This window comes from Corvus moneduloides, chromosome 5 (assembly GCF_009650955.1).
Source record: "Corvus moneduloides isolate bCorMon1 chromosome 5, bCorMon1.pri, whole genome shotgun sequence".
Taxonomy (NCBI): domain Eukaryota; kingdom Metazoa; phylum Chordata; class Aves; order Passeriformes; family Corvidae; genus Corvus; species Corvus moneduloides.
The window spans coordinates 58,629,202-58,743,775 of NC_045480.1; the positions used below are offsets into that span (position 1 = coordinate 58,629,202).

General features: G+C 43.9%; 2 protein-coding genes across 5 annotated transcripts in view; both read left to right on the forward strand.

The window, feature by feature from the left end:
* The first annotated feature begins 2,285 nt into the window (after positions 1 to 2,285).
* On the forward strand, positions 2,286 to 66,604 carry SMAD1 (SMAD family member 1). Of its 3 annotated transcripts, none has more exons than XM_032109336.1 (7): positions 2,286 to 2,308; positions 41,969 to 42,592; positions 54,125 to 54,382; positions 56,992 to 57,108; positions 60,900 to 61,121; positions 63,141 to 63,397; positions 65,203 to 66,604. In XM_032109336.1, the coding sequence occupies exons 2-7, from the start codon at positions 42,193 to 42,195 to the stop codon at positions 65,344 to 65,346; spliced, it is 1,398 nt and encodes a 465-aa protein (XP_031965227.1). In that variant the 5' UTR covers positions 2,286 to 2,308; positions 41,969 to 42,192; the 3' UTR covers positions 65,347 to 66,604. The 3 variants fall into 3 exon arrangements, with proteins under 3 accessions (XP_031965227.1, XP_031965225.1, XP_031965226.1); XM_032109334.1 differs by lacking the exon at positions 2,286 to 2,308 and adding an exon at positions 21,596 to 21,702; XM_032109335.1 differs by lacking the exon at positions 2,286 to 2,308 and adding an exon at positions 21,867 to 21,950.
* Positions 66,605 to 107,785: 41,181 nt separating this feature from the next.
* The window catches only part of MMAA (metabolism of cobalamin associated A), a 9,359-nt gene continuing 2,570 nt past the window's right edge, over positions 107,786 to 114,574 (forward strand). The window contains exons 1-7 of one of the 2 annotated variants that reach the window (XM_032109776.1): positions 107,786 to 107,853; positions 108,477 to 108,953; positions 109,996 to 110,118; positions 111,202 to 111,372; positions 111,678 to 111,763; positions 112,125 to 112,274; positions 113,568 to 114,574. The exon at positions 113,568 to 114,574 is cut by the window's right edge and continues 2,570 nt beyond it. In XM_032109776.1, the coding sequence (XP_031965667.1) occupies positions 108,533 to 108,953; positions 109,996 to 110,118; positions 111,202 to 111,372; positions 111,678 to 111,763; positions 112,125 to 112,274; positions 113,568 to 113,855 (1,239 nt within the window). In that variant the 5' untranslated portion in view covers positions 107,786 to 107,853; positions 108,477 to 108,532 and the 3' untranslated portion in view covers positions 113,856 to 114,574. The other variant, XM_032109775.1, reaches the window with a different exon arrangement.

A 114,574-nucleotide genomic window follows, 5' to 3' on the forward strand; every position in this document is an offset into this window, starting at 1 on the left:
CCAGCGGTCCACAGTTACCTTAACTGAAAAGTGGAATATATCTCTGGCTAGCTAGGGATGGAAGAATTTCCTGTGTCTTTGCTTCTCCAGAAATTATGTCTGGTCATTTTAAGTACTTTGACATAAAACCTTTCATGTAAGCAATGTGTCCTGCTGCCCAATATTAGCAATGGCTTTGTCTTGATTGCAAGGTTGTCTTTTGTGATATGAAGTGGTTAGGAAATACACCCTCCTTCTTGTGAGGCAGCTCAGTGAACAAATGCAGCTTTTTGGAATACCTGACAAGACCTGCATTTGTGTTACTTAAAACAGATCAAATATCCCTCCCACCTGCCTCAGTGGCCTACTGTGGTGTGGGAGCAACAGTCAGTGGCAGGAGCAGAGGAAAACTTAATGCCCGTGTTTCTGCAAAATCCACATAGTTCTGTGAATCAGTATCATTTAGGGTCCTAAATTACTATTCTGCAGTGGCTATGTTAGAATATTTGCAAGTTCCTCAAAATTCTTCCCTTTTACTGGCATGAGTTTCTTTTGAATTTGCAAATTGCTTTTCTCACCTTCAGTAATCACTTTCTAATACCATCTTTCTCGACTGTGCCTGTGTGAGGATGCAAAGAATCCCTCACTCTTTAGATGTGCTTGTCTAGGCTTGGATAAAATATTAATTTTTGAGAACATGTTAGCTAGCTTCAGCCTAATTATCTAATCCCATGACCATGCTAATGAAATTTGCCTTGTCAGTATCTGAAATTTAGGCTGTGTTAGAGTTCACTCATCAATTGGCAACAAAATAACCACTCTATCATTTCACTGAAGACAAAACTTTACTAGTTTGGGGCAGGTGATAAAAAGAGAAGGGGGAATCTTAATGGGCTCTGCACAGTAGAAAGATAATTATTGGAAACTAACTCTGCCTTCCATGGCCCTCAAATGTGTGTTGTGTCCCCACTTTTGAATCACTTCTGATGTATGTTGCACGCTGTTACACTCTTTGTTCAGACTACTTGCCCAGAAAAAGTCTAGGCACCTCCTTTTTTTACTTGGATCCCTTTTCTCCTTGATTGGTTTTCTCCTTGATTTGAACTGGCCTGGGAAACGGGTCTGACAAGCTCGGAGGAGCACAGCAGGTAAAGAGGCTGATCATGCTGCTGCGAGAAGAGTGGGGAGACCAGGTGACCAGCAGTGGTGAGCTGTGGACTTCATTTCCATTGAACATTTTTGGAAGGTTTAATAAAGCAAAGTTGTTCTGGCAGCAATGGAGTCCACAGATGAGTTGATCACTCTATTTTAAGACCTGCTTCTAAACTGAACCCTATTCACATGGGTCATGAAAAGGCAGTAAACTGAGTTGCTGCTTTGCTTGCTTGGGCATCTTGATTTGGCTTGAATAGGTTTTGAGTTCCATTGAACTTTTTCCTTCAGAGGCACAGAAATCAAGGTAACTCCAAATATTATTGAACTGTGGCACCAAAATGAGACATTGCTCACAGTTAATTGGGCAGGTCTGTGACTGTATCTCCTCCCTACTGCTGAAATAGTTAACGGTGTTGACACGTAAATTATCTTTACTGTTGTTTTAATAAAGAGCAGAAATTGTTTCTCCCAAACAGGTACAGTCCACCCAAGGAACCATTACACAGATACCCCGAGACTTGCTCCCAGCTACTTGGTTGCTTAATTATGTGCCCCACCTCTTCCTTATCAGACCAGGAGCCCTATTTCATCAGCAGCAAAACTATCACAGACACAACATAGCCAGCAGCGTTCCTTGGATAACTGCAATCCCTTCACTTCACATGCACTGCCAAAACACTGCTGGCCACATCATCGTCAGGGTACTCAGCTCTCACAGTGGACAGAGCAGTGCTAGGCAGAACCTGCCCCTAGCACAGCGCAGATTGCATCAGGGCTGGGATATTTGGACATGGCAGAATTGCCATCTCCATGGCTCACACACTTTCCAGTCGTATTTGTCAGCCCAGCGACCCCAGTAATCAAAACTGACAACAGCAATGGGAAAGAACCTCTGACACTATTTTACTTCTGTATCCATCCCAGTCAGGTGAACAACTACCTGCCTTTGGGCTCCTTCGGTGCTTCTGGAGCCAGTTTGACTGGTTTGGATCTGGCATGGTCTGCTCTGCCAAAGCCAATAATGCCTGGGGCACCCAGGACAGCCTGTTGTGCCTGTTGGTAGTGCAGAGGGTGCTTTGCTCTTGCTCAGTAGCTTTTCTATTCGGTGCTGGATGATCTTCTTAAGAAGGTTGCTACAGATTTGGATGCCATTGATTGTTTTGTGACTGTTTGGGTGAGTTCTGGAACTGTTTTAAACCTTGGCTTGTTTAAAAATACAAAATGCTTGCATAAATAATGAAGTGGATGGAGAATTTCTGTTTCTTAGAGCTATCTGCTATTATAGACTTAAACACAGAAATCAAATTGCCTGTGTTCTGGCACAATGCAAGAAGATGCTCAAGGATGGGAATATGCTGGGGGGAAGTGAAAAGAACAGTGGGGATTTCTGTAAGGAAAATGTCTGCAAATATCTGTTTAACTGTGGCCTCGGTCAGATGAGCATATCACACTATCTGTGTACCTTTGCTGTGAACCAGAGAAGAGAATAAAGTGCCTTTAGTTGGTTTTCTTTCTTACAGCTTGATTAGGTCCCTTATTCCCATTCCCAGGCACAGCTGTGCACGCTGGCACAAGGGAAAGGGTGCTGTAAGTGAAATGTGGACAGGTATAAACTGTGCATATGTGTGTGAGGGGGAAATTACGGTGTTCAGCTACACAATAAGCCAGTATTACTGCTGAAACTACAGCCTGAGGCACTACCTCCCCCCAAAACGAAAAGGGGGCAGCTGGAACATTTTTATTGTGCCTGAGTTTGGATATCCACTTTGCAGCATAGCCCCACAAAGTGGCAAAGCTGAAGGAACAGGATGCAGCAGCTTGAGGTTGGGACAAACAGAAGGGGAAAGCTTGGAGTTCCTGCAGCCACAGTGTCTGCACAGGGTACCACAGCCTTAGGACTTCTGGCAAGCTGATGGAGTAATTTATGTGAAGGCTTGGACAGTAACTCAGCACAAATGAAGTTGTAGGTGTAATGATGTTTTGAATCAAAACAAACTAGTTCAAAATTTAAATCAATAACAAGTGCTTAAAGCTATCATTCAGGAGAGAACTACTACTGGCATAATGGTCCACAGTTTTGAAATGCAGATCAGCATCTCTGAAGGCCATTTGTTGGGCTTCCTGTGAAAGTATATGTGGCTTCTGAGATAGGGCTTTGATGCAAAATGTGTATCAGCATATTCTTAACTGTAGGTATGTGAAGTCTTGTTTACCTGCATAGCTGAAATGAGACATAGGATGTTGTTTCACAACACTTTTAGCAGACATAAGCCAGCACTGCTGCCCAAAACAGTGCAACAGTGAAGTTAGAAGATCCAGTTGAGCCAAACTAACAGGTCATTGCTGCTGATAGGAGGAGGTGCTTCTGTCCTTCTCCTCAGCCTGTCTCCCTGCTGCTGGCCATGCACTCCTTCCACTTCTCCTGCCCCGGCTCTGTATTCCTCTGATCCTTCAGTGAGCCATTCCAGCTCCAATGCAGTTAAAACACAACAACAGTTGCCCCATGGTTTAATGAGCTGAGTTGGTCACTGCAAGGTCACTTGGACTTTAGGGATGCACAAGCAAGAAGGACCTGGCTCCACAGCTGCAGACAGGTGTAGACGAGAGCGGGAAGGAGGGTGTGGGGCTGATATTTTTGGCAGCAGCAAGCTAGTAAATCAGCTTGGCTGCCTGATGTAGCTGCAAGCAGAGCTAACCCTGCTGCAGTCCCACACAGCTCTCGGTTTTTTATTCCCCCCTACCTCCCTCCTTGTGCCAGCACCAGCACTTGCACAGCCAGCTGATGAACTGTGCCAGGCTCCAAAGCCAAACCAGCCAAACCATTGCTCAGCTCTAAACAAGATCAGCTTCACAGATGAGTGGCAAGGGGGCAGGAAGAGTGGGGCATGGGACTGGAAGGGAAAAGATTCTGGAGTTTTATTTCAGCAGCAGAGGCTGCTTAAGGAATTGGTGAAAGTACATCCCTGCAGGCCTGCTACTGTGGTTAAGTCCTAGAAAATGAGACATAACCGAGTTTCCAGAGCAGATTTGCATGAAGCTCTGAGGGCAAAGGCAGTGGATTCCTCTGTTTCACATTTTGTTCGCTGACTTCTTCCAGAGGGTAACTTGACCCAGTTATCCATCTCAGGCAACCCCAAATTCCTCCTCCTGTTAAAATCACCCTGTGATTTAGTAAGGAGTATGTAAATGAATCACCTTGTCAAACAAGTGGAAAAAAATACACAGCCTTTCACTTTTTGAACAACATCTGACCTGTTTGTTTGCTAGATATTTGTTTTAAAACATTAATAAGTGTTGTTACTGCTGAGACAAACACAATACAATGCCAAAACCTAAACTGGATTCACTGTTGATTTTGCATTTTTAAGTTCCAGTTATCCAGGCTGTCTGTTTTCAGTTCCAAATCATCAAACAACAACCAGATTTAACTTCTCAAAAAATGTTGGATTTACTTGAAAGAACTTAATAGATATTAAGAAGTTGTTGGATGTGTTTTAGCATTGGCTGTAATGGCTGAAGCTTAAAAGCTTGAATTTTAGATTACACAAGTCAAAGGAGTGTAGAGCCAAAAATGGAAAAGCTGGACTGATGCTGTGAGTGTAGCCCGCACACCGACTGCAGGGCTGAATCCACAATCACACTTTTCCTCAAGAATAGCCCTGATAAGCTGCCCCACAGAATGCTCATAATGTGACTGAGGTGGGAGGAGGAATGGTGCAGCAGCTGGGCCCCTGAAAGAAACATCTGTATGGCTATAACCTGCAGGGATGTCCTGGTGGGCTGCAGCGAGAGAGAATAATGGTGATATGGAGGGTGAGAGGCTACACTGAGGCTGCCACCAAACACCTCCTTCAGGGAAACCTCACTCCAGCTGTGGCCTTGTTTACATGTGTTTAGGGCAACTACTTTTCTATTTGACTGGGAAAAACCCCCTCACTTTTCCACAGTACAGAATCTTTACTGCATTGCTTGCACATTTAAAAAGCTCTTTATTATTTGTTTTATGGCAGTGTTTAGCTGGCTGTTATTAGCTAGGTAAAATATGCTATTTTAATGTGCAGGAAATTTCTTTTATCTATTTTCTTTCTATCTACCTATGAAAGTGAATTGAGCTTCTGCTGCCATTCCTGCATGACACTGAAATTTGCTTTCTTGTATACATGTATGCACAAGCAGCTTCAGTGTTCATGGGGAAAAAAGAAGCGTCAAGAAAAATGATGAATAAAACTAATTTTAAAATCTGAATTCACTTTAGACTTGTAATTTTTTTTTTTTGAGCTGAAATTATGCTTCTGAGTTCCCTTGCTCTAAGTAATCTGCTCCATTAATTGAATGTGTGTGTTTTCAAATTAATCCTTGGAATGACACACTAGATGAGATCAGAGTATTTTAAAGATGTATTTTATGAGAGTTGGAGCTATACATATCACCAAATGCAAGAAATTATTATAAATCAGTCAAAACTTGGGGCAAGTAAGCCCAAATCCAAAGTTTTCATTCCATGAGCATTCCATTTAGTGTCAGCTTGAGCCAGGTTGGCCATGTATGCAGATTTTTAGCATTCTATAAAATGCTTTTAGGAACAGGCCATCTTTGGGCAAAGTCCATTATCTGGTAAGAAGCAAGAAGAAAATAACTTTTTCACTCCAGAAAGAAATATCAAAAGACAGGACCATATTGCCACATTACTCATGATAGTGATGAACATCATACTTCATGGTATTAGAGCTATTTAAAAAGCATCTCCTTTGAAGCAGCAGCTCTTTTTTCAGTCATCTAAACCAATTTTGCTGCTGCAACCCTTCTTCTGCGCTAGTGCTGACATCTGTCTGAGCTGCCCCATTATGCTAGTCCAGCAGAAAGTAAATTCAATAGTTTTCTGCCACATAAGGAGTATCTCTATTACTACTAACATCTGCCACCACTACACTTGCTTACCTTGTGTCTACAATCCCCTTCTCTATTCTTCTTGCTATATGAAAATGTTATTTGGACAAGGGAGAACAGTTTTAAACTAAACGAAGAGAGATTTAAATTAGATGTTAGGAAGAAATTCTTTACTGTGAGGATGGTGAGGCACTGGCACAGGTTTCTGAGAGCTGTGGATGCCCCATCCCTGGAAGTGCTCAAGGACAGGTTGGATGGGGCCCTGAGCAGCTTCATCCAGTGGGAGGTGTCCTTGCCCATGGCAGGGGGTTTGGAATGAGGTGATCTTTAAAGTCTCTTCCAACCCAAGCCTTTCAATGATTCTGTGATTTCTATGATTCTATTATTTCATTTCTGTAAGGTTCAAGTTATATTGATGGCTCTCCAGAGGAAATCACACAGCATTTCTTCATCTTGCCTAATGACTATAAATTAAAATTGACTTTTTTTGCTTATGTTTGTTCACGCATATATTTGTTTGATATTGGTTACCTATTTATGGCTTTATGTCCTTAAATTTCTTAGTAAATTCAAATTGCATCAATTTGCACTGCCCATTTGAAATTTCACCTTTTTTTTTTTTAAACCTGAAAGTAGTTTTATACTATAATAAAGATAAAAAAGAATACAGATTCTTTTATTAATTAAAAGTTCCACTATTCAAAATGAGGGCAAGTGTTAATGCACTTTTATTTGGTTGAGCTTTTTTATACTCACTCAGAACATAATTTAAGAACAACTCCCATATTTTACAAGCATGGGGCAATAACATACAAATACCCCACTGACACCTGAAAATTTAGAACCATATTATTCAAGACTGTTATACTTCAGGGATTTTAGTACTTTGTGTCATGCATGCTGCTGAAATAAAGGCATGTTACACCTATGCAATTTCACCACCTTGTCATTTAGACTGGACCATAACATAACCTGAGATGATGCAGGCAGGGAAAATACAACATACCACTCATTTCACTAACTCACATGCAACATGCTGAAAAATGTTGTTACTCCTTGTGAATAACCCTGTCATATCCATTTCCACTAAGGCTTCACAGCTTAGTCCTTGGAAGTTGCTAGTGGGGTTGAAAATGATGAAGAATGATGAAAATACCATATGAACTAAACTGTGAATCTCTCTGTCCTCTCTCAGTCTGTTCCCACTGTCTTTTTCCCTCACACATGGTGTTGTAAGGCAATTAATATAAATTGAGATTATTCATTTTGCTCATCCCAGAAGTATGAAGTTTCATGTATGTACGCCAAAGTTATTGTCTCATATATACTGTAGTTCATGTTTATCCATGTTTGGAAGTTTCAGAGAGCTCATCAGAGGAAAATAGACACAGTTTTTCCATTTCACAATGGAGCAGACACAACATTAGTCCAATATTCTACCTGCGTCCCATTGTAATATCTTTCTTAGTTTAAAGACTCTAAGTCCCTCTGGGAGTGTCACAAATCCATATAATGTCCCTTTGTGCTAGATTTTTGTGTTTCTATCTCTGATTTAGTAGACAGATGTGAAAAAGCGTATGATGCCAGATAACTCCCTAGTAACCACACAGCTGCAGATGTTGAAGAGAGCAAGTTGTTCTGGCTAAGGTCAATATTAATTTGTGCTCAAAACTTTCCATCCAGACACACCATTTTATGATGGCATAATATATCTTACTGTTATTTTGGACTGATCCCTCCCACATTGATCAAACTGTTTCCCCATCTGTGGCCTCTTCTAGCATAAAATTGCTTTTCCTGGGCAAGGAGAGTAATCTTAATTCACAGACAAAAGCAAGACTGGGTTAAAAAAGTCTTGAGAGAGCAGAATTTCAAGACTTTATGACTTTTTATATCTGTGAGAGTTTGCAAAACCAGTTTCCTCTCCACCTTCATCTTGTTATTTCTGCTTGGAAGGGCAAAACAATCAACAGAAAATAAGTTTTAGTTTTCTTTTGTCACTGGCCAAATTCTGAATGCTCACATCTCTTTTTCCTTTCCCTTTGATCCATTTTAAAATTCTTACCAAATTCCCATTCTGCTATGACCCCAGGTTTGGCAGAACTACATGTTGAACTCTGTTTAATATAAACAGATAGTACAAAATAAAAGATCTGCTTTGCAGTCAATTGGCATTAGCTAGTGGTCATTCACAGTAGGGTAATGTGGTTGCATAATGCGTTAAAATTTGGGGTGGGCTGGGTAACCATGCACTTTTAAAAGCTATTTTTAGCTATAAACTTATCTCGTTTAGCTTGGACAACTGCCTTTCCCATAAAAGAAAAAGCTAGTTTTAAATTTTTAAAGTATATTTTAAAAGATTCTATGTTAGTGAAGGTCATTCAAAAGTCCCTTCTGGCATCCTTCTGAGTTTAGTAGGCGTCTTCCCACCTTTGTCAAATATCACTGGATGTTGAAAAAGCACAAGCATCCCACTCTCAGTGGGAAGGCTTCAAATACAACACAGAATGTTGCAGGCATTTGCCTTTTTGCTGTCCACCAGCCAGCAAACTTACAGAGCTGCCCTAACTTGGCACTTTTAGCAGTTCTTACTAGTTCCAGCTCAGGATCATGGTCATGAAGCTGAAGGGCTTCAGCTCAGCTTGGAGCATGGAGTAGGAGCAATTTTCATCTGCACAAAACAGGTTGTTTAGCTGCACCTACAAAAGATCACCCTACATACACATTGTCCAATGCTGAATGGATCTATCAGATTAGGCCAGTATCCCAGCAAATGATCTACTGGCTGTGGGAGCAGAGCAAGAGGAATTAATCTGGAAAGGAATTGATTCAGGTTTGAAAAAGAGTAACAAAAGAAATGTCATAACCTACTGAAGCAGGCTGAAAATGGCACCGGAAGTACAGTTCTCCTTGCCATTATCATGCCTTGAGACAAATACCTGTCTTGTAACATTTGCCCTAAATCTTTCCTCACATGGCACATAAACACCACGCTCCTCACAGAGAATCTCAGTATTGGCCCATGATCACGACTTGGGGAGAGACTTTTAATAGGACCTCTAGCAACAGGACAAGGGGTAAAGGTCTTAAACTAAAAAAGGGTAGGTTCAGACTAGATACAAGGAAGACATATTTGTGAGGGTAGTACAACACTGGAAAGGATTGCCCAGAGAGCTGGTGGAGGCCCCATCCCTGGAAACATTCAAGGTCAGGTTGGATGAGGCTCTCTACAGCCTGGTTGAAGATGTCCCTGCTCACTGCTGGGGGGTTGGAGTAGGCGGCCTTTAAAGACTCCTTCCAACCCAATCCGTTCTGTGACTCTATGACTTGTGTCACAACACACACTATTGTGGTGTTCATGCCTGGTTTTGGAAACAGCTATTTTGTTTCTGCTACTTACGAATTTTGCCTGCAGGTTTTCCTCCACGTGCAACAAAGGTTCAGTGTTTGCATTTAAGGCAGTGCCAGAGGATTATTTTTCTTCCTTGTAGCCACTTGCACTGGAAACAAAAAGACAAAGTCAGAGGAACAAATGTGTAGAGAAAAACAAAACAAAACAGTCTTGTTTTTGCAAAATTCAGATCTGGGGGCAAAATATGAGTAGACTGCTATTGTTTGTAATTCAATGACCAGGGATCTGGCCAAAGCATGGTTCCCCCTCAGCTAGTGTGCCTGTGTTTCTCCCCCTGTGGTGAAAGGCAAAGTGGGAACCTGATGAATGCATCTGTCTCACTCTGAGATAAGGCTGTAATGTAGCTGGGTTGCACATCCAGGAGTTTGGGAGCATTCTGGATGCTTAAGTTAAGGTATATTTACTGTGATCTTTAGTAACAATAAACTACCATGTTAACTGAGTGGGTTTAGTGTGGTTGTAACCTTTTGCATTCTTTGGACTTTGCTGTTTATCTGGTATTTGTGCTATCAGATACACATTTAAGACACTCCCTAGATCCTGGTTTTGTTAGTGTGTCTTTGCTGCTTATGCCAGCGGTGTGTTCTATTCTGAGAGGTGTTATTTTGTCAATATACACTGCCCCTTAAAATCACTCTTATTTATTGCCTACAGCACACATCTCGAGCAATTTGCAGATGATCTCTTGGAAATGCTGCCAAAATTCCAGGAAGGCTTCATGATGGTTCCCTTTACTTGCTGGATAGAGTGTTTAATGGCGAGCTCATTTCATACATGCTTGCCATGTTTGTTCAGCTGTGCACCTGCTTTGGAAAGAAATTTTCAGTGGAGCCTGGTGCTGCTTTCACAAGGCAGAGCAGGCTAACCCCAGGCGCAGGATTGCACCAGGCAGCAGAAATTCCAGTTACCAGGTTTTGCAGATGCCAGATCCTAAGCTGCAGCTCTCCAGCACTAAGCTGCAGCGTGCCATGGATCTCATGCCAGAATCAAGGTTGCCTGTCCGTAGTATAGACATGTCTTTCATGTTTGAAATTATGTCTAAGGAAGAACCGGAGATAAGACAGATATTGGCAAAGGGAGAGAGGAGAAAGGAATTTCTACATTTATTAGTCATGTTATTGAAGAAAGAGGGAAGATTTTATCATGGCTGTCTTGCTGAAAGCAAGGCTCTGGGTTCACAAGATCTGCTGGTTAGAGTGTGTAACCGAGTCTACTTTCCTACAGGTTGATGCTAGAAGGTTACCGCTGCTTTCCTCACAAAAGGGGAAAAAAGTTCTGTCAGCAGGGTGTGTACTGCATGTGTGCCTCTGTAGGCATGGCCAGTAGGTGAGAATTAAGCTGGCCTTTTTTCTAACCTTACTAAAATGTGTGTGGTGGGGGGGAACATGGGACTAATCCCCACAGGGATGGAAGGAGAGCTATGGAATGCCCACTGCTGGCCCAGCCAGATGAAGGGGCTGAAGTCCTCCCAGCTACCCACTGCTTGGTAAACAGGTGCCTGCTGATCAAAGCACTTATCACAAATAGAATAAAGACTAATGGTGTGAAGAGAACTACAGCATTCCTACCTACGGAAATCCCTTTAATGGACAAAAAAAAAAAGACTAACTAACTAATGGGTTTTGCTGTTTCACTGGTGAGAGGAGCATGGTCCCTTTAAAAGCCTTGGCCTCCTTTTCTAAACGCTGTTGCTGAGCTGTGCCCCACCCCTGCATAAGCAACACCTGCATACCTGCAGGGTACTGTCTTCTTGATAGGTTGTACACCTTAATAATATGTGGTGGTGGAGTGGTCTAGGTTTGGGATGTTTCTCTATCCAGTCTATTAATGGAAGGACGCTGAGGTAGCATCTCCCAGATCCCCAGTGATGTAATAACATACAGTGCTCCTAATATCCTTTTTAGAGCATTTATGTTATTGGTAGCCACCGAGCTGAGGAGTTTTAAAAGGAAAAAAAAGGCACACAAAGGCACCTCCCTCCAAGATAAACTCAAATGGCAAATCCTAGCAAGCAGAACACAAAACAATTCCAGATGATGTGGGAGCTGTGCACCACAGTTTTCTCAGCAAACCAATAGTGTTGCAGTTTCTCAGTGTTGACTGACTGCTTATGACATATGTTAAGCTGAACTGGGGTATGTGCAATTGCTCTGGATACAGAAATGCATAACATGTCCAGGAATGCTCAAAGCACAGATCCTATGTGGTCTGAGGAAGCCTGATGGATTTTAAGGAGAGATGAGGCATTTGGGAGTGATAGAATATTCAAGGCTTCCAGAAATCCTTCTTCAGCACACTGTGTATACATGGATTGCTCTGAGAAGAAAAGCTAACTTGCAGAACAAATGTAAATGGAGTAAATAAGATACTTTTTTGACGGAATTAATGAGGTCTTCATTGTGTGGGAAGGAGGGAGAGAAAGAACAAAATTTTAGGGATGAGATCAGGGAGGTAAATACACAGAGAAAAATAGCTCCAGAGCATAAACACAATGTAAGCTGCAGAAAGAGACACAGAAGAAACAAATATTTGGCTTACTGGGTTAGGACAACAGGAGCCAGGGAGATGGTTGGCAGGGTAAAAATTAAGCCATGTGCATGCCCACTAGAAAGAGCTGCACAAATATCAGCCATGCTGCCCAGGACCAAAGAGCAAGTGCAGTGTTTCAGTGCATGTTTGTACAGTGTATAACACATGCAATTTCACTCCTGATTACTAGTAAAAGACAGTGTATACACAATCAAGAATTATCACATAAAAGCCTCAGTAGGAAACACAAGACAAGGGGTTGGCAAACCACTGGCTGACCTAGTCTGTCACTCCTTGTTTTGTTCCTAGTTACTCATTGTAGAACTAATTAGTGGCAAATTGCAGAACTGAGGTCATTAAGACTTAGAACTCCTTGCATCTTCTCCACCTAATTTTAAAACCAACTAGAGTGCTTTGGTATGTTTCCTTTTTGTAGGTAATGCCACTGCATTCAACCCCCTGTCACCCTTTATTTTGGCATTTGCACATGGTCACTGCCATTCATAGGGCTTCTCTAAACACAGAACACTGGCCGGAGATCTCCCAGTGTAGAGACAGGGATGTTCTGTCCTCCGGACCATAGTCATTCCCTGGAGTAGGTGGGAGCAGTACCCAGATTCTGCCCCACATGGTTCACATCTAAAGGACCTTACTTGGCTGTTGGAAAACTGAGCTGTGCTAGGAAAAGCTTCCAGGATGACAGACAGCTCTGGAAAATCCAAGCAGCTTTAAAGAGAAACACACTGCATTCAGCTGTCTCCGTACTGATAATGAGCATTTACAATCCCGAGATCCTGACAACTGCACCATGCAGGGGTAATTGTCTGTTATAAATGGCACTGGAGTAAGGAAGAGACCAGTGATCTGTCCTTAACATGATTATACACCACAAACCAACAATAAGGCAGGCATTGCTCCTGATTCACTTTCAGCAAAGATGAATGACCATAAGGCAAAGAAAAACAAAAATCAAAACAATGCACATAATATATGGATGCTTCTCAGCCTAAAGAAATCTAGAAATTAATTCCTTTGTAGACTGATAAACTGATACATCTGAGCAATGCAATCATAGAGAGAATGGCAAGCTTTATAAATTCATTTTGGCCTTAGCATTCACTCTGCAGCATCCTGCACCACACAGCATGCAGGAGGTGTTCTGCTGAGAGGGCAACTGGACAGCAGAGCGAGTCCTGACCACTTGAAATTACCAAAATCCATGAGGATCATATTTCTGTTTAGGCCATCATTTAATTTCAATGTCCTGGCTAAATTTCAGTTTGATTAATTACATTCTGACTACTTAATTTCTCAAGCAACATACTTGTCATCATCTTTCATTATTTGGAGATAAAAATGTGCATGGTTTTTTGAGTATAATAGTTACCCATAAAGTTCTACTATTATACTGTATTTTTCAGACAAAGAAAAATATACAGAATTGTAACCAAGGAGCTTAAAATCATCATAAAAATGAAACCACATTAGACCAGCGTCTGGGCAAATGAGTTGAGGTAAAGATTTTTAGGTGGGAGTGTGAATGGATGGGATATGTGAATGTAAAGGAAAAGGAATGTATCTCTAAAGGGACAGATTACATAATTTGCTTTATTTTGCATGTGTCTTGCTCAAAAGTTCTCATGGTGTTTGCAGTCTTAGAGGAATTTAAATTTCTTGGGTTTGGTGCCCTAGTATTGAAAAGCTTTAAAATGGGATCTTGCAGAGAAAAGGCTAGCAGGTTGTACTAGGCTCATAGAAACCAAACAAGCTCCTTTTCTCCATTTATGTTGCCTCTGAAAATGTCATGTCCACAAGCAAAGACAAGAATGATTTATTTAATTAATCATAAGGCATGACTGTAATTTTATTTCCTGTCTGAAAAATGAGAAATGTGGTTCCAGCAGTACAGTGCCCCTTCTGCATAACAGACCAGGGACCTGTTTGGGTACCTCAGACGTCTGGGAATCTAGCCTAAAATCGGGACCATGCCTTAGGAGCTCTGTCAGATGAATCCTCAGTCCAAATCCTAAACTGTTTCTTGCAGTATCCGTGTTTTCCCTAGAGTGTATCTCATCTGAACACTGACCAACCTTGACCTATTTTGTGCAAGATTTGATTAGATCACAGTGCAAGCCTGCCTAACTGCAGGCCATAAATTGCAATCCTCCATCTGGTTGCTCTTTGACAAGTGAATGTGGTCCATCAGCGCTGTCTCCCAGGTGCTGCCAGCTTGGGCACAGGAGCAGGGTGGATTAGCTGTAGGGTCCCCCAAGATGCAGGGTTCATGTTCTGTGCAACTAGACACTGTAGCAGCTGGACCAGCTGTGCACTGACTGTGAGGCCTCTTCGACTGCAGGTTTTCAGAGAGAATAAGGCAGCATTGCTACGTGCAGTTTTCTTCTGGGGCCTTCTGTAGAGATGTCCATACTGAACGTTTGATCCTTGTCTGTAAATATGATACCTTTAGACATCCAGATAAAATGCGTTACACTGAAAGCTACTCGTTGACTGAAGAGGCAAATGTGTTTGTATTTATCTTTTTTTTCATTTTCACTCCCTTTCTAAAGAGCCACTGACTGTGGTATTTAAAGCCATGTAGTCCTTTCCCTTCTCTCTGACACCTCCAACAATAGCAGGATCTCTGTCTGTGCACAGGGTGCTTGGGTCCTTTAAACTATATTATTAGTGGACTGAGATCATCACTTGTAATTCAGGTTGCCCAGTACTTTCCCCATTGAGACTATATTGATTTTATGTGTTTAGAACACCATCAGATGTTAATTGTCCTTGGTGTGTGCTTTGGGCAGAGTATATGTAGAAAATGTCAGTGAAACAGCTTAAGTATATCTGAAAACAGGATAAAAATTAATGCATTTATTTGTCAGGGCTGAAAATACTAGAGATTTTTTTTGAGATGCTCTAGTGGTCCTGTTCACTCAAGAAGAGAGTTTAAATTTGGCAGGGAAAGGAAAGATGAATTTTGTGTGGAGAAATGAGCTGTGAGTTGCAAGCCAGTCTTAGTTTTACAACTAAATATTGCAAAACCAGTGTTCATAATGGCTAGCTCCAGCATGAACCTAGGGAGAAAACAAAATAACTCCCCATTATTTGAGCACTATTTGTTCTGTTCACTGAATAAGGCAGGGTCTTTAGAGAGGAACATGTATGAGCACTCAATTAAAGACAGGTAGAAGGATGCACTCAAACTGAGTGCGTAACTAAGATTATACTAGCAACACTAATTTTGATTGGTTGCAACTTTCAAATGTTTAATTTAATTTTAAAAAAAAATTTTTACTTATAGAGAGGATTTACCGATGTGATTTGCGCAACATTGTATGAAATGTGGAGGGTTTTTATTTAAATGCTGCTCGAGCCTCTTTGTTAAAAATTTGACTATTCTGGGTCAAGCAAGAAAAGAGTGGCATTTAAAATTGGTCTAAAAGCTTTTGTCATGTGGGCAACCTTTTCCAACACTTTGTGGGACTGCCCGGTTCCCTGAAACCTACAAGGTAATTTCCTCCTCAACGTGCAAACGGAAACTAATGTAACACACATACATTCATTGTCCGGGCTGTCTGCTATTGAGGACTCACTAAGAGCCCATTGCCTTGTGATGACTAATTAAACACTGATTTACTTACTCTCCAAAGTTCAGTTTCTTCCACGCCTTAAGCAAAGAGCAAAGGAAAACTCTGGAGAATACGGGAAAGAAAAAAACCCGTGGGAATGCAGGCATACCCAGTGCTGAGCTATCAGCTTCTTTTAAGTCAGATGAGAATCACTCTGTCTTTTGAAGAGTCAATTAAGAATTTTTGGTGGGATCCTTGCAATTCTTTGGTCTCTGGTTGGTTCATGAACAGCAGAAGAGCAACAGGCTTTTTTCTTTTTACCATGCAGTGCAATGTCCAACAGCTGCCTTTTCTAATATGCAGTGATCACATCAGCTCACTGAATTTCTCAGTCCAGTCACACATTCTCCATGTGTTCTGTTACTCACCAGTGAGTCCTGTTTGTATGGTTAGTGCAGTTCTAAAACCACCTTTGCGGTTATGCTCAAAATTAAAGCATTTTTCCTTGGTTAAAACAAAGCTTGCTTAGTCTATCACCATTTCATAACCACCTTAAACTGGCTAAAGTCAACAACACAATAAAAAAGATAAGTTTCACCCTTCCTCCTACCTCAGTCCTGCCCCTGAGCAAGAGCAGCACAAGGATTTGGACAACCACACAGTGAGCCAGATCAGGAAACTGATCCAAATTAAAAACGAGCTTGGCCCCTGAAACATTTGCTCTCCCCAGCCATCTGAGTTCTCTAGGCCTGTTCAGCTCGCAGCTGCACAACAACTGTGCCAGCACAGAGCGGCTGGGTGACACGGGGTTAGGGCTGAGCAGCCCTTGCGTAGGAGGGAGGGTGGGACTGTTTCACACCGACTTATTCAGCCAAGAGTGACACTGAGCTCAGGCAACCTGACTTAGAATTCAGAACCTTTTCCTTTTATGTTTTTTATCATTATATAAAATGGGCCGAGTATACAAAATATCAACCAAATGTAGTAGTAAAGGGATGCATTTAGATGCAGTATATGTCATTTTGTTAGTCTTCCAATGGTGTAATATAGCCATCTCCTCTTTGGGTATAAATGAGATAGACCCCTCTGTTGAGACAATTACCATGGTGTTTCCAGCCTTTGCACATTGCCACAAGCAGTCCTGCTCCAAGGCTCCTTATCCTATGGGTGCTAGTGCAGCTGTGTGACCATGGCAGTCCCTAGTCCTGCCAGCAAGCTGTGGCACACAGCCACTCGCACAGCCCAGGCATTTGGGCACTGCTTGTGCAGCCACGGCAACCAAGGGACCAAGAAGTAACACCTCAGGATTGCCAAACCACCTTTGATTTCTTTTCTCATAGAGTTATTAGCTTTAATTTTGCCTCTGCCACCTGTCTGAATAAATTTTAATATATCATTCTCCGGTGGTTTTCGCAACAAGATGTAACTGGGACAAGGACTGTAAGAACTTGAAAACAGTCATTAAAGTGGGAGATAAGATTAATCTTAGCGGTGTCTTCCAAGAAACCAGCAATAGAGCTAGGTTATTCCAGTTATGTAAATCTTTTTAAGCTGAATGACTGAAGAGAAATTTAATTTTCAAAGAACCGATAATGTTTGATTACACCGAGTCCATTATCTCTTGCTGAGGTGACAGGCAGGAGAAAGTGAAACTACCTTCAAAAGCTTCTACATGGATGCAGACAAGATCCAAAGGGAGAATTTAATTCTCTAGAAAGTACAATATTGGTGCAGTACAGTGGGCAGGAATACTGTGCTTCCTGGAAGCATGTGATGAGCTGTCAGAACAGAGGGCAATCTCCCTTCTTTACCAGAAATGTAACATTGCTGGAGCAAAGTCCTTACATCAGAGTCTATTGAGAAAACAACCAGTAAAGGAGATAAGGGAGTGCCCTGCTTAATACTTTCTTTCAGCCCAAACCTTTTGGAATAGTAACTTTTAATAAAGATCTTGGCAGCTTTAGCTGGGTACATTAATTTTAAGAAAGTAATGAATTTTGGTCTGATTCCCATAATCTCAGCAGTGGAAAAGACGAATGACTACTCAATCTGATCAAAGACCTTTCTGGTATCTGCAGATAGATTTATGGCAGAAGCCTTATTTAATATAACAGAGGGAAACACATGTAATAACCTTGTAAAATTATCAAGTTCTACATTTATTCTATATGAATCCCACTTAATCATGGTGGGCCAGTTTAGGAAGAACTTCTAAGAGTGAAATGGATTCTTTGTTCTTTTGCCTATGACAGTGAGTCAGAACACTGAGGCAGGTCCCAAGTAGATATCTGACTCTACAAACTCATGCAGGAGTACACTTCATTCCAGAAAATGGCCAGACACCTCAAAGCAGGACTATAGAGAGCCCTCATGTCACAATTGTAGTCTTCAAGGCCTTTCCCAATTTAGTTCCTTTTTTCCTGTGCTTGTACTGTGGCTAGACAGGACCTTGTATCCAGATGGGCTTTGAAAACCATATGTAGCACTGCACAGTTATGATGACCTCCTATAAACGCTCCCTACCTTCTTCCCTATGCTGTCTTCTGCCTGAGGCACCTTTCCCAAACAGATTTGTGTAGTTGCTAAGCAGTCTGGATATCCTATGTTAATAATGCTGAGGTGGGAGGCTTGTTCAATACCTCACCTACTCAAAGATGAAGCAGACAAGCCATGAAGGACAGAGGGTGATAAATTTTACCAGCCAGACCAAGAAAGAAGGAAATAATGAAATCCAGTATCCTTAAAAAGCTATTATTCTTGTTGAGAGAACTGCCTCTTCTCTCTGAAAATATTGTTGGTATTTTCCCATGCTAGGGCAACAGTGTAATGGCTGAAAAGAAAATTATTCCAGTGATTTTAATGTAAATAATAACCTGGGTGTTTGATATAATTTAATTATTTAATTATCCATGAAACTCTTAATTTCTGGCGGAACCCTGGTGTACATGAAGGTGAAGCAAAGTTACTGACTTTGGAGCTAAACTGTCTCCAGAAGACACTCTGCATCGCTGGAACCTCTTGATTAAGCCAGATGAAGCCTGGCTGAAGTTAACAAGAAATACCAAATCATAATCTACATACACACTTGGATTTTAGAGGAAGATCGAAAGCTAATAGTTGTTGTAGCCACAGTATTGGTAATAGTAGTATTTCTTAAATACTCATTACATAATAGTATAAAATATGCAGCATAATGAATGTCTTTTAGCACTCAGCCTTCTGATAATCTGTTTCCGAGACACAGATTTTAAAGGTGCTTGGTGAGATGTTAGAAAGTGTCTCTGAGATAAAAGTTTCCTTTGAGAATCATATTAGAAGTTGATCTGCATAAGTGCCCCAACTCCATTAAAATTCAGGTTCACATGCCTTATGACTGATGGTGTCATCAGATTGTGCACCTACTCTGATGAAAAGCGAGGCTGTTTACAGAAGGAAAGATTCTTCTCTTTCTTCATTGCCCCAGCCTCATGGCCTGTTTTCCTTACGCCAGTTTCAATGATCATATAGTTGTAGAGCAAAAAGAGAAAAAACCCATTCTCTGTCGCCTCTTGAGATAGCACAGTTATTCAGCCCAGTGCAGAGGAACATCAAGATTGATACCCAGATGTACATACCCCTCTGATTGCCTTTTTTCAGTTTTGTAATGTTATTCAGAAAAGCCAGGAAGAAGTTAATGATTCAGGGTATTAAAGTAGCCAATGGAGTTAGAAGTGGTGAGTGTGCAATAGGACACTGCTGATACTGCTCACCCACAGAGTAATGGGTTTGGACAGTCAACTCCGACTGGACATCCTAAAGCAGGGAGCAGACTTGAAGTTTGACTCAGCTGTGTGCCAGAACAGCACAGCCAGGGAAGCCTCGAGGCAGATCTGACCAGGGCACACTGTTTCTGCTTGTCCCCATGCCTTCTCACACCACTGGTCTGTCTGAAGCCAGGTCTAACCGGCCCTCTCCAGGATCACCACTCTGGTTATTAAACATCAGCAAAAGACTCTCCTAGGCTGTTTTATAGCCCTTTTTAGGAAAAGGAGCATATTAATGTGATCCTCCCCAAGCCTCAATGTAAGTAGAAAGTAATTTAATTCTCTCATGCCAAAGCCAACCAACCAGTCAACTCTAACAACAACAAAAGCAGTAAAACCGTGGTTTTAACAAGACACCTGACAAACTGCAGTGCTTCCCTAATTATCTCCTTGTCATATCTGTTTAGCGTGAATCATGAATTGATACTAGAGCAACCAGGATCCAGTGGATGGAGCTTGTGCCCGCCAAGTAAGCATGCAGAGCAGAGCAGAGCTCAGGCACACATAAGGCCTTTTCCGTGTATTTCTCTGTGTGAGACTGGATCACGGAGACTGCCAAGTTTTTGGGGCAGATACTTCTGCTGCATCCACCACTCTTGATCCAGGACACTTGGCTCCGGATTAAGCACTACCTCAGTACAAAAACCACTATCAGTTTCATGTTTCTCCTGTACCTTGCTTGCAAATGTCTTCATTACATTGACAAAATTTAAAGACCTTTCAGTTTTTCTTGAGATAAACTTTACCGGTTGTATCTGCAGCCCAGTGCTGCACTGTATCCGTGATTGGACACAAAAAATTTACTTGCTAACTGTAGTTGTGTACAGTACAAGCACAAAATACACATTAAAGATGATTATTGAAGTTCACTCATCTTAAATCATTTAAGGTTCAAAACTTAAGCAGTAAAATAGCAATTTTATTCCAGGCTTCCCCCTTCAATATTATGGCCTCATCCTGTGTGGGAGTTCCTCTACTATTATTGTAGCATAATACCTAACAACATAGTACAGTTCACCTGTTTGCCATTTATGCGGTATTTATGTGGCAAAGAAATGGATGAATTTTGGATTATGAAGTTAAAAAGAAATGCTGATACCCTTACAGGCATAAACCTGGGTATTTTTTACTGCTGCCATCATGCTCCTTCTGCGACCTTGGGCAAGCCATTCCAGTTCTGTGTCTTCAGACTCACAATGCACCCGGGTGGGCAGGACCACTGTTCACCCGGTAAAACTCTCAGGGCCTTAAGTCCTCTGGGCCTCAGTGTTGCTGGATTTTAAAATTAGGTTAAAGCCATACCCAGAACTGCCTATACATGTGAAACTTTACTGGCCTAAGTATAGGGATGTAATTGTGCCAGTATAGGCGTATCAGAGTATTTTGCCACGTAGAAACATCTTGCACTTGTTGCTTCATAGCTCCTTCCAGGAATGATGACTGGATAAAAGCCAAAGTATTAGTTAAAGAATCAGTTTCAGTTCAATCTTGTTTGTGCAACACTTAACTGACTACTGTAAAGATCCCCGTAAACACAGCAGGCAGGAGAAGCTCACTGTTCCACTGTTCCACATGTGGACTCCAAACTTCCAGCCAGTTCTACTTCGGAGCTGACACTTGCAGCTCCAAATGGAGTTCAAGTTCGCTTCAGACGGACAGCGGCGTGAGGGTTCATTACTGTGGGTCTGACTTGCACAAGAAGCCTCACGCACTGTAATGGGTTTACTCGCATGAATGAGGAGTAAGTGCAGCAATACCTACGGGCAGGAGGACGTCCACGTGTAAAACACCTGCGGATAGAGAGTGCTCTATCATTGGCAGGTATTACAGCAATTACTTCAGTATTAAGACTAGACCAAGTCAAGGCTGAATCACCCGTGCCAAGCGGCAGGACATAATCCTGTTCGATCAGGAATTAACTCCGACAGCATCTGCCGCTGTCCCCGCAGCCTCGCTGCCGGAGCTCCCCGGCCGTTCCGGCGGTGCAGTAACGCCTTTTAAGCCCCAGTGAGGGTGTCGGAGGGGGCTCACAGCCGGGGCGGGGGTCGGGCTGCCGGCCAGGGCACACAGCGGCCGTGCCGGGCCGGGCCGGGCCGGGGCCGCTCTCCGGCGGCGGGCGCAGCGCTCCCAGCGGGACCCGGCGGCGCGGCGGCGGGGGCGGGAATTTGGGGAGGATCCCTGGCCGGGCCGGTGCGTGTGTGTGTGTGTGAGTGTGTGTGTGTGCCGGTGAGCGGCGCGGGGCGGCTCCGGCCGCCTGACGCCAGCCGAGCCACATCCATCCCGATCCCGATCCCGATCCCGATCCCGATCCCGATCCCGGCGCGGAGAAGCTGCCCGCCGGCCGCCCGTCACTGCCCGCCAGCCGGTAACAACTTCGCGTCTCCCCGCGCCTCTCCCCGCTCGCTGCCCCCGGGGCCGGGCGGCTGTACCCGCGCATCCTCCTCCTCCTCCTGCTCGCTCCTTGCCCGGAGCTGCCGCGGCGGTTCCCGGCCGCGGGGCCGGGCGGCGCGGCGGGAGCGGCTCTGGGCAGCGCTGCGCTCCCGCTCTCCTTCCCGGCATGATGGCGTCCCTGCGGCGGCCCGGCGGGGACCGCTCCCGGCTCCAAGTTGGTGGGTAGGTGCCGCGCCGGGCCCGGCGGGTGGCAAAGCCCTTCCCTGCCGGGAAGCCGCCGTCCTGCGCCTCCTCCCCAGCCCCAGCCCCATCGTGGCCCGCGGGGACGCGGCGGAGCCCCGGCCGGCCGGGGCAGGGGCTGCCTTTGTGTGTGCGGGAACAGCCTTTCGCCTCCCGCCTCGGCCCAGCCGCGTCCCTCTCTGTCTAATTTATCTTCTTTCTTCTTTTTCCCCCCTTTCCTTTCTTTTCTTTCTTTCAACAGCCCCTTCCCTTCCTGGTTCCCCCCCCTGCCCCCCCCTCCCCTTTCTTCTTTAATGACAAATCTGTGCTTAGAGGTCAAGGAAAGTTCACTTTTTTTTTCCTTTTCCCTGTTAGAGGGTTTGGATGCTTGAGATTTTCCCCCTCCTCAGTATAATTGCTTCATATACTCGTACAGCCAAATAATCTTATCCTGAATATAGATCTTTAAAGCTTATTAAAATTTACTGGCGTGGAGATATTCAGTCATGCGTTCAAAAGGATCTGGGCCAAATACTGACCTTTTTTTTTTTTTTTTAAATATAAACTGAAGTCAGAGGGAGTTCTGACCGAGGCAGGGCTGCTGTGATTGCTCTTTTGTTAGTAGATCAATCTGAAGAAGGTACGTGGTCCGACCTTACAGTTTGCTTTTACAAGATCTGGATAAGAACAGCTTATTCTGAGAATTAATCGTTATTTTGATGTATTTTAGGATAAAATGATGCTTACTGCCTGTCTAAAAGGTAACAGTTTTATTTGGGGAAGTATTATAAACAGAAGTTAATAAAAACAGTACTGTTAGAGCCAGATGGGGAGGAATAAAAGTAGATGTGTATTTCAGATACAGGCAAATGGAAAAGATCATTGCCTGAAACATGTCAGTGTTTAATGGATGTCAGTGTTCAAAGATACTACACCTTAAAAATAACATATGTCTTAGGAAAGAGCTGTCATAGCTGATAGTTTGTATTTCTTTTGCACACAGAGAGGAAGTCCAAAAAAGAAAACTTGTTTAATACTTTTTCTTCCAATAGTTATATGTGTTTTTAAGCAGCACTCAGGAGTAAGAATAAAAACTGTAGCTTGCCCAGCCCACAGAGAACACGTTTCTTTGCAGGTGTGTGTCTGTAATTCTTCATGTGGTTGACTGCATGCACCTTGTCCTGTCAAACAATAGGAGCAAATCATGTGAGGGAACCTAAGTTTGGCTTATTTTTTTCTTTTACTTGTGAGTAATGACTTGGTTGAATTATGGGACATGAGTTTTTTAGTCGCAGCTGATTAATACTTAATTTCCACCTTGAACCAGAGAGCCGTGCTATGAAGCTTTTTCAAGATTCTCATTGGATTTTAGTGCAGGTTTTGAGTGCTCACTTCTCTACTGTGACTGGAAGAACATCAGTAAGAAAATGAGAGAGATCTGGCCCTTTCTGAAGTTCTTGCTGTGGTCTTAGGGATGAAGTCTTGCAATTTACTTCAGACTGTACATAGGCGCTTGATTTGGGCGATCCAGAAGCCTTCCACAGCTACCAGAAAGGATCAGTTCAACGCATGATCAAGTTACCCTAAGGGTAGGGATTTGTCCTTGCATCTGTTTTGACCCCATTAGCATTGGGTATGTAATCAAATACATTTTTTTCCTACTCTGTTCTGTTCAACTTGCTTTTTTGTGTACCCTTAAAGATGTGATGATCCAATACATTTGAGAGAAGTGACTGAGTAAACAGATGGAGATCTTTCTGTTTTGGTATAAATATTAACTATCAAATCAAATATTTGAAAGCTGATGAGTCTGGTGTTTGCTTTTCCTCTGTAGTTTGAACACAAAAGTAATGAGCTGAATGTAAAGAAAAGTAATACAAAGGTTAATAAAAGTGCAACTTGTGTTTCTGAGTACTGGGAAATTATTCAGATTGAACTATGAGTTTCTTTGCTTGCTATAAAGATTTAAATTTTAAAAACGAATGGGTTATGACTGTTTGGGTTTTTTTTAAAATTAGAGCATGAATGCACTGGATATTACATATTGCCAGTGTTCTGCTCTGTGGAGCCCAAGCCATGTGTGTAAAATAAAAGCTCATTTGAGTAGTCTTACAGGCCTAATGGAGGCATCATCTCAGCTTTATAAATAATGTAAGTTGTGTATAATGTGGAGTCCCCAGAGACTGCAGAGAAAGCATCATTACCAGCCTTTTCAACCTGCTGGAGATCTTAAATTGATTTACAGCACTGAACTGGTGCAAAATGATACATCAGGATGACACAGGGTCAACCTGTAAAAGTCTATGATGTGAGCCTGTTAGTTCAGTCATCATAATTAAACCATATTATGAGGGCAGCAAAGCAAGTGTCTGTGACATGTCCCATTGTGCTTCAGATACGGCTGGTTTAAGAATCAAATAAAGAGAGCACCGTGTTTATTATTTAAGTTACGCAAAGATAAGTTGAAATTAACACTTGTGGCCCTGTGAAGAGTAAAAGCTGAACCAATTTAGGTTGACTCTCAATCTCTTCCTTGCAGTCATTAGGAGCTGAAATAGAAGGAATGTGCAGCTTTGGGATGTGTGTGTGGGGAAGTGGCTGTGAGTGAATCTCTGAAATTTATACATCCTTTCTCAAGGATCAACTAGACTTTACCTGCAGACTGTGCTATCAGATATCAAAGGAACAAACAGGAAAACAATCCAATTGTTTGGCTTTTTTCCCCCTAGTATTTCTAGCCTACTGAAGTTTGTAACTGCCTGTTGAAATGTTCCTGCAGATCTGAGTTCTTGTATAGGACAGAGCATTTTAGTCATTGCTTGAACTATATGGCCAAACTTATTCTAGAACAGAGACTCTAATTGTGAATATGAGTTGGCATAGGTCACTGTGCTTTTCTTAGTGAAGACAACTGTGGCTTCGGATTCGTGTTTTCCTCTAACAGCCCTAGAAAATAGCGTGCCACAGGTAGTAAAATGTTTGCTAAATACTCAGCATCTTAGGTCTTGCTGTTTCTGCTGGTAAAATTACTATGATGTGTTTTGGGAAAAATCCTGCAAAAATGACTTTTTTTTCTTCTTTCTGCTAGGCAGTGTGCTGCTTGGGGATTTGAGAGTTTTGCATTTGTTAGTGTTTAAACCAACTCCTCATACCTGAATTGGTGTGAATTTTTAATCTCCTGAGGTTCTCCCAGCCAAGAAAGGAACATACATTATTTTTAGTCATAAATGTAAGTAAAAAAAAATTTTGAGGCATGCAAGTGAAGCAGAGAAAATAAATGGTCACTACTGGTAAGAGATTTATTAGTCTCCAGGTTAATTTGCACCCCAACAGCATGTGCTTTAGCTAAGGTGCTTTTTGAGAGGCAGATAAAAGAATTAAAACTCACTTTGGAGTGCAGTGGCTTTTAAAATGTGGATGTGGATCTGTCTTTTGCTGTGTCAGTGCAGATGAAGAAACCACTGTATTGGAGAGAGAACCTTAAAATCTGTGAAAATGAAAGTCAGATTGCACAAATTGCTTTATGGTTAACGAAGCGATCCTACCGATGTGTGGGAGGTTTGTTGGTTTTGTTTCTGGTTATTTTTTTAATTTCTGGTTTAGGTTTTCATGACAAACTCACCCAGTTTTGCTTTCAGAGTAGGGAAAAGTCTATTCTGCCCATAAAAACTTCACTGTTTTTCCCTGTAGTAACAGCAGACTGATGTTTTTCCACTGGCCTTTCTTCTGTGTATAGCAAAAAACTGCATGCATACCAGTCTTAATAGTTAAAAGATGATATGCAGTTCCTAGAAGCTTTCCTTTGAAATGTACTGAGTGGAAAATTCGAGTTTAAAATACAGACCCCAAGTTGGCAAGCGAGGTTTGAAATGCTGGTGACTTACAGGCTCATCTACACAGGCATCTTGCAATTCTCAAGCTCTTTTGCTCAAGCTGTAGAACAGCATAGAGATTTTTTTTATCGAATGGAGGGTTTTGCTTGGGATGGGAAGGAAGTAATTTTGAATTGATATTTTAAAAGTTTTAGTGTTGTCTCCCTGCAGTCTGAGGTATAACTGTTTCCATTAGAATGTTGCTATTCTTCAAGATTTGAAATAACCAGAGAGAATGTTTGATTGGGCCTTTTGTAGAGGGCTTTACAGAAAGTGGATTCAGGAGTGAGAACACCCTTGGCTGGCTAATGGCTGCCACAAAGATCCCTATCCTCATCCTCAGACAAATGGTAATTTGCATTACAGAAGCTTTTCGGGTTGCTGTGTATTTGAGGGGGGGGACGCCTTTGTTTTTTAACGGGATAGAGAAGGCAAGCATTTAGTAAAATGGGCTGATTTCAAGGAATGAAAACATTTTCTAGAATGATCCCAGATCATACGGGATCTCTCCCTGCATCCATTTGATGCCTGCATGTGTTGGCACTGGAAGTTCGTCCTAGTTTAATAGGAACAAAGGGCGAGCACACTACTCCTAATTAGCCTGTGTGAGGTCAAGTATTCCACGCACAGAACGCTGAACTCTGCCGAGCTGTGGAGATGGGTCCATTTTTATTACTTTTTTATTTTGGGAAAGGAGGAAGGATGTGTCAGGAGCTGCGGTCGTGGGATTGCTCCGGTGGAAGGGTTGTAGGGCTGTGACCATAGTGCCACACAGCAGCTGAGTGGAGCCATCATTAGATTCCAAAGGGTTTTCTGCAAGCACGGATTGCTTTGCTCAGTTGTACTCTTCTGGTGGACTGCTGTCTTGGGAGACTGTGTAGAAGCTGAGTTTACATCAGGAGATGAAGCTTTTTTCTTCCCCTCTCTAGACTTGCCAGTGTAGAGGAACCTGACCAGTAGAGCTATTCTGGACACTTGCACAATTTGGTCGTTCTAATATAGATCTGTGATTGTTCTGGACTATGTCACTTTTATTCCAATATGTGTTATCCACTCAGGAGAAGGATATTAGAACAGATGTCACCAGTCTCTCCCGTTTGGTTCTTCCCCCACCCTTTCTCCAGCATGCACAGGCGAAGTCTAGAGTACAAGGAGGAAAACAAATTATTTTTAAACATGCCTTTATATAAGTCATTATATTTAGGCACTGTTCAAAGCAGTATCATCCAAACCCAACTATTATGTTGACTTGGCATGTAAGCAAATCATTAATGTGGTTCACCAGTGATTTCTGAAGCATTATTTCATATTTCTGTACTCGTAAAGGGAACACTCTTCCCAACATGGCAGCAGATGAGACTGTCTAAGTCAGTGTAGACAGTCTGAATTATAGCACTTAATGGTATTCAGAAGTATATCACTTGCATGTTTTTGTCATTAAAACTACTAAAATGCCAATCCACATCAAAGTGATCTATGGACTATCAATCCAATATTGGGTAACTTGAAAATAAGATACCCATTAAAAGTTTTTACAGTGCTGAAGTGGTTATAGACAGAATCATGAGAGTTTTCTCTGTGTCCTTGTGTCTTTCCCCAGCATGGGTGTAAGAATCACATCTGCCCTCCAGTTTTGACTGATGGACCTTCTTTCAGTACTTGGAACTATTGTTTGAGGGGCAGCTGAAAATATGTCCTCTCATTACAGATTTCATCCGTGAATAGAACCTGGATTTCAGGGTTTACAGCATTACAGAGGTTCTTCTGCAGAGGTGGCAAGACTGATGTACATGTTTAAGGATGTGTCTGAGTAGATGAAAGCAAAAAAAGCATATGTGCACACACTTGACACTCCTGTAGCAGGTTGAAAAGTTTTCTGTGAGTTCAGAGAACCTCGTATGTTCATATTGATTGGTGCATGCAGTGACCGTAGTTGATTACTTGCTTTTATTTCTCACTTTGCTCAGCTGCCAACTGGTATCTCATACTTCTGTGTTTACATGAAAGATTGAATTACTGAGATATTTTTCTTGTAAATAATTTCAGACTTCTGATTTCAAGCACTTTCAGGAATTGGAAATATAATCAGCATTCTGTCTGGTGTAGCATGTTTAAACCAGGACATGAGACTCTTAAAGATATTTTATTCTTACAGTGGTGTGTATATAGGACCCTTCAGAGTGGATAGGTATGCTATATGTGTGTGTGTACATATTAATACCTAAAATAATAGTCACTGCTGTTGAAAGTTAAATTATTTGAATCAGAGGAAGGTAGGCTGCACCTATATATAGTTGAGAAGAGTCTGTACATTTATCAAGGTCTGTGTATGTAATAACTATTTATATATAAATACTTAAATGCTGTTTAAATGCTTAAAAGCTTAAAATCAGTTTTGGTTAAAGATGAAGTAAATAACTGGAGAATCATGTTGCAACAAATTGTGGTTTCCACTTAAATGTGTTTCTAAGAGTGATAGAAGGAGGAAACATCTGCTGTTTGGTCAGATGCTGTTAATGAGCTGCATATTTGACTTCATTCTGCCAGTGTATTTCACCTTTGTATCTGCTGGGTTTCATTTGAATATTGACGTGGGAGGAATTAATCAAACGCCCTGGTTGTCTTACCTGCATCTTACTAGTAAGGACTTTGATTGAACTGATCTGTTGAGGGAAAATATATGTAGCTTGTAACTGGACATATTTTCTGTGACAGGGGAAAGAAGGGTCCCAAAATTCTGTCAAGATAAACATGGTAGTGTGTGTAAGAGAGAGGGTGGAACGTGGTGTGAAACTGACATCTCCTGCTCTTTCAGTTGATGGTTTAATTCTCTGGAGTGTCCCTGTAATTTAGACAGCTGAAGAATAGCAAAAAATATATGGGTTGGGTTTTTTTGTTCTCTGTTGTTTTTTAACTCCTCGTCCTTTCCTTTCTAGCCCTCCCAAAATGTTGTAAAACAAACTCTGCTAGTGTTTTGGTAGGACAGAATAGTTGGCAGAACACCGTTGCTCACTGTTGGCCAGTTGTCTTTTTTTCAAGGGTTTCCAAGCTGTCTTACATGAAGCAAGAAATTTACTTTCAAGTTAGGCCACACACTAGCACCTGCTTAGGAGTATAGATTCTGCTCCCAGGTCCTGAAAAGTTACTGAAACTGGCTTGTCAATAAAACACAGTCCTGTTTGATGAAGGGTCTTTCTCTTGATATCTAAATGCTCTGGTGTGAAATTTGACATATTTTTATCACTGTTATGGTTTCCAGGCTGAAATATACTTTGGGGAAGGTGAGTTTGGATTTATTTTAACCTAGGAGGGGCTTTATTCAGGTTAGTAAAACTGCAAACTACAAGATGATTTTTTTTTCTGTTGACTTAATTCCATGTATAATAAAATAGTCCATCGTGCTTTTGCAGATAGGCTGGGAGACAAATGGGATGTGAACATGACAGGGCTTAGTCATGATTGCTTAAGGTATCTGGAGCTATAGTGATGAGCATGGGATGGGAACCTCTGTAGATCAGAATCTTCCAGTAGCTCACAAGCAGTGAAAAATGGGGTGGAAAAGTGGTTTCTTAACCAGGGTTGTATGCAAAGCAAGGTGACAGTGATGAGGACTTGTGTTTTAATGGAACAGAGCCATACATGAAGCCACACTTCAGGGGTAGAAGCATGAAGGGAGGAAGAGTGAGGCAACTCAGAAGGCTTCTGGATTCTCTGAAGTGGTCAAAATCAGGGAGAAAGCAGCTTTCTTGTGCCTCTGCCTGTGCTCAGCAAATAGAGCTCAGTCCCTGCCTCAGTGTAGTAGCACTTGAAATGATTTTGTTCTTGTGCCGAGGCAAGCGGAGTTCTACCCAGTTTTCTTGAACCAGTTGCTTTTCTGATGTGATCAAATTAATTGGCAGGTGGTTGTTTTGAGAACTTCACAGAATCACAGTACGGTTGATATTGGAAGGGACCCCTGGAGGTCATCTGGTCCAGCCTCCTCCTCAGTCACGGCCACACAGGTTGCCCAGGACCATGTTCAGATGACTTCTGTTTTTCCAGTTGTGTGACAACTGCTCTTGTTTTTCCCAACAGTGAATAAAGTAGATTTGAAATTTATTTGAATCTCAAGGACCTGTCAACATGTACATGATGGCTTCTGAGATTGTTACACGCATAATGCCATGATGCTGGTTTAATTTCAAGTGTGTAGTTCAGGAATCCCAAACACATGTAAAGCGTGTGCTTCCCTGTACAGGGAGGGAAGAGGGAGATGAGAGGGACGGAGACCCAACTTGAGTGACTTTACTGAGGTCTTACCATGAGTCTAACATTCAGGACCAGAATTGCAACTCCCTTCACACTCTCTCTTGGTCTTTGCTCTTGTCAGATATGTCTTTTCATCGCTAAGGAGAGAGAGAGAGAGAGAGAGAGAGAGATAGATAGATAGATAGGTAGATGGATAGAAAGAGCAGACCTTAGTTATGTCATCATCTTAGTTCTGCTAATTACCTGGTGAATGCAGTGATGAACTATACTGATTTGAAAAATGTGGATTTTGACCTTGCTGAATGTCTTGGAAAACTTGGCTTACATATAGGTTGCCATCCTGACTATTGCAGTTTCTTGTTTTGCATTTTTGCCTGCTGCTGGCTTTACAGTCTGGCATATTTAATAACAGGCCCTTTATTATCCATGCTGGCTAGTGTCAGTGTTAAGTGCTTTCTCTTGGATATAGTAGCCAAAGGAAAAGTCTTTGTCTTTACTAGTTTAAAAACTTAGGATAAAGTAATTACAGTTTCTGTAATGTGTCGTATTATATTTCATGTGGAAAATACTTTATAGATGCTCTTGGCTTTAAACTCTGCATTGTGTGGTATTTTTGGATAGATGGATATGAAATCACTCTTTTTTCCCCCAAGTTTTCAGTCTAGTTACTAGAGCAGAAGGCAGTGGCATTAGAGGGGGGTTGAATTTCTTGCTGGAGTGTTTGGTTATTCAGAACCAGCCAAGGCAGGGCGCCTTGCCCTAGGGATGAGAGCAGGTTTTGCAAATAAGCTGAAGTACTCATGCCTGAGTGTGAGCTAATCTTTGACCTGGATATCACTTAAAATTTGGGGGTGGCAGCTCCCCAAGATGCAAAGAACTCTTAAGAGTTGGGCTTCTCTCAGCCCCAGCCAGGGATTTCTTCGCATAGGCTGGCTGGGTGACTTTGGTGCTCTGAGCTGACCCCGCAGAACGTGTTTTTTGGTTTATGTTGGTTTTGCCAGGTTAGGAAGGTGAACTGACTGACAGGTAGAGGAAAGTTATGTTGCAGTACCGAGGCTGGGATAAGGGAGTAAAGAGAAACCTTTTCTCTCTGGGTGGGAGTGAGCCCTTGGGGCTGCTCACTGGCTTGTGGACCTGTGACCTTGCTGGCCCAAGGCAGCTGCTGGAGGTAGCCAGTCACAGGACAGTGCTGTAGCACTCCCAGATGAAGACTTCCTTAATACGCTTGCCAAGGAAAGGTCTAATTTACAGGGTTTTTTTCCCAGATACTTATGTTGGTGATTAGCAGGGACTCGACTGCCAACAGTTACGTCAGCCACAAAGCCCCAGTGTAGCTCTATTGGCAGCAAAACGACAGTGATTAATGGTGCAGTGTCTTTTATTGGGGGTGAGGGAGGACGGATGGAGAGCAACACTTAAACAAGCTTTTCTGGTCAAGTGTTGTTTTGCTGGTATAAACTGCAAGCTGTCTTAGAGATGTTTTCTAGTTTAGTGCAAGCAGATGAGCAGAACACATCTAGTGCTCGTCCTGTGTGAGACAGGACAAGTGGTTTTCCTCAGGAGGAAAAGAGTGTCCGAGTTTAACTTCTTGGTAGTAGAAACTTTATTTTCCTCTTCAGAGGATGAAAGAACTTGAAACAATTGGCAGACTGGGTACAGTTAGCAGCATTATCAAGAATTCAGAGAAAAGGTAAATACATAATCCCCTAAAACCCCTTCTGTAAAAGTAGATTGGTGTTACCAGAAATTGCTGCCAGTGGAGATAGTTAGGACACCTGAAGCTGATCTGTGGTGTGAGCCAATGCACTGTTTGTAGCTTTCCTGGGTACTGCACCACTGCATAAATCACTTTCACATTTTGGCTTTCAATCCACTTTCCTCAAAGGAAATGTAGAAAGCATTTGTTTTGGTATTATATAGTAATGTGTTTGAAAGCCCTTACTCTTTCTTGTTACTTGCATCGCTGTAGTATGTTTCTTAACTTTTAGGAATTAGACTATCTACAGATTTAAAATGCAAACTGTAGGTATTTCCCTAGTAGTGGGAGCTACTGCTTTTCCTAGTGCTGGAGCAAGGTACTCACTGAATTTCCTTGTAGCCTTCTGCTGTGCTGAGGAACTCTCCAGATCATGGGAATCTGTCTGTAACATCTTTTTAATTTTTATCTCTGGCTTGGCTAGAGGCTTCTTTGCAGAAATCGTCACCGTAACTGGCATAAATGCTCCAGGGCTATTTACTGCAGCTGACTGGATAACTGTTCCCTTTGCCCTTCTCCCCACCAGTTTATCAGGAATGATTCTTGCTCATGGTCAGACCCGACACATCTGCTGTGGTTTGTGAACTGGGAGTGCTGATGGCAGGCTGCTTTGGCTCAAGTCTCATATTCCTGATTTTTTCCATCACACCTTTGCCTACCTTCTTGCTTTCACTGACTTGGTACATGAGGGCTCTCAATCTTCCAGCCAGCCAGCAGGCCAGGGTTGTTTGAGGCTAAAGGCTTCTTATCTTTGGAGCTGGGGAGTGCTGGTGTCAACCCCAGAATTAAAAGCATCTTGTGTTAACAGCTAAAGACAAAGAATCCGAAATCTTTGTGTGTTCTTTCTGTGCACTAGCTTGTGGCCTAGAAGTAAGTAGTCTTGGAAAGCTACAAGTGCTGGAAGTTCACCCTTGCAGCCTCACTTTGTGACTTTGGAGCTTGGAGTTCTTCTGTTTATCCTCAGTACCAGGCCAGCTATGACTGTTTGTTCAGTAGCAGGCAGCAGCAGCAGTGGAAAATTTGGAAGCCTTATGGCTGTTTTAAGCTACCCTGCTGCTGACCTTGCAGAGTATGGGCTGTTTGGAAAATGCCGTGTTTTGGTGTCTTGGCTGTAAGAGACTTGCAACTTTGCCAAATTTGAATTTTGAAACTTCAAACTGGTCTCGAAAAATTATGGTGGAGTGATTAATAGGCTGCCTTATTGCCATATGCAGAGTCATACAGGCTCTGTTAATAAGAAAAGCTTGCAGATAAGGAAAGGGTACTGAGTAATTCTTTTTGTGACTTGGTTCCTCTTCCAAAAATCATGAAAAGCTTACAGATAACGAGGGGATCAGACAGACAGATTACAGCCCTTTTCTCCTGTTGTAAAACCTCTGTATTCCCAGTAAGCAGTGTAGGAGGATATCTCCCACTTCCTTTCAAGCTATGCTGTTCCCAACTGCTGTATTAACTATCAGTTCCTATCTGTGGGTTGAAGCCTTTGTACAGAATGCTCCAAAGCCTTGATCTCAGGAATATGAGAAAACAGTTTGATGTGAGATTCTGCAGATGTTCTGGCACAGGGCTGTGACAGCTGCTTTTGCCTCATCCCACAGTTTTTTGTATCTCTCTGACTCCTCGTGTATGGCTGCACCCTTGTTTTGCCCTTTTGGAAGGGGAAAGGTGTGTCTGTGACTTCTGGGTCTGTTTTTAGTGTAGGCACACTCAGAATTGCACCTCACCTGCTGGTAAAGGCCACGATCAACCTTACATATGTGTTTGCAGGTGTATTTTAAATGGTAACCCAGAGTGCCCTTGATTTGGTCTCAGGAGGATCCCTAAAAATTTGTACTTGCCTGTAGGTTGTAATCTTTGAAGAGTTTAATTGTCCTGTATGGAAGCTGAAGGGCCATCTGTAAACACTGTGGTCTTCCATTTATAAAGGGTCTGTGACTTAGGGTGGTTTGATAAATACCAAGGAACTGCCAGGGAGTATATGCTTTGATGGGGTCGTGCAGCTGCTGCTCCCTGTCCTGAGGACCTGGAGCACATTGGGCTTCATGTCATCTGAAGTCCAGTCCCGGTTTTCAGAAGGCCACTCATGGCACACTGTAATTAAATAATGTTTCATTGGACTGTAGAAGTCTGGCAAATATTGGTGTTTGTGTCTGAGTTGTATAAACTTGGCTTGGAAAGCTGTGTCATCTTCAAACACTTTCTCTGTCCTGAATGGTAGTTGTGAATTGCAGGACACTTGACGAAATTCAACATAGACATTTTAAAGCCGTGGAGAAGGTACAGTGTTTTAAAATTTGTTCGAAGGCGAAAAAATAGCTCTTTAGTTTTTACAGATAAGGCAGAAACCAGGAAAGCTGGAGGAATCCTTTAAAAAGAGTAAAGCGTGCATCTCATGAAATGCACTGAAATGTCTTCAGTGCTGGCAAACTGATTATTCTTATTTCAGGTGTATAAATGGTGGGTGGGGGACTAATTTGTGGAAAGATTCATTTCATTTAACAGCATTACTTTTTTGGTTTAATTTTCATCAGTTTGTTCTGCTTTGCTGAGGCTTGACCCAATAACTCTTTTATTAGTAAGTAATTTTTCTTCTCAGTTTTTGTCATCTCTTGCTTTGGTGAAGGATTCTGTTTAAAGCTGAGGCTCTTGAGCTGTAATTTAACATCTTTACTTAATCTCTGATAAATGAAGTCTGGGTCACAGTCTTTAGAAGTGGTTTAATGCAGCTGATGTAACTGTATTGGTGCATGCTCTTGGTGAAATGAATCATTTGGAGGAGCAGTGACTTGCCTCAGCTGAGCATAACTGGAGTGTGTTTGGTGGGGTTCCCCTCCTTAAAAAATACCCCATTGGAGCGCTGCTCTGGCTGGGGCTGACAAACCCCTTTTTAAATTCATGCAGTCTGTGCTAGACTGTGCTGTTCTCTGAAGACAAAACACATCTTGCATTTTATGAGCTTCACTCAAAAATTTTGATGCCTGAGTGGTGATGGACATTTTTTCTTTCTTTTCTGTTTTAAAGATTTTCCTTTATGCTGCAGATGTATGTTTTAACTGCCTAAAAAAATCCCTGAAAGTGACATGTCAGTAAATTTTCCCCATCTCACCTGTGAAGGAAGTTCCTCCCACCCTCTGCTGATGAATTGGAGGGAAATGCTTTTTTCGGCTGATAAAAAGAAATAAAATTCCATGCCCTTCCCAAAGGAGGAATTCAACAATTGGACAAGTGATGTGGGACCATGTGTTGGTTTGTAAAAGGATATAGTTTGTAAAGATGTTTCCTTTGATGCCTGTGATGAATATGGATGTGTTTCCGTTGGAGAGGGTTTTGATTAAATTATGCAATTAGAGCTGACCAGACAGATCTAAATATAGGAAGAGGTTTCAGTTATCCTGCCTTTGTGTGTATTAACACACCCACACAGATGTGTGTTTGTTATTGTTGTAAACAACACCTGTTTTCTAAAGACAGTTCAAAAAGTCAGGAAAGGGAATGGTCTCTGTGGAAAAAGGGAGTTATACGGGAGTTTTATGATGAAAGGGAAAAAAAAAAAAAATCTGTTTTCCCCAGCTTTTTCACCTTTTAGAAGAGGACTTCTGACTTACTTTAATAGCTAGGCTAGTCCTGGCATCTTTGTGGATGTTCACAAAGCCATAGCCAGTGCTCCAGACTGGTCTTAGAGGTTCTTCTGCATTTTTCAGGACTTGGTCTGTGTCATCTTACAATGTTGACTGAGAGATCCTTGGCTGCTTCTGTACTCCTGAGTGCTCTTAGTTCCTAGTAGGACAATGCATGGAGTTTAAGTACTCCACAGCACAAGTGAAATGGATAAACCTGCCCCAAAGATGCACAATACCCACTGTGATGGCTGGTAATTAATTCTGTTCCTTGACAATTGTTTCTTTGGATATGTTTTTCTTTTGAATGTCTTGTCATAGTTTGAGGATTTCTCTGAGAGGCCTTTAGCTTGGAGAGAGGGAAGAATGAAGAGTGTCTTCCTTCATAGCATTTAGGGAAAAAAACACCTTATGAACACTATTCTGGCAAGTTTTGTGATTCCTTGTATTCATCTTATAGGTTATTTTAGTGAAGTTCATATTTTGCAGTCCCATCTGTGGCAGAGTTTTGACTGAATCATCAAGTTGCAGTTCCTTCCTGACCTTGGTTAAAGCACTAGGCTGTGGTTTTAGAGATAGTCTTTGAAAGCACATCCGATTCAGTCCGACTGCTCGCCAGCACCAGAAGGGATTTGTCCACACCTGGGTGGACGTTTTGATCATCCTACTTGTACTAGCTCTGCTGTGCACCAGGCTTACCCAGCTTCCTGACCAAGTATCTTGGCAAACTTGGTTTTAACTTTTTCCTGTAGTCTTGGCAATATAAAATTTATATAAAATAAGCACGGCAAGGAGACCTGCAGGCGGTAGAGGAAGAGCTGGTGTGTTGTGACTTTGTGGAATCTCACATGCATCTGAAGGCAGGAGAGAGTAAAATTCAGCAGGGTGTTTTTCATCTCTGGTGACAAAGGCAGGATTTGAGGATCTGGTGATCACTTAAGAGGCTGTAGAGTGTTAGTGTTGTAACCATGGTGGAGCTGTGCTTTAATGAAGGTGAAGATAAAACTCATGAAGGATGTGGTGTTTAAATTTGTTTTCAGGAGTATGGTTTTCAGTAGGTCAAAAACAGCAAAGGTATTGGGAAGAAATGTTCTTAACCAGGACAAGGACAAATCTAATTGTTGATGCATGTCTGTTAAAACTGGGAAAGAACCTTTGCCATGTTCTTCTCACAATGATATACTAGCTTAGAAAGACTTTTGTGCCATTTTAGTTGTATTGTAACACAGGATTCGGTTTCTAATGTGTATGGAAAGCAGGTATTTTTTCTGGAGAAGCAACAGTGAAGTTACCATAAATCTTTCAAATCTGGTACCTTCAAATCCAGAAAACCTGTAAGAATTTGCTATTGTTTTACTCTTGCAGTCGTGATAGTTGAGACTTCAAGGGCAAGGAGCAATGCCTTGTGTGCCAGAAGCTGAGTGGGGAGGCGGGCAGGAGAAAAGCTGTGGTTCGCTGTAGAAACTGGCCGAACACCGTGTTCTTGGTTTGAACTGTGGGGAGCACTGGGAAGGAGCTGGCAGATACTGAAAGTGTAAGGTTATCCCTTCATGCTCTGGACTAACAGAGCAGTGGGGTTTGTGGGTTTTGGGTCACTGTTGCCCTCCTTCTCTCCACTGGTAAATCCTGCATTGCCCTGCGGTTTCATTTTGCTCTCCCCCCGCCTGCTGAACTAAAGGGTGCTTGTAGGTATCTGACAGGATTTTCCCTGTGGGCTGTACAGTGGTACATGGGAGGTTTTCTTGGAAGGGCAATCCCTCAGCCAAATAGCACGAGGGATGGATGGCCCAAGAGGAGTTTTGATGCAGACTGGGTGTTTTGGGCTGTTACAGAGGTTACTTCACAGGACAGGCTGGAGATACCCATCCTCCTGGCCCTTGCTGGATCTAAGTAAGGAAAGGAGTCTAATGCAGTGTCAGGAAAAACCCTGCCTACTCTGTTAGGTATGATGAGGTATTTTCAACACCAGTGTGTTCCTCTTTCCTTGAATGATATGTTGTATATCAGAACACAGGATTGCTTATTTCAATGGTTTTTTGAGTTCTTTCTACCATGCCAAGAGAACATAAAATAGTTAATTTTTTTCTTTTTTCTCTTTGTCATTTTCCAAACCTACAAGGAAAGCCAAGTCAGGTTCTGTACAGGCTCTCTAATGAGTTCTACAGCGCTGTGATGTGAAATGTGCTTTCTTTTTACATGTGTATTGTAATTCAGTGAGGTTTCTGCCAGGTTTAGTGCATTTTTCCAAGCTGAGCAAGATCTGATCTTCTGCCATAAGAAGGTGCAAAGAAAGAATTTGTTGACTGAAAGGAGGGTAATTCAGCAGAAGACTCTGGACTTTCTGTTTCACAAAGCACATTACTTGAAGAAAGAAATCAAAACTTTTTGCTGCTTGCTCCAAGGATAGGGAGCTAGATGAAGTTAGTGCACAATATGTTGTTACACATTCTACCATTGCAGCTGCTTAGACTTTGTGCCTTTTAGTAATACATAAAAACTGTACATGGAGATAGTTCCTGCCAGAATAAAGAGACAGCTCCCTGGCTTCTATGCCAAAATCTGTTTTTTGATTGGTTTTTTTTTTAAGAAAAAAAGTCTAAATATTGTACTGAATACATGAATTGCTAAAAATATATGTCTCTCAGAGCAGGTAAACGACTAAATATTTTTAAAGAAGTAAATTAAAATCTCTCTGCTTGTTATTTCTTTATAGTGTTACTAAGTAATGGATGCTGGGAAGAGGTATGTTGACTAAGATAAATTGAATTTTTAAAATGTAGTCATAGACTAGACAGTTTTCTCTGTGGTTCACTGTGGTTCCTGCCCATTTTTATGTCTAACTGTGCTAAGCATATATTAAAAATATTTAATAGGATCCTTTTTGCCTGCATCACTGAGCCTGTAATACAAATAACGAAATTAGTAGGAGAGTTAGAGTCACTTCTTGTTTGCCTGAAACTTGGGCTAGAAGTTGTTTTGCTCCCCCATCCACCCCTCTGGGAGAGGATCATCTAATTGTCTAAACCCTTTCTCCACCCATCAAAAACAGTCATTTATGCAAAGTGGGACAGTTTCCTATGGGATCTCCTGTGGGAATTTGAAAGCAGTCTCGTTGAATATTTTACTGTCTGCTTCATGTTGCTGACGGAGTAGCTATCTCTTCTTTGAGGGCTAGAAAAATAGAACTTCAGTCTTAGGCATTTTGCCTGAATATGTTTGTTTAAATACAAGGCTGGCCAAACAGATATATAAAAATATAATGCTCACTTATTTTTTCATAGGCTGCGTACAGGTTTGTGTGTTAATCCAAAGATGACAAAAAAAGACAACAGCAGTGAAGGAAGACAAATAAAACAACACTGGGATTTGAAAGAAGTTTGTTGATTCCAACTCATCCATCAGCAGACAGAATGCATAATAAAAAGTGCATGGGTTTGGATGTGTAGAGAGTGTCTGATAAGTGGGTAATACTCAACTTCCTTTAAACTGTTGCCAGACTGCTTTTTGGAGAGTGCCCTGTTGTTTTGCCTAGGTTTCTGTTCTGTCCCTACCTCATGAATAAAGAGACCCTTCAAGGGCTGGTGGTCACTCAGCTGTTGGAAATACTAATTCCCACTTTCCCAGAAGGGCACGTGGATTTGGGGAAGAAAGACGCAGACTGTGTCATCTGCTGACTCGTGGTTTAATCTTTATTTTGCACTTCCAGCTGATAAGACCACTTTGTGCAGAAGCAATACAGGAAATGATGCAGTGCAGAAACCCAGAGTGGCAGAAAGGGAAATGGAATGTACTGGCAAGGGCTCAGCCCTGCGGACGAGCTCTCTGCTTCTTGGAAACGAAAATCTCCACATACATTGTGGTTTGGGTTTTATTTGTTTGGTTTTGTTGTTGTTTTTTTCTTTGTCTGTTTGTTTGTTTTTTGGGTTTTTTTAGCTTAATATTGGTTTTGGAGCTTAGAGAAACTAGTGTACAGCAGCCTGTGAGTTTTGTCCCTCTTCCCTTATCTTGCTGCTTGTTCAGGGCTTGGGGTGTGCTTAGGCTTTGTTTTGGAGGCAGGACTTCAGCAGGAATCCCTGGCTGGAGGCTGGTGGCCAGCTGGGTCCTGCTGAGCTGCATTACTCCCAAGCTCACCTCCAAGCGCTGTGCCTAATGCTGTTCCTCCTGCTCCCAGCAGCTGTTGTCACAGAGATGCCACCGTAGCTTTGATGGTGAGGGTGAAACTTGTTTTGGAGTGCATGACTGTGGGAATGGGATGTGTGTGTGCTGCAGGATTTGATCCAAAAACTTCAGAGAATCTGTTCCTTTGGTCTGACTGCTTGGGGCTGCATCTGTCATCTTAGTCTGTGCAGAACTCATGTACTAGCCCATGGTAGGGTTGTATTTTCAGGCACTGATATAAACATACAGTCTTAATAGAGAGGACTTCTCCTTTTTCACAGCAAGTAGCTTGGTGAAAAATGGGTCAGGCCTAGGTAGAACCACATTTGCAAACATTACTGATGTTGAATGAAGCTTGGGTCAAAACGTAGGCTTTGTGCTTTCTCCTTTATTAGAGCTTCAACTCAAGCCCTTTAAATCTTTTTTGTTTAATTCAGATGGATGTGAAGGAGAAAGCTTTACTTGGTATACTACTGGAACTTGTAACTTTTGTATGTGGAACTTGTATCTTTTGCTTGAAAAGTGCAGAAAAAAGATATTTAGAATATTGATTAAGATACAGACTATATATGAATTGAGAATAACTCAGTTACAAACATATTTAAAGCACATTCCTGTGTGCTGGTTCTGGTAATTCAGTTATTAAATTAGCACAGCATTTTAATAGAGCACTTCATAGTGCATGTAAGGATAAAGTATACCTGGACTACAGTAAGTGACAGTAATGGCGTTTCAGTTCATTTAACAGTATAACACATGCCCACGTAACAAAACAGATTCTTAAATTTGCCGCAGGCTCATGCAAGTCTTTCCTTGCATTAACATTATTATTTCAAATACAGCATAAAAGAAATGGGATGTACCAGTTTGAAGTGTAGGTAGACATGGCCTGTGTCTTAGTCCGTAACCATTGTTCACATAAATGTAGTTTATGCATTCAGCCTAATAAAACTGAACCTCTGCAATTAGATAACTGTTTTAATGACAGGCTAATTTGAATAAAGTGGATGGTTTTCAGCTTAAATTTCTTCAAGTATAATGGTATACTATAAAACCATTGCAGTGCATGACAGTCAAGAGGGTAAGTGTGCCATAGCATTTGCAATTTTAAGGTCTGCAATCCTCTCTTAGTATAGCTGTGAAATCCTGTCTGATGTGGATGTGCTGACACCTTCTATTCTCTGTGTGTATAGATTGCTGGTTGGTTGGGTGTTTTTTGTGTTGTTCTGATGGCAACAACAACATTAATATCCTTTTCCCCTTCCCCCTTCCTCTGCAACCTGTTGGTATCCAGTCCAGGATATGTTTCCTGTCTTGTCTGTCTATTTGAAAATCAGTGGTGTGGTACTCTTTGTCTCATTTTCCCCTCCCTGCCAGTCCCGGGTCTCTTCTGTTTCCCTTGCCAGAGCCTTTTGCTTGCTTCCAGCCTGGACAAGGACAAAACCTGCTACTCACAGCTGGGACTCCTTCAAGTGTGGTGTTCCTTCCCCTCTTGACCCATCGCTTCAGTCCCATTCCTTGTCTCCCAGCTTGGGGACCACTGTGCTGTTTAAAATCCTCTTATCTGGACTTCCTCATCCTTCCCACTCCTTCATGTGTCCTTGAGTATATCAGGCAGACATGGCAGCAGAAGGGTCAGTGTGTGTAATCGGTGAAGTTCATGATAGTCTTCCCTCACAGTCTGCTTAGTAGCTCTGAGGGCTCTTGGGTGGGGTAGGCACACGTGGTTTTCTTTCTCTTGTGAGTGAGTGAGAGCTAAGATCTTTCTAGTTTCACTTTCTTCTTTTTTTTTTTTTTGCTTTGTTCCTCAAAGTAAGTCAGAGGTGAAACTGAACTGGTTTTTTTTTTCAGTTTGAGTTACACTCAGGTCTAGTGCAGTGATTTTTGAACTTCATGCGTGGCAATTTGGAGAGGGTTGGGCAGCACATTGCTGTTGAGGAATATTGCTTCTAGCTGCTCTCTAAACTAAATAATAAAAAAAAGCATTAGTGATCCTGCACTGCTTCCTTGGGATGTTTTGCTGGTTAAGGTTGCAACAGCTGACAGGCAGAGTGTAGCACCCCTCACACTTAATAGTGAAAAATTTAAATTGGGGGACTGTTTTAGGCTAGATTAATGTGAATTACATTTCTAATATAGGGATATACTGGGTTCAGTAGCAGGTCCTTCTGCTAAAGTTTTCATCAGATGTGCCTTGAGTCCTGTCAGCACTTTGTTCTTGTTTTGTTGTTGGTTGTTTTTTGATCACATCGCTCTTCTGGGTTGAGGTGGGGGATATTTTAACTGCTGTATGTTAACTTGAAAGGTAAAATCCTTTTTTTTTTTCTCTCTTTCTCTTTCTGTTTCTCTTTCTCTGATACTCTGCTTTAGGTTGTCAACCAGAAGGATTTAGAATAATGAAAAGGTTGTGACCATCAAGGGGGAATGTCAGCGCTGCCTTCCTGGGACAGGAGGATTGAAAAGGAGAAGGGACCAGAACTGTTTGATCCAGGTTGCTTTTGACTGCTGACACAATCTGCTGTACCCTGGTGGTGGTGGAAGAACAGGGCAGTCGTTCCTGCTTGGTTCTGTGGTATCACAACAGCGGGGTCACCATGAATGTAACAAGTTTATTCTCCTTCACCAGCCCAGCAGTGAAGAGGCTGTTGGGGTGGAAGCAAGGGGATGAAGAAGAGAAATGGGCAGAGAAAGCTGTTGACGCATTAGTGAAAAAACTGAAGAAGAAAAAGGGTGCTATGGAGGAGCTGGAAAAAGCACTAAGCTGTCCTGGTCAGCCCAGCAACTGCGTCACAATTCCTCGTTCTTTGGACGGCCGGCTCCAGGTGTCTCACCGGAAAGGGCTCCCACACGTCATTTACTGCAGAGTGTGGCGCTGGCCGGACCTGCAGAGCCATCACGAACTGAAACCTCTGGAATGCTGCGAGTTCCCCTTTGGTTCAAAACAGAAGGAGGTTTGCATCAATCCCTACCACTACAAGCGGGTGGAAAGTCCTGGTAGGTTCTTTCTTGTTTGTACCTTTACACCTTATCTGAACAATGCAAAGTGTGGCAATTAATCACGTGACTCATCGGCTTAAATAAGCAAAAGTGGCTGTTTGCACACCTCAGATTCTTCCTGTGCAGTTTATCTGGATGTAGGCATTGATTAGCAGTTCTCCCTTTCACGTGGCGAATGCTTCACTTGTGTAAATGTTTTGTCACTACACAGAGGTAGTCTTAGCATGTGCCTCAGGCTGCTGGGCCTGGTGTCATCTGGGAATGTTGGTACCCACTATCCCTCAGTTAATTTGTTGTTTACTCAACTGTGCAGATCTGTGATTTTGTACGAAACACTGCAGGCTAACGTAAAGGATTATGTGCATTATCTGTGTGTGAAAACCATTCTGACACACAGCAGTAGTAATACTAGTAGTAGTATTTCCAAATTATTATTTCACTTTATCACTTTATTTTCTTCATCCTACAGAAAATAGTACTGTTTTTAGGATGTTTCACAATTGTTGCCTTTTAAAAAGACTTTGAGTTTAGACAGCAGATTATAATCCCCTCAGTTGGAACTTTGATAGCACTGTTTGATTGTACATGAAATTTTACTGTCTGCTGTTCTGCGAACACAGTTTGCTTACCTGTTACCCACTGCCTCACTTCTTTTTTTAAGGTGCCAACCATCCTCTCTTCAGCCTCCTTTTCAAAGGCCAAACCTCTTTTTGATAACTCCATGCTTAATTTCATTCCTGCAAGTTTATTATCAGGGAATACTTCCAGGGACTAAATTGAACTGTGCTTGGATGTGTCATCACCAGTCTCCAGCTGTTTGTGAGGGTGTACAGGGACAGCTGCAGAAATGCATCGCAGGCATGGGTGGACTTCCCTGGTTTCAATGTGGGAAGTCCAGCAGTGTTAGCCATAAACTGCATAAACGGCAGCTGTCTGTAGAGTGGCAAGGATACACAGATCCATGATGGAAATGAGGTGGTTGCAGGATTGTTTCACAGTGGATGGAAATTGCATTTGTCTTGGATCTGCAATGCACAGTGCATATCTTGATGTTAAAGATATGCTGTGTTAGTATTAACTTGGAAATCATGTGAATGGCAGATGCAATTCCCATAATGTATGTATTGATGCAGCAGCAGCTTGAACAAAGGAACTCAGCACTGAAAAACAGTTCTGAAAAAAATTTTAAAAAAATTCTCAACAATTTCATGTTAAGTACAAGAGGGATAATAAAATAGTCATGTACTTGTACTGCTGGATGTCTGCATATGTCTGGGTTGGTTGCTTGCATTTAGTATTCCAAAATTCTGAAAATTAAGATTCCTGAAACACCTCTATTTCTGTCAGACTGAGCAACAGTTGGGCTCTTACTGTAATGCCAGATTACATATTCTAACTAATTTTGCTTTAGTATTGAAAACAGTTACTGAGTCTGAGAACATTCTCATATGGACCATTTATGCCATATATAAAGCCAGGTATTTGTAAATATCCTGTCACTTCACAGAATCGCAGAATCACTGAGGTTGGAAAAGACCTCTGAGATTGTTGAGTCCAACCTTTGACCAGACACTTCCATGTCAACCAGACCGTGGCACTGAATGCCACATCCAGTCTTTCCTTAAACACCTTCAGGGATGGTGACTCCACCACCTCCCTTAGCAGCCCATTCCAATGCCTAATCACCCTTTCTGTGAAGGAATTCTTCCTAATGTCCAACCTAAACCTCCCCTGGCGCTGCTTGGGACTCTGTCCATATTCTGTGTTCACTTCTGTGAGTTATGCAAGATAGAATAAATTTCAAAAGATGCCTAACTAAAATGTACATTTTAGGCTGGGTTTGTAATGTAGGAGGGGTTTGTGTTTAGTCAGCCACAGATTGTTTTGAGGGATATTGCACAGAGCTGAGTGGGAAAACAGCTTTTGGAAACAGGTGGTAGCTGAACTCCCATTTGGTTTGGAGAGCTGTACTCTGTAACTTCTGACTTCTTTTTTCCTGTCCCTTCCTTGTTCTTGCTGTCCTCCAAGCATGGCCTTTATCTTCATTTCCTTGACAGTCACTCCCAAATTCTGCTAACCATTTTTTCCCATTTTTGCCAGGACATTAAAACACCATTATTGCTGCATAAGTGCTTACACTTTGAGATTAATGGGTAGTGGGAATTCATGCATGAGTCACCATTTCCAACAGTCTATGGACTCGAGCAGATATCAAGGTTTGTGCTTCCCAGAAGGCTTAGAAATGTGCTTTCTCTTGACAAAGCAAAATTGGAAACTCAGATTGTGTATGAGACGTGTTTTGTATGCAAGGTACATCATGAATTTCTGGCTCTGCTTGACAGTGTGGTCTCTGTTTAACTGTTTTGTGCAGAACCAGTTACTGGAGAGCTGAAGGGTATGATCCGTGCATGGGATGGCATCTGTCCTTTCATTCTTCTGCTGATTGTTGTGTGATTTGTTTCAGTGTTGTGTAAGGTTTGAGGAACGGATTAGTGGTAAATCCTCAAATATGTAAAGTCAGGTAATGCTCTTTGTTGGGAAATCAATGCTGTGGATGCATCTCAGTTTCCACAGTGCCAGAGGCATGAATGGATTTTCTACCTTGATACCTTAGTCCATCTTCACTGTTTAGCTTGTGAAGATAAGCTTGGAAGGCATGAGAACTGGCGCTCTGTGTTGTGTCTGTCAGCTACAAAGCTACACCTGAATCCAAGTAAGATTTTTGTGTTAGTCAGGCTAGATAGGAGCAGGTTGTAAACAGTGAGAGGAGGCAGAAAACTATCAGCAGTCTCAAACAGGGAATCTCCCAGTGTCCCTGCACATGGAAGGGAATGTGGCATCTGGCAGGCACGCGGGTGTGACATGATAGGACCATGCTCGTGCCTAACCTGACTGGGAGGTTCTGCACAGGCACGGGGGCCTGTCTGATCCTGTGGCATGTCAATCAAGAAAACTAAACTCACAGAAAACTACTTTTTGGCACAGTTAACTTGGCAAGCTCAGTGCCCTCAGCTCATTCACGTGGAACCAGATGGAAGCACAGCAGCGTGGGGGCACAGGGTGGAGGTGAGGAAGGGTGGCCTTCCTGTCACAGTGACACTTGTCCAGCCTGGAACCAGCGAGCTGATGGAGCGATGGAGCCCCGCTCCATGGTGGGGTGCATGGGCTGCTCCTGCTCGCTGTGTTGTGCCAGCACAGCTGTTCCCATGGCCTTGTGCTGAACCGGTTACTTTTCCTCTCCTCTGCTGTGTTATCTTTCAGGCTGATCAGGGCAGCACAGGGGCTTTCATCCTGGCTGCGGGAACATCTGTACCAACACAGCCCTGCGGAGGACGTCTGGGAAGGAGTGTGGAGGTGGAGGGACGTGAGAGGAGAAAGTAGAGACTTGTTGCTGGGAGTCGGAATGCAACCTTGCACTTGAGTGCCAGGAGGAAATATCTCCTCGAGATGGGTTACAGTAGCTCACTGCTGCTGTTCCCTACGTCTGTTGTGTGCAGAATTATTTCTGGAGCAGGGCAGTTAATGGCTGTCGGATTTCTCCCTTGGCAAGGCAAAGCAAAGCTTTTAATTAAGGAGGGCAAGGTCTGAATTTGATGGCTCTTAAAAATTGGCATGCTTAGCTGAACTGGTGTGCTTGCTTGGCTGAATCTGCTTTTTCTCCTCAGTTTTATTTTTTGGTTTAGAGATATCTGTCAAGATTATCCTTAAGTATGATCAAGACTTGAGAAATAATTAGTTGTACAGCATACACAGAGGCTATGAGGAAAAACCCAACACAATGTTTCTCAGCCCTCTAAAAATGCCACAAATGACCTCTCAAGTTTTGCTGGAGAATATGTAAAGTCCCTCCTGAGACACTTCCTTCCCATCTTTTATTCCTTAGGTTTCTGTGGAGATACAGCCTCTGCTGCTTGCTTGTCCTCAGTTATGTCAATAAGACCAGATGAAAGATATCATCCAGAATTTAGGGGAAAAAAAAGGCCTGTATCCTGTTTGCTCTAACAACAAAACAAAAGAAATAGAATATGGAACAGGGAGGATGAAGAGGTGCTTAAATTGACACAGCTATTAAAAATAATAATAATAAGTCACACCTCTAATGTGGCTTTAGGGGAGGAGGTTCAGTTCTTTCGCCTTAGCTAAAGGGGAAGGAAGGAAGATGAAGAAACTGAATATTTAATTTTCTTAAAGTGCTGGTGAACACTAGCTCTCCTCCATTCTGATGCAGAATTGTGTTTGCCTCTACTAAGTGTCTTTGCCCATCATCCTGGTAGGTTCTGACTTTATACTATGTTACAAAGGAGGCAAAAGAGAAATTAACCTTCTTTTTCATGTTTAACTTGTGGAGGTGGTTGAAGGTATAGTGTTTCTGTAAATGGCTATCCCTCGTTTTTTTGCAAGTAGCAATAAAGAGTAGATAAAAAAGGCTGAATGGTTGTCTTCTGTTAAGGTTCTCTTCTTCAGGGAGCTGGCTGCTCTACATCGAGGGGCTTTATGAAGCTGATGGTGCCAATGTTCCAGCCAAACTGGGGGCAAGCAGTGGTCGCTTTTTGGTGATGCAGACAAGTATCCTGTCCTAACAGTTGAATTTTCAATTCTGCCTAAAAATGGTGATGTTCCTTTCAATTATAACCATGAATTCAAAGTGTGTGTCTGCTTCAGCAAGCTTGTTGCTGGCCAGAAACATTTTACCTGCTTTACAGCTGCTTTTTGCCACAAGAGCAGGCCAGGTCCCCAGGCTCTGAGGAGAGCGGTAGGTGTGTCATGCTGGTTTTGCTCTTGGTGTGGACTCTCTGCCTATGACTTTAACCTGATTATTTTCGTATTTGTCTTTGATCTCCTCTGCTTTTTGCTCTCAGTGAGGCTCTGTAAGGCAACACACCTACTGCAGGCTCCCACAGAACCAGGCCTGGTGGAGGATAATGCCAGCAGTGCTAGGCATCTGGAGGAAGGGGAGAAGAGAAGAGGGAGAGAAGAAAAGGCAAAAGGGAAGCTGCTCCTGGGGTGTAAGGGAGGGCAAAATTGCTGCATCCCTTCAGAGTTAATATGTAGAACCAAGTTAGAAAAATCCTTGTTCCTGCATGATTTCCATAGCAGGATTTCTTCACCTCTGCAGGCTGGGGGTGAGGGAGCAGAGTGTCGTCCCTGAAAGGTTTTGCTGTACAGCCATGTGTGCGCTTGGGTGTGACTTTAAAAATAGCGTTGCTACAACAGGTGGGCACAACTATAGGATAGTTCCCCAAAATAGCAAAAGCAACCATCAGTTTGCTTGGCAAGCAGAATAAAACTTCCCTCATTTTGGCTTTGCAGAATTCAGTTCTGAAATTCCCCACCAGAGCTGACCTGGGCGAGAGGAATTGAAACACGGAGGTGGAAGGAGGGAATAGTCTTATAGCAGGGCTTTCCTTGTCTAGCCTTACTACATATCAGAAAAAGAAAGTGCAATAAAGGGATAAAAGTTGCTAAGAAAGATATGTTTCTGTCCTATTTGGTGTGTGTTTACTTTCTTTAAAATTAACTAGATACAGATGTTTCTTCTGATTTGAAACACCAGACTTCCAAGTTTTAGCCTACTCAGTAGGATGGTGACTGTGGCTTTTGTACAGTTAATTTGAACTCTGGTCTGTGTAAATGTCTGAGTTAATACACACTATCACTGTGACTTCCTCCTGCATCAGGACTGCTCCTCCACCAAATCTGCTTACAAGGACTCCCTCACTAATGTGCATACAATTAGTACTAAATTCTGAAATTGACCTTGACAAATGTCAGTTTAATCAGAATGTCAGCTTATCGGAGCATCCACAAATAAAATCTAATGTTAGCTGAATATTGTAATGCAGGAAATGTCCTAATATTACTTGTCAAATGCATTTAGACCAGATGTCTGATGTAAAAGCAAAGTCAGTAAAGTAACAACTGTTCTGCCGTTTGTTTTGGGTTTTTTTAATACATCTTCATTTGTGACTATGCAAAATGACAAGCCAAGCTGTGGGGTCTCCCAAAACTGCAAATAAAATTAAGAGTTGAGAAAACAAGACAGCTCTCAGCTTTCTCCTGGAATAGAAAGCTTGTCTTTCTGTCACCCAAAACAGGTTGCTGAATAGCTACAATTACTAGAACAGAGGTTTGGAGTGAAAGTCTCAAAGACTGGAATTTCTCCTTTTGAGAAACCAGCAAAGCAAAGCTGTGATACCACAGCCAAGGGTTACTGGAAGAGCTTTAAGTAGTTCAATCCTCAGAGATTGCTTTTGACACAATGCTTATTAATTTTATATTTTTAACCAAGAATATCTCAGGCAACATGAGAAAACCTAATGACATAACCAGTTTTCTCTCTACACAGTGTTTTAGTGTTTACAAGCAAGATCTTGGCAAGGCCTTGCAGTCTGAATGCTTCAGTGACTCTAGTGCTGCAGAGAGCAGACCAAACAGCACATTCAGCTGAGCATGTGTTGGTACCTGCTCTGTTCCCACCGTGGGACTGGAGTGCTCATCAGGATGCCACAGCCAGCTTCAGCTGCTGTGACCTCAAAGGCAGGAAATGAAGCTGGGAGTCTTCAGAAGGGTTCAAATTTGTTAGTTTAACACAGCTGCTGTCTTTTGTTGGTTTTGGAGTTTTTTTCCCCCCTTCTCCTAACTCTTCCTTTTTGTTATAGCTTAGTCTTTGCAGGATTTTCCTATTTCCAGATAGCGTGAACTTTTGTTTTAGGATTTCCCTTCTTCCCAACCTGCAGTTCTGTTTTTCTGGCAAAACATACATGGCTTTGCATCAATTCATATGAAAATGCAGCTATATAATGCTTGGAAATGAAAGTGCTTTGTCTGATGGTAGTGTTGTCAGATCTTCATTAGCACTGAGGGCCCTGTTGTGGTACAAACCCTTTTACAATACATATGTTAGCCAAGTCATGGTTTTGAAGAGCAAAAAGTGCAGCACCAATTGCTTATATTTTTCTTTTTCCATTTATTCTATAAATAAATTTTTTACAGAAGAAGTAGAATCTACTTTGGCAAGGAAAGTGGATCAAAGTCTGTCTTTTTATATGTGGCCCCTTGTATTTCATTACATGGTCTTTCAATTTCCATACGTGGAAAGAGAGATACCTACCCAAATTTTGACATAACATGCAAAGAGTGTGGAAAAAATGAGCCCTTGAGGGAAGCTAGCTGTCATCTGGGCTTGTGTAAGATAATCAAAACCCATCTGGATAGAAAATATGCTTCTTTGAAAGTACAGCAGGTCCTTTGGATTGGATTAGTTTGGGGTTTTTCATGGAGAAACTTAAAAAAAACGTAGTTATGTTCATAAATTGGAGACTTTCTGTGTTTGCTGAAATCATTATCTCTGGAATGTGAAAATAGAACAAAAAAGAAATGCAAGAAGATCTTTATTTAGGATAGCACAGCTGTTAGTTTTCTGAAGAACAGGGTGACATGCTGGAGATAAAAAGAGTAGAGATCAGTAAGTTTCTTCAAAGGCCACTATTACATTTTCATAAAAGCATTTCTTCCTTGGTGTGGTTAGTCAGAACATTTATCTGAACAGCCAGGTTGCCTTTGGTCTATCTTCTGTATTTTTGGCATTCTTGGCTCCTAGATGAAATAGCCCTGTGGGTGAAATTGCCCTATAGCTCTAATTTCTTTAATACAGCTCCTCTTGTTTGGTGCAGGCATACTTGGTCTTATTTGCATTGTAAAAACAAGCTCCCCAATTCCCAGGCTGTCTTGACAGACACGGGGCCTCAGCTACAGTTCCACAAACATACCCAGCCTGCTTCCTGGGGGTTTATCTCCCTCTTTCTTACTAGTAACCTTACTGGTAGTAGTCAGGTATTAACTCTCAACTCCAGGTTCACATTGACAGAAAAACTTGGGAGTAAAATTTAGCCACAAGTATAGCACATAAAAACCTTTTAATCCGGTGTTTGAAGAATTACAGAAATCAAGCTGTTGGATGACTTGTGGTTCTACTCCATTAACTTTAATGAGGCTGAGTTTGCAAATCTGTTGCAGTAGCTTTTTAAGATGACAGTGTATTCAATAGTATGTTTCCTTTAAATATATGCTGATGATACTGATGATAATTTTTTTTTTAAAAATGATTTTTTATTGTATCTGTGTTCCCTTCCGCTGAAGAGGAAGGGAGGAATTGTGTTTGCAAATGGTTAGAGCCACATCCTGCAGAGATCTGCCCAGCAAAGATGTGCACTGCTTCATTATTTCATAGCAACAGGTGTGCTGGCTTTGCACCGAATAACTCTCTCATGCTCTCCCCTTCAATTATACCTCTTCCTGGAGCTGGCAGCTGCAGCAGAGATCAGCCTCCTCCCCTGCTGGACTGAGCCTCAGTAATTTGTTATTCCATGTGGCTGAGGTCTGCAACCTGACCAGAAGCTCAGCGCCTTACGCAGGGGTGAGGGGAGCAAGGAGGGTGTGCATCCCCCTTTATGGTTTGAACTCCTGGCAGCCTTCCATGCTCCAAAGGGCCCAGTCCCTGCTCATGTCTTTATTCCTGAGTGAACAGCACTCAAATGAACTCCTCTGTGGCTCCACTAGGAGCAGCTTCCCTGCAAAAAAGCTGGGAGCTGCAGAGAGATCAGGTTATGGCAGTGAGTGACTTGGAGTTAGACTAACTGGAGCACTGCAGCCTCTGTCCCACCTGATGTGGCCTTTCAGGGCTTTTCCTCCTCATTGAAGGTTGCGTGTGTGCAGAGAGGATGTGAATTAGGGGCAGCCCTCAAAGTAAATTCTGCAATGATACTTTTGAGACTATTTGTGTTGTATCAATACCAGCTGTATTGTTTTTCCCCCTTTTCCGTGTATATTTTGAAAAGAAGTTGGCATTTAATCACTTGAGGTTGATGGAGTTGGACAAAAAGCGTGGGTTTGCATGAAGGACACATGGGAAAAGGAGACTTGTTTTTATCTCAAGTGCTTCTAAACTTTGCCAGTGGTTGTGCCCAACAGGAGAAAACATGTATATATACCTTGGGAAAATCTGGCACTGCATTAATTTAATTACAGAAAACATACAGAAAATATCCTGTTCTCCTGCTATTTTAAAATGCTGTAAATCATGTGGCTTCCTCTGATGTCATGTGTGTCATTGTTTAATGTGAGGTAGGGGATGGGAAAGGTAGGTGATGTACTTTTTGCACAAATTAACTCCAGGAAAGTTAATGGTTTGACCTTCATCCGTAGGAAAGGAAGAGATACGAGAGCTGTGTTTTTAATGCTTGGAAAAGTAAGAAAGAATCATAAAGACAGGAAGGGGAAAATACATTTTCACACATGATCTCATTGTTAATTTTTTCACTGCTAATTTATTAGCCCAGCAAATGTTGACTATGACAATTAAATAGTACTTGACCTAGCTGCAAAAGGACTTCTTGGTTTAACAGAACAAGCTTAATTCTGAGAGATCCTGATATTCAGAGAACTTGGCTCTGACATGTTGAAGATGAGGGGATTTGTGATGTCCACCTGAATGCTGAGCAACTTTTTTTTTAACAGGCTTTTCCAGTGGCATGTGAGAATGGTTGTGTTGGAGCAAGAAACAGTCTGCACAGCTGGGGGAGAAGCAGCTTCTCCTGGGGTGTTTTGCAACTGAGAACTTCCGTAGAATGACGGTTGTGTTTTGTTTCAGAAAACACCATAATTAGGAACTTTGCCTTGTAAAGTGGAGTTTGTTTTTGTCATCTAAACAAATTTACTCAGGGGTGACATCTGCCTCAAATATTTGAGATCTGTTGGAATCTCAGTGAAGTTGCTCTAAGAAATTGAGAGATCAGATTAAATCCTTAAAACCTGCTTCTGACCTGGGCAGCCTTAGTTTCAGGAGTGAGGGTTTAGGGTTTTTTCAGTGTATGTTCAATGAAGATTTCTGGGATCAGACTGCTCATGCATTAATGCCACTAGCAGGCAAAAATGGGGGCTTAATTTCTCTTTTAGGCATATGCAAAAAAAAAAAAAAAGAGCAAGGGAAACCTACTTCTTTTTAGTTAATCTGTGACTTTAGGAATAGAGAGTGAGTTTTTAGTGTGGCATTCATTTATATCCCCTTTAAACATGAACCTAGACCTCAGACCTGGTCTATGTGTTGAGTGGTATCCTGGTACTCTTGGACTTTCAGGGCACCAGAGTAAGTACCTGAGTGCTGCTTCTGTAATAGCAAAGTGCTGAAAGAGTAAAGATGCCCCAGTGTCCTGGAAGAACCTGTTTGTCATGTCAAGAAAATGCTGGGTTTTATTTTCTTTTGTTTTGTTGTTCTTTTTTTTTTTTGCAATTAGTTTGTAATTCAGCCTTTTAATAAAGCAGCTGTCTCCAAAACACCTTTCTTAATCTGAATGATAGTTACGTCTGTATAGGCTTGTTGTGCACACATGCTCCTGTTCCTCTTTTGTGTGCCCAGGTGTTGAGGCCAGAGCAGGAGTCTCAAGGGGAGGGGGTGGTAGCCTTGGCTTGTTTTTCCTGGTTTTTGCTGGGTTTTTGGCATCCTATCTTGAAGGCAGACTGTGTGGGGGGGTTTCTTCCAGTCCTGCTCAGCCATGGAGTTGAGAAATGGAGGTTCCAAAGGGGGAAGACATGAAGAGGACTAGCCTTTTTATTTCTCTTCCACTACTTTGTGCATGGACCTTCCTCTCCCAGACCTTGCCTCTCCTCCTCTATCCATCACCCAAAAATTTCTGTGAATAGAAGAGCTTTTAATCCTTCAGTGAGCTTGGACTTTGCTGTGAGGCAAAGATAGAAGCCGAGGAACTGGAAAAAGACTTGATTCTTTTATCTTAGTGTATCTGGTATCATGTTCATATTCCCAGTTTGAAAGAGACCTTTGTTTCTCTGCTGAGAAGGCTTCAGAAGTGTGGTGAGACTCATAGTTTCTGATGTTTCTCTGATCCCACAGTAGCACATAGTTGCAGCTCAATTGCTGCTCAGTTGGTTTTTTTGAACTACATAATTTTGTTTAAATTGCACATTTTGTAAACTGACTTGAAGAGTTAATAAGTGTTTTAATAGTAACTTGTAAGAACATAGTCCAGGTTAAAAATAAAATTACAGCTGTTGGGACCAGACTGAGTTCAAGGCTTATTAGTATTGTCTTCAGGAAAAAAAAAAAATCTGTTCTTACTAACAAGGGTTTGGGTTACAGGCCATTAGGTGATTAGTAGGATGACAAGTGCAGCAGGAGGAACTGCATGTCAGCATTGTCAAGCTCTTCCCAGCATCTCTTTGTGCGAGTAAGACTGAAAAGCAGAACTGTGGTTTGTTCTTGGCTCTTCTTCACTGGCCCTCTGTGGAAACAAGCTCCCATCTGGCAAACCAGGGAGCTGCGGATTCAAGCTGTGCAGTAACCGGATGTAAGGGAAAGAGTTCTTGCTTGGACATGTGCTCCTAGGCTTGACTACCTTGTTTTTGAGGCAGATGCGGATATGCCAGGGGGGAGGAAGAATGTGGGGTTTTTTCCCCTGTATACCTTCAGAACTGAGTCTCTAACGCTGTGGCTTTTCTCTCTTTCTCCCTTTCCAGTCCTTCCTCCAGTGCTGGTTCCAAGGCACAGCGAGTACAACCCCCAGCACAGCCTTTTGGCGCAGTTCCGCAACCTGGGACAAAACGAGCCCCACATGCCGCACAACGCGACTTTCCCGGACTCTTTCCAGCAGCCCAACAGTCACCCGTTCCCCCACTCGCCCAGCAGCAGCTATCCAAACTCACCTGGAAGCAGCAGTAGCACCTATCCGCATTCTCCAGCCAGCTCGGACCCGGGAAGTCCTTTCCAGATGCCAGGTACAGTCAGCTTCCCTTCAGAAGGGAGAAGGTGGTTGGACATCACTGCTGTCATGGGTTTTTTGCTTATTAACACCAAATGATCGGCCAACACTTGTGTTCAATAGCAAGTTGAGAGATGTAAGGTAATACAGAGTATAGAATCTCTTTGTCTGGTAATATTGAAGGCTTTAATATTGTGCCTGTTTCAAACACAGTTAAAACATTACAGTAGAACTCCTGTGGGGTGTGGGGAGGGATCCAAAATACTCTGGGGACCAGTTCAGCAGTTTAGCCCACAAAGCATAGTGTTCAATGCAGTAGAAGTGTGGTGCTAGAGATCATCCTTGCTTAAGAAAGAGATCATCATAAGTTCATCACAAGGCTTTAGCTCTGCAGAAAAAGGATATTTCTCAAGGTGACCATGGTACTGCTACTTGATAAACAATTTCTTCGCATAGTGGTGTAATTTCAAGCAGCAATTATACTTCAACTGAAACACAGGTCCTAAAAACAACTCTTCAGGCAGTTTTACTACCTAAAGTCAGAGAAGTAAGATCCTTCCTTTGTTGACTCGTGTCTGTAGAAAATTCTGTGAAGCTGCCTTATTTACATGTGACTGGATAAAAAATACTGCAGAAGCAGTCTGTAGTGGATTTCTTGATCTATATGCTGGGAGAAGGATGCAGTACAAATGCTTACTGATGTTTTTTGCCTGTTTTCTTCAGGGGCTGAGGGAGAGTGTGTGTAAACAAAGCAGCAGATTTGTGAAAATCTGTTTCCTATTACATGAAATTAATATCCATAGATTTTTGCTCTTGATAATTGTTTCAAATTTTTCTCTTGTGAGTGAAGACTACTGAATTTGCTGGAAGGAAGGAGAGTTTGTATTGGCTTTTCTAAAAAATGTGAGGAGTTCCTGTGAAACCAGCTGGGTTTTTTTTTTCCTTTTTTTTAACGTGATTGCTGTGGTTGGGGGCTCTTCCAACAGCGATAAAGACCCAAGAAGGTCTTCCTGAATGCTGGCTTGCGGAAGTTCACTTGATCTTTGAAGGTCTGTTCTGTCCACACGCCCTTAATGTCAGCAGCTGCAGTGAAGAAATTGAATTAGAGGGCAGGTCAGGATACTGATGTCCTTGATGCTTAGCCCTGGACTGTTGTCCATCTTGCACTAATGGGGAAAGGCTGACTTTTGAAAAATACAAAAATAAAGGGGCAAAGCAGTTATCCTTGAAAACTTTCTGGATACTGGTTAATTTGTTGCCTGTGGCCTTGGAATCTTGTGCATGACCAACGTCGTGTTTGCACAAACACTTAAGGCATAGTAAAACAGGAGACTCAAAATCCAGTGCAGTTTGTTAAGCTTTTAATGCAACCCTGTTGCCATCTCTGTCTTTCTCTGCTGCTTTCTCATCCAACTGAGGGTGTTCAAGTAAGGGAATTAGACAGGCACGTGCCAGCATTAGATGTAAAGCTCTCAACAAAATACCAGCTAAACAATCAGTAGTTAATAAATGTCATGAACACGTTTTCTTTAAAAATACATTAAAATCTAAACAAAACCACCACTCCACAAAAACCCCCAAAACTTACAAAGCATTCTCCTGCCTTTTGTTGATGCTAATTTGGTTTTCAGAGTTTTGGAATCCCCTGTGATTATTTGCTGTGGCAGTTTGCAATCCATACTCTCAGTAATGGAAATAAATGTGGGATGAGCAGCAGCAGAGACAGCACAGTGGTAATCTAATCCCAGTTTTTGCAGCGAAAGCTTGCAGGGATCAGGCAAGGGTTTCTCTCGCTCTTGGATGTACCTCTGTGCAATTGATCTGGAGGAGAGTGTCCTCTGGTGTATTGGGAAATGGTGACATTGGCAACTTCCAGCAGCTTCTAAGAAATCTTTTGGGAAGCTTTCCCAGAAGTGGAATAGGCAGCTGAAGGGCAGTGCTGGCTGGGACACGTCAAACAGGGCTGAAAGCTGTATGTTAATGAGCGTGGTCACTGTGCACGGGTTTGTTCTGTGCTGGTGATGCAGCCCTGAATGGGACAGGACAGAGACACTGACAGAGAAATTCCAAACCCAGATGGCCACTTCTGTAGAATTAGGGTTCCTGAATACTCTACTGTTCCCAGTCTACAGAAACAGAGCTAATACTTCACACTGACAGTGATAAGGCCCTGGATATAACTGGGATGTTTAAATACTTTGCTGGTAGAATTGTGTTGGAAACGGAAAAGCTCGAACTGAAAGTTTTCTGCTCCAATTTCTGTTCACTCTTAACATACTCAATATCTACTCCTGGCTGGGCCCTGAGATCTCTTTTGTGCCCTAATGTTTGTATGGCACTTTTCAGCCTGCAGAACCGTGGGCTGGAAACACAGCTGAGCTCTCTTTTGTGGCTTTATGTGGGGGTGAAGTGACTTGTTTTTATTGCAGTTGTGCTTAATATGCACAGTAATTCTTTGCTTTCCTTATTTGAGGTCCATGATTGCTTTTTCAGATTTCTGGTGGGTGGAAGTTTATAGCTGAGTCAGGCTGGAAGCATTTCCAGGCTCAAACTGTTTATGTGGATATGTAGATGTGCTTTAAAGAGAGGAAAGGAGTTGTGTATCTCTGCCTTTTCTATATTTAGCTGATACTCCCCCGCCTGCTTACCTGCCTCCGGAAGATCCGATGACACACGATACCTCCCAGCCCATGGATACCAACATGATGGCACCTGCAATTCCCCCTGACGTACACAGGGGAGGTAAGAACACTTCCTTCATGTTTTCTGCTTCACTTCTTAAGAGTAAAGAACCTCCAGTTCTATTACTATTACTAGTAATAACTGAGTTTTAATTTTGGATGGATGTTATTCATGAAAATTGTTGTCTGCAGAAAAGGGAAAAAAACGGCCATTTAATTTTTCTTCTGTTGTTGTGAGGGATGAAATAGTAAAGCTGGAGATTATTTATAAATGTAAATATTTATTTAAGACAGGAATCTATCCCATGACTCTTTAAAAATGTAAAATATATGGGGTTTATTACTTTCTTACTCCCAACGAACTCAAAGACCAAAGTAATTTTATGTTTTCTATTGGGAACTTCCACTAATCTCTGAACGGAAAGAACTTCTATAAGGCTGCACATTTCTGCATGTGATACTGAAATTACATGTGTGCAAGCAAAGGAATCTCTTTCTCTCTTATGATTACATTGATTTATTGGAGCAATGCAGTTAATGCTATAGAATACCTGCTGAATTGTGGGTTACAGTAGATGTGGTCAAATATAGCTTTCCAAGCAAAGACTTGACCAGAGGAGGGATGCTAAACTGTCAGTTATGTAAATGCCCAGAGACGTTTTATATGGGCAGCTGGAATATCTGCTTTTTTTCCTCTGAGACAGTACATCTTCTAAAATTGTGCTTTTTTGTTATGTTTTTGTCCTGAGTTTTAAACTTTAGTCTTTAAAGAGTATGTTCTGCTTTTAATAAAGTTCCCCTTCTGGTTATAAGGGTATTTATGGTTTCTTGTATTTTGTGTAGTTCCACCCTCTCATCCCATTTTTGTTTCATCTTTGAATCAGGCAGTGATAACACTTGGTTCAGAATACAGAGTTACCTTCCTGAGGCGTGGCATTGCTACAGACTTTAAAAATCTGTATTTAAATAAAGACCTGTTGCTTTATGTACTGTGACACAGACATGTTTTTACACATTGCTTGCTAAAGCCACAGCAGCAGCCGCCACTGCTGAGCAAAGGATTCGGTGCATTCATCATCACATTGTGAGAAATGGCCCCTTCAGAGAACACTTCAGCTTACACAGTTGTGGCCCATGCCAAGAAAGAGCAGCAAGCTGGATGCTGTGCCAGAACAATTATCAAGATCACAAGCACATGAACAATTTAACTGTTGTGTTTTGGATTTTTTGGTGTTGGTGGGTTTTTTTGGGTTTTGGGGGGTTTTTTTGGTACTTGTTTTGCTGCTAAGCTCAATGTCTGGTTTCAGGAAGTATATCTGCCCTTTTAGAACAATTTGGATGGCTTTTGTGTTAGCCTGTTTTACTCTGCTTGGAATGAGTTTTGAATGTGATAAACCCCATCTGTAGCACTCCCCATTTTTTGCTAATTACGCAGACTACACTTTGCGTGTGTGAATAGTTTGCAGGAATTTTGGGCCAGAAATTTACTGCCCCAAAATACATTTATCAAACTTTATGCCTAACTGCAGACCTCTGCATGTGTGTCCCTCTCCCAAAACACGTGAGTACTGTAGAATTCCTCTAACACATGAGAGTTGATAAAGAGAAAAGGCTTTACATTTTTCTTCTTGGTCTCTTTATCATTCAGCCATTTCAAAATAAAAATTGTGTCTATTGATATTTTTCCATTCTAGTAGTTTAGTACAATGGATTTTCATCTCTGTCTCTTCATTAAAAAGAAAGACTTTTGGGTGCCTTCACATGTTTATTATTCACATATGTATGCTGTGATTGCAGTACTTTAAAAAAAAATCTGCCACAGGTTGTAGAAGAAGAGTTTTTACTGTGAACTTACTGCACCATTTTTGTTGCAAACTTTTTAGAAGCATGTTCTTCATGGTGATTTGTTAGCCTTAAGAGATTTGATTTAACAAGCTGCATCCTGTCAATGAAGTTGGGTAATTTCCATTGTTGGCCCATGCTGGGAATAGAGAGACTAAACGCACCTGCTCTGCATGACTTAAAGCAAATGCAAGGAAGTCAGTATGAAATCTGTGTGAGAGAGATATGATTAATTCTGTAAGAATGGCCAGCTGGCAAGATTTCTTCCTGACTTTGAGAACTGGGGCAAAGCTGCAGCTTTGATAATTGCTGGCATCTTTATGGGAATTAAAAATGTAGTAACCTCTTACTAATAATTAAAGACTGGTTTTTCTTCGTCTTCGTCTTTTTCTTTTTTTTTTTTTTTTAAACAGTGATGTGAAGGGATAGAAATTGCCAGAGTATCAGGAAAGATGAGCTTTTTACCAGTGTTTTTAAGCAAGTAATTAGCAATAAGCACTATGCTCAGAAGTTTTGCATAGTGATGTAGGATGTGTTATCCTGCTCTTGATTATTTGCCACCTTTTGTATCTACTGTGTACTGCTGGCTCGAGGGGGATTTTTGCTTTTTGTAACAAAAACTCATAGCAGTGTAATCTGTGAACAGAGGAGAATATGAGCACAAATCTTAGTTGGCTGATACCAGTAAAAACTTGGAGCTGGGAGAAGGAAACTTATGGCCAGAAAAACAAGTTTTCCCATAATACCAGTCTGATTTTCATTGTAGCACTTGGCTTTGGTATCTGTGAATTTGGTGTGTTAGCAGCAAGTCCCACTTTCCTAGTCTTAGTAGTGAAATAGTGTCCCTCATTTGAAAGAAACCACATAAAGCAACCACAACCCCTGGTAGCCTCCTTTTATTTGGAGGCAGTTTAGCAATTTTTAGCTGTATTTGGCACCTTAAAGAATGTGCTCTGGGTGGAGATAGGTATACGAAGAAGCCTGGAGTTGTTGGATACCCACTGGGAAACTTCTTGGCTAAGGCCTTTGGTATCATCTGGAGAAATTGTTTCCCATGCACAGTCACAAGTGTGACTTCAAGACTTCCACATGTTTCTAGTGCTTGAATGATTAGAAGTGAACCAGGAATTGCCTGTCAGCTTTCTGTACAATTCCCAGCTTCAGTTAGGAGCTGCCAAGGAGGAACTTCTTGTTATGAGCATCTGGATAACTGCATTCTGAGAAATCCTTGCTATTGCTGAGCAAGTTGTTCTTTTGGTGGTGAAGAGTTGGAGATCTTGCATTTGGTAGCAGTTGATGAATAAAAGGTCCTCATTAAATACTCTCTTCCTCCAGTTCCTCTGCTCTCCAGCCCAGTGTAACTGTTGGGATCCTGTGTGTGAATGCCCTATTCATCCTCCAATCCCAAGCAGTATCTCTTCATATTGTGGATGTGCTTCATGCATGTTCTGCAGACAAATATCAGTCTCTCTTAGGTTTTTTGAAGTCTCCTACCATTCTCCCAAAAAACCCAGGAGAAGGATTTGGTCATGCTCTGGATGCTGAAAGATTGATCTGCTGACTGTATATTTAAGCTTCCTTGCTGTACTTCTTTGTAAAGTGAGGAATGGTTTTTGATGCAGTTGTGTGATGCTGTTTCTTCCTGTTGCTATACAGCTTTGCAGTAAGCAAACAGGTGACTCGTAGTTTGTTAGTAAAATGAAGTAGAAATCCCATCTACTGAATAGGAAAGAAAGCTGAGTTGTGCAGTTGCACTATTTCTCTGCTGTCTGGGCCTGCACTGTGGCATGTAAGAAAACAGGGCAAGGATATTGGGGCACTGCTTGGGATGTGCCCAGGAGCTTCCTGCACTTTTCTGCTCATACCTAGTGCCAGCCTTTGTCTCTTCTGAGTCTTGGGTAGAAATTATTCTACTCCATGTAGCCTAAATCTTCAGGGTTATGACTCTTTACACGTCGAGCCTGTGTTCCAGCACTGTTAGGCTGTAAGGTTTCCGTTGTTACTTTCCAGATGTCCAGGCAGTTGCTTATGAAGAGCCAAAGCACTGGTGCTCCATCGTCTACTATGAGCTGAACAACCGTGTTGGGGAGGCGTTCCACGCGTCCTCCACCAGCATTCTGGTGGATGGCTTCACTGACCCCTCAAACAACAAGAACAGGTTCTGCCTGGGGCTGCTCTCCAACGTCAACCGCAACTCCACCATTGAGAACACGAGGCGGCACATCGGCAAAGGTGGGTTTGGGATCTGGCCATCCATTTTGGAGGTGGGTGGCATTTCCTGAGACGTACAACCTGGGCCACTTCCCTCAAGAGTAAGCTGCTCTTCCCTAGGATGTGGGAGAAGTGCCTGTGTTGGTAAACATATAATTTTCTGGCCTAGTCTTATAAACAAAGTATTGTTCCTACCTGGTGTGTAATTACAGGAAGCTTTTACCCTTAATCAATTTTTAATTGCCTGAAGGCTATCGAAATGTAAACTAGAATGAGAGGTTAAGGCAGTTTGTGTAATGAAATGGTTTTGATTTATCTTGATTATTGCTGTATATGGAAATCCTCACTGTGGTTCTTGGCACCAAATTTTTTAGGTAGCCTTAGTTCTAACATAAATTAGCTATTCTAAGATGTATTTTGGGAGATAACCTGCTAAATCAGTTTATTCCAAATGCATGTTTCACAGGCTGGTGATTCTTTCCATGGGAATTTTTTGCTTCCCTTCCATGTCTGTGACAGTCTTGCAAAAGAGAAAATCTTCATCTTTATGCCTGACTAATACAGTCCTCTTTTCTGAACTCACCTGTAATGCAAATGGCAGGCAAAACTGACATTGCCCCCTGCTATGGGGCCATTCCTGCAAGGCAAATATTTTAGGTATTTACATTATTTGTAAACTGTAAATTTTCTGAGACAGTTGAGGGTTCAGCATGCCCAAGCAGTGGGGTGGATGTTTTACGTGCCAGTTCATGAGAGGAGGAAAGAATTGAAGCTGAAGAGAACTGTCAGGTCCTCGAGTCTGAGTCCCCAGTCTGGAGAGCTTTTCTCTTCATAAGAACTTGTGCAGCTCTCAGCAGTGCACCACACCTGTGTTGTGCCACTCAAGTGCTAATACTTCTTCCTTCTTTTCCTCCCCATCCATCTTCCCAAGTATCAGGATATTTATTTAACACCTCATTCATTTTTCCTGTTAAGAGTAACCCAGCTGCAGGCAGAATTCTGCTGAAGCACTTAACTGTGTGTATACCAAAGCAGAGCGTGGGAGAGACAAGGATGCAGTTGAATAGTAAATGCGTACAAGTGATGGTGATGTAGAACTGTTAGTCTTTGAGAAAGGAGAAGTAAATCCCAAACCTGAAGACATAGCCATAAATGTTTTTGCAGATCAGGTGGGAGTATGTATGTACCCACACAGTCAGTGGCAAAATCTTACATGACAGAGCACAGTCAAGGCTTTCTTACTGGACTGCAGTCGAGTTTTTTAATTCTGTGTGTTCACCTCTGGGATTTGTGACATTGTGGGAGGTGAAAGGTTTAAGTAGCAAATAAACCATTTTTAAACACAGAACGTAAATTTTCGGGCTTTCTCAAAACCTTTGGAATTGACTCCTACTGATACAAAGGTTCTCTATATGCTACTCTTCTGGGGCTTTGCTGCTGTGGAAGACAGGTGAGGGAGCAGGCACTAGAAGGGGAAAGCACTGTAAAATTTGTGTGTACTCTCATTTGGCAGATATGGCTGAAGAATTTGAAGGCTTTTTTTTTCCCCACCTAGCTTTCTGAAATCAAAGCTAGCTGACAAAACTCATGCTACCCAAACTAGAATTCAAGACTTCTCCAGAGCATCAAAGCTTGGGGCTGGTTTAGTATCTACAAATGATGCAGCAGGTTTCTGCTCTCTCTGCTTGGATTCCCAATAACTGCTTCACTTAAATATAACAAGAAAAAGTTCAAGTGGTCAGGTTGTCCAATGGGAAGGCATCAAAACTACTGTGCTTGCGGGTTTAGTGTTGCTGAATATGTAACATGTTGATTCCCCTTACATACATACATACATACATACATACATGCATAGCCTTCTTTCAGATCGCCTGCTGATGAAAGAGAAAAGTAAAAATGAAGGCTGAAGACAGATGATGTTCTGATATGCAGTTAAGGTTTATCTCTTTAAGCAGAAGCCTATCTCTGTGGAGAAAGAGCATGAAAACAGACACAGATGTGAATTTGTCAACCCTCCTTATGCCAACCTTCTCCTCGCAGGGGTCCATCTCTACTACGTTGGTGGGGAGGTGTACGCTGAATGTCTGAGCGACAGCAGCATCTTTGTGCAAAGTCGGAACTGCAACTACCACCACGGCTTCCATCCCACCACAGTCTGCAAAATCCCCAGTGGCTGCAGTCTGAAGATTTTCAATAATCAAGAGTTTGCTCAGCTTCTGGCTCAGTCCGTGAACCATGGCTTTGAGACAGTGTATGAGCTTACGAAGATGTGCACTCTCCGGATGAGTTTTGTAAAGGTATGTGATTATTTTATAAGCAAAGTAAATTATTTTTTCTTAATGTCATGATTTTGAATGGTCCAGTAACTCTCTTCATCAGCTTATTAATGGCTGCTGAATTTTAAGGATGGAATGCTCATTGGGTCTAAAACAGATCTCAGTGAAATGAAGTATTTGGGGACAGAAGCCCATCTGACCCACATACTTAGAAAGCTTGAGGTGACTTGCAGAAGATGTTTCTTCACGTAAGTCCTCTAAATCTTGACCAGCAACTCACAAATTAGGAACTGCAGTCATTATTTAGAATAATATGCATACTTTTCTATTCTACGAGGGCATGCAAGGTCAGGATTTGTGATGTGGCTGTTGTGTGAGTGTCAACATAGGTACTGATATAAAAGGGCTGGTCCTTACATGAAAGTAATCAAATGAAGATGGTGATATGCTGCAGTGCTCTTCATGATGGGAAGATGGGAACTTTCAGATGTGTTAAGACAGGGATTCCTAAAATTGAATAGGCTGTATCTCTGCAGCCTACAGAGTTGTATGGCAGTGTTGCCTAAACAAACAGGACCTCCTGTGTATTGGAAGTTGTTAGAATTGAGGGGTCTGTGGACTCCGGCGGGGGGAGAAATTGCAGTCCAAACCAATATGGTTGATAAAAGCAAACTCCGTTTATTAGGAATCCAGAGGCACTTATATAGTATACCAGCTTGTTAACTCTTAAGTGGCTTAAAACTTACCAAAGCGCATTTCTACTTCTACATAATTGGACTTACATTGGCAAGCTTCTACAGTTATGTTATGATTAAAAGAATTCAGAGTTCACCTCCCCTTCTCCGGGTCTTATCTGTACAGCTGTACCTTCTCGAACTCCCTTCTTGTTCCCAGGCCTGTTTTTTCACACAGGGATTTTCTCATGGAGAGTTTTTCTCACACAGGCCTTTGGCTTGCAGGCTCTTGCTTGTACAGTTCTTTTATTGATCCCATAATTCTATCAATGATCCATGCCTTGCAACAGGAAGTTGCACTGCACAGTGTTCAGAGCTGCTGCCACCTGTGCTGGGAGCTGGGAAATCCCTTCATTAGGGGTTAATACAGAGCAGAGCAAACTGTACCTCCAGATGTCATGATCTTCTCTTCAGACCTGCCCCAGAAATGGTTCACTTACAAAACAATTTTGAATGCTTTTAAATATCTCTTTGTATCTTTGGTAATTACTGTAACAGAATCAGGTGTGAGCTGAAACAAAACCTGCCTTAACTTGAGAAGTAGCCTGATGGGGAATGGCCATTCCCTCTTTCTCCAAGGATGAATGCTTCTGACTTACTGCTCAGTTTATCATCTCCATCCTGAGAATGATACTTTGGTTCTTGTCAGACAGATGCCTCACCCCCATTTCCACATCAGTCTATCACCTCATCTTTTAATTTTTTTATCTGTTTGGCAGCATCTCCCCCCAGTTTGTTCTGTTTTCAGTCTTGGCAGAGAAGATTTGAATATCCCCCTCTTCAGAGGCTTTATAGGGACCTCAGGCAGCTGGCAGTGATGTATGGGGAAATTTTGCACTGCCACAGGTTATGCCTTTAAAGACTTCCATTCCAAGAGTTCGGACACAATACTTTTTCCACATTTATGATTTTTTAGCTTTTGATTTGTTTGTTGAAATGTGATAATAGTTGGTGGGTGCTATGGGTGCTATGCCACCCTGCTGATAATGACTGTTGAAAGCTATTTTGGTAAGAAGTATACTTTTCATGTATTTAATACTATAATATAAGGTGATTTGTTTTTTCTTTCCCCACTTATGATTCTGTTTCCAGGGCTGGGGAGCTGAGTATCATCGCCAGGATGTAACGAGCACTCCTTGCTGGATAGAGATACATCTCCATGGTCCCCTTCAGTGGCTGGATAAAGTACTTACTCAGATGGGCTCTCCTCATAATCCCATTTCTTCAGTGTCTTAAAAAGTCCCAAGCTCCTGCATTTTGGAAACAGTTGAGCCTTGCATGTACTTGAAAGATGTATGAGTCAGACACACATTTTTATTTTTTTTTCCCCCTCAACTGGCAACAGCTGAAAAAGAGCCATGAAAACACTTGACTTCTGTGACCAACTGTTGGATTCAGAAAACAAAGATAAATAAACCCCTTTGACATACTGTCGGTATAAAGAATTCTAGTTTACATTGTAATGTACTATTGTGGAGTTGATTTGTGGGGCTTAGTACAAGAGGGACGACAGAGCCAAAGCCAAACTCAGTGTGCTGGACCCAGTTCCCAAAGGATTTTTCTGTAGCCGGCACTCTTAAGGTTCTCCTTCCTCATTCAGCACTCGCTGGTTTCCCCCTTGTCCTCTGGAGCTAAGAGTGGAAGTTGGCCAAGTCTGCTTTTTGCAGCCTCTCTTCAGTACTTCTTAAAAACATGACATTGATGGTTGCTGTTCTCTTTGAAAGTAAAAGAAATCATAAGGTTTAATCTCAGTAACTGTGTGCTATCTCTGAAATTGTGTCCTGACCATACTACTGTAAGAATGTTAGGTATGTTCTTTTGCTAAATGTATGTATGGTGTATTTGAAAGTTTAGAAATAAATTAGATTTAGACCATAAAGGAATTAGGAATATTTGAATGGGGGGAGGTGGGAGTGGGAGGGGAAAATGACAACTGAAATGTAGAATATATTGTAAACATAGTGTGTTAGTTTAAACTGAGGTCTGAATTTTGTTGTGCATTTTGTTTTCATAGTGGCTTCATCTTGTTAGTTCGGACTATTTTTGCCTCTTCCTTTTCCCCCAAAGCAGTTGTGCAGCTTCTTTTACCCATGAAGAGGACAAAATGATTAATTACTGCAGTTTGAAGGCTGCAGCTCTATGTATTTCAAGACAAATTTGTACAGAGTGCTCTTTAACTATTGAGCAGTTTTATACAGTTTATGTAACAAAAGTAGGCTTTTAATTTTGTGAGAGAATTTTGTTTTGCCAAACCTAGTAACTGTTAATTGTTTGGAGGACTTCAGTATCCCTGTGGGGGTCTATTTCAAACTTCAAAAAAATATATATATTTTTATTTTTTTTTTTTTTACTGCTTTGTTTATTTTCTTCTCTTTGCTCTTTTATATTCATGTAAGCTGTAGTACTTTTAAGTACTTTTATTCCAAAACGAGTGAGTCCTCTTTACTGGAAATTTTGAATAAAACCTGTTGTTACTGCATACATTTGATTAAAACCTTGTCTTGTCCACTTCTTAGCAGACTCTTAACAAACCAGATAAAGGTGTGGTCTTGGAGGAGGAACAACTAGAAATGAAGATGTGCTGAGCTTAGACATAATGATTAGTACAGGTTAGTAGCTGAATTAAACTCAGGAGTGAGTGGACGCTGAGCAGCAGAGCTCCGTGTATGTTCAGCCAGACACAGAATGCATCTGTCTGTCACCATAAAGAGTAATAGCCCTTTTTGGAGTATGAGTGTCTTGGTTTGAAATCAATCCCACCTTTTTCTCTTTTTTTTTTTTTTTCTTTGTTAAAGTTAATTCCACTGCTTGGCTCAGTATATATTTTTAAAATTAACAATTCTCCCCCTGCACAGGGAAAAAAAACCCCATAATGTTCAAGTTCCCTGTAGAGAAGAGAGAAGAACCTGGTACTTCTAAATTCCAAGAACGGGTTTTTTGGTTTTGTTCAGATTCAGTTTGACATATCTTTTTCATAAAGAAGCAGTAGCACAAATAGTAAGTCTAGCACAAATAGCACAAATGTAAGTCTTTAAAATAAATAAAATTTAAAGATGACCAAAAAGAAAAACAATGCTTGCTGCTCAGGCACTGTCTTTGGTTTTGATATCTTCAGCCCCTGCTACATAAACTCCCAGCTGTTCCCAACAGTTTCATTCCTTTTATGGAATGCAGCTGTGAGGTAGTGACTTCTTTTTTAATTAGTGCTGTAACCATCCATCATGCAAGTCTTAAGGAGTGTTTCTGCTTGGATGTTTTAATATTTGGATGATCCTGTGCAAGTTTTGATAAACTTTGAAAAAGCGTTGGAGTAAGAAAAGACAGTTTTATGTTGTAACTGCTTTGAATGTTGCTGTCTTGTATGTTTTGGGCTGTAAAGCCTCTCTGTTTTTCCTAAACAGGGATTAAAATTATAAAATAGTAGCTCTGCAGTGCCTCAGAAGCTTTCAGTGGTAATCTGAATTAAGTGGGACCTGCAGGATCCCAGTTTTTCTAAATTCCTTCTGTTATTCTGGAATACTGTTGAAGTGCTGGGTACACAGTATTTTCTTTATCTGTTATCCAGATACCTGTTTGCTTGTGGTGTGGAAAGGAAAATGGTCAGATGCAAGGAAAAAGTGGAGCATCATATGATGGCACAGAGTATCTCAGCTGTACTTCATTAAACAAGATGAGTGAATTGGAGTAGCACCTGTGACTCTCCGGTGGTTTTTGTCTGGGTTAATTTTCTTTTACAGTTACTGGTATGGGGCTGTTTTGGATTTGTGCTGGAAACAGTGTTGATAACACAGGGATATTTTTGTTACTGCTGAGCAGGGCTTGCACAGAGCCAAGGCCTTTTCTGCCTCTCACTCTGATGCCTGAAGAGGCCACCTAAAAACAGAGACTAGACAAGAATAAGGGAACAAAGGTAGGTATTTATTTGAAGGGCCTTCAAAGGTACACCCTGGGGAGCCAGATGGACCCTAAGATGGACAACAGGTCACAAGTTCTTCACACTTTTATAAGTTTGGTTCATTTGCATATTTAATTCTCCAATTAAAGCTTCAGTTAATGATGTAGTTTCCCCAAGCTTGCCCTTCCTTTTAGAGGCTTTGGTTTACTTTTTGGGCCTAGGACAGTCTGAGTGTCCTTGGAGAGCAGGCCCGGAGAGGCTTTGTTATGTCTGCCTAGCATGAGAGAGCAGAAGTTAACAGGCTACCAGGAACTTCAGTTACACACTAAGCAGTACAGAATTTGAAAAATATAAAAGTTAAAACCTAAGGCATCAACCCCACCCCACCAGTGAAGAGACTAGAGGTGCACAAGGAGTTGGGAGGGGACACGGCTGGGACAGCCAACCCCAGCTGACCCAACACATATCCTATAACAGACGGAGTCATGCTCAGCATGTGAGACTGGGGAAGAAGGGAGGGGTGTTTGGAGTGATGGAGTTTGTCTTCCCAAGTTACAGTTAGGTATGATAGAGCCTGGATTTCGTGGAGATGGCTGAACACCTGTCTGCCCATGGGAAGTGGTGAACGAGTTTTGCTTTGCTTGTCTGTGCAACTTTTGCTTTACTTATTAAATTGTCTTTATCTCAACCCACAAGTGTTCTTACTTCTACCCTTCCAATTCTCTCCTCCATCCCACCTGGGGTGAGCAGCCTCTGAGTGGTGCTTAGTTACCAGCTGGGGTTAAACCACAACAGACTAACAGCCAGAATCACAGGAGGTAGGACAGAAGTTACCTGGGAGGAAGCAACTGCTGGCTTGAGGTTGTTGTGAAAATTTTTGGAGCATTTTGAAGAAGTTTGCTTACTGATTTGCCATTTTGGATAGTTGGAGTCAGAAAGCTGGACAAGGCAAAGGACAAGAAAGAGAGGAAAAGTGTTTCTTGCTGACCTCTCACAAAACAGAGAATGATGAGAACTAGAAACATGGACAGAGCCCACAGTGTCAGCTCTGGAACCAGGTAAGTTCCTGCTGCTTATTTGGTTTTATTTCCCCATAGTTTCCTCCATTTAGTCTGCTGAACAAAAGAGTTAAAAACAGAAGACACTAGTTAACAGCCAAGGCAAGTAAGTCCTTGTTAGGAGAAACTGAAGAGACATGGATACCTGTATTGAGGAAAAGCAGTGAACAATGTATGTGGAGACATATAATTCCATGCAGCTGAATGTATTTTGAAATGTCTGCTTTGGTTTTTAAATGCTGGAAATCAAGTAACTTTCCCTGAGTGGAGATGACTTTAACCATTTAAAAGTCTCTGGTGAATGATTAAAAGATTTGTTGAAAGCTAAGAGAGGTAGTCCTGCTTACCTATATGGGTTTAGGAAGGAATGGATAAAAATAATGCATGTTTCATCACACCCTGTATCAGAACCATGGGCTTGATCTTCTAATGCTTTTTAACCTGGTATTGCTATCTACTTTGTTAAAGCCATTTGCTTGCTAAATCGCTCCTCTTGCCACTGTAGCTATTGTCTTTTATTGTCTTAAGACAGCTATAGTTGTTGCTTTGTTGAGACGGACATAAACGACACGCACACTTGTTGTAATCTAAAGCCATAAGAAGTAGAAGTTATTTTATTATTCTCTGCTGCTGCTCACAATTACTGTGGCTTAGGATTGGCTGCTTGCAAACAACGACAAGGCTGTCTAACAAACCATGACCATTCAAGCAGTAATACAATTAGTATACAAGCAAAAGTATAGTTGGTTACGTATTATATGCAAGTTTCTTCTTGTACACACTTAATGTTCCATAATAACAAGAACATCTTCTCCTTGTGTCCAGAACATCTTCTTTCATTGATTGTCTTCTTGGCTTTCACTGTGGGTTTCACTGTGGCTCCAAAACCTCACAGGTAAATTCTGACTGTCTTTAGGTCTGACTCTGTGAGGCTTTCAGACCAGCTGTCAACCTCCTCATATAGTTGTCTTTTCTAGCCTCTAAACAATACAGATGTGTGAGTATTGTTTGAAGACAACAAATCAGTGTAGAGATGTCTGAAATTGATAGGCACATCAAGAAGGGTCTGTATCTCCTTGGTTTTTCCTTTCTCTTGTCCTAGTCTAAACCTTTGATCAGCACCTTGGAAGTTAGCTGTGTTCTGGTGCTCTCTGTAGTTATTGTTGCTGGTTTGTTCTGTGAAGCACACTGTAGCCTCTTACTGTGCTCTTGAGATTCATAGCCATGAACTGGCAGTCACCTTTTTCTGGATGCCTGCCTAAATATACAACATAACTCTACCATCACCAGCCATGGTGGAGCAGAATATTTTTTACATGCATCATCTCACAGTTCATTTTCTTAAATATGTTTGTGATTCTGTGCAGGAGGGAAGGGAAAATGGCTCTTATTTTCCTCTGGCCCTTTCTGTTCTTGACTTACCTTAGTGAAGAGAGACGCCCTTGCCCTGTTGTCCATTAGGATATGTTCTCTGTTCCTGAAGCTCCCCTCACTGACTTCTATATTCTTGATGACTTCCCTTGGTTTTTTTGAACTCTGCAAATCACTTTTTGTCATCCTCAGGGGTGCTGTCCCTGTGCCGCTGTGGGTCACATGTCTGTGTGCCTTCATGTGCTGGGAGCTGCTGAGGCAGAGGGCTCTGGTTCCCCACTTTTGTTCAGTTTAACTGAGGTGGCTGACAGGTGGCTCCTGTTTCATTCACCCCACCTGTAGGAGCTGCTGGTCCCTTCAGCTGGGAGGGCTGTGTCCCATGGGGGGGTGTATGGTGAACTGTTTTTCATGAGGCAGGTGTGATGGAGAGGCAGCCTCCTGATCAAAGCCTGCTGCAAACGCAAAAGTGACTCGAGTAAGATTTACAATGTAAGTGTCCTCTGGGCTTGATGTGGTTAGAGGTGAGCAGGTCTATAGGAGTGAGTGGACAAGACAGGTATAGTTTTCATGCAGGTCTGATAAATGCCTTGCAGTTAAAAATGATCCTCAGTGTATGTTGTTAATTGATCTTATGCAGCCGAAGTAATCAAAAGTAATGTCAAACAAACTCACATATTTTACAATCAGTCCAAAAGTCTGGAATTTGATTTAATAATCTTTAAGGAATGTTAAGATTTTTACAATTCTATTGGGTGCAGATTGATCATTTTTTCTTAGGAATTGGTTTGTGATTTCCCCTTTTCATCCTGCTGCTAAGGCATGAATTGAAAAATCTGTATCTTCTCTTCATGATCCTGCCAGCTTATCTGAGATCTAAATCTGTGAAGTTCAGAGGAGGCTGCTGTAGTCTAATTTTGAAGAAGTAAGCACTGTCACTTGCTCCAGACTGTAGACAGGAGCTAAGATATCTCATAGCAGTGATAAAAACCTGCCACTTAGAGTTGTGTACCATAGTAAATAGAAAATGAGCTCTATATATTACAGGCATTCTTTGCTCAAAGAGTTTGGTTTATGTGGAGCAGTCGCTTGCTTAGACATGCTGGGAAGAGCACAGTTTGCCTTTGTAAAGCACATTCTGATTTTCCTGTTGCAGCTTTCCCCAGTGTCCCTGTAATGTGTAAAAACATTCTTTTCCATAAAGAAAAATGGTATGCCTAACTTTCCCTTCCCCTTTCTCCTGTCATAACTTTGAACTTCTTGATCTGCTGTTCCTTTAGATTACTGAGCCAAGCTTAGAACAAGCAGGAGAATGAGGCTTGATGTGTGTAGTGCTGCAGTAACACTCTACTATTTTTCTGGAGTGCTTGGTTCTTGGCAGGAGAGCAGGGTCTGTCTCATCTCTGAGCCCTTCACGTCTGCCTTCTGTTGATACTTTAGGGATTGGTAATCCTGAGTGTTGTCAGATATACATGTTGAGACTGAAAGATGGCTGGTGTCCCATCAGATATTTCTCCAAGTTTGTGGACCAGTCTCCTCAAGTCAAAATCACCATGTGCCATAGTGCTGGCAACAGCACTATTTAGAAACTGGATCCAAGCATGGCTTCATTTTAAACGTGATTCGGCCAATGGTTTGACTACAAACACTTTTCAAACCTCTCAAACAGAGCTTGATCCCTCTGTCTGCTGGATTTGGGCCATGCTGTTTTCTCAAGCAGCACAGAAAGAAGCTACCTTGATCTGCATGCTCTGGAGACTAAGTTAGAGTCCAGGAGTTGGGTTTTTATCTTGTGCCAAGAGAGCAGTTCTGTAAATACTCTTTCATGGGGTAGCTTTTAATTGGAGTGTGGGCTTTTTCTGTAGCCATACTGCTAATGATTGATATGGCTCTAATTCAGAATACATTCAGGGCACTGTGGCCAGTCAGTTTTCTGACCCAGTGTGTTGCTTTTGGTCTTTCAAGAATCACGTCATTGCCTCAAGTGTCCCTGTTATTTCCCCAAGTCACAGGAGCAAGTTTCAACAGATAAAGCAGTAGATCCTCAGTTGAATTTGATGAGCTTACATTGATAGAAAGCAGTTTACAATCAAAATATTAAACCACTAAACTCTCTAGAAACTGACCATCTTCAAAAAGATTCCTCGAAAAGCACTGGGATGTCTTAATGTTGGCAAGGGCACATACAGCAGTTTGAGCTGTCACCTTGAGGTGGGAACCTTGAGTTTTAGGACCTTGATTCAGCAGCACTTACTTTGAGTAAGGGGGCATCCACTCCCTCATGGGATCTGTTGGCACCATGCAAGCCCCAGATTAATCCATATTGTGAGTAATCAACAGAAGCAAAGCAAAAAGATCCATGTGTGTTCAGTGGCAAGGGAAGGTTCACAGCCAGGTTTTCTTACCATCACCTGAGAAAGTACAGGGAATGCCCCTTTTTGTGCCGGCAGGGTGGGGCGGCAGGGTATAATGGCTGTGCCATTACATGGAACAATCCCACGCATGCTCAGACCTGGAACTTCACAGCTGAATGTGCATGGAGGCTGTGTTGCGTGTGAGCATTGTGTTGGATAAAATGGAGGGAAAGGATCACCTGGCCACGCTATGAGTGATCTTGTATTTGGTGTTTATTTTCACTGTTGTTTCAGAGTTGTGTGGGTGCTCTTGCACTGTTGTTCCTTTGATAGCTAGATGAAAGGATATGCAGAATACGTGGCCTTTCCTCTGTTTTTCTCCATGTTCTGGTCACCCTCTGTGTTTTGTGAAACATTACTGTGTCTCCTTGTGCTGGGAATTACCATGGCCTTACACAGGTGGGGTATACAAGAAGCCCAGTCAAAATTCATTCTCTCTACAATTGTATCTGGAATGCCTGAAAAATGTGACATGGCCTGTCACATAAACAGGAAACAGCCCTTGTAAGTGTAGCTGACAGCCTAACCCAAATAACACTGTTAGTCATCTCCATATGGGAACCTTTCAGTGCCACATAAGTTTGGAAAACGTGCTTGTGACTGGCTTCCACATGCAGGATGAGTGGCAGATACCAGATGTTGCCTTACACACTGAACTCTTTTTCTTTAAATTCCATCCGAGACACAAATGTTCTATGTACAGCAGTTGTGGGTGAAAGCCTGCACATGTGAAGGTTTTGGTGTTTGCACAGGAACAGGGCTGGACCTGCACCACTGCAAGCAGGGTTGAGGTTTCTCTGGTCATCTGAAGTTTCTGATGACAACAAGCAGTAAAAACCAGAGAGGTAGCAAATCGAGTATGTAGTTGTCAGAGGTAGAATGCAGTGTACTTCTAAGTGCTGGCTAGTACGTCTGTAAAAGCTGGCCTCATTTCCTCAAAAAGAGCCCCATGGAATGTAACAATAAACTGATGATATCCTCTTTAGGCATATGTAATAATTAGGCACTCTTAATATCCATATTTTCAAATGTATGGGCTATGGATTATATCCTCTGTCTGGTTTTCGTTTTTCAAATGCAGAACCAGAAGGCTCCTTGTGAAGTTCCTACCTCTCAGTACTTGTAGCCTGCTCCCTCTTTCCACAACCTTTCCACAACCTTTCTTCTTCCTCAGTGCTTACAGAAGTTTGGAGAGCACAGTAAAAGGGCTGGTTACTGAAAAAAGCAGAGTATGAGTTAATGTGATACCATTAGACGATACCTGGAAAAACAAACAGTTGTGTGGGGGATATTTTTGATTTCTGGTTTTTGTTGTTGGGCATTTTTGAAGTATCCTGTTTATTTTTTGTGGGTTGCTGGAAGTGTAGCTTCCAGACTGTAAGTCTAACATCGTTAACCTGGTATTGCTGGTTTGATTACTAAGGATAGTAACAATTACTATCTCTACAGTAGGATTGGAAATAATTCTAAATTCCAGTTCTTTAGAGAAGTCAAATTCTATCAGATAATATCCCTACTTTTAAGGGATACTTTCAGTTGGGTTTTTGTGTTTTGTTTTTCCTGGAAAGGTAGATGAAGACAAGTGAGAAATTTAATTCCTCATACCTGGGGAGGGGGAGTACAGAGATCTGCTTCGCTTTCTTCCTTGCCACCTCCCCCAAATGAATTATTCTTCTGTGGTTTTATGGGAGGAAAGGGAAAAATCTGGAGGGACTTGTTCCATGTGGTTTCCCTCTGGCTAAAGCTGACCCAGCCACTGGGGGAGATCTCACAATGGAACAGATGCTGTGTTCTTCAGATGAATTATGAATTTCAGCCTCTGAAAAGATCAGTCTAAAAGCTGGAGGGCTATGAATGGAGGGAAATAACTTTGAAAAACTAAAACAACATTTTGGATGCATAAAGATTTGAGAGAAATTCTTTTAGGAATGCTGCACTGGAAGCATATTTGAGCCTTGTACATGTTATGCATATGCAGAAGTGCCGTAAATGCCAGTCAGGTGATGGGCTGGCTGCATCATACACCCTTTCAGTGGTGTATGGGATGGTCAGAAGAGCTTTGTGTAGCGATTAAAGTAAAATTTAGAAGGTATTTTGCAGTTTCCCTATGAACCCTGTTCCACTTATTAGTCACTTTTGTAGTTAGAATGTTTCTTCTACTATTTGGTTAAAATTTGCCTTACTACCAAATGGGTTTGCTTTATAGCTCTGTAGGTCTATATATTTTATATTGCCTTTTGCACTTGCCTTTAGTGATTGTCACTCCACTAGAAATACAGCGGGTTTCCATCATGCTTTCCTGGGAATCCTGAGGCATTCATCATTTCATGATGCTTTCATAAGGCTCTGGTGAGAATGAGAAAGTTGGCTTAATCTCAGGAGTCTTACATAATTGAGCTAAAATTTTTAAATTTTATATCTCCTGGAAACTGATCACGTGGAATGTCCAGATTAGTCCTCAGAAAAGTTTCAATAATTGACAAAGATTATACCCTTGCATTAAACTAATTTTTTGTTCTTGCCTTTTCTTTTTTTGACTGTTTCTCTGAGAACTTTTAACACTTAAACTCCTAAAAGTGCTGTTTGCTTGTTTAAATATTTACTATTCTTTTTAAAATAAGAGTTAAAATATTTATCCAAGAAGCATCTGAGAGTTACTGTTTAAAACAACTGCATTAAAGTTAGGAGGCAAAAGTTGGGTGGTTTTTTTTTTTCATTTTGTCTTATTTCAAAGGAAAAAAATGCACATGCTGTCATCTTTTTCTTAAATCACAAGGAACAAAAGGAGTTTTCTTTTAGAGGTCAGATTTTAAAATGCGGTCTTTGTTATTTAGATGCATTAACTACGAAAGTATGTGGTTAGATAACAGCATTAGGTCTGTGTTTGTAGTGTTCTTCCAGAAAAGCTGACCAAAGGGTTTTCAGGAGTAACCTTTGCTGAATTTCATGCTGCCCTGTTGTCTGAGCCTCTGAGACACTGCAGTCGTCAGTAACTAATGCAGGGGTGTTTGTGTGCACGGTGGCAGAATCAAGTGAGGAAACTACCTGCTCACTAAGTTTTGCTCTAAAACATAATGGTAAATAAATGTGATTTAAAGTTAACTGAAAAGGTCAGACCTGGAGGTTTTGAAACATGCATAGATAGCTACTCTGAGGAAGAAGAGTTCAATCCCTTTACTCTGCTTTGTGGGGAATAGGACAAGAAATAGCAGGCTGTCTTGGTTTGAAAGACAGGTGTCTGCTAAGGAAGGCAGGAGCCTCCCTTGGAATCGCAGATGCAATCCCCTTCCCTCCGAGTTAATATAATTTTGAAATCAAGAGGCTTTTAGACAAAGATGTGGAAAATAGGAATAACAGTTCTTTACTATTATATATCTATATGTGTACCACAAGGCAAACAAATAGCAGTAACTATGGCAGTAACAGCAAACAATCACAAACCCAGTGCCAGCCTTCTCGGCTGTCGGGCCCTTTCCCCTCGGGTGCAGTTCCGCTCGCAGCCGGCAGGGGCGCTGGCGGCTCCCGGTGAGCAGGGCAGGTGCGATGGTTCCCCCGCGGCTGCAGGGGGCGCTCCGGAGCGAGCTTGGGGAGCACGTGGCACTGGCGGCCTGGGATCCCGGGGAGGGATGGGACAAAGGCTTCACAAACCCCCAGGCAGCCGATCCCCGTGTCCAGCCAGACCCTCGGGAACGGCAGGCTGGAATGGCAGGGATGAGCACAAATCCCAGCCATGTATCCAAACGGGGAACCCCCTGGAGGTCTGGGCAGGCAGGGCAAGCACGGCTACAATGTAGCGAAGGCTCGAAGCAACGGTGGGGGCAGGGTGGCCATGGCCCAGCTCCCAGCAGGGCAGGGAAAGGCAGGCTTGGGATCCCGGGGCTTGTCCGGCAGAAGGAAAAGCAGCCGAAGAAGGCAGCCTCTCTCTCTTGTCCAAACTCCGGGGACTGACTGTCCCCACACCCAGGTGCAACAAAATAGTAGCCAGATGCACCCCACCCTCAGTGGGTAGGTCTTTTGTTTTTCTTAAATACCCAGCAAATTGTCCCCCTAGCAACACATATGGGGAAAATTCCTTTAACAGAAAAAAAAAACAAACCAGGAGAACTCCTGAAACCCCAGCATTATCCACCAGGAATTTTTCCCATACTAACATGTTACATGAAACTTAACCCTTTGAACCATATAAATACATGCATCACCCGAATTACATACATATATACATGCTGATAATGATACAAGTACAGAGCAATGGGTAGTTCACCCTAAAACAAGGTCCCCTTGAGGTAAGCATCGGGTCTCTCCATCCTTTTGCATCACCCACCAGGTGCAACCTGGTCCCTGAGCAAAAACAACCCCACGGATGGGTTTGTCTTTGCTCAAGGCAGACTTAACCCAGACAGTTTTTCCAAGCATACCTCTCATGTGCACCACTGGAACCTTATCCCTGTCTGTTGTTTGTAGGGGTTCGGATTGGGCAGGGCCTGCTCGGCTGGTGGAGCCTCGGGTGTTAACTAACCAGGTGGCTCTTGCTAAATGCACCTCCCAGTTTTTGAAAGTCCCCCCACCCAGTGCCTTCAAGGTGGTTTTAAGCAGTCCATTACTCCACTCAACCTTCCCAGCTGCTGGTGCATGGTAAGGGATGTGGTACACCCACTCAATGCCATGTTCTCTAGCCCAGGTGTTGATAAGGCCGTTCTTGAAATGAGTCCCATTATCAGACTCAATTCTCTCAGAGGTACCATGCCTCCAAAGGGCTTGCTTTTCAAGGCCAAGGATGGTGCTCCGGGCAGTAGCGTGAGGCACAGGATAGGTCTCCAGCCATCCTGTGGTGGCTTCTACCATTGTGAGCACATAGTGCTTGCCTTGGTGGGTTTGAGGCAGTGTGATGTAATCAATCTGCCAGGCCTCCCCATACTTGTATTTGGACCATCGCCCACCATACCACAGGGGCTTCACCCGCTTGGCCTGCTTGATCGCAGCACATGTCTCGCAATCATGGATCACCTGGGAGATACTGTCCATGGTTAGATCCACCCCTCGATCTCGTGCCCACTTATAGGTGGCATCTCTGCCCTGATGGCCTGAGGCATCATGGGCCTATTAAGCTAGGAACAACTCTCCTTTATGTTGCCAATCCAAGTCTATCTGGGACACCTCTATTTTTGCAGCCTGATCTACCTGTTTGTTGTTACGATGTTCTTCATTAGCCCGGCTCTTGGGGACGTGAGCATCTACATGACGGACCTTCACGGATAGCTTCTCTACCCAAGTGGCAATGCCTTTCCACTCCTCAGCAGCCCAGATTGGTTTTCCTCTGCGCTGCCAGTTTGCCTTCTTCCACCTTTCCAGCCAACCCTACAGAGCATTGGCTACCATCCATGAATCAGTGCAGAGGTAGAGCTTTGGCCACTTCTCTCTTTCAGATACATCCAGAGCTAATTGAACGGCTTTGAGTTCAGCAAATTGGCTCGATCCACCTTCTCCTTCAGTAGCCTGTGCAGCTTGTCGTGTGGGGCTCCATACAGCAGCTTTCCATCTCCCGCTAGCACCTACAATTCGGCAGGAACCATCAGTGAAGAGGGAGTATTGTCTTTCACTCTCTAGTAGCTCATTATATGGTAGGGATTCTTCGGCACGTGTCACCTGCTCCTCTTTTTCTTCAGAAGATAATCCAAAAGTCTCACCTTCCAGCCAGTTCGTAATTATTTCCAAGATCCCAGGGCGATTTGGGTTTCCAATACGGGCGCGCTGCGTGATGAGGGCGATCCATTTGCTCCAAGTAGCGTCAGTGGTGTGATGCATGGAAGGAACCTTTCCTTTGAACATCCACCCCAGCACCGGTAGTTGGGGTGCCAGAAGGAGTTGTGCCTCTGTGCCGATTACTTCTGAGGCAGCTTGGACTCCTTCATAAGCTGCCAAGATTTCTTTCTCTGTGGGAGTGTAGTTGGCTTCAGATCCTCTGTAGCTTCTGCTCCAGAATCCCAGTGGTCGGCCCCGAGTCTGACCAGGGACCTTCTGCCAGAAGCTCCAGGACAGACCATTGTTCCCAGCTGCAGAGTAGAGCACATTCTTCACCTCTGGTCCTGTCCTGACTGGGCCAAGGGCTACAGCATGAGCAATTTCCTGTTTGATCTGGGCGAAGGCTTGCTGCTGTTCAGGGCCCCAGTGGAAATCATTCTTCTTGCGGGTAACCAGGTAGAGAGGGCTCACGATCTGGCTGTACTCGGGAATGTGCATTCTCCAGAAACCTATGGCGCCTAGGAAAGCTTGTGTTTCCTTCTTGTTGGTCGGTGGAGACATTGCTGTGATCTTATTGATGACCTCGGTGGGAATCTGACATCATCCATTTTGCCCCTTTACTCCCAGGAACTGGATCTCTCGGGCAGGTCCCTTGACTTTGCTCTTCTTGATGGCGAAACCAGCTTCCAGGAGAATCTGGATGATTTTCTCTCCTTTCTCAGATACCTCTAATGTCGTGTTCCCCCACACAATGATGTCATCAATGTACTGCAGATGTTCTGGGGCCTCACCCTCTTCCAGTGCAGCCTGGATCAGTCCATGGCAGATGGTGGGACTGTGCTTCCACCCCTGGGGCAGTCGGTTCCAGGTGTACTGCACGCCCCCTCCAGGTGAAGGCAAACTGAGGCCTGCACTCTGCTGTCAGAGGAATGGAGAAGAATGCATTGGCAATGTCAATAGTGGCATACCACTTCGCTGCTTTGGACTCCAGCTCATACTGGAGCTCCAACATGTCCGGCACGGCAGCGCTCAACGGTGGAGTCACTTCATTCAGGGCATGGTAGTCCACAGTCAATCTCCATTCCCCGTCAGACTTGCGCACAGGCCAGATGGGGCTGTTGAAGGGTGAGTGGGTCTTGCTGACCACCCCCTGGCTCTCCAGCTCACGGATCATCTTGTGGATGGGGATCACAGCATCTCGATTTGTCTAATACTGCCAGCGGTGCACTGTCAAGGTGGCAATTGGCACTTGTTGCTCTTCCACTTCGAAGAGTCCAACTGCAGAAGGATTTTCTGATAGTCCAGGCAGGGTGTTCAATTGCCTAATGCCCTCTGCCTCCACAGCAGCAATCCCAAATGCCCACTTGAGTCCTTTTGGGTCTTTGTAATAGCCATTCTGGAGGAAGTTTATGCCCAGAATACACGGGGCCTCTGGGCCAGTCACAATCGGATGCTTTTGCCACTCCTTTCCAGTCAGGCTCACGTCAACTTCCAACAGGGTCAACTGCTGTGATCCCTCAATCACCCCAGCGATGGATACAGGTTCTGCCCCCACATGTCCCGATGGCATTAAAGTACGCTGTGCCCCAGTATCAACCAGCACATCATATTTTTGTGGCTCTGATGTGCCAGGCCATCGAATCCACACCGTCCAGAAAACCCGGTTCTCCCGTGCCTCTTCCTGGCTAGAGGCAGGGCCCCTCTAGCCCTGGTTATCATTCTTTCCCTGGGTGTACATGCTCGAGGTACCTTCTAGGGGATCTGACATATCATCCTCCCTTCTGTAATACCTGGCAGCTCGGTCACGGGAGGCTGAGGCTACCTTCACCTTAGCGGAACCCCCTCGGTTAGTGCCTCCCTCCTTGAGTTCACGCACCCGCGCTGCCAGGGCAGAGGTGGGTTTCCCATCCCACCTTCTCATGTCTTCCCCATGCTCACACAGGAAAAACCACGGTTCAGCTCGTGGGGTGTACACTCTCTCTCTAGCTGGGGGATGACGGGCTCTGACTTGGGGGCCTGTGACTCGCACTGGTGCCACACTGATCTTCCTCATCTCCTCCCTCATCTCCTCCATCTCCTCTTTGAGGTCCTTAACCACAGCAGAGACATGAGCTTTCAGTGGACCATTGTGTGGGAGTGGGTTTGTTTGGTTCGGTCCAGGTCTCCCCTTTGGGTTTTGAGTTGTTGTGACTGTCCAGTTTTGTACCCTCCCAGTTCTATGTTAATTGTCTTACCTTCCCTCTTTGTCTCCTCCCTGGCCCCTGCCAATCACTCTGGCACCCCTCCCAGGCTTCTAGAAAGGAGCGTCGGGTGATTGGCCAGGGGAAAAGGGTCCCTCCCTTCTTCTCCCATGATTGGTTCCCTTATGTGCCCTTTATCCTGTCCAGCACACCCTCCCCTCTTCCGATTGGTTGTTCCTATGATCCCTCCCTTGTTACCGCCCTCCCATAAAACCTCCTGTAAGAGCTTTCCAAGCTCGCTCTGAGCTGGGCACCCGTGGGAGGTGGGATCTCGTGCTCGAGGGCACAATAAACTTCCCAGATTTCACCCAGATCTGAGCCTGCCTCCTCCTTCCACCACCTGCCTCCATCGCCGCGGTCCTGTGGAAGGACCCACGAGCCAGACCTCTGGTCGTCTGGAGGCTGGCCCCCGCAGCCGACTGCGTCCTGAGCTGACCGGGCTGAGTGGGATCTGCTCCAAGAGGACGCAGAGGCAGCTTGGCGCCCAATGTGGGGCCCCCCACTTCCACTGGACCCCACGGAAGGGACTGATTGGATTTCCAAGCGTGTTCTTGGGACGTCAAGCTACTCCAGTAGTAGCACGCTCCGTTCTAGTGAGCTGCGCTCCTGGGGGTGAGGACAGTAGCCCCGCCTGCGCCAGCAGGGTCGTCCTCGGTGGGAGGCTGGTCGCCTGGAGCTCGCCTGGATGCTGCTGGGTAAGTATCTTCCCTGTGGGAGGGGAACTTACCTTACCTTAAAAAAGCCGGTAAAGGCTTTTCGGGACCTGTAGAGTCCCTGGCTCTTGAGGAGCTGAGGATAGGCTGCGCAGCCCCGGGGCGAGTGTGGGTCACTTGCCTCCGGTTCGCTTTGGGGGATCGGTGTCCAAGGGTTTACTTTGAAGCTCCAGACGGGGTGCTGTGGGTGTAGAAATGGGCGCAAAATTGTCCACAGCACAAAAGGGGGTATATCTCCAAGTTGTGGGACTCCTTGAGGGTGGGGGGAAACGTTTTTCTAAGGGTTGTTTGAAAAGGTTTGTTCGTTGGCTGTTTCTGCACTTCCCTCAGTGCTCCCAAAATTTGGTTTTCAGCGTTCCCTTTTGGAACGCCGTGGGAGCAAAATTGGCGCAATCTCAATTGGCTAAGGAAAAGAATTTAGATAAATTTTCTTTGTTATATTTACAAATTCGGTCTGCATTAAATCAAAAAAGGGAGAGGGAAGGACAGCCAACCCCGGGCTCCCCAGTTACCCCTAAGCCTTCTCCTAAACCCGTGTCCCCTAAACCGAGCATCCTGAAGAGAGCAAACCGCGACGCTGCGCAGGGTTGCCACTGACTCCCTGGCTCTCCTCAGGATTCTCGGCACCCCCGCCCGGACAGTCCTGGCCAGACTGCCCGGGGCTCCTCCCGTTCCCCAAATTCCCCAGTTGTTAAACCCCGAGTTCGTTTCAGTTCTTCGGAAAGTTTAGAAAATGGCTTCCCCATCCAAGGAGGACAAGATGGCGGGCACCGTATGGCAGAGACCCCCTCTTGCCCTCCCTCTCCTTCTCCATCCCGAAACCCTTTCCTCCCAAGTTCTAACCCCTTCCGTCCCAACCCTTCCCTGTACCCTGACTCCTCCTACTCCCAAGTTGGGTCCGCCCCTGTTACCCCTCCCACCTCACATCAGTGTACACCCCCATGCTCCGCCCCTGGAAGTAGTCGTACGTCCTTGTCCGGTTGCCACCCACTTCCCGCTTCCGGTTCTCACGCCCCTACCTCCAGTTCCCACGGCTGGCCTTCCGGTTCCCACGGTGAGTGGCCGGAAGGGGGGGGACCTGAGGACCGGAACCCGTAACTGGACCCCATTCCTTCAGCCGCTCCCGTTTTTTATCAGAGGTCCCGGAGAGGGGGAATGACCCACACCAACTGGGAACCCCTCTCCCATCAAACAATTAAGGAACTCTGCAAGGCGCAGAAGGAGTTTGGGAGGGAGAGCGAATATTTTCGCGGCCTTTTAAAGGCAAACCTCTCCGGAGCAGTAATGACGCCTTTTGATCTGCGTCAACTTTCCTCATGCTTGCTTTCCTCGGCAGAGTTTCTGCTCTGGAAATCGGCATGGGAAAGGGAGCTCCGCCGACTCCCTCCAGTGCTTTTGCAGGGATCCGATACAGCCGTTGATGCCGATAATCAGGCATTAACAATGGACCATCTGAGCGGCGAGGGGGAATGGGCTCCGGCCCCGAAGCAGGCCCAGGGTCTGCCCCTAGAGGTGCTGTAGCAGGTCAAGGAACTGGCTTGTAAGGCATTCCTTGGCCTGAGGCTGGACGCGCCCGTGGAAAGCTACTCGCGGGTCCGACAGCAGCCCATGGAATCGTTCCTCAAGTTTGTTGAGAGACTAACCCGAGCTGTAGAGTTGCAGGTCAGGCAGCCAGCGGCTAGAGAGGAGGTCACAGTGGAGATGGCAATGGCAAATGCCAACCCTCAGTGTAAGGCAGCCATTCTGAACCTCCCTCTGGACCCCCTGCCAACGGTACAAGCTATGCTAGAAGTCTGCACTGCGAAAGCGCCGCACCTGCAACCGACCAGCTTGGACAAGCAAAGATTCCGGGGAACGGTCTCTGTGGGAACAGCTACACCACGCCCTGCTGCGAACCAGAAGAGAACCGCGGGCCAAGGCGTCCGACTTCCACTAAAGAACGCCCGGAGGCAGCCCCAACAGCAGGCCCGGAGTACCTGCTTCCTCTGTAATCAACCTGGACACTGGACAAAAGACTGCCCGCTCAAGCGGCAATTCCATCAATTTAAGAAAGAGCAGGGGCTGGGGGGACTTGTAAGCGAGTCACAAAAAAACTGAATGGGGAGCGTGCGCCTGCCCCATGTGATGACAAAAAAGGGTCGGGACACGAGGGGGAGGGAAAAATGAAAGGGGCCAACTTAAACTTTACAGAACTACCGGACGGGACTTTACCAACCTGACTTGACTCATCCTTCTTCCGACGGTTCTTTCAGGTTGCAGCTGTTGACACCGCTCTTCCTGAGGACCAACAAGTGGCACGCCGCACCGGTGAGTGTCGGTGGTGAGCTGGGGACGTGGGACCAGAGCCCCAGCAGGTATGTCATTGTCGGAGATGTTAACTGCACACCGCCTGAGATCGAAGTCGCTCCGGGACTTATGACACCTACTCCCGAGGGACCCGCTCTCTGGCTGCGCTGTGTCCGACCACCTCTGTTTCTGCCCAGAGGGCAGGAGGTCGCCCAGGCTATCCCGGTAGAAGGGCCACACCCGACAGTGTGCGCCACACACGTGATAGGAACCGGGAAGCCGAGGGTGGACTGTAAAATCAACAGAGGGGAAGAAGTCCTTCACCTCAAGGGACTTCTGGACACAGGGGCAGATGTGATGATCATTCCCACACAGGAATGGCCAGCACATTGGGAACTGCAAAACGTGGCAGGGCACGTGCAGGGTGTTGGGGGTATCCAATTGGCAAAACAGTCAAAAAGCATCGTGCAAATTAAGGGACCGACAGGACAATTGGCCAATATACGTCCATTCATATTAGATTACAAGGAACCCCTCTGGGGGAGAGACCTCATGCAGCAGTGGGGAGTCACCATTGACATTCCTGACCCCCCGCAGAATTTTTGCACGGCGGTCACTGAGGAGCGCCCTACCCAGAAACTGAATTGGAAAACGGACTCTCCGGTGTGGGTAGAACAGTGGCCGCTCTACGGTGAAAAATTAGAGGTGCTCGTGGAGGAGTAGGTCAGGAAGGGGAATATCGTGGAGACCAACAGCCCCTGGAATTCCCCTGTCTTTGTTATTAAAAAACCCAACAAAGACAAATGGCGGCTCCTCCAAGACCTTCGCTGAATTAACGACGTTATAGAAGACATGGGCTCTCTCCAACCAGGGATGCCGTCCCCAACGATGCTTCCCCAAAATTGGAATTTGGCCGTGATTGATATCAAAGATTGTTTCTTCCAAATTCCCCTGCATCCTGACGATGCCCCACATTTCGCCTTCTCGGTTCCAGTCATCAACCGAGAAGCCCCGAGGAAGAGATATCATTGGAAGGTGTTGCCACAAGGCATGAAGAACAGCCCGACCATCTGCCAGTGGTATGTCTCTTCCTTGCTTGCCCCACTACGCGCAGCCGCAAAAGAGGCCGTCATCCTTCACTATATGGATGATGTCCTCGTGTGTGCCCCCGACGATGACATGCTTGCAACTGTGCTTGACCTGACAATCAATGCATTGGTTGCGGCAGGGTTTGAGATCCGGGACGAAAAAATTCAAAGGATGCCACCTTGGAAATACCTTGGCCTAGAGATTACCAAGCGGACCGTTGTGCTGCAAAAATTGGCGATCCAAACGAACATCAAGACATTGGCAGATGTCCACCAACTGTGTGGGTCGCTAAATTGGGTAAGGCCGTGGCTGGGTTTATCCAACGAAGACCTAGCCCCCCTTTTTGATTTATTGAAAGGGGGAGAGGAGCTTAGTTCTCCCCGGACGCTTACCCCGGAGGCACGGACAGCCTTGGAGAAGGTGCAACACCTGATGTCCATCAGGCAGGCAAGCAGGTACAGGCCTGACTTGCCATTCAGGTTCATCATCCTGGGTAATCTGCCACACCTGCACGGCGTTGTCTTCCAATGGGAAGACAAAAAGAAGAGCAAAGAGGACCAGGACCGGAGGGACCCTCTCTTGATAATAGAGTGGGTCTTTCTCAGTCATAACAGGTCCAAAAGAATGACGCGGCCACAGGAGCTGATGGCTGAACTGATCCGGAAAGCTAGAGTCCGGATCAGGGAACTATCGGGACGTGACTTTGACTGCATTCACGTGCCAGTTAGGATGCAAACGGGCCAAATTACTAAGGCGATGTTGGAGAGCTTGCTTCAAGATTGTGAAGCTCTGCACTTCGCTCTGGAGGGTTACACAGACCAAATTTCTTTACATAGGCCGGCCCACAAAATTTTCAATTCAGAAGTTCAATTTGAATTAAATACAAAAAGTGTTCGGAGCAAGGAACCTTTAAAGGCCTTGACCGTTTTTACTGACGCATCTGGGGCGCCCTACAAGTCAGTTATGACTTGCAAAGACCCCCAAACTCAGCAGTGGGAGGCGGACATTAAGGAGGTAGAAGGATCACCTCAAGTTGCTGAGCTAGACGTAGTCGTCAGGGCTTTTGAAAGGTTTCCCGAACCCCAAATTTAGTAACCGACTCTGCATATGTTGCAGGGGTAGTCTCCAGAGCTGAACATGCCATATTGCAAGAGGTCTCCAACACGGCCTTATATGAGTTGCTCTCGAAATTGGTTAACCTAGTCTCCCACCGAGAGCAACCATTTTATGTGATGCACGTCAGGTCACACACGGACCTGCCCGGGTTCATCGCGGAGGGCAACAGGAGGGCAGATGCCCTTGCTGCGCCAGCCGTGATGGCCCTGATCCTGGATGTATTTGAGCAGGCCAAAATTAGCCATCGGCTGTTCCATCAAAACGCGCCTGCCCTGGTCCGGCAGTTCAATCTGAAACATGACCAGGCCAGAGCAATAGTGGCCGCATGTCCTGAATGTCATCAATTGGCTCTTCCCACCATTGGCACCGGCGCAAACCCCCGTGGACTCAGTAGTTGCGAGGTGTGGCAGATGGACGTGACACATGTCGCTTCATTCGGCAGAATGAAGTACGTACATGTGTCAGTGGACACCTTCTCTGGAGCCGTCTTTGCCTCTGCCCACACAGGAGAAAGGGCTGGGGATGTTAAAAGGCACCTAGTGCAGGCATTCGCTACCCTGGGCATCCCCAAAGTTATCAAACCAGATAATGGCCCTGTGTATTCATCCAAGGAGTTCAGGGGCTTCCTGCAGCAATGGGGAATAGAACATAAGACGGGCATCCCCTATTCCCCCACAGGCCAAGCCATTGTAGAGAGGGCTCACCAGAACATCAAAAGAACGTTGCAACGCCAGAGGTCCCCGGAAAAATTAGAATCCCCGGTTGTCAGACTCTCAAAGGCATTATTCACGCTTAACTTTCTCAATTGTGCCTTTGAGAACCTGAACCCACCGATTGTGCGGCACTTCGGGCGGTCTCAGCGGTTGCAGATGAAAGAAAGGCCCCCAATGTTAATCAAAGACCCGGAGACTCGGGAAATACAAGGCCCTCGCGAGCTGGTTACCTGGGGGAAGGGATATGCGTGCATATCCACCCCCGAGGGCCCTAGGTGGATCCCATCAAAATGGGTGAAACCGTGTATTTCCCAGCCCGCCGGAAGAAGGAGTCAAGCACCCCCTAAAACCGGGGTGGGTTAACCTTATGTCCCTTGGACCCCAAGTCCCTCCCCCAGGTGTTTTCCCAATGTTAATGTTCTTCTTTTTGAGTTTCGTTTTAGTTGAGACTACGGAGATGGGTCCTGCTTCGCCCGTCCGAGCCATCGCCAGAAATCTGCAGCTCCTCATCATCCTGCAGCTGCTCCCATGGCTTTTGTTGCTGTGGATAGTTCCCCAGCCGGCAGCAAACGTATGGTCGGTCCTGGCGCGAACAATGGGCCAGGACCACATATGTTTGTCCACAGCCGTGGCCCGAAATCCTATGGCCACATGTCTGGTGGGGATCTCTCTTGAGCAAGAGGAGTTTACTTCTCTCTTTGAAAAGCTCAAGCCCACGCAGACTTTGACGACACCTGCCCGAACCACAAAATCACCAGAAACGGGTAAGGCCTCTGTTGTCAAACCGCCTGTCAACCTGCACCGTCCCCGGGTACCCTATCGGAGATGGCCCCCATTCAGCTGGCACCGCAGGGGGAAACGAGACACCCTTGAGAAGTGGCTGCCCCAGCTCCTGACGACCAGTAGTGAGCCCCAAGAGCTGGATCTCTTGGGATCCTATCCGGCTCACTACTGTGTCCAATTTCAATTCGGGTTGTCCCTGGATCGGGAGGCTTTTAGAAACATTGCTCCAAGTCACCGAGAGTATAAGGCAGTCAAATGGTGCCTGGCCATCAGCAAAGTGACCACTGAGAACCCCCATAGGTCACGTCCGAGAGGGTTACCCAGGGGAATATTTCTCATCTGCGGCGACAGGGCGTGGGCAGGCATCCCCTCTCGCCTGTTAGGAGGCCCTTGCACCATAGGCCGCTTGACGCTGTTGATGCCCAACCAAACTTTAGTTGACGATTGGGAAAGAAAAAGAAATAGGACTTCCGAATTGGCAGTTCAGAAACGCGAACTTTCAGGTTTGGACCAAAATTGTGACTTGGAAGTCGTTCATTGGGCAAGACCAAAAGGGGTTGCAATCACCGTGCTTTTACCGTGGGTGGCTGCAGCCAAAGCATTAGGGGAATTAGGTCATTTAGAATGTTGGGTCGTCAAACAAGCGAACCTTACTTCAAGCGCCCTAAGTGACCTCCTAAAGGACGAGGAATTAACCAGACAAGCCACACTGCAGAATAGGGCTGCAATCGACTTCTTGCTCCTCCTCCATGACCACTGGTGTGAGGAGTTTGAGGGGCTGTGCTGCCTAAACCTAACATCAAGAGCGGAGAACGTCCACAAGACCATCGATAAGATGCAGGCCATGGTGACGCAGATTCGGAGAGAAACTGGCGACTGGCTCGGCAACATCCTCAACGGATGGGGACTATCAGGATGGGCAGGATCTATTCTCTGGACCGGACTGCTTTTATTTTTCGTTCTCTTGGTTATCTTAATCGCATTTGGACTCCTTAAAAGGATGTTGCTTAAGTTAATTACAAGCTCCCCCTCCCCCACGGACATCGGCCAAGCTGAGGCTTTCCTCGAACCGGAGCATGAACTTATGGCCCCAGAGCTGCCATGGTTTGGGGACTTATACCCGGACTCTGAATATTATCCCCAACCTGAGTTCAGGTTATCTTAAAAACAAAAAAGGGGGAGGTGTGGGAGTGTGTTTGTTTGGTTCGGTCCAGGTCTCCCCTTTGGGTTTTGAGTTGTTGTGACTGTCCAGTTTTGTACCCTCCCAGTTCTATGTTAATTGTCTTACCTTCCCTCTTTGTCTCCTCCCTGGCCCCTGCCAATCACTCTGGCACCCCTCCCAGGCTTCTAGAAAGTTCTGGCCGGAGCGTCGGGTGATTGGCCAGGGGAAAAGGGTCCCTCCCTTCTTCTCCCATGATTGGTTCCCTTATGTGCCCTTTATCCTGTCCAGCACACCCTCCCCTCTTCCGATTGGTTGTTCCTATGATCCCTCCCTTGTTACCGCCCTCCCATAAAACCTCCTGTAAGAGCTTTCCAAGCTCGCTCTGAGCTGGGCACCCGTGGGAGGTGGGATCTCGTGCTCGAGGGCACAATAAACTTCCCAGATTTCACCCAGATCTGAGCCTGCCTCCTCCTTCCACCACCTGCCTCCATCGCCGCGGTCCTGTGGAAGGACCCACGAGCCAGACCTCTGGTCTCCCAGAGTCTGGAGGCTGGCCCCCGCAGCTGACTGCGTCCTGAGCTGACCGGGCTGAGTGGGATCTGCTCCAAGAGGACGCAGAGGCACCACTGACCATACTGTCATAATTCCTGAGCTTGTTGGCGACAGAGCCCACTGTTTCTTGGTTATTGTCAGTATCAATCATCGCAATGAAGGTGGTGTATTGCTGTGGCCCTAGCTTTGCCAGGTTCCACATCATCTGTCCTGTGCACCTGACCTTATCGAGGTCATTATCATGCTGTCCATCCTTCCCAAAGAGTACCTCTAATATTGCCACCTCTCTTAGCTGCTGGATCCCTTCCTTGAGTGTCTTCCACTGCATTCTATGATGGTACTGCTGCATTCTTTCTTTGTGAATGAACCTTTCTCTCACACTCATTAAGAGCCGCTCCCAGAGAGAAAGGGGTCCTGGCTCCCTCACAAATATCTGGTCCACACCCGGGTCCTGCGTCAAGGAACCCAAATACCTTGCCTCACCACTATCCAGTTGCACACCTGTGCCCATAAGGTCCCAAACCCGAAGCAGCCAGGTTGTATAAGGCTCACGCCCCCGCCACACAATGTCTTTTCGCATACTACGGAGACAGTCGTACAACAGGGACTCAGTGATGATTTCTGGCTCTGGCTCTCCTGCTGGTTGTGAGGGCCCTGGTTGCCCATCATCATTAACTGGTCATACTGATTTGGTCTTATACTTCCTCCTTTGCACAGGGGTGACTGCTGCTGGCTGTGGTTGTCCTTGTGGTTCAGCTGAAACCTGGACAGTTGTAACATCTGTGGCTTCCACTGCTGCAGCATCAGACTCACCCTTTTTGGGGCAGGGACAGGGTTTTTCACTAGCTGAGGAGGTGTATTCCCTTAGCACTTGGCATATCTCCTGGCACATATCCTGGATCCCCTTCATCAGTACCCCCACCCAGTTTGGGTAGTCCATTTCTGAGGCGGGCTGTTGGGCGGTATCAGGCTGTGGGGCAGGGTCTCTAGTGTCAGAGGCTGTGTCAGGCTCTGGAGCTGGATCAGGCTCTGGGGTAGGATCTCTAGTGTCTGGGGCTGGTGTCTGGGTAGTTATCCAAGCCATTCTCAACACACACTACTGAGTGCTAAATAGAGTAGGCCTACCAGCACCAGTTGGTTAGTACTCAGAGGGAATCTAAACCCTTTGAAACTTGGTGGGGTGGGCCCAAAGAACTGGTTGAGGGGTTGGGAGAAAACTTCCCCTGGCGTCATTTCCTCACAGAAGGTACCATTTTTAACATAACCCCAAAAACATGCACTTAGTGTGTGATAGCCCTTTACCCATGTACCCACATTCCGGAAGAAGTTAAAAGCCCATGAATTCCACACCTTCTTGACCCATAGTGCAAACTGGATAACAGCAATGGTAGCCTTAGTCAGAGGACCCATGTTTAGGTAAGGAGCTGCAAAGGGGAAGAATATAGCCACGACCACCTGCCACCCGAACCAGGGTAAACTAGACCACACAGTGCTGCCTAACAAGGTTCCTATATCCAACACACAAAATTAAGTTACCGAGGAACTGTTATTCCTTTTCCACCCCTTTCCTTAATGCCCTCAGGCCCCATGTTGGGCACCAAGATCTGTCTTGGTTTGAAAGACAGGTGTCTGCTAAGGAAGGCAGATGCGACCCCCCTTCCCTCCAAGTTAATATAATTTTGAAATCAAGGGGCTTTTAGGCAAAGATGTGGGAAATAGGAATAAAAGTTCTTTACTATTATGTATCTATATGTGTATAACAAGGCAAACAAACAACAATAACTATGGCAGTAACAGCAAACAATCACAAACCCAGTTCCAGCCTTCTCAGCTGTCAGGCCCTTTCCCCTCGGGTGCAGTTCCGCTCGCAGCCGGCAGGGGCGCTGGCGGCTCCCGGTGAGCCGGGAAGGTGCAATGGTTCCCCCGCGGCTGCAGGGGGCGCTCCGGAGCGAGCTTGGGGAGCGCACGGCACTGGCAGCCTGGGATCCCGGGGAGGGATGGGACAAAGAAGCTTCACAAACCCCTGGGCAGTCGATCCCGGTGTCCGGCCGGACCCTCGGGAATGGCAGGCTGGAACGGCAGGCTGGAATGGCAGGGTCGAGCACAAATCCTGGGTGGCAGACGCGATGTATCCAAATGGGGAACCCTCTGGAGGCCTGGGCAGGCAGGGCGAGCACGGCTACCATGTAGTGAAGGCTTGAAGCTACATTGGGAGGCCACAGCCCAGCTCCCAGCAGGGCAGGGAAAGGTGGGCTTGGGATCCCGGGGCTTGTCCGGCAGAAGGAAAAGCAGCTGAAGAAAGCAGCCTCTCTCTCTTGTCCAAACTCCGGGGACCAACTGTCCCCACACCCAGGTGCAACAAAATAGTAGCCAGATGCACCCCACCCCCAGTGGGTAGGTCTTTTGTTTTTTTTTAAATACCCAGCAAATTGTCCCCCTAGCAACACATATGGGGAAAATTCCTTTAACAGAAAAAAAAAAAAACAAACAGGAGAACTCCTGAAACCCCAACACAGGCTTAAACTGCAGAGAAAAAAAATGAGTCTAATACTGGGGGCAGGGGGAAGAAATTTGTGTCAGTAAACATACTAAACACTAACAAGTTATCTGGATAGGTTTTGGAGAATTGGCCATTGGAGATTGCTATTCCCAATACGCATTTTTCTAACCTGTCACTGACAAAGGTCTTCTTGATGCTTTCTTGGATGCTTTCCTGCTGTGAGTTTTTAGGGCTTGGTCTGAACTTTGAAGAGCTGAATTCCATCAGAGATATTGAAGATCCTTTTGTCACCTGAATATATTTTCATACCTACTGAGACATAATGATTTAATATAAAACAGGCAATGCTTTTTTCCCCTCTTCTGCTTGTTCCAGTTGCCTGTGTAGTTAAAGATGAGCCACAGCTAAAAAATGTATTGATTTGCACAGCTATCCTAGTAACAAACCTTGCTGTCTGCTGAGGAGTGTGTTCTGCTATAAGCATTTAGCCATTATCAGGAATGCTGGAGTGTTACAGTGCGGATACTGCAACACGCATATCAGACAACGAGGCCTGTGGAAAGAAATATATATGGACTGATTCTTGATAGATGTTTCAGAGAGATGTTTATTTTCCAGCCACATGGCTGGAGCTCTGCCAAGGAACTGAGGCAATCATGGGGCCTGAGGGTCCTTGCCCGTACAGGGAAACACAAAACAACCAATGGGGAACAAGCCTGACCAGGGGCTAGGGAAACCCCATGCCTCCTCCCCAGGGCGCCTCTTCCAGGACCACACGGCAGGGGGGAAGGGACCCCGACATTTCACCTGTTTATTTTTAACAAAAAGAGATTTTAAACTTAACATTGAAAACAACTGGATAATCATAACAAGAAGAGTTTCAAAACAAAATAAGCCTCCCTCCTGAGTCTTTAAATGTCCAAACAGATTCTCTGGAACATCTTAAGGCTGACAGAAGGGAGACAGGACTCTCTGGGCATGTTTTGTGGGGAAACTGATGCAGGAGAGGGTTTAATTTCTTCCCTTCCCCTTTTCATCCCCCACTCGGCATTGGAAAGGGATTTTTGGGGAAACAATTGGCAAAGGTATGGTTTTGTGAGGGAAACCATGGATGAAAAAACGGATTGGGAATACACTGGGGGTAGTAAGATATAGGATAAAGAGGAAAGGTGGGATTAGGAAAGGGAGACTGTAGGGGGGGGGCTTATAATGGAGATACTGTTCTAACATGACTATGATTTTTAGCATATATACTGCCTTTCACAGAAACACCATCAGGCCCAGTGACCTCTGATGCTTGTAACCCTTTTCTACCTAGTACAATTTTGAACTCTACCACTTCCCCATCTCCCAAGCTTAGGATGCATTTTTCAGGGTTTGATGCGATGTTTTTATTGTGTTTTTATATGTTCTTTGTATATTCTTTGTACCCTAATGGTTCATCCCTACCTTCCCTACTTCCATTCCCTGTTGGTTTGTCCCAGATCCAAGCCGCTCCCCCGGTGTTCCCTATATGGTTGTTCTCCTCCCCTTGTTCTAGTTGGTTCCCCATCAATCACCCAAACCCCTCCCATTATTCCCGAAGATTCAGTGTCTATCACCTAAGCCCTCCCTGTTTATCCTTATAAATAAGTCCTTGTCCTTGTCAATCCCCTGAGATCTTGCCCCTTCTGATACCTCCCCTCTGGGAATCCCCTAAACCTCCAGGCCCCATTGGGGCATGTGACCCCTCTCCCTCCACCCACCGAAACCATTGGACCAGATGTGAGTCCATCCCTCCAGCATCCCTCCCTCCTAATCTGCTTATTGGTCCCTAGTTAGGTTACTCCCCTTGTTCAACCCTCCTTTATAAGGCATGGTCATGTTGCAACTGTTGCTTGTGCTCTGTGGATACCCTTCAATAAAGTTGGATTACCAACCTTGCAAGCCTCCTTGCTACTTTTTATCTCTCCCTTCGTCGAGGGCTGCTGGCTGCTACAGTGCCTGGAGCCTGTGCTCCGCAGGGTAGAGCAGAGGCTTCAGAGGAGTAGCTTTAAAGCTCCGTGCCTCCAGCTGCTCCCCACTCCTGTCACACACCGCTGGAGCCAGCCTGGGCAGTGGACAGTAGTGGTCACTGCGACAAGGGTTATTCTTTTTAATAGCAGTTCTGTGAACAAATATGTCTTGCTGGTTGTCACATCTTGTTATAAAACCATAATTTTGTTTAACATTTTACCATTTTACTATTCCCAAAACCTTAGCTATGGTGATTTTTTTCCTTTTTCTGAGTGGCTGCTCTTTTCTGTCTTGCTGTGTTTTTGCTTTCTCTTTCGCTTTTGCTCGCTCCCGCATTGGAGCTACCGGGGCCGTTGGGGCTGCTCGTGCCTGCGCGCTCTTCCCGGGGTTGCATTTGGGGCCGTGCGGGCTGGGCCGCTCGGCTCCCCACACGCCGCTGCCTCTGCTCTCAGCTGCGCTGCCGCAGCCTGGGGCTTCACCCACCTCTCAGCCGGGCCCCCAAGCACCTCCTGCTCCAGCACACATTTCGGCCAGGCGCAACTCCACTCCGCAGCCATCGCCGCCGGCCGCCCCCCATGTGCCGTCACTCTCGGTCGGGCGTTCACAGGGCTCGCTCCACCACGCACTGCGCGGGGCCGGCCGGGCGGGCACCGCCAGGTCACGCCACTCCCACCATGCCTCGCTCCGCTGCCGACACTGCGGCTCGCATGGCTCCGCCCACGCGTGGGAATTGCCTCGCTGCTGCTCACAGAGGGCTCGGCGCACATGGTCTGGGTCGCATGGTCCCTGAAGCACGCTTCCCTTTGCTGAGACACAGCTGACATTGCTCAACAGTCGTAATATTCACCAAAATATTCTTCCATCAGCATATATTTTGACTCAGAAATTAACTGTGTCCAAATGGTCTTCCAAAAGTCTTTGGTAAGAATTAAATCCCCAGAAATGTAGAAAAAGTTCTTAAACAACCATGCCAGGAAGTGTTTCAGTTCCTTTTGAGCTTGAATTAAGCTAAAATTTACAAATTGTTGTTCAAGAATCTTTTCAAGTTTAAGATAAATGTCCATATGCGGCTCTGAGAGCCAAGAGTCTTTCCACAGTTCCTCCATAGTTTAGAGATGGAACAGCAAAACAAAAACAAGAAGAGAAATCCAGAGTTTACTCACAAATCAGTTGCTGTCCTTAGGGATCGGGGATCGTTCTGCTTGCATTATCCACCATTTGTTACAGTGCGGATACTGCAACACGTGTATCAGACAACAAGGCCCGTGGAAAAGAAATATATATGGACCAATTCTTGATAGATGTTTCAGAGAGATGTTTATTTCTCCAGCCACATGGCTGAGGATCTGCCGCAGAACTGCTGCAATCACGGGACCCGAGGGTCCTTGCCTGCGCAGGAGAACACAAAACAACCGATGGGGAATGAGGCTAACCAGGGGCTAGGGAAACCCTGTGTCTCCCCCCCAGGGCCCCTCTCCCAGGACCACATGGCAGGGGGGGAAGGGACCCCGACACTGGAGTATGAATGCCTCATACAAGACATCTGGAGAAGAGCTTTTCTTGAAGCTTATCAATATTCCTACACAGAATCTGCTCTCAGAGCAGCAAGACTGAAGAAGCAGTGACAGCTCTAATGGCAGGGCACTAATGACTTTGGAGAAATGGTACCTGTGTAATTGGAAATGATACAAATGGTGCCATTAAAACAGATTGTTGATGCCACCTTTATTCTTTTCATAGGCTTAGTTACAAAAATGGATTCAGTCTCAGGAGATGGTATCAGAATTTTTATGCTTTCCACAACTAGATGGATAGATCATGAGGCTTTAACATATGAAATGCTGTTTTTCCAGAACACCAGCTAAAGGGAGTGTGGATTTGAATGACTGCTTACTTTTCCTTCCCTGGAACAGGAGCACCGGGAAGGTGAAATGTCATTCTGAATGTGATTCTGAAATGTGGAGTAAGAGCTGAGAGCTCTGACTTGAGCTCTAATTTTCTTGCATTTTTTGATTTGCTGTTAGCAAAAAATTCTTTAGAGCTCAGCATATAAAATATGAGAAGCTTTTATAAAAACAAAATCAATATCCCTTCCCTTCAAGAAACATCTCATTCTGGAAGTAACTTCTATTTTAGTCCTTTGAGTCTCCACTCATTCTATCTTTTTTAGAAGTAGGTATGACAATTCAGCAGCAGAGAGGCATGGTGATGGGGAGAGACACTGCAATACAATCCTAGAATACTTTTACTGCAACACAATCAATTTTTTACTTATAATTTTAGGTTATTTTTAAGATCTAATGGGCATATCAGGCCTTCTGTCAGACCTCCACTATTGGTGACTGCACCCTCATTGATGTACTTCGCATCTGTTTATCATATTTCAGTATCAGTCTTGTTTCATGAGGAAAAATAGCACAAGTGGCAAACAGGGACAAGGGATGGTTGTGTGTGTGTGCGTGTGTGTGTGTGTATTCCAGCCTTGTATTCAGGAGTTCCCATGATCATTTTTTAATGTTTCATCCACTGACAATTTATATAGTCTGCCTCTGGCTGAGAAGAGAGCATTCCTGGAAGTTCCTGGAAGTGAAGTATTCCTGGAAGTTTCCTTCAGAAATGGCAGAAAGTCTGAGTGTAGGCCAGACTGGAGACATGCAGATAGATACAAAACTAGAAATTTTGGACATACCTAAATACAGCTTTTGGCATCTGACTGCTGCTGTTTCTTTCCACACCACTGTGGGAAGGGCCATCTAACATGTCTGATTAGCTTAAGTCAAATAAACAGCTGGGTTTTTAATGATGAGAAACTGAAATGGAATAGCTGATGAGAAAAAAACCCCTCAGTCAGTCTACCCCATTCGCTACTAGAATTGCAAAACATCAAATAAACACAACTGAATGTGCTCTGAAAAGGATGAAGGATGCTGATGACCACAAGCCGTGTGAGCTGTGAGTACTGCAGATTTCTTGTCTTCATTCTAAACAAAAACCCAAAATCCTTTAATATTGATTAATTCAACAAGGCAACTCCTCATATGTTTCCTAGGAAGTTTTCTGTTCGTTTCCCACACTGATGCTCTAAACAGGTGTCTTAACACAGCAGCAGAATTACTGGTTAAAATGTATGTTTTGTATTTTGTTTCTGGTTTAGATGGGTAAATAAGATGACATTCCTGTGTAAGCCTTATGTTACACAGAGATCCCTGACTTGCTGCAGTGACCAGAGATAGGGAAACAGCAAAATTCTGCTGGGAAGTCAGAAACTTGCTGTAAAGGACTCCTAAACAGGGTTACAGCCACTTGCTGCTGGTCTTCTGTGACTAATTCTCCAAACAAAACTGAGATGGAACCTGTGGGAACCGACAGCTGGACTGAAGGCCTCACAGATTTCGACTTGGACACAATCACTTTGTACCCGTGAGAATTCGGTTTGTACCCTTGAGAATTTTAGCATCAACTGGAGCAAAAAACCAAAACAACAGAAGAAGAATGCACAGCTGTTTGCGGGAGGCTGGTTTATGGGTTTCGAATGGGTGTTAGTTGTAGGTAACCAATAATTTGTAATGTAGTAACTTAGGAGCCAATGGACACGCAGCACAAGTGCCAAGAAAGTGTATAAAAGAAGCTTTGTAAAATTAAAGATGCTTTTTGCCTGGAGTTGTTGGTGTGGTTTGTGCGTGTCGCATCTGTCTCAACAGCGACATCTGGTGCCTCCGACGGGATACAACTCCACAGGCGGCTGCCTGTCGGGCAGCCAAGCCAGAGGGGAGAACGGCCGGAGGCAGACAGGAAAAAACTCTGGTGGACGAAGGTTCGGACCAATTACAGCCTTTTAAGGTGAGCTGCTAGGGGAAAAATGGGAGCTCATGTATCCCAAGAAGAAAAGGCTATAATTTATATATGGACGCTTACGTTAGGCAAGCGCGGTATTAAGTACTATAAGCACACCTTGGAAGTCCTGTTACTATGGTGCAAGAGTCAGGGTTTGGAACCTACCTCAGCGAATACATTTAGTGTGACAGTCTGGGAGAAAGCTGGGCAACTTATTTTTGACGCTGCCTCCCGCGGTGACAAAACCACAAAGACAGTACTTACTACCTCGAGGGTGCTACTGGACACTTTGAAAGCTGTGAAAAAGAAGCGGAACTTGCAGCGGCAGAATTCTGCGGATGTGGAGGGTCTGAGCGGGGTGGAGAACAAGAAGGGAGGGGTCGATGGCTCTGCACCAACACACACAGCTGAAACCGGCGGTGAACTGTGTAGTGGGGTGCCGGCCGCCCTTGTTTGTGAGCCCGGTGCAAGCTGCCCTGCCCCTCCTGACTTCACAGATCCTGTTTGTTCACCTTTGCCTGCAGACGGGTGGAGCGATAGCGAAGGCGAGCCCATGCCTATGGTTTCCCCCACTCCCAATGTTCCGGACATGCCTGCGCCACTACAGCGGCCGCCATTGCCATCAGCACCAACCCTGGTGGCGCTGCCCCACCACTGCCCGCTGGACACGGCGATGCCTGTGCAGTTCCCAAGCGGACTCGCATCTTTGCAGTCCTCGGGCGCCCGGAAGCGGCCGCATGGCCCTTCAGCTGCCACTCACTGTGCCGGGGCAAAAGCTTTATACACAGTTTTAGCTTCCTTTTTTGTCCCAGGAGTAGTGTCTGGAAAAGCATTGAGATTGTTAAATAAGTTAGGTTGGTTTCTTGCTAAACAGACTAATGCCACTTTGCTTGCTCCATCAGGATTGCTAACTGATGGTGATTCTATTAGACACGCCACCCTGCAAAATCGAGCAGCCATTGAGTTTTTGCTGCTGGCACATGGACACAAGTTGCGAAGAATTTGATGGCATGTGCTGCATAAATCTTTCTGACCAAGTGTAGTAGTTTGAAAACAAACCAGTGGGAGGCACCAAGTCAGAATAACAATTTAATAGTGTAATTAAAAAAAGAAAAAAAAGGCAGAAAACACTGGGTTAAACTGACAGAGTTAGGATACAACCTGACGCCCTGTTAGTCAGGGTGGCGCTGGCAGTCCGATAAGATGGTGGCTGCAGTCCTCCTGAAGTGGCGGATGTGGTTCTGTTGAAGCGGTGATCCTGTAGAAGGGTCTGGTCTTCCTTGGAAGTTCCAGTGGTGGCTATGTAGCTCTTGTCCTCTGGGAATCCAGTGGAAAGGGTGTTTGTGGTGGTTGGGATCTCAGCTTATATCCAGGATGGAATGCTTGGTTCCTCCCTCTGGGTGGAGCATCTCACAATGGGATGATGAGTCATGAGGCAAGGCATTGATGGGCCCATTAAGCAGTAAATAGTCTGGAGGGAGTTATCTATGAGCCATGCAGCAGGGCATTGATGGGCCAATTAACAGAAGACAGTCTGGAGGGAGGCGGCAAGGAAACACTGCCCCACCTGGGTTCAACAGCTCATGAGGATAGTAACAGAACACTGCAACCCAGGACACTGCTCTAAATCAGTGTTTGCTAATATCAAAGAATTACAAATAAGTGTTTCAAAGTTAAGAGAAGAAAATGAGTCTGGCTGGTCTAAGGCTTTGTTTTGTAATTGGCAACTTGCTAAATGGGTCAAAGACCTCATGAAAATGGGATGTTTAATTGTAATTGTTATCCTTCTTATTTTACTCCTTGTGCTGTGTTTATTATCCTTTCTGCAAAGGGCCCTGCAGAGGACCATAAATTCTGCATTTATAGTTCAGAAACAAAAAGGGGGAACTGTGGGAACCAACAGCTGGACTGAAGGTCTCACAGATTTCGACTTGGACACAATCGCTTTTTACCCGTGAGAATTCAGTTTGTACCCTTGAGAATTTTAGCATCAACAGAAGCAAAAAACCAAAACAACAGAAGAAGAATGCACAGCTGTTCGCGGGAGGCTGGTTTTGGGTTTAGAATGGGTGTAGGTAACCAATAATTTGTAATGTAGTAACTTAGGAGCCAATGGATACACAGCACGGGTGCCAAGAAAGTGTATAAAAGAGGCTTTGTAGAATTAAAGATGCTTTTTGCCTGGAGTTGTTGGTGTGGTTTGTGCCTGTCACATCTGTCTCAACAGCAACAGAACCCGTGCTCGCAGAGAGGCTTTTATATTTTACATTCTGAAGCCTCCTGAATGCACTCTCAATAAATGTTCAGTGTGTGTAAGTTCCTCAGGTAGTTAAACTCCGCCGTGGCCGAACAGGGCAGGTTTACGACGGTGAAATGAATGCTCACGTGTTCAGAATCCATCCAGGCTGTATCAACCATATAGCGCTAGCTTCCCCTTCTGGCCAGAAGAAGTAAGGGAGCCTCAAGGCAAGAATCACAGGAATTATTTCTCAATTTTATTCCTCTGCTGTTGCAGTGGGGAGGGATGGTACGGTGCCGCAACCTTCCAGAAGCGCCGCCAGCAAGGGAGCCACTCGTCAGGCCACTTCACACACACAATCACACACGCATGCCAGGGAGTTTGTAATCCACAAGAGGGTTGACAACAAGGAGCAGGGAAGGGTCCTTCATATAGAGTTCCACAAGTGAGGTTTATTGGGGTCTCAAAGGGGAAGGGGTCCAGGGACAAAGAACAAAGGATAGTGGAGGGTCCAGGGGTTTTATGTGGGGCTGGATTAAGGGCGGAGACAACATCAGGGACCAATGGATGGAGGGCGACAGGGAGGAGCATAGGCGGGTCTAAGGTCCAGGAACCAATGGGGAGACCCTGGGGGAGGAGCCATGGCACATGGGCCAATAGGGAGACGGGGAAGTGAGAGCTTTCTAGAAGGGAGACATAGAGGGTAAAAAAGGGGTAGGGAGGCCCATGAGCCAACCAGGGAGACAGAACTGTGGTACATTTACATAATTAACATAATCAATGCAAAGCCCCTTGGGAGAGTTGCCCTAACCTAAGAGAGCCCTATGGCTCATCCTTCCAGGGGGCCGTTGTGGTTCCTTCGATAGACCCACCAGCCTCCACACTCTGCACTAATGATAAACACAAATTTTCAGACAACAAATTAATGGCTAATTGCCAGTGGTGGGGAAGTGCAGGCAGAACATCTTTGATTCTTGCAACACAATATAATGGTATATCGAGATGGGGCTGCTACTTGAATCTACAATTCTTTTCTAAACATGGACCTAGACTGGAAAGCAATTAGATGAAACTACCAACTTCTGAACAAAAAGATTCCAAGTTACCCTTCTGGACCTCTGTTAGCTGGTCCTAGAAACAAATATTTTACTTCTTTTCATACGCTCTGTGCTAATTTTCCCCATGCAACTGCATCAGTTACGATTGTAATGGGGTTTGTTGTTTGGACTTTGGAGTTTTTTGCTTCCCTTTTTGTCTAATTTAAGGATTCTTCTTTCATCTTAATTCTGTGGTACAATATTTTGTATTGTTAGGCTAAGCTTTGTAAATGTACTTACATGAAGGTTTACTTTGTGGTGTAAAGCAATGACACAGTATGATCCAATGGGCTTTTTAACAAGCCTTTTCTAAGTTAGTCAGCCTTCTAGAATGTTGTTTTGCTGTATTTCTGGATGGGTTGATCATACAACAATGAATCTTAGCAAAATATTCCCTTTTTGTCATTTTCATGCCCATCTGCTCCAGCTGCCTGGAAAAATGGGACATTTAGCTCGCACACAATTTTGGATTATAAGACCAAAGTCTTGCTTTTGTGGGCATGTTGGAGAGTAAGCAAGAAAACACAACGTGTATGCGCACACCTACTGTCTTAGTTTGAAAGACAGATGTCTGCCAAGGAAGGCAGGAGCCTCCCTCGAAATGGAAAATGTAACCCTCTTCCCTCCGAATTAATATAATTTTGAAATTAAGGGGCTTTCAGGCAAAGATATGAGGAATAGGAATAACAGTTCTTTACTAATACATACATATATATATGTATAACAAACAAACGACAATAACTATGGCAGTAACAGCAATCACAAACCCAGTGCCAGCCTTCTCGGCTGTCAGGCTATTTCCCCTCGGGTGCAGTTCCGCTCGCAGCCGGCAGGGGCGCTGGCGGCTCCCGGTGAGCAGGGCAGGTGCGATGGTTCCCCCGCGGCTGCAGGGGGCGCTCCGGAGCGAGCTCGGGGAGCACGCGGTAATGGAAGGGATGGAAGCAAGGCTTCACAAACCCCTGGGCAGCCGATCCCAGTGTCCGGCTGGACCCTCGGGAACAGCAGGCTGGAATGGCAGGGATGAGCACAAATCCCGGGTGGCAAACGAGATGCATCCAAACTGCGGAGCTGCAGTGGGAACCCCCAGAGGTCTCGGCAGGCAGGGCGTGCGGAGCTACAGTACTGAAGGCTTGAAGCAACAGTGGGGGCAGGGCAGCCGCAGCCTGGCTCCCACTGGGGCAGGGAAAGGCTTGGGATCCCGGGGTTTCTCTCTGAGGCACACGAGCAGATGGTGAAAAGGTCCCTCTTTTAGTGAGATAGGGTGTTAGGGTCCCAGTGCAACAGCCGCTCCAGCGAGCATGCTCCACTCATGGTAGAAGGACGGCAGCCGAAAGCAGAAACTTGCAGCGGCAACGAACTCTCTCCACAATGACGGCAGCCCTCCTCTCCCTCCAAATGCTGGGAGAACAAGAGAGCTAGGGACTGTACTCAACCCCTTTTTCCCAGTTCAAATCTCACAGCATCCCCCCCCTACACGAGAAAACCCCGGGTGAAAGAGAGTAGCCAATTGGATCCCTCCCCCTGTGGCCAGGTCTTTTGTCTCTCTCAAGTAAACAGTAATTTGTCCCCCTGGAAACATGTATGGGGAAAATTCTTTAAGAGAAAAAGGAAACAAAAGGAGAACTCCTAAAACCCCAACATCCACACAGCAGAGAAACAGAAGACTTCCAGCATGATAAACAGTAGCCTCGTGTTTAAGGCACTTGGGTGGCCTGCCAGAAACATCCTTCCCTGTTCACACCATGGGTTTGGTCCCAACTGGAAACACTTAGGTTTTCCTACATCTCAGTCTTGAATCCTGACTATCAGATTTACCATGGGCTTGGTCTTCATCTTGGCTGTGTCTTCCTGGAGCAGAAAATGTCTTGATATGTTTTGCTGCAATGTTATGTTCCTATGGATAATTCTCACCATCTCACTTCCATCAATTGTGGTTTTCACAGGCTAGTGAGGCACTCAGTGTGGAACAAAGAACTCTGAGCACCAATGCTGTTGCAGATGCAGGGAAAAACACCTGAATGTGTGGCAGTGGTGAGCGGTGGTAAGGTGCTGTGACCTTCCCAAAAGCATCCCCTGTGGAGCCGCCTAGCGAGACCTCCATACACACGCAGCACCACAAGAGTCACTCAAAGCTGGACAACTTGGTAAATCCACTGGCAGCAAAGAGACGAGAAGGGTTCTTGTATGGAGTTCCACCAGAAGGTTTATTCCACACAGGTGAAGGGGGGTCCAGGGACAAGAACCAAGAACATGTGAGGGTCCAGGATTAAATATGAGGTTGGTAGGGGCGGAGAGTGCACCAGGACCAATGGCTGGAGGGCATCGGGGCGGTGCACCGGTGGTGTCAAGGTGCAGGAACCAATAGGGAAACGCAAGGGGAGTGGTGAGGGAACAAGGGCCAATGGGAGAGTAAGGAAGGGAGAACTTTCTGGATCAGGGACATATAGGGTAGAAAGGGGCAGGGAGGCCAATGGGCCAATCAGGGGAACACAACTAGGATACATTTTCATAACAGAACAGGGTATCCTGGGAGAGGCCTTTTTGGTCACTCTAACCTGGGGTATGTCTCTCCTCCTAAGGTACCTTCCTTCAAGGGGCTCTGACGTTCCCCAGTGCCACGGACCCACTGGCTGCCACATGAATGCATGAGAGATTTATGCTTTCACTCTCAATGCTCAGATTGTCTTCAGTGGTACATGGAGTTGTGCATTCATCATTGATTCCTTGCCCCAGTGTATGCTTCACCTTGTAAACTGCAGTATTCACTTATGGTGTATAAGATCATGCTCATTTCAAACTGACATAATAAACCATTAGCACCCGGGGCTGGAGGGAAGGAGGATTGTATTTAGTCACTTGAAAGTCTCAGTCCTCTGCTCAGGACTGAGTCTTTGGCAACTACAGAACTTAAAAATTGCAGCCAATCAAGCCTTTCCGTAAGCAAAAAGTAGCTGGGAATGAGGGCGTCTCGGCAAAGTCAAGTGCCAGATTGTATTACACTTTTTATGTTTACTAATATGCTTGCTAGGGTTTCATTGCTGTATTGAAAAAAGCCAGGAAGAGGCAATTAATGATTTCCTTTTCAGCTGTGCAATAATGAACTACATGAGAAATATTTTGGTACCATGAGTCATTGGTGGCCATGGAGAAAAACATATTCTTTAAGCCAAGCTTTTAAATACATTTTTAATTGAAAGAAAAAAAAAAAATTTACTGGCAAATGACTTGCTATTCCAGGTTTATAATTTTAACAATGAATCAATCCTGGAGAACATTATTTAACTTGCTTTTACAAGCAGTAGTAGTATATGAATAATGTTCGGCGGTTTTGCCTATCTAGTCTAGTAAATGTCTTTTTTTCCTTTTGGTACAGAAAAGATAGTTGCTTTTGTAAGAAAAGATGGTTTTATCTGTTCCCTTTAAAATTATTTTACATCAGGCAGTTCATCATTAACAATTAAAAAACTTGTATTTAAGCAGTAGAAAACTCTCCTGTAACGGCTGGTGTCATTTCTCACTAATGTGCCAACAAGGAAATGTTGAAGTCACTGCTCTAAGGTTTTGTGAAAAAACTTCAGCTCCCTTGTTTATAAAAACATTACACAAATAAAAACCATAGTTATTTAAGATCTTTTTTCCTCTTCTTTCTTCAGATGCTGTCTTGTAGGTCTCAGCCAAAGCTCAAGGAGCAAATATCTTTTTCCAGGTTCTGGAGCTCTAGCAGCCCTGACAACCTTATGGCTCCTCACCAGCACAAGTACGGAGAATCTGCTCAGCCATGGAGTTGTCCCCTCTGTGTAGGTGGCTGAACCTGGGAAGCTGTGGTAAGGCTGTGTTCTCCACACCTAGCCAGAGAGCTGACTTGCTGCTCTGTCCCAGCCTTTGTAGTAAAACCTTGGGATGCTCACAGTCACCAAACACCTGTTGGTATAGCTGTTGGTGAGCCTTTGGGGAGATGGACTTCTTATGTGCTATGTCCTTGCCTGAGTCGCAATTGCAGATCTGAGGCCTGGGCTCAAGTTGCATTTCAACAGGCAAACTTTCAGCTGTGAATATGCTTCCTAGTGGTTTCATTTCAGCTGTCCAATTATCCATTAAGATAAGGCAGGAGGTATATTTTGTCTAGAGTGCTAAATCTGTCCTTGAAAGGCTTAGCCTTTCTTCTTGAAAGGAAGGCTGTAACCAGTGGTTACCTTGCTTCATGTTTTGCTGTAAACAGGAGGTTGCATCAAAGTTCTTTCTCTTCTTCTGGGAAAACTGAAATGAATTGAGGGGTGTCTTCTGAAATAAAGGACAAATGGTCATTCGGTCACCAGTATAGTTTCAGTTTGTACCATGGCAGGGACTATGGTTTTGTATTGGCCTCTACAGCACACAGCTGTAAAGAAGTGTCTATGACTACATTAAGTACCGTTGTATTAATTACATGCACAAAGATTACTTTGGGGTTTCTTAAAGAGGAGGTAAACAGAGCAAGGAAATCAGTGCTGCCAGAGAAAGAAAGAATGAACTAATCCAACTAAAACTGCAAGGGGAAGCCAGTTAGGCTGAATTTAAATTTGCATGGTTGAATTTGGCAGATTCTAATGTTAATACTAATCCTGCTGTGAGAGGTTACAGAAGGGTCTTTTTCTATTCTTTTGTAATGATCTGGATTCGGCTGCACACTTTGCCTGAGTATCTGTGCCTCCCTGCACCTTCAGCTTATGGCACAGTATTTACACCACTTTACAGGATGTTTGATTTAGTATTGGCTCAGAAGGAAGACTGCCATTTCATGAGTTAACAGAAGTACCTTTTTCTTTAACACTGGGATCAATTTGCAGTAAGGAGGTTAGAACAGATAATTTTCTTAAATCCTGGACAGCTTTTCAGACTGTGATGAAATACCTATGGGGTGCACATTTTTATTCTTCTGACATCCTTGGGGAAAAGAAGAAGCAAAGAGAACAAAGAATATGAGTTTAATTTGAAATAAAAAAAACCCCAAATCCACAAACACACTCCTCCCACTCCAAATTTGAAAAACAATATGAAAAAGAAAAAGGAGAAACAGAGCCTGATGTGGAAAATTACTGAACTACCCTCCTCAATAGCTCAGCAACAATGTTAAGTAAATTAATGATGAACAGATAAAGAATACAGAAGCCAAGAGAAATCTGTATGTTGGAGACCAGAAAGCACAAATACAGTGAGTCTGACCAAAATTCATTGGGCTGTGCGTAATAGCGACAAAAAAACCCCTTTTTACCTGCATACATTAAATGACCATAGGAGGAACACAAGAGCACCGTATAGTATGGCAGGATGTAGATTAAGGAGACTGTAGATATGGTCCAGCTTCTAAGGGAGTATTTTGCTTATTTTGGATGAGGTTAGAGGAACAGAAAATCAGAGGTGGTAGAAGAGCTCTCAGTACTAGAAGACCTGTGTTACCTCTATTCCAGAATATTGAAAGAAAGGGTGTATATAATTGACAAGGCAATAGGAAGTCTTCCTCTCATTCTGGCTTTTGGAGACTGTAGTCTGTGACTGGTGAAAAGCAAACTTGTTGAATAACCGAGTTGGGGGGAAAGGGGAACAAACAAGAGGTGACTTGAGCAATTTGGATTTCCAGACCTCACGAGTGTGCAAAGTCTTGAAAACAGTTCTTGCAGGAAGACAACTCTAAACCACATACATGCCTGTTGGTGGCCTTATCAGATTGGCAGTACAACTGGTGGGCTGTGTAAAAGAGCAGCAGTTTTGTTCTGAACTGCTGAGTGCACGCTTTAATCTCACTTCTATTATTCCGGTCCACAAGGTTATCATAGACAGAGAACTGAACAATCCCCTCTCCTCTATAGCGTTGATGAAATGTGCAATTTTGCAAGCCTGTTCATCGAGGTCACTGAAAAAAGTATTCAAGTTGGGAGAACAGAAAGGGGCATAAACTGAACGATCAATTAAGCAGTAGTAGAATGGGGTTTTTTTTGTTTCTGCTGTTATTAAAATAATAGTGGGGATATGCTACCTAGGTGTAAGCAAACAGAGAGCCTTAGAAAGCTTGTTAATGAAGAGATACAGTGATCCACGCTAACTGTGGCAAATAAAGACCTGGTTAAACAGAAAGACCTCACAAGGCTATTTTGAAATGGGACTTCTTGTCTCTTTCTGCCGTGGTTTCATCCCATGCTGACAGGGACACAAAATGGCCTATTTTCTTAGCCCTGAACTGTTTAGTTCTCTGTGTGTCATAATCTTCTGGACTGGAATAACAGCAGTGAGACTAAATCATGCATTCAGCAGTTCAGAAGAAAACTTTTGCTATTTTACAGTCCGTCATTTTCCCTGCCCGTGTGGTGACACTGTGAAAAATCTTTGAAGGACAGTGCAAGGCATTGGGAACAGCTCAATCAGTGGATTCTGTGCATTTACATTTATTGTGAATAAATCTGTGTACTTAAAGAAGATGAGCAGAAAGGAGATGGCAAGATGGAGATATTAAAAAAAAAAAAGAGCGAAACAAACCCCACCCCACAATAAACAAACATTCCATGCAAGAAACTTTAAAGAGGAGGTTTAATGAGGCTGGAAATAACCGTGATTTAATAAGCACAAGTGGATATTTAAGCTTTTCTTCTCCCTTCCGAGTGAATGAAACGAAGTGGGAGGACTCGTAAATCGCCATGCACGGCTTCAGAGTGGAAATTGCTATGATTTCAGGAGAGAAACGATGATTTGAAACATCATTCACTGTAAGGGTACAGCAGGGAGACTATGACTCCATGGCCATGGAAGTTTGCGTGCTCATGGAATGGCCAGCCCTGAGCCTTGAAGCCCTCACCCCCCGCTCCGAGGGGGATGGCGGGGACACCCCGCGCCTGCCCCGCCGCTCCCTCCCCCGCCGGGCAGCGGGTTCCGGCTCAGCCTGAGGGCGTCACTTCCCGGGGCGGAGCGGGGCGGCTCCGGTAGGTGCCGGGAATGGTGGGCAGCGACCGGGAATGGCGGGGAGCGGCGGCTTTTCCCGTGCCTTCATCCCCTCAGCGGCCGCCCCGGGCTGAGGCGGCGGAGCGGGAGCGGGGCTGGGGCAGCCCGGGCGCCTCGGGGAGGCCTCAGCTCCTCCAATTTATTTCTAAATGCTATTGTGTCTGAAATCCCGCCCTACCAGACCTTTTTTTCCTCTTTCTGATGAAAATAAGTGCAAATATAACCTCATCCCGAATAATTGCTTAAAAAAGCCCGTCAAACTAGAATATACCGCCATTTCTGTAAGCATAAGGATTGATTGTTCCTCGATTTGTAGTGTGCTGCAGGTGCGCTCAGAGGCTTATTTAAAAGTACTTTTTTTTTACCTGCCTATCTATAAAAATAATATTTTGATTTATGAAGTATGATAATAAAGAGGTACTGTGCTATTGATTATATATCTTGTTTTTACTGCATCTGTTCAACGGGGAAAGGGAACTAATTTTTTTATTCATGGCAGCAGGTGCAGATAAAATAAAAGCTGATGATCATGGGTGTGCATAAATTTCATTTGAGTCCTCACAAGTGCTTTGAAGAAAGTAAAAATGTTTTGCTTTCTTTTTAGGGTGTCTGCAAACAGAAGTGAACTGACAACTCTGGTAGTTTTTAATTCCAAAAAATATGAAGATTCTCACTTTGCTGCTGAGATTCCCTCATTGTTACTTCTCCAGAAGAACTTACTTCACGAACTTTCACTTTGCGTCCCGAGCAGATTTCCTGGGCATTGAATCTCTTGGGCCAGCGCACTGCTGTCGTACAAAATGGATTTGTTCATCAAATGGTTTGAGGAGAGAACTGTGCCAGCAAGCAGCCCCTGAGCAGCAAGTAGAGAGACTTTCTGACTGGGAACAGAGACTTGTAGACAGACTTTACCATGGACTGATCCAGGGTCATAGAGCTTGTTTAGCCGAAGCCATTACACTTATAGAATCAACTCAGAGTAGGAAGAAGAAAATAGCCCAGGTGCTCCTTCAGAAGGTATTATCCTACCACAGGGAACAAGAAAAGTTAAATCAAGGAAAGCCACTTGCCTTTAGAGTGGGTTAGTCCTTTTATGTCTTGTCTAGTAGTTGCTTACATGTGATTACAGTCCTCACCTTTTATCATCACTGCTGTTTGTGGTCTGTAGTCTTGTATTGTTATTCTTTTGTGGTTTATAACCAACCTAGATTACTTCTGTTGTCCAGTGGAATTATGCCTTGAGATGAAAAATGATTTGAAAATGCTTTAGAAATTAGTGTTACTTCCTGGGGGTCTGTCACTCGGAGTGTTTTTGGTAACCATTATAAGCTGAAACATTAGTTAGTTTGCAGACTGATGCAGATGTTATCTACACTTAGGGAAAGATGTAGTCAAGCAGATGTGGTCTTTTCCCGAAGCAGGTGTTTTCTTGAATACTTCCTGAATCCCTTTTTTAGTCTGCAGAAGGAAAAGCATGCACCTTCCTGTTTTATGGCCCTCCTTTAAAGCAGCGTACTTTTCAGCTGAAGGAGACTTGAACCTGCTTCTCTTGGAAGCTGTAAAATATTTTTCCCTTACAAAGAGATGGACTGCTAACGTGTCATGCCCAGCTGTCATCTCTGCTGTCTGTACAAAGGTAGTAAGAACAAGAACTGGGGCATGGGAGCGAGAAAAGTTTGGTGCTAATCTTAGTTTAGGAGCTTTGACATGCAAATAAGTGGCCTCATTTTTTTGAAAAAACAGCTCTTCAAGGTAAGGGCTTGCTTTTGCTTTAAGAGTGTTTCTTTTATAGTAAATCTGAAAGATCCGGTTCTAGTATATAACATTTTGAAAGTTCTGAAGGATAAGTCTTATGGCATAAATAATTTTATTTGGAGGGAAGGAAATGGGTGTGGATAAACCCAGTGTTATACTGGTGTGAATAGGATGAGGAGTGATGAAGTGCTGCTATGTTGGGTGAACCAAACTACGGTTTTATAGTTTTGGCATAGCTTTTATTTGCTTTTGTTGTGATGCTGTGTTAAAGTATGAATTGTTATCAACTTAGATGTTGTTGGTATTCATGAGATGTATTACTTATTTGACTGACAAAATGCTTTTTTCTTCCTAATATGATCATTTAGGGTTGTCTGGTCCTCCTGGTGCTGGAAAATCAAGCTTCATAGAATGCTTTGGGAAAATGCTTACAGAAAGAAAACACAAAGTGTCTGTGTTGGCTGTAGACCCTTCCTCTAGTACAAGTGGTGGTGAGTGTGAATTAAAGTTTGAGTCAGGTTTCTAATACCTTGTCAGCTACAGAAGTATCTCTTTGGGCCAAGTGGAGGAAAATTTGGTGCCTATAACAGTAAAATATAAAAAAATAAATAAATCAAGTTTTCATATTTTTTTCCTATGTGATACGAAATTGGGAAACAGGTGTCAGTGTTGTAATTCTTCCAGATTTCCTCTTTTCCAGGGTTCAAATGTTGTCTTGCAATTTTATTTTTCTGAATTTGAATTTCTTCGAAGTTGTGCAGGATTACTGATTACAGGCTGTAATCTGTAACTCTCCAGTAAAAAATTATAGGGAAATTACAAGCTGACCATGCCTGATTCATGGTTTCTCTGATACTAATAATGCAATCTCGATCTTTTCATAATGTGTAGCTGCCAGGCAGCATCATTAATTTTTCCAGCTTCTGTGCTGTTAGAGGTGTGTAACTATTTATAAAGAAAACAACTAGAGCATTGCAATGGCGTGGAGCTAAGACAGACTATGTTCTTGAATGCTTGCCTTCAGGATGCATCAGTAGAATAGCAAAATGTGACAGCAAGGCTGCAGCAGTTGGAAGAATTGAGCATCCCTTATCTTTTGGGGTGTGTATCGAGTGCATAGATCTCACTGAATCTGATTTACAGTTTGTTTGAGTAGAAGGAAGGCAGGACATGTGTCAGCTCTCTTAAAACGAAAAATCCACCATCAGGGAGTGTCAGAATCATAATGTCCCTTTGGATGGGAACAGACAAGATTCAGCTGTCTGGCCCGATGTGTATAGGCCTCAAAAAGCCATTCAGGAATTCTGGAATTCTTTCTGACCTAGCACAAATTCTTCATGTTTGTTAGCAGTAAGGTCTGCCTGTCAGGCCTTTCCAGCTTCTGAGAAGTGGAAGAACCAGGCAGTAACTTCTAGCCCTCAGCTAAGCCTTGAGCAACCATTACTGGGATATTCATTTGACTGACATTGCCCAAGAGATCTGTCTTTTCTCACTCTTTTATTGGTGGGGCGGGGGGAAAAGGGGAAGTTTGGCTGTGTTGCACTTTTGAAATAATTTAACGTTAAACATTCAAGGTTCTCTACTGGGGGACAAAACACGGATGACTGAGTTGTCAAGAGACATGAATGCATACATCAGGCCATCTCCAACCAGTGGGACCCTGGGAGGTGTCACAAGGACCACAAATGAAGCCATTCTGCTGTGTGAAGGAGGAGGCTATGATGTTGTTCTTGTGGAAACAGTAGGTATGTGCTTAAGGTTTTCTTTTAATTGTCCTGCTGTGACATGAAAGTAAGGTGTGCTAATAATTGCATACTTTCTGCCTTGATTTTGCCCATGTTTTCATACATGGTCACTGGTTGAACATGAATGCTCGTTCTGTCTGTTTTCTAGTCCTGTATGTCTTTTACAAAACTAATGTGTTTCCAGTTGTCTTTGTTTTGTTAATGGGATTTGTTGATGGGGCAGTGCTGGGATCTGTTGTAATTACTTGTCATTAATGTGACTGAAAGTTTGTAGTAAATGGTAAACTCTGAATTTTATTTTTTAGGTGTGGGCCAGTCAGAATTTGCTGTGGCTGATATGGTTGATATGTTTATATTACTGCTACCACCTGCGGGTGGAGATGAATTACAGGTATTTTTTGATTTCTCTTATTGGTTACTACCTGGGACTAGAAAGAGAAACTTAAATTCAACATGTAGTATCTGTGCAGAAAGTCCATATCAATAGTATTTTGTCCATTATACTGTTATTATTAAGTATTTTCAGTGTAATCTACTTAGTGCAGAGTTAAGCTCCCTTTTCTTTTGGTTTTTAAAGTATTAGGATGTAAACTTTTGATACTCTGTGGCTTAACTTTGACATGTTTACTAGTTGCATATATTTTTGGGGCGAAAACTAGAAACTAACAAAGCCCTTTGACCTGCTTTTTGTGATGAATCAGTGTATCACACCCCCTCTGGGTACTCCTGGTTTCTTTCCCTGTTGCATTTAGGGCATCAAACGGGGCATCATTGAGATGGCAGATCTCGTTGCCATCAATAAGGCTGATGGTGATTTAGTTGTGCCTGCCCGGAGAATCCAGGCTGAGTACATCAGTGCTATGAAGCTGCTTCGCAAGCGTTCAAAGGTTTGGAGGCCAAAGGTTTGTGCACTTCGCTGTGCTTTGTGGGGCTCTTTGGGTCTGGTTTGGGTTTTGTTTGGGTTTTGGTGGTGTGTTTGGGTTTTTTTGTATTTTTTCCTCCCAGAAAAAGTGCTGAATGAGTTAGGATTGGTTTCTTCTCATCTGGCTGTCCCAGTCTCCCTGGGCTCTTTTATAAAAATTGCAGTTGGTTGTTCAGTCTCACAGTGTGCTGGAGAGGTGATTGCTGCTGTCTGTGCTTCACCTCTGATCTCAAGGTGAGTCACATGAAACACTGCAAAGCCAGTCCTCCTCCCCAGGACTTCTGCCCTGAGCTACAATCTCTGCACTAGCAGAACTATTACTGACATCAGGAGTTTACTTTTTTTAAACTATGCATATCTAAAAATGTCTCTTAATCTACTTCTCCCTCTGTTATAACTCTGAAGCCTGTGATTATCTTTGTTCTTTCACTAGTTCATGTGTGTCCTTTACTGCTTTAATTTTTTTGTTTGTTTGTGTCTCACATAATGAAATTGTCTAGATAATTGGAATTTTCATCCTCTGGGTCTTCAGTTTTAGTGCTGTATTTTGTCTACTAAAAGGTTATGGTGGATTTTTAAGGAGAAGATTCAGTACTAATTTTTAATATGTGTATATAGAATAAGCAAACGCACACACTCTCACTTCCTTTATAAATAAACTTCTGTCTGTAAAGGAGGTTTGTTCTACCCTGGTATTGAAATTGACCCATGAAGTTGAGTTTAAATCAGCTGGGCTGACTGAGGTTTAGCCTTTCTTTTCTAGGTGTGGAAAGAGAGAGAAGCTTTTTTAAAAAACCAGGCTGTTCAATTTGAAAGACTGTGCTGGATGTCTGAAATATTATTGGCAAAATTAATTCCTGTTCTGGAAAGCAAAGGCAAAAAAATAGTCAAAATACCTCATTTCTGGCATATTTTAAGTACAAAAGAATAGCTACCAAAATACGCACTTAACTTTACATTTAAGTAAAAGAGCAATAATGTACCTTTTAGCTGAAGGACTTACTAAAAATGATTCTCATTATACAAGCTGTTGGACAAGGCCTATTTATCCCAAATACTATGGATCTTAGGATCTACTTTTAGTTAGTAGAATCCTACATTTTTTGGAGGGGAAAAGAAAAAGGCACAGAAATGCTTAGAGCCTCATGAAGTGAGTATTGAAGGAAGTTTCCCTCACACATTTCTTAATTCCCCTGCAGTCTACCTGATCCAGTAATTGAAACCTCAAGGCCAGCAGCTAACTTGGCTTTAACAATTCCTCTGGATCCAACAGGTACTGCGCATCTCTGCCAAAACCGGGGAAGGGATCTCGGATATGTGGGATAAAATGACTGAGTTCCGTGACCTCATGCTCACAAGTGGCGAGCTGGTTGCCAAACGACGCAAACAGCAGAAAGTGTGGATGTGGAACCTTATCCAAGAAAACATGCTGGAGCATTTCCGGAGTCACTTGGCAGTCAAGGATAAGATCCCACTTCTGGAAGAAAAAGTTCTTAGTGGAGTCTTGTCTCCTGGACTGGCAGCTGACCTGCTGCTGAAGGCATTCAAAGATGGTCTCTAAGCATTGTTTTCTACTCTGTTCTTGCTAAGTGCACATTTATGTAAGTGTGAACATTAAATACACTTTTTCTGTGTGTGGATTCAAATGTTTTACTGCAGCAGACATGAATAGAATAGCTATCCAGTACTCTGCAAAAGAATTCTGTTGGATTCTGTATATGCAGCGATCATGACAAATCCAAAGGCTCACTCTCAGATTACTACACACTATATTGGAAAAAAAATTAATTTCCAAATCTCCAATTTGTACATGCCATAGATCTGTTGATGAAAACTGGATGCCCATGTAAAATGGTTGGTTTTGGGAGGGTGGGAGAGTGAGGTTTGTGGTGGTGCAAGGTTTGATTCTGGTTGTGGGGTCATCTCAGTGCAGTTGACACTGCAGCTTTCCATTCTAATATAGCAGCAGCTGTTGCCATAATGGATTGCATTTTCTTTCCTCACCTTGAGTGACAGCAAGAACATTGGACTGCCTGACAGCACCAGACCACAGCCTTAGTTTTAAATAAATTGTATACATATAAATAGAACATAGTGGTGTTTGGTCCCTCTTTGGAAGCTGTAGTTAGTTATTATAAACTGTACAGTAGGAGAAGGGAATTTTAACCATCCCAGTTTCAAAATAGACGCTTTATTAAAAAGCAAAATTTAGTTAAGACTTTTTTTTACATGCAGACATCAGATGGAACAAATGTTACCCATAATGTTTTAATAGCAAAT

Excerpts from the sequence above, each read along its gene's own strand:
- SMAD1 (XM_032109336.1), top strand. The coding sequence starts at position 42,193 with ATGAATGTAACAAGTTTATTCTCCTTCACCAGCCCAGCAGTGAAGAGG. Across the intron at positions 61,122-63,140 it reads GAGGCGGCACATCGGCAAAG|GGGTCCATCTCTACTACGTT; the intron begins GTGGGTTTGGGA and ends TTCTCCTCGCAG. Across the intron at positions 63,398-65,202 it reads TCCGGATGAGTTTTGTAAAG|GGCTGGGGAGCTGAGTATCA; the intron begins GTATGTGATTAT and ends TTCTGTTTCCAG.